General features: G+C 33.2%; 1 pseudogene; it reads left to right on the forward strand.

Annotated features, from left to right (window-relative positions):
- The first annotated feature begins 16,058 nt into the window (after nt 1-16,058).
- Nucleotides 16,059-85,587, forward strand: LOC127546646 (poly(A) polymerase alpha-like; annotated as a pseudogene).
- Nucleotides 85,588-144,179: the final 58,592 nt, after the last annotated feature.

The raw sequence follows: 144,179 nt of genomic DNA on the forward strand, positions 1-144,179 counted from the left end.
CAAAGAAAGAACACTGGGAAACGAATGTGAACTGTTTGCATTTTTGTTTTTCTTCACGGATTATTTTTACCTTCTGAATCCAATTCTCCCTGTGCAACAAGAGAACTGTTTGGTTCTGCAAACATATATTGTATCTAGGATATACTGCAACATATCTAACATATATAGGACTGCTTGCCATCTAGGGGAGGGGGTAGAAGGAGGGAGGGGAAAAATCAGAACAGAAGCGAGTGCAAGGGATAATGTTGTAAAAAAAATTACCCTGGCATGGATTCTGTCAATATAAAGTTATTTTAAAATTAAATTAAATTAAATTTAAAAAAAAAGAATCCCCCATATTAGATCACACACAGATGTTAAAGACAAATATTTGAAGGCAACAAGTTAGTTGATTCTGCTTTATATGATTGTGAAGTGTGTAATACTATACAATCAGCCCAACAAGCTCATGATAATTTACATTTATCAGCTAGATCATTAAGAAGGCTGTATGGAATAACAAAACATCAAGCCTCAGAGATTATAAAGAAGTGTTTAAAATGTATTCCTTTTGCCCACATAAATGTGATCCTACTCATAATCCAAAAGGAGATAATCCTAATGATATCTGGCAAATGAATGTTACTCCCTGGAGAACACAGTGTGCTTATATAACTGTAGATACTCATTCTAATTTTATAGTAGCTACTCTTCAACCTGGAGAGACACTTAAAACATGTTATTTCTCACTTATATCTTTGTTTTGCTTCTCTTGGTGTGCCTCAACTGATAAATACGAATAATGGACCTTCTTACACCTCAAAAGGTTTTCAGTCCTTCTGTTCTGAATTTGGCATCATTCATGTAACAGGTATTCCTTATAACCCCACAGGTCAGACCATAGTTGGAAGAGCTAATAGAAGGCTTAAGACACTCCTTGTCAAACAAGAAAAGGGGTTGTCATGGGGTAGGCCAAAAGGTTGCTTAACCCATTGTATGTTAGACAAAGCAGTATTTACATACAATTTGCAATTTTCTGCCAATGAACTAATGTCAACTCTTCATTTCTGGCATATATTTGAAAGGACACAGTCTGTCACAAAAGTACAACAATAACAACAACAAATGGAAAAAATGAATAGGGTATTATGGAAAACGGAGGAGGGAGATTGGGGAGGCCCAGGGACAGTTAAGGTATGGGGTCCGGAGTATGCTCTTATCATTGTAGATGGATCCAGAAGTGAACAATGGGTGCCAACCAAAAGAATAAGGACCATTGGTGAGAATGATCAACAAACATACCAAGAGGAAGGCAATATGGATAAAGAAACTGAGGAAACAGAAGAAAAGAAGTAGGCATTGGACATGTCAGCTACAACATGTACTTGGCCTCCTAATGCTGTTGAGTCTTCAATCTGTGTCAGCTGAGTCGGCCCGACCCGAGTGAAAGATACTCATGTCAGCAAGACAGAGAGGAGCAGTTCAGAAAGGACCATGGACTTGGGGAGTAATACCTAACCCACCTGTTATTCATGTTGTAGGATGGGGACAAGACACACCTGACTTTCGGGTTTTTGGAAACATGACTCAAATATTAGGGAGTTACAGTACTCAGATACTGAAAAGAAGAATTGTAGATACTCACCTATCCTACACCACTTTTATTAGTTATTTGGCTCCTATATGCTTGATATAAGGCATGTAGACTCACCCCCAGGATGTCTATCTTTAAAATGGAAAGAAATGAATATGGGTCTTCACAGGGATACAACTATTGCAAACCACCCCGTAAGCTTTACTGTTGGTGTGAATGTACCCCCTCATCCAATTAGATTGGGAAACATAAAAGTACAACCTGATTTACCTCATCGTTTAACAGGGATGTCTCCACTATAGTTATGATTAACACCCTGTAGGTCAGGGCTCCCATATACTATAAATGAATCAAAGATTGAACTGAACATGTCTTTACTGTTCTGGGATGATTTTGAGAGTGAAACCCCTACAATGATGAAACAAATCCCTGCTCCAATTCCCTTCCCCACTAATTATAACATTACACATAAAAATCTTTGAAAGATTGGTCTTGTTAAGCCTGTGGTGGTAAATATCACACTATATACTTATTGTTGGATGGGAAGTCTTTTGATCCATCATGCAATATGGATAATATTTTTTTTTTTACCAGCAATGGTGGCATTTGTGATCACAATTATATGGAGGATGGGTAGAATAGAAAAAAATAAATGCAACCTTTTATAATATGATCATTGATGGGAGCTGGGATAATTGTAGTGAATTTAGTTATAAATTTCAAGAAATGATTCAGGCACCTTTCTCTTATGCATTTTTGATATGTCAAGAAGTACAGATACAACAAATAGAAGATTGCTTTATCACTTTTGTAGTTGATTGTATGCTTACAGATATATTAGATGAAAGGATTAGTAACCCTTATATATTACTTGTTAAATAACCTGCTTATTCACTAGTACAATAAAGTCATCTCCTCCTTGGGAACAATATCCATTAGATGTACAATGGCATAAGATAAAAAAATGCTATCTCTAGATCCAAATAACAGTTAGGAGGATTTATTTTTGGAATCATTAATTTAGTTCTTGAGGCTTTTCTAGAATTTCAGGTTCAACAACTAAAAGAACAAACTGGGTATCTAGCTTCTGAACTACAGTCCTTTATGGTAGCTGAAGCTAAAGCATGGGATAAACAGTTGAAATTAGATAAAACTTTGCAAAATGAGATAAATGCTTTAGAGATGGCAGTAGAGTGGTTGGGAGAGAAATTGGTCCTCCACACTTTGTTACAATCTATACCTTGTCATTATGCATATCTCTCTGTATGTGTTACCCCTTTGTCATGGGATGATACAGCACTCAATAACACTTGGATTAAGGGGATTCTCAGGGGCGGAGCCAAGATGGTGGAGCAGGCACACACAACTCTCTAAGCTCCTCTCATTACCCTCATAACCAACTATTTAATCCAGCCTCAAAAATAACTCTTCACTGCTTAAATTCATGAAGATTAGAAGCACTACAATTTACCAGTCGAAGTCCATCCGGAAGCTCTCCAGGAAAGGTTTGAAAGGTTTGTCCTGAGGGGCCAGGAACAGACCAGCACAGGCAGTGAGAGACTAGCATCCTGAGCAAACCAGGGGCAGGAGTGATCTCTGTGGCTAAAGAAGTTATAGAGACGACTCTGCTATAGGCTAACTGCTCTACCTTGATTACAAAGCAGTAAACTGGCAGAGAAATTAAAGCCTAAAACAGAGGATCCTCTAAAAAACACCAGAACCTAAGGAGATCTGGCTGTAACCCCTCAAACCCGGAAGTGACTCAGACAGACTTTACCGTAGCCCTGTGGCCACATCCTGCAGTTCGGGACTTTGGCTGGGACAGTTACTAATCTACACGGCAGGGGGGCACAGCCTGGGCAGAGTGGGGGGCTCAGCCTGGGGCAATAGAACCTCCCCTGCTGACTGTGCTTCCCAGGCAGACACTTCCAGTCCCTGCAAATCCATTCACTGCTCAGCAGCTAATACCCACAGCCCCGGGGCAGGGTTTGGCTTGGGGCAGTGAAACTCTCACTGCTAAGTGTCTAGCCCCAGGGTAGTCTTTATCTCACACAGCCGGGGTTCTTTGAAAGGCACTTTCCCAGTCCGGCCCTGCAGGCCTGAGTTACTTTCAGGTGGGGAACTCTTTCCCAGAGCACTCCAATTCCTCACTGCTTTTTGTAGCTGGTTGGCAGGACAGCTACCCGTCCATATACCTTTCACTGCTCTGCAGAGGAAGCTGGTAACCTCCTGGCTCTGAAGGCAGACCTTACAGGCTTTAACAAAATGAGTAAAAAAATCAAAAGAACGATTGATAGTTTCTGCACAGAAAGAGAACAGCTTTTCAACCCTGAAGAGACTAATAGCAGACAGTCTCCAGACAATTGTTGATCTCCAATACAAAAGGCTCTCCTAGAAGAGACTATTCAAAACCTTAAAAGAGAGCTAGAAGAGAAATGGAGAAAGGAAAGAGAAGCTATGCAAGAGAATACAGAAAAGGCACATAACTCACTAAAAGAAAAATTTGATAAAGTGGAAAAAGAAAACAACTTCCTGAAATGTGAATTGGAAAAGGTAAAAAACTCCCAAGAAGTGCAGGGAAAGAGAATTTGTGAATTGGAAAAAGAAAATAACTCACACACACACACACACACACACACAAAAAAAAAAAAAAAAATTAGTGAAATGGAAAAAATTTCCATAGAGCAAAACAACACAATTGGACATATACAAAAAGAAGTAAAAAAACCTAATGAAGAAAATAACTCACTAAAAATCAGAACTGAACAAATAGAAATGACTGATTCATTGAGACATCAAGAATCAGTCAAGCAAAACCAAAAAAAAATGAAAGATTGGAAAAAATGTCAAATATTTACTTGGATAAACAACAGACCTGAAAAATAGATCTAGGAGAGATAACCTGAGGATCATCGGGCTACCAGAAAATTATGATGAAAAAAAGAGCCTAGATACTATTTTACAGGAAATCATCAAAGAGAACTGCCCAGAAGTAATAGAACCATAAGGGAAAATAGGCGTTGAAAGAATTCATCGAACACCTTCTGAAAAAGACCCTAAAATAAAGACTCCAAGGAATATTGTGGCCAAACTTCAGAATTTTCAGACTAAAGAAACAATTTTACAAGCAGCCAGGAAAAAACAGTTCAAATACCAAGATGCCACAATAAGGGTCATTCAAGATCTGGCTGCCTCAACATTAAAAGATCGAAGGGCCTGGAATCAGATATTCCGAAAGGCAAAAGAACTTGGAATGCAGCCAAGAATAAATTAGCCAGCTAAGCTATTTTTTTCCACAGAAGAAGATGGACATTTAATGAAATAGAGGAATTCCATCTGTTTCTAAGGAAAAAAACCAGACTTAAACGAAACAAACAAACAAAAAAAATTGATCTCCAACAACAGGAATCAAGAGAAGTAGAAAAAGGTAAAAGGAACTCTTGAGAACTGTATTTCTGTTGTGGATATACATAAAAACCATATGTATAATTTGATTTTACTGATATAAGATAAAAAAGGGAAGTAGAAATGGAAAGGGGATAGTGTCAGAAAAAGGGAAGAGGGGAGATAAAAAGAGGGAAACTACATGCGACAATGAGGCAAAGGAAACCTATCATATATGAGGGAACTTAGAGAGGGGGAGGAACATTATGTGAATCCTACTCTCATCAGAGTTGGCTCAAAGAGGAAACAATTGACATATTTGTTTTACACAGATTCTTCTCTCACTTCATTAAAAAGTGGGAGAGGAAAAGGGAGAAGGAAAAAGAGTAATAAGGGAAGGGAACAAGAAAAGGGGAAGGGATTCAAAGGGAGGAAGAAGGGATACTAAAGAGGGAGAGCTGCACTACGTTAGTGGGACCAATAACTTTAATACTAGGGAAGAAGGGAAAGAGGGCAAGAAAAAGAAAAGTATAATCTGGGGATATTAGGATGGCAGGAAATACAGAATTGGTTATTTTAACTGCAAATGCAAATGGGATGAACTCTTACATAAAGAGGAGGCATATAGCAGACTGGCTCAAAAGTCAGAACCCTACAATCTGTTGATTACAGGAAACACATTTAAAACAGGGAGATACATACAGAGTAAAAGTAAAAGACTGGAGCAGAATCTATTATGCTTCAGGTGAATTCAAAAAAGCAAGGGTAGCCATCCTGACCTCAGATCAAGCAAAAGCAAAGATTGATCTAATTAAAAGAGATAAGGAAGGAAACAATATCTTGCTTAAGGGTACTATAAACAATGAAGCAATATCAGTATTAAAGATATATCCACCAAGTGGTATAGCAGCTAACTTCCTTAAAAAGAAGTTAAGAGAGTTGGGAGAAGAAATAGACAGCAAAACTATAATAGTAGGAGATCTCAATCTTGCACTCTCAGATTTAGATAAATCAAATCACAAAACAAATAATAAAAAAATTAAAGAGGTAAATAGAATATTAGAAAAATTAGGTATGATAGATCTCTGGAGAAAACTGAATGGTGACAGAAAGGAGTATACTTTCTTCTCGGCAGTTCATGGAACCTACACAAAAATTGACCATATATTAGGACATAAAGACCTCAAAATTAAATGCAGGAAGGCAGAAATAGTAAATGCTTTGTTTTCAGATCACAATGCAATAAAAACTACATTCAAATAAAAGTTAGGTGTAAATAGACCAAAAAGTAATTGGAAACTAAATAATCTCATCTTAAAGAATGATTGGGTAAAACAGCAAATTGTAGACACAATTAATAATTTCACTCAAGATAATGACAATGATGAGACATCATATCAAAATTTATCGATGCAGCCAAAGCAGTAATAAGGGGAAATTTTATGTCCTTAGAGGCTTACTTGGATAAAATAGAAAAAGAGAAGATCAATAAATTGGGCCTGGAACTTAAAAAGTTAGAAAAAGACCAAATTAAAAATCCCCAATCAATTACTAAACTTGAAATTCTAAAATTAAAAGGAGAAATTAATAATATAGAAAGTAAAAAAAAAAAAACTATTGAACTAATAAATAAAACTAAGAGTTGGTTTTATGAAAAAAACAATAAAATTGATAAACCTTTGGTAAATCTGATTAGAAAAAGGAGAGGGAAATCAAATTGGCAGTCTTAAAAATGAAAAAGGAGAACTTTCCACTGATGAAGAGGAAATTAAAGAAATAATAAGGGGTTACTTTGTCCAACTTTATGCCAATGAATTTGATAACCTAAGCGAAATGGATGACTACCTCCAAAAATATAGGCTTCCCAGATTATCAGAGGAGGAAGTAAATTGCTTAAATAGTCCCATTTCAGAAATAGAAATAGAACAAGCTATTAATCAACTCCCTAAAAAAAAATCCCCTGGACCAGATGGACTTACATGTGAATTCTACCAAACATTCAAAGAACAATTAGCCCCAATGCTTTATAAACTATTTGAAAAAATAGGGAATGAAGGAGTCCTACCAAACTCCTTTTATGACACAGACATGGTACTGATACCTAAACCAGGTAGGTTGAAAACAGAGAAAGAAAATTATAGAACAATCTCCCTAATGAATATTGATGCTAAAATCTTAAATAAGATATTAGCAAAAAGACTACAGAAAATCATCCCCAGGATAATACACCATGATCAAGTAGGATTTATACCAGGAATGCAGGGCTGGTTCAATATTAGGAAAACTATCAGTATAATTGGCCACATTAATAATCAAATTAACAAAAACCATATGTTCATCTCAATTGATGCAGAAAAAGCATTTGATAAAATCCAACATTCATTCCTATTAAAAACTCTTGAGAGCATTGGAATAAATGGAGTTTTCCTTAAAATAATCAGTAGCATCTATTTAAAACCAGCAGTAAGCATCATATGTAACGGGGATAAACTGCAACCATTCCCAATAAGATCAGGAGTAAAACAAGGTTGCCCACTATCACCATTACTATTTAATATTGTATTAGAAATGCTAGCTTTGGCAATAAGAGTTGAGAAAGAGATTAAAGGAATAAGAATAGGCAATGAGGAAACCAAATTATCACTCTTAGCTGATGATATGTTGGTACACTTAGAGAACCCCAGAGACTCTACCAAAAAGTGAATAGAAACAATCCACACCTTCAGCAAAGTTGAAGGATATAAAATAAACCCACATAAGTCATCATCATTCTTATATATCACTAACAAAACCCAACAGTTAGAGTTACAAAAAGAAATTCCATTTAAAGTAGCTACTGATTGTATAAAATATTTAGGAATCTATCTGCCAAGCGAAAATCAGAAACTTTATGAGCAAAACTACAAAACGCTTTCCACACAAATTAAGTCTGATCTAACCAACTGGAAAAATATTAAATGCTCTTGGATTGGGTGAGCAAATATAATAAAGATGACAATACTACCTAAATTAATCTATTTATTTAACGCTATACCAATCAGACTCCCCAAAAATTACTTTGATGAACTAGAAAAAATAACAACAAAATTCATATGAAAAAACAAAAGGTCAAGAATTTCAAGGGAATTAATGAAAAAAAAAAAAAAAACAAAAACAAATGAAGGTAGCCTAGCTGTACCAGATCTAAAATTATATTATAAAGCAGCAGTTACTAAAACCATCTGGTATTGGCTAAGAAAGAGTAGTTGATCAATGGAATAGGTTAGGTTCAAAGGACAAAACAGCCAATAACTTTAATAATATAGTGTTTGACAAACCCAAAGACACCAGTTTCTGGGATAAGAATGCATTATTTGACAAAAATTGCTGGGAAAATTGGAAATTAGTATGGCAGAAACTAGGCATTGACCCACACTTAACACCTTACACCAAGATAAGATCAAAATGGGCTCATGACCTAGGCATAAAGAATGGGATTATAAATAAATTGGAAGAGCATAGGATAGTTTACCTCTCAGACCTGTGGAAGAGGGAGGAATTTATGACCAAAGAAGAACTAGAGATCACTATTGACCACAAAATAGAAAATTTTGATTATATCAAATTGAAAAGTTTTTGTACAAACAAAACAAATGCAGACAAGATTAGAAGGGAAACAATAAACTGGGAAAACATTTTTACAGTCCAAGGTTCTGATAAAGGCCTCATTTCCAAAATATATAGAGAATTGACTCTAATCTATAAGAAATCAAACCATTCTCCAATTGAAAAATGGTCAAAGGATATGAACAGACAATTCTCAGACGAAGAAATTGAAACTATTTATAGACATATGAAAATATGCTCCAAATCATTATTAATCAAAGAAATGCAAATTAAGACAACTCTGAGATACCACTACACACCTGTCAGATTGGCTAGAATGACAGGGAAAGATAATGTGGAATGTTGGAGGATATGTGGGAAAACAGGGACACTGATACATTGTTGGTGGAATTGTGAACACATCCAGCCATTCTGGAGAACAATTTGGAACTATGCTCAAAAAGTTATCAAACTGTGCATACCCTTTGATCCAGCAGTGTTTCTACTGGGTTTATACCCCAAAGAGATACTAAAGAAAAGAAAGGGACCTGTATGTGCCAAAATGTTTGTGGCAGCCCTGTTTGCAGTGGCTTGAAGCTGGAAAATGAAAGGATGCCCATCAATTGGAGAATGGTTGAGTATATTGTGGTATATGAATGTTATGGAATATTATTGTTCTGTAAGGAATGACCAGCAGGATGAATACAGAGAGGACTGGTGAGACTTACATGAACTGATGCTAAGTGAAACGAGCAGAACCAGGAGATCATTATATACCTCAACAACGATCTTGTTTGAGGATGTATTCTGATGGAAGTGGATCTCTTCGATAAAGAGAGCTAATTCAGATCAAAGATGGACAGAAGCAACTACACCCAAAGAAAGAACACTGGGAAATATAAACTGCTTGCCTTTTTGTTTTTCTTCCCTGGTTATTTCTACCTTCTGAATTCAATTCTCCCTGTGCAACAAGAAAACTATTCAGTTATGCACACATATATTGTATCTAGGATATACTATAACCTATTCAACATGTAAAGGACTGCTTGCCATCTAGGGGAGGGGGTGGAGGGAGGAAGGGGAAAAATTGGAACAGAAGTGAATGCAAGGGATAATGCTGAAAAAAAAATTACCCTGGCATGGGTTCTATCAATAAAAAGTTATTAAAAAAAAACACTTGGATTAAGGTGCAAGATCATTTAAGAGGGCCATTATTGGTCGCGAATGTTACTAACCAAATTGAAGAATTGGCTAAATTAGTCCAAAACATTAATGATATAGCTGCACAATTTCAATTACCTGATGATGTATCACAAGATTTTGTAAATTGGATCCAATCTAAATTATCCACTTTGCCCTCCTTGTTATATAGTGTCATAATTGGAGTTACTATAATTCTACTAGTGCTTTTGTGTCTTCTGTGCTTAGTGACAATTATGAGAACCATAATGATAACTGCTTTTGCACAGTACCACCCTCGGCCTCAGTTTGCTATAAAAGCTGTTGAATTAATGGGACCATGACACATCTAGGCATTGAGATTCACAGAGAATGGATAGGGCTTAGGGTTGAGGATGCTCAGGAGTCCTGGTTTTAACTGCACTCCATTAACGAGGCTGAGCCTCCCCTCTGCTTCTGTACGGTGAATGGGGTTTCCTTCACCTCTTTTTTGAGCAGTCCCTGCATAACAAGAAAGGGAGTTGTTGGATGATTTTAGGTATACGTGGGAAAAAGAGTTGTATAGCAGGAAATAACCTGAGGAGGGGGAACAAGGTGTGCAGAGGAAGAAAACAGGAAGGCAGTAGTGAAAGATTGTTTACCCCAAGATTAATGATTTTGTTACTGAGTAGCTTGTACCCTGATGGGATAAAGACAAAGAAAGCTGGGTATGAGATGATGTACTGAGATGGTATATAAGAAGGAATGTAACTGCTAGAAGCCACGACGCCATTATAGAAAATGTAGAGTGCTTAATAAACCACTTGCTGTTCTGTACCACATCTGGTGTTCCAGGTGCTCTGTGGGGAGAGAATACCACTATAGAGAGAGCTGTGCCAGAAACATCTGAAGACTGGGGAAAAGGGAGGAGTCCAGTTGAGACCCTCTTGGTGAGTAGAAGAACCCTAACATGAACCAATCTCCAGTCCCAACAAAGAAGGCAAATTGCCAGTTCAGGAAACCAGGTTATTGCCTGGAGGGAGCAGATGGAGTTACTCCCGTGCAGTGAGCAAGACACCAAACACAAGGAGTTCTATGTTCAAAGCCAAGGCTCAGAGCTGCACAAACACTCGAGCACTCCCTGGGACAGCACTCTCTGTACCTCAGAAGCAGAGCTCAACCATAAAAGTCACAAAATAGTGAGGGGGAAGAAAGAAAGGAAATGAGCAGGGAACAGATGACAGAGAAGGCAAAAACACCAATTCAAATGAGGACCCACAGGGGAAATCTCAAAGATTGATATGACTTGATATTAAGGCCAAAGAGGGTTTTCGAAGTGCCCATAAAAATATTTAAAGAGGCAAATAAGAGAAGTAGAAGAAAAATTTGGAAAAGAAATGAGAAATATGCAAGAAAGAGTCAACAGCTTGGAAAAGGAAAGACAAAAAATTTACTGAAGAAAACTAAAAAAACAATTGCCAAATGCAGAAAAATCCACTGAGGAAAGCAATACCTTGAAAAGTACAATCAATCAAATGTAAAGAGATATAAAAGCTAAATGAAAAAAAAAATCACACTTAAGAACTGAATTGGGTAAATGGAAACTAATGACTATATGAGATGTCAAGAACCAATTAAACAAACTAAAAAGTATGAAAAAGTGAAAGAAAATGTAAATATCTCATTGGAAAAATAGCCAACTTGTAAAATAGTTCCAGGAGAGACAATTTTAAAATTATTGATTTAACCTGAAGGTAACCATCAAAAGCAGAGTCTGTATAGATAGCATTGTCAAGAGATCACCAGAGAAAACTGTCCTGATAGACTAGAACCATAGAATAAAATAGTCATTGAAAGAAACCTCCAGAAAGAGACACTACAAGGAATACCCCAAGAAACTTTGTTGCAAAACTCTAAAACTATAATCTCAAGGAAAAAATACTGCAAGCTGCCAGAAAAAAAAAATGAACCATATAGGAGCAATAGTCAGGATTACTCAGGGACTGGCAGCTTCTACAATGAAGGATCAGAGGGCCTGAAAAACAATATTCTGGAAGGCAAAAGACTTGGGATTACAAATAAATATCAACAACTCAGTGAAACTGATATCTTTTTTTCAAGGAGGAGATGGATCTCAATAAAGTAAGGGATTTTTAAGCATTTTATTAAAAAAAAAAAACAGAATTAAACAGAAAATTTGATTTTCAAACACAGGACTCAAGAGTAGTATAGAAAGGCAAACAAAGGGAAAATAAGTATTGATATAGATATTAGATATATAATTTAAAGGTTAAACTATCTATATCCCTGGATGGAAAATGATACATGTAACATCTTGAGAACTGTATCTTTTATCAGGGAAATAAGATCTACAATTGTGAAATTATCTGACCATTCTGAAGAACAATTTGGAACTATGTACAAAGGTTATAAAACTGTTCTTACTTTTTGATCCAGAAGTGCCATTATTTGGTCTGTATTCCAAATAAATAATAAAGGAGGATTTGCAAGAAAGTTTGTAACAGCTCTTTGTGTGGTGGCAAAGAATTAGAAAATGAGTAGATGCCCATCAGTTCAAAAATGGCTGAATAAGTAATGAAATATTATTGTTCTATAAGGAAAACATGATGAAAAAACTGATTTTATATAGGCCTGGAAACTGATGCTGAGTGAAACAAGCAAAATCGGGAATACATTGTACACAGTAAAAACAAGATTGTGCAATGATCAACAGTGATAGAGTTGGTTCTTCTCAGAGGTTCAGTGTTTTAAAGACAGCCCAGTAGTCTTTGGATGCAAAAACATCCACATCCAGAGAGAAAAGTATGGAGACTAAATATAAATCAACACGTGATATGTTTACTTGGTCTTATTTGTTCTTGTTTTTGTTTTCCTTTTGTGCTTTTTCTGTTTTGTTCTGATTTTTCTCTCCCAACATAATTCATAAGGAACTGTATTTTTTAAAAATGAATATACATGTATACCCAAAAAATAAACTTTTGTTTTTAAGTGTAAATTAATTAACAACAAAACAACAAAAAATATGATAGAGGCAAAATTCAACTTAAAAGTATTTGAGAAATGTTAAAATAATGAATGAGCAGTGAGGTCAATATTGTAGACTAGTCATTTATTTTTTTTCATGGAAAGAAAAAAATGAGATTAATTGTAAGTGACCAGAATTATTATATGTATTTGGTGTGTGCTCATATATTTGTGATGGGGAAATATGAAATTGTTTATAGGTAGAAGGGAAAAAATTAATGATAAATGAACAATGGAAAATCAGAAGCATTAAGGAAGAAAGCCATCAGGGACTAAGGAACTTCAATTTGGATTTTATAAAATTATGCATCAATGACAAAAAGTGAAAAGTATATCTTGAAATATAAGATACCAAGAGTAACCAAGAATAACTTATCCAGCACAGTTGGGTGTAGTCCAACTGGAGAAAACATATATCTTTAATAAAATAGAGGAATTATTCACAAACATTTTACACCATCACATTTCTGAACATGGATCTTTAATATTTATGTGATTATATGTGTTAAAACATACCACTATACTAATATAAAATATGTACAAAAAGACATTTAAGAATGAAATAAAAAGAAAAAAAAAGGTAAACTATTTTGATTTTATATATTAAATTCATGCCTCACTGACATCTTTTATAATACTATTTAAGTGAGAGGTATGTAACTGAATATCTTGCATTATATGTAGATATAAATATAGATACATGGTAATTGGCCTACTGAGAGAAATGGATAATAAAATAATTAATTTTAGGGATGTTAATGTACACTTTTCTGAACCAGACCACACCCCCCAAATTAAAAAGATGATAAGGATCCAAATATATTTTCCAAATATATTTTTAGAAAAAAATAGATATGATATATCTCAGGCAATTTTTAAATAGAAATCATATTGTATGCCCATATTTCTTGAAATTCCATGACATTTTTTTAAAGGACTATGTTCTTAGCCAAAGATCTCTTAAAAATCTGCAGAATAGCAAAATTATTAAATATATTCTTTAATGGTCACAATATAAACAAAATTTTCATTATAATCAATTCAAAAATTTTAAATAATTCATTAAAACTCAAACAGATTAATGTAATTATAAAATTTCATTCAGTTAAGGTAGATCATAGAAACAATTTTTTTTTTGAAGAAGACAAAATAAGAAAATATTTCACAACTTACTAATTGTGCAAAGATGAAGCTATACTTTGGGGTATAATCAAGACAGGGAATTATATACCTAAATACTTAAATTACCAAAAGAGGGCAAAAGAGGGCATAGAAAAATGAAAATAATATGAAATAATACAAAGAAAAGCAATAAATAATCTCCAAATAAACACAAAATAGCAATTCTCAAAATCTAAAGGGAAAAATGAAATTTAAAAAGTTGATTAGTAAAACTAAAGATATAAAATAGTATTTTCTGTTCATACATTACATACATTAGAATAAATACATTATAACACATTACAGACACATACATTATAATGAAGTTTTTAGCATTGATTTTTCCAAAATTTTAGTCCCAATTTTTTCTCTTCAAATGTGCACCAACAGTGATATTGCTAGGTCAAAGGGTATGCATCATTTTATACCTCTTTGGGCATAGTTCCAAATTACTCTATAGAATGGTTGAATCAGTCCATAGCTCCATTAACTTTGCATAACAGGACAGAATGTTCTCACTTTTCACTCATCTCCTCCAACTTTGTCACTTTCCTCTTCTGTCCTTTTAGTCAATCTATGTGCCAATCTATGTCTCTTAGTCAATGTGACAATGTCTCAGAATTGCTTCAGTTCATGTTTCTCCAATCAATACTTAGAGCATTTTTTTTTCATATGGCTATAGATAATTATGATTACTTCATCTGAAGACTGTCCTTATCCTTTGATCATTTATCAATTGGGGAATTGTTCTTATTTTTATAAATTTCCCAATCATCTTTATATTTGAGAAATGAAGCTTTTATTAGAGACACTTGATTCATGTTTTTTTTTTTTTTTTCCACAATTACCCTTGCTAAGTGTATTTTAGGAATTCTTTTTTTTAAGAATAAGCAAATAAAAAAGTTACCCTGTTTGAGACAGAGAGAGACAGAATGAAAATTAATATACTAAAAAATGATGGGCTTTTTCATTTAAAAAAAGGATTGATGAGAGAAGAATTTTTTTTAAAAAAATTGCAAGAAAATATTTGCCCAACTAACAACAAATCTAGTAATACAGACAAAATAAATAAATAATCATAGAAACTAAAATACCCAAATAGAAAAATGCAAATTTAACTCACTGAGAAAAGAGATTGAAAATGGCATAAATTAATTCCCATACAACAAGCCTCAAAACTGACTAGGATCATATGTACATACAAGTGAATTCTATAAAATATTTGAATGATAATGAACTGTAACACTACAAATATTTTTTCCAAAAATGAATAATATAACCTATTAATCACCTTTTTATAAAATAAATATGGTTCTGATACTCAAACCAAGAAGAGGTAAAGCAGAAAAATGTGTAGAAAAAAACTTCTAATTAATATAAAATTATTAAATTTTTTATCAATATTCTAGTTAATTCAACATGATGACACTGAATATATACCAGGGATACAATATTCATTCAACATTAGGAAAACTTTATACATAATATAGCACATTAATTTCCAAATCAGTTAAAACCATATGATTGCATCAAAGTATAGAGAATAAATCTTTTTTTGGTAAAAATAAAACATTTATTTATATCTTTAACAAGTAATGACAAAGTTATATGCAGACCTTTCAATACCATGAAAAATGGCATATATCTGAAATAAAAGACAAAATTCTCTGTGATAGAAAAATAATAGTTGTGAAGTCCAGGTTAACTCCCTGGAGGCCTCAGAATCAGCCAGAGTCAGGATAAACAAAAGTCTTTGGTCTTTAGGAGGAGAAGTGAAGTGGATCGACAAAACTGCCACACACTCTCCACTGACCGACCTCCCTTCTCCTTGTCCTCCTCCAAAGTGACTCTGGCTTGTCTTACTCCACCACCTAATCCCTCCTATGAATATCTGTATACACTAAAAGATTGAGCCAGTAGAATTGTTGATAAAATGATAATTTGAAGAATTCTGGAGATTAAACTGAAAAAATATTTGAAACAATTAGTAAGCTATTTTACAGAGCAAAGTATTTTATTTCATGCAAGCATATCATGTTGGGACATCCTGAGCCATTATGCCTTATGTCTTACAATCAATTTCAAAGTTTTTCATAGGGACCTTATTGTCAGGGTTAAAAAGGCTCTAGAAACAAGGAATGCAGTTCAAGGCATGTGGGAGGACCTGAGACATAAGAGGTACCGAGGCGCAGGGGAGTCCTACGTGGAAGAGGGTCTTAGCCCCAGGAAGTGGTATCTGGCCCCAGATACCACTTCTCCTTCCTTAATGCTCTCAAAGCCTAGCACGCCTCTCTCCTTCTTCTTGGGCCAATCCTGTCATGACCTGCCTGTCCTGGCTCCTAGAGGACCTCCACTTTCCCCCGATCCTCAAGGGGGTATAAATATATGCTATCTAAGAATAAAGTTCTCTTTTGCTTCAACCCTACCTATCGGTGGTCTGTCTCTGTGGGATCTGGGTTGGTGCCCGAAGACAGGTAAGTGTGGCCTAGCCATGACATTGAGGAACAGGCATTAAGAGTAGCTCAAAGAGGAACTTCCAGGTTAGAGTACTCCATGGGGGCATAACACCTTATGATTATCCTTTTATCATTCTTTTTAACCTCTTTGTGAGTGCTTTCCTTGGGTGAGTTCTCTATATAATAATCTTTTTAGGAAAAGAATTATTTGGTATTCAAAAAAATTGTAGCCAACTCATGAGTTGTGCTCTCTAGTAGATTTTGAATTCTTGTCAGTTCAACTCAAGAAAAGAGATCAATGTCGAATATCTCATCTTGCAAGTAACCAATATATCCCTAAAATAATTTATATGGAAGTAATTCAATCTCCTGGCATAGGACTAGTAGATATCAAATTTTGCTTGTCATCAGTTTTATGATGACATAATTGTCTGAGTTTTGAATCACAGATGTTCTTGTGCTTTCCCAGTCATCAATGGAGTGAAACTAGGCTGTCTGATTGCTCATATGTTTTTTAGCATTATATTTTTAGCTGCATTGTAAAATGCCTTCACTAAGAATGAAGATAGATCATCAAGGTCAGCTACTACACTGATAGAAGCCTCTTCAATAAAGAAAATATAGGTTAAAAGGGAATGTTGCTGCATGTTTTTTTTTTTTTTTTTTGCAAATTATTGTATACGCAATGCAATCTCTGAAGTTGTGACACAATGTAGTATAAATTAATTTCCTGCTATTTGTGCTAAATTTTGGCCTAACAATTAATATCAAGAAAACACTGGTACTCCATGAGCCAGCACCACACTATACATATATGGAAAAATCAATTACAGAAAATTGAGAAGTGTTGAACAATGATGAGTTCACTTATCCCTGGCAGTATACTTTCTAAGGAAGTACACATAAATAACAGCACACACACACACACACACACACACACACACACACACACATATTGCTAGAGCTATTTCAGTGTTTGGGAAGCTCTGAAGGGAAGCTCTTCTCTATGGAAGAAAAGTGTTGGACTGAATACCAAACTGAAGGTCTACAAAGTCATTGTGCTGCCCTCATTATTGTATGCCTGTGAAATCTCAAAAGCAGTCATGCCAAGAAAATGAATTGCTTCCAACTGAATTGTTTTAAGAAGATTCTGAAGGTCACCTGGCAGAGTAAGACATCAGAAACTGAGGTCTTTCTTAAGCTAAAAAGCCAATCATTCAAACTCTACTGCAAAGAATGCAATTCCAATGAGCTAGTCATATTATTGAAATACCAAACATATGCTTACCAAAAAGACTATATTATGGTGAACTCACACAGAACAAGCACTCACATAGTAGTCAGAAAAAGTTATACAAGGATACTTAAAATCTCTAACAAACTTTGGAATTGATTGTGTGGCACACAAATGGACAGAATTGCTTGCTCTCCCCAGAGAAGATTCTGTTGAGAAATAACATAGCTCAAAGAAATGTGAAATGAGCAAATTTAGAGAATTTCACCCAAGTATTAACATGGACTATTTGTGCCCAACTTTGTTGGAACATTCCAAGCTTTATTATTCTGATCCGTCACTGTTGGCCACATTGTAACTTGACTCTGATCTGGTGATATCATTTTGTTTTGCTTGAAGAAAGAACAACAAACTTTTCATTTTATACCTCTGCTCTTCTTACATTCTGTATGTGCTTACCATACTGGCCTTGACTTTTGGGATCCATTTTTTCCTTGTTGTCTTGGCATTAACTTTTTTTGAATGATTGAACCAATTGTCATCTATTTTACCCTCTGGCGATCTAGTACAAGAAGATCATTGCCAAATATCATTAGGACTAGTGTTTAAAACCTTGAAAATGCTGAATTTCCTATCAAGGACCAAATCTGAAACTGCATCTATTGGTTCTAACTAATTTGAAGAGGAAGTAGAAATCATTGAATAGTTTTGGCCTTAAATATTTTCCAAATGAAACTGGCAGCTGCTTTATTTCTGGTGCTATGAATTTCAAGGTTTCATGGGTCTAATCAAATTTAATATATTTAGTATGTGTTTTATTCTATTTTCTTTGTACTGCCCAGGAAGATGGAAACCTGGTGACAGATAATTTCATAAAAATGGTAGAATAGTGAGTATAACTTAATGAAAGCTTAATGTGATGGATATTGATTAACAAATCCACTGAAAAGAACTTCAAATATTAAGGAAATAAATACTTATTCATTTAATATTCTGACTTCTTCAGTATAGATGTTCTATATAACAATGCATATGTCAGCCTATCCATGTCTACTTTTTTTCCTAAGTGGCAAAAAGGGATTTATTGGCACAGAGAAGCCTGTGATTCAGGGTTCAGAATTTTCTTTTATTAGCCATCTGAGGCTTGGGGCTTCAATTCAAAATTGAATGAGACTCACTCAATGTTCACAATGCCTCAGTTCTCCAACTGAAAAAAGATTATTATTTTGGGAGTTTGAGCTACTGGGAGTGGTTCCAGACTAATCTTCAACTCAATAGAAAGTGGGACCATGTCCTTGGCCACAATCTCCAACTAAATGAGATCACTTAACTAAGTTTCCAGAGGGTGGGCTTCTTTTAGAGAAGAGTTTGAGACTCAGGAACTTCCCCCCAAAAGTCAAAGGGGACACAATTTACATCACCCCTCCAAGCAGTTCAGACTCTAATTTATTTGGGGTAATGAGGCAAAGGTCTTATCTTCTGGAGCTGCTTCAAGCTGACAAGGGTTATAGAGCTGTCCTTACATTCAATGGGGGTCCAAGCCAGGAGGAGCAGTGGGAGATCTGAAGATTGCAGCAGCTCAGGCCAGGAGATGTGGAGTATTCCATGATCTTTAGGCTGAAAAAGTACTTAGAAGTTCACTTGGAATCTGGAGGAAACAAATCTTAGAAGCAGATTAAAAGTGGGATGTTAATCCAGAGAGAGATGGTGATGTTTGGGAAAGGGGCTTTTGAAAAAAATGCATCAGGTCCTATCTGTGGGCCATGTTGGGGGTGTTGTCAGCACACCTAACAATCCTGAATGCCCCCAATGCCCATGGAGCTCCCTAATTGAAAGGCTAAGAAGGAGTTAGCTGCTGGCAGGGGGCATGGCATCAGGTCCTCTATGGGTTCACAGGAATAATCTGAGATATTTGAAGGATAAGTAACAGAAGCAGCATTTTTAATCCTAGAAATATGAGTCCATCTGAGGAACCCTTCCAGTTTGACTGACATTGGAGCAGTCAGAATAATCTTATATGGTCCTTTCTACTTTACATCTAAGGGGTCAGCACCTTGAGACTTCCAAGATTTCAAATATACCATGTCCCGGGGATTTACAGGGGAGCATGCCTATTATTTTTGAGGGTCTCTCTTGATCATGATTTGTCACATAGATTACACTTAATCTTCTGGTAGCCTTCTCTATTTGCACAGCAATAAATCAATTTATTTGAAGTTTCTTCTGTATGCTTCCCTAGTCTTTTATATTCATGGCCCTGGAGGGGGGGGGGGAAGGGGGGAGAGAAGGGGGTTCTTTTTTTTTGTATTTTATTTGTTTTGTTTTTAAACATTGGGTCAAATAATATTCATAAAAACAATCCATATACCTTTGGCAACTCTCAAAACTCATTGTGAAGATTCAGTGAGTGGCAAATTTTGTCACAATGGCTAAAATACAAGGCCGATAAATCACTGAATACATCAGTGTTATGGATATCTAGCTTAAGAAGACATCTTAATAGTTCTTATAGGCCAGAAGAAAAATTTTCCCAGATCCTATTGTCTGAAAAACATGTACCATTCCTCCCATACCTAAGGAATAGGCTTTGGACTTAAGTTTGTGCTCCTGCTAAATATTGAATGGGTATTATTAAAGGAAGTAAAGATGGAGTGGATGACTGAGGAGGCAATTTACCCTTTCAATAGCCACATCTGCCCTTCCATTGTAAAACTGAAGGCAGCAGCATCACTGAAATGTGACATATTTGAAATGGAATCTGAAAAACATAATTACTATTTTATTCCCCCTCACACTTCCCTCTCTCTCACACACGCATACAGACACATTCTACCATAAAACATTATCAATATAGTAACTAGCTTTTAATTGTATCCCTTCTCTCATTTAGTTTGATGAAACAGATTCATTCAAAAATGTGTTCAGGGTTTTCATTGACCAATTGTATTTGATCTTATGCATTCACATTATGAAATTCAGTTGTATCAAATTTCAACTTCAAATTAGGCATTAAAAGAGAAGACTAGATATTGTATAATCAAAAAGTTCTCAGAGAGAATAAAAATTGCCCTGAGAAAAACTGTATTTCATATAGTAGATAGATAGATAGATATAGAAATATACCTATATATAGATCTCTCTCTCTCTCTCTCTCTCTCTCTATATATATATATATATATATATGTGTGTGTGTGTGTATGCCTTTCCTTCCCCCACTCCCATATTGCTAAGAAATGCAATAATAGTGCAGTGGAATAGTGCAATCACAATTGATTCTTGAATGACTGAACCTGAAGGCATTTCTTATGGATAACACCTAAGGACAACTTTAATTGAGGGCAGTGGTGGTTAACACCATGATTTTACTTTCTAACATTTTTCAGGGAGGGAGAGATGTTCATAATTGGTACAGTGATGACTTTTCCTCTGGGTAACAAAAGTGGCTAAATTTTTCTCCCTTTTCTCCAGTAGTTTCTAAAAGCAAAAATAATTATCACATGAAATATAGGTCTATTGAACTCTTTCTGAATTAGTTAGCTGTCACATATTTTCCTCCCAAAACAGGATATATTGAAAAGAAAGTTTGCTCTACTCTACAATGCTCCAAATAAGATCTACATGAGACAGAAAAGATCCTTCCTTATTCTTTACAAGGCTACTAATCTAGTCGCAATTTCATCTTCCTAGGTTAGAGGGAAATTCTCTTTAATATCATAATTCTCTTTAATATCATATTTAATATCAATTCTCTTTAATATCATAATTAGAAGTAACAATAAGCTTAGGTTTAGGAAATTTACATATAAAATACTTCAGTAAGCATAATCCCATCAATGGGTCCCATTTTAGGAGATGTTATTTCCTTTATTCTGAGTTACACATGTATTTTATCTACAAATGGGATTATGTAGAGGATAAAATTTATAGAGTATAATATATACTCAGCGATACCATTAGGAAACTTAGGCCCTCCAAAACTGTGTACTGATGGACCAAATTAAAATGTATTTGAGATTACTTAATAACATAAATAAAAATACAATTTAACATAGATAATGGTAATTGGTGGTTTTCTAAGTCCCTATGCTAACTGCAGGGATCCATTTCTATTTACATTTGATATTATTGCTTAAAGAATAGGTTCTTTGGCAAATTGACTTTTTTATTTAATTTAAAAAAAAAAAAAGAGGAACAATGTCTAACCAAAACCACATCATGTACTTGTCCTGAGACAAGTAGCATAAAATGTGTCAACTTTTTAAGACAAATTCAACAGGGCTGTGGGCTAGGGAGGTGGTTAAAAGAGTTCTGAAACTTCAGCATGCACGACTTGGAGCCAGAAAATGTTCTTATATTCTAGTTTCTATAGAAAGAAATCTCAGGGGCACCACAAAGCATTTAGATTGATGTGATTTATAATAGGAGAAAAACAGATTCAGCATGGGAGTTTCTCTGGGATATGACAGTTTCCTATATTAAATAGGTGTTCTTGTTGACTAAGTGATATGCTCACTTATACTAACTGGTAAAATATAAGAACTATCACTTCTATGTAAATTTTAGCAGCAAGGAAAAGTCTAGGTTACCTCACTCCAGTTTTCAGCTCTAATAGTATAATAGAAATATTTTTCTCTACATTAATTATAACTTAGAAAATTTTATTTTTTCTTCCCTGTTTTTCCCCCACAGAAAACATAAACAGCAAAATTCCATTAATAACTTATTTGCTAAGAAGTTGGTAACTGTGAATTGTCATGACTGGGTGTATCCAATTCAAAAATCTTTTGGAAGCAAAAATAAAACAAACAACAAAAAAAAAAAATTGAGCCATTGATTTAATAAATCACTCTTTCTGTTTTTGCCAATTTAAAATGATTAATTCATACCTGCAAAGTAGTTAGACTGGGGGAAGGAGGGGGGGAAAGCCCATACTGGGAATCAGGGGACCTAGGATTTGCTTTTACCTCTGCTTTCAATTAGTCAAATTTGGCAAATCAGTGTCATTCTCTGGGGTCTGATTTTCCTCAATTATAAAATAAAGTGCTGAGATTACATATATCTAGGATCTATGCTAGATCTTAAATTTTATGATTCTATATGTTTTCCTTTTTATGTTGCTGAGGCTAATGTTTCTTAACTTGCTTTTGTATTGGACCAGGTAAGAAAATACAAATGAAAGATCTATGGAAACCACACTAAGACATCTCTATACAAAATAAACTGATACATTGTAAATACTTTTGATAAGAGGTGATGATACCACTGATGACAATGTTAGCTCATATTTAAAATTTGCAATATGGCAAAGCCACTTTACAAGCATCATTTCATTTAATTCTCACAACCATTCTGTGAAGTAAGTGCTATTTTTATTCTAATTTCACAAATGATGTACCTGAAACTTAGAAAAGTTAAATAATAATTTCTCTAATGTCATTCTGTTAGATAATAGAAAAGCAATAAGAATGCAGATCTTCTTGAACTACCTAACATTCAATTGATCCCACTGTGTGCTACAATATTTTCAAAGCTCAAGAAGCCAAATCAGTCTTCCCCCTCCCCATCATGTAGAAGCTTCTGCTAATAAGAAATTTAGTTTATTTCTTAAAATTTTTAATCTATGAATACAAAGCAAGAAAACTCTGAGGTACCACTACACACCTCTCACATTAGTAAGATAATAGGAAAGGATAATAATAAATGTTAGAGCGGATGTGGGAAAACTGGGATACTAATATATTGTTGGTGAAGTTGTGAATTTATCCAACCATTTTGGAGTGAAATATGGAATTATGCTCAAAGAGCTATTAATCTCTGCATACTCTTTTGAACTAGCAATATTTCTAGTTTTTTGGCCCTATTTTTCAAAGAGATCATAAAAAATGGAAAAGGATCCACATGTATAAAAATATTTGTAGTATCCTATTTTGTAGTAGCAAGAAACTGGAAAGTGAGTGAATGCCCATCAGTTGGAGAATGGCTGAAGAAGTTATAGTATATGACTCTTATGAAATATTGTTCTATAAGAAATGATCAATGGGATGATTTCAGAGAGACCTGGAGCAACTTACATGAGCTGATGCTAAGTGAAGTGAGAAGAACCAGAAAAACAATGTATACAGCAACAGCAAGATTATATCATAATCAATTGTGAGGGACATGGCTTTTTTCAACAATGAGGTGATTTAGGTCAGTTCCAATGGTCTTGTGATAAAGAGAGCAATCTACAACCAGAGGACTTTGGGATCTGAGTGTAGATCTCAACATAGTATTTTCATTTTTGTTGTTGTTTGCTTGCATTTTTTTTCTCTTTTTTTTCTTTTGATCTTATTTTTCTTGTGCAGCATATTGTGGAAATATATATAGAAGAATTGCATGTGGTTAATATATATTTGATTACTTGCCATTTAGGGATAGGGATGGGAGAAAGGAGGGAAAAATTTGAAACACAAGATTTTGCAAAAGTGAATGTTGAAAATATGTTTTGAAAATCAAAAGCTTTAATAAAAAATGAATCTCCTAAAAACAGGATGTGGGACTCAACTGGAGTCTTCCAACTTCTTTCCCTCAATTTCCTTAATTACTAGATGCATTTATTTATTCACCTCATATTTAATGAGTACATAGTACTGTACTGCAGGATAACGAAGGAAATATAGGAGATAGCCCTTACATATGTGAAGTTTAGGATTTAATTGGGGAAATGCAATAGAGAAGAGAGCATAGCACAGTGGAAAATTAATAGAACTGGAATTATGATTGGATTCTGCTCTCTCTTTACCACTAAGTCATTCTATAACCTAGAGTAAACTATCGCCATCTCTATGAATCTAAGATTCTTTACTTATAAAGTAATAATTGTAAACTACATGATCCCTAAGGTCTCTTGCAAAACAGAGATTTTGTGTTTAAATAATCATATAATATAAAAGCAAGCCCAAGATCATGCAAAGCATTGGATTGAAATGTAAGGGAAAATATTGATTTGGAGATAATACTTTACTTCATAATGAAGAAAATTTTTGATATTTAAAATTTACATATCACTGTGAAATCTTCACTATTATGATCACTGGTGAAATCATCAGAAACATTGTGGGAAGTGAGAAAATTGCACAACTCTCAGAAAGAAAACCCCTCTCATGATTTAGTTCAATTGGTTTTCAGTCATATCTGACTCTTTGTTGCCTCATTAAGTCACTTGTCCAGGGTGACACCACTAGGAATTGTTATGTGTCTGATGTAAGATTTTGTAAAGGGCAGAACTCTGGAGAAGTATACTTGAAAGAAGGTGTTAACTCAGTGGAATTGATAATACAATGGTTATCTAGTTTAGCATACTAATTAATAGTTCTCTAGTTCAGTATGATTGATTTAAACTTATAACAAGGTGTTAGCTCGGAGGAATTAAGATAATGATTCTCTAGTTTACATGTACTTAATACTTAATATAGCTCTACAAGATTGACACCTATGATGATATACTCATAATACAGTATACGGAAGACAACAAGGACTGAGAGAGAGACATTTTCCACCATCATGGTGGCTGGCCTGTCCTCCTTTATTTCTTTACTGAGACCAAGGCTTGTCTGAATGCCTCCAGAAAGCTAGGTGGACCCCAGGTGAAGGAGACAGACTGTGAAGGAGATAATAAAGATTTTGGACTTTATTCCTGACTATTCTTGTGGTAATTATTCTGCTGAAACCAAGACTGGTATTGAGACCTCCAGAAAGCTAACCAGGACATTACAAGATTTGAACTCAGGTCCACCCAGCTTCAAGCCTGGTGCTCTATCCACTGTCCCACCTAATTGACACTGAAGTGTTTTTTTTTTTGTTTGTTTGTTTATTTGTTTTTTCATGAGCTGGAGTTCATTTTGCAAATAAGGAAACCAAGATAAACAAGGTTAAGTGATTTACTCAGTGTCACACAGCTAGTAAATGTCCGGGGACAAATTTGAACTCAGAAAGATGAGTCTTTCTAACTCTAAGATTGAAACTTTATATACTGAGCCTCTAAGTTGACCCTGCTTTCATTATAGCTGTTAATTTAAGAAAATAAAGTTGACACCATGAAAAAATGCAAAGAAAGGAAAAAAAAAAAAAAAAACCTCTAATACAGATATATAACAAAGAATGAAAAGAAATATTGAAAATATCATTGGAAGAGCTTACCTATACATAATTAGGCTTAACAGCTCTCTCTTAATGAGGACATTGATGGTATACCTTTTCTTCCAATAGAGCACCATGTTTGGAATTTTCAATTATAATTGTCAATAAATATTGATTATACTTCTACTTTATGCACAATGGATAGGGGGTCAAAGTCAGGAAGACTCATCCATGTGAATCCATATCTTGCATTAGATATGTATTAGCTATGTGACCTTGGGCAAGTCACTTAAATTAATTTTCATCAGTTTCCTTTTCTGTTAAATGATTTGGAGAAATAAAGCTATTTCAATATCTTCATCAAGAAAATCCCAAATGGGATCATGAGGATTTGAATAGGACTGAAAAATACTGAACAATTCTAAACAAAGAGAATATAAATTTAAAAAATGATAGTCCCTCTCCTCAAAGAGATTACTATCTGATGGGATAAAATAATACACACACAGAGAGACACACACACACACAAACTGCAAAGGGCAGAGAAGACCAAAATGAATATGGCTTCAGAAGTCCACTAAGTCTAAAATAAATGCACACAGGTGAGAAATGAGATTTAATGGAGATTGAGTTTATAGTTTTATTTTTCAATTATAGAGAGGTAATGAAGCTGGTAAAAAGAAGGTAATGAAGAGAGTACAAGGCTGGATTGAACGATAAGATTTCCCAATGATGAGGTTGCAAAGGACATACTGGAGATGACAAAGAAGTTCAAAATAAGTGCAACCAGAGAACATTTTTAAAGTATTGTATATTTTATTTAACAAATATTTAGCTGTCATACTATCAAAGTCAAGAAATGGTTAAAAATATATTTCCTAGTAAAATACATCTCTCTCTCTCTCTCTCTCTCTCTCTCACACACACACACACACACACACACACACACACACACATATGCACAGAGGTTATGGATCCTTTTTCTAAAGGGAAGTGCCACACACAAAACTAGAGTTCATTTTTTTGGTCATTAGTGAAAAGCCAAGAACTGAATATGCTAATTACAAGTCAATTAATGGGCCAAGATCAGGTAAAATGAAAATCTTCTGAACTGCTTAGGTCAAGAAACAATTAACTCTGCTGATATACTCATCTGGGTCTTCTGGGCTAACACAATCATACTTGACCTCTGTGTCAGTTCCCACCCTGAGGTACCAGCAGGAGGAATTCTGACCCTATTTCCATGAACAAGGGCTGGAGTTATCATGATTGTATGTATTCCCATTTTTCAAGGTAAGTCAATGTCACTGTCAAACTATAGAAGGGAATATATACAAAACAGTTATAGACACTTCAACAAAAACTGGGTTTTTTTTTTTTATATCCATTTTGAGTTGCCATCACTTGAAAGAATAGAAGATTAGAAATAGTAAGTCAAAACTTGCAGTTAACAAGCAGATTCAAGTATTTACTTTTTGTTCCACTTCAACTGACTCTAGCTAAGACTGCTGAGAGGCTGAAATAAGAGTGGATGTGATTTTCATTATTCCTGGTTACTGGCTGAGCCCTGGAAGGGCTCATATTGGAAGATACATTATGCATTTCTTTTACTTCTATAAGTGATTATAGAAGTGTGTACTTAGATTTCTTTAAGTCACCAATGTTATGCAACCCATTTCTGCCTTAATCTCTTTCTGATTCCATAAGGAACATTTTCAAGGCATAGAAAGATGAAATAAATTAAATATTTCTTTGTTGATAGTGATTAGTATTTACAATTCTTATCTTCCTTTGAAGTACCCTTTAGAGTCCTATTTTTAGAACTTGCTTCACAATCACAAAAAAATACATACAATTTTTTAACCACAACAATGTCTACCAGATCTATAAAAAGAAAGTGTCCTTTCAACTGACCAGTTGAATACAGTATAGTTCATTATTGAAAGAAAAGCATCATTACATATGACATAGTATGATAGAATGCTGGATTTAAAGTCAGGAAAACCTAATTCTGCCCAAAATACTCATTTTGAGATTCCAGGTAAGTCATTTAATGCCCTCCAATATCAATTTCCTCATCTGCAAAGTAGCCATAATATTAATACCATATTCATTTATTTTGTCTAATGATCTAATGATGAAGATAATGTATAGAAAAAAGCATTGTACACTCTTAAAGCACTTTATAATGATAGCTACCAATTATATGTATCATTAATATTTTTTTCCCATTGGGATTCCAATAGAAATGAACCTGGAACAAATCTTTCTCCTTGTTCTTTTATCTTCAGTTTTTTGTAAACTTTTATACACATGGGTCAAATAGCTGCTTTTTTCACAATTGAATAACAATTATGTCAATTATTATCAGCATCAGCATTATCCTTTTTTTTTTCTATTCACTTGCGTTGTCATCTAGAGCAGTGGAAATAATTCTAGATATAGAGTTAAAGACATAGTTTTTAATTCCTCTTCTGTTACTCATTGTGGGTATTTTGAAAAGTTTTAAATTCTAAGTTCAGTTTGATTTTTAATCTTTAAAATGAGGGTATTGAACTACATAGTATTAAATTGATTCAATTTAATTCAGCAAACATTTAAGCTCCAATAAGAAAGCATACTCTGGTTGAGGATATACAGAAAATTTTAAAAATCCCTGTCTTCAAAGGAGTTTTCAAAGTTCTAAAGGGAAACATAAAAACATGTAATTATTTGTAATCAAAATATTAAATATTATAAGCATATATCATTAGAATAAATTATATAAATATAAGGTATACATATATGCATTTATATGCACCTATGCATTTATATATATAAGCATATATATATATATTACAAATATAAATAATATGCAAAATACATACAACATAATGGAAGAATGGGGGTTGAGAAATATTAACACATAATTGAAAATGCAAATATGCAACTGAACACACAGTGGGAATTGATCTAAGCATTTCAGGAAAGTAGAAATGATAAGAGCTTCCTTTGAGCTCTAAATTAGGGGTTTCTAATTTTTTAAAATCTTTTAGTGATATGTTAAAACCTATGAACTCCACAGAATAAAATTTTTAAGTGTATAAAATAGACAGCACAGATTTGAAAGAAAACCAATTTCATTAAAATACACTTATAAAATATTAAAACATATAGCAATTTCATAGGCCTCAAGTTGACTTCCTTCTTTAAATCATATGACAAGTTTCACATATCATGTTTGATATGTAATTCATTTTGTATGATACTTCAAGTTATTATATTATTTTACTTAGGCTAATATAGTCTAATTAAATGTCAATATACCAGAGAAATATGTTCTTCTCATCTCCAAATATAGTCACAAGTTTTGAATTATGGTTATTATTAATGATATTATATAGCTCTTTTGGAATATACACATACATTTTTCTATCTTCTATTCAGTCTCCCAAAATCCCATCAAATTATTGCTAGTTCTCTGTTAAAGTGAATCATGTAATATATAGATCAGCCTATTACTCTTATTGTGCCCAACACACATAAGCAAAATTTTTATGAATATAGAACCAACCTCTATATAATAAAGAAATAATAACATTGTAGTTTTCAGCTATTATATTTTGTGAGTCTAACTTGAAGATTTTAAGTTTATATACTTTTCACTAATGTTCAAAGCTATACTATATGTATATGTAATTTTACTCTATTTCATATAGTATTTTTTTCTCTCTCATTAGAAATGTAAGAAACATGAGGATAAGCACTGTGTTTCACAAATACTGGAGCACAAGATGCTAGAAGGAACAATAAAAAAGTGTTTTGTTTTGTTTTGTTTTGTTTTGTTTTGTTTGTAGGGGATACCTCTGTGTAGTTTGGCACTGTTTAATACGATAGAAACCAGGGTATCATATAAGCAAAGATGCATGAAACTGCAAGTAAACTTTGAAGCCATGTAAGCAAAATTCTGAATGTAAAGAAAATGAAGAGCTTGAAATCCAGAGATGAGATATGAACACATAGTAAGTAGAAAGAATTAAATAATCAACATCAGATTGCTTTCTATCTTAAGAAAGGGGGAGGTAAGAGACAGAGAAAGAAAATTGTAGGGCACAAAATTTTACAAAAGTGAATGTTGAAAACTATCTTTACATGTATTTGGAAAAATAAAATGCTATTGAAAAACTAAAGAATTAGGTTATAAAATATGGTCCTCTGATTCCAGACTTAAGTCTTTTTCTATTATCTCATGCTTCCTTCCTTTTGCTGAGCATCTGGGATTACTTTTGGATCACAAGTTGAGAATGAAGAAGACAGATCAAATAAAAGCCATTTTAAAGGAGGACCACAGTAGTCTGACATTAAAAAGAACTCTGGATTGAGAGTAAGAAGACTCAAATTCAAGATTATCTTTACTTATTCATTCTTTGCCTTTGGTAAATCACCTTTCTAGGATTTGTTTTCCTCATCTGAAAAAAAGAGATGTTTGAATTAGAAGACTCCTTATTTCTTCTAGCTATAAATCTACGATTCTGTAGGGGAGAGGAGTTCTTAAGAGATTGATTATAAAGGATAAAGGAGTAAGTAAAGTAGGATTCATATAATTTCAAAGTTTGAAAGGACCTCAGAGCCATCTACTACGACATTTGCTAGAGAAAAATAAAACTCTCCTTTACAGAGCATCTGGCAGATGGAAATTCAGATTTAGTTTTATTACCTCAAAGGATAGGGAGCCTGCTACATCCCAAGGCAAGCTATTCTACTTGGGAAAACTCTAATTAAGATATATCTCTTATATTTAGCCTAAATTTTCCTCTTTGTAATGTCTACCCAAATTTACTTTTGGCTATTATTCCTAATTCTCCCAAGTGGGAATCCAAACTGTCTTCCTCAAGACAGGCTTTCAAATACTAAAAGTAAACTTGAAATTGCAAATCAAACATTTATTAAGTGCCTTCTATGTGCTAAGCACTGTGATAAGTAGCCACAAAAAAAATAGCACATGGAATGTTTCTCATCCATTTTGATGAAAGGATCTAAGCTTCTGCACAAAGAAAAGATGCTCCAAAGGAAAAAAAAATAAGCCAGAGGGTATTGAATAGCTTACAGGATTCTATAATTCTATAATGCTTAATGACGGGGCTAAAAATCTACTGTGGAAAATAAGAGTTTTATCCAAGACTCAGAAGAGAATAAGACAGGAAAACCTGAGGTATGTCTGCTATCTCAAGGCAAAAGCAATGGACATCATGCTAACCAAAAAGAAAGTATATACATAATTCTCTCTCTCCCACTCTCTGTCTCTGTCTCTGTCTCTGTCTGTCTCTCTCTCTTTCTCTCTCTCTCTCTCTCTCTCTCTCTCTCTCTCTCTCTCTCTCTCTTTCTCTCTTTCTCTCTCCTTCCCTGAGGCAACTGGTGACTTGCACAGCTAGGAAGTATTAACTGTCTGAGGCCACATTTGAACTCAGGTCCTCCTGAATACAGGGCTGTTGCTCTATCCACTGTGCCACCTAGGTGTCTCAATTTACTCTTTTCTTGAGGAAAAAAAATAGCTAAAGATTTCACCTAAAGATCCAACTAGAGATATTCTTTTGGATATTATCCAGAAAAGACACATCTACCTGAATGTTTTCAAATATATATACTTCAAGATCAGAAATAGTCCCAATGAGATCATTAGAAAACACTGGAGTCCCTATGCCTTTAGAGATCTTAGTGCTCTCTCAACAGGTATATCATGACATGTATGTTCTTTCAGAGTGTACTCCCCCAGTTATATCCCCTTAAATAATTTAGATTTAAAATGACATTTCAAGATCATCAATCCAATACCCTAATTTTACAAATGAAGAAAGTGAGGCACTAATAGTGACTTGTCCTTGACTACACAGATCATTAAGTATTAGAGATGGGGATCTTTCTGATCAAATCCAGGGACAGAATCATTATTTAGGATAGAGTTTCCCAGATTTATGGGGGAAAAAATGTGTAGTTATATTTCTATTATGTTATTTCATTAAATATCTTTATTTCAAACTAATTGTGGCATGTCCTTGAATACTAAAGTTATGCTGCATTTCAGGGAAAAATATACATGTATATATGTATATGTAATATATATGTATGTGTATGTATACACACACACACATACATGACACCATTTTAAGTTCAATCTTCAGTATTAACATTTTCTCAATAGCTTTCTTATATAGAAAAATCATCAAAATAATAAATTAAGCCTCAATATATGGCATTTGTCAATTTCTAAGGTGCAAATGTTCACAGAGCATTTATTAATTTCCTCTAAATCTGGTCCAATCCAGTTCCAGCTCTGAATTATCAAGGCTAATTTCGAGCTGTTGTTTAAGGGGATGCAAATATACAATGTAACTTAAACATTAACCTGAAGAACCCAGTCTTATCTAATTTTATCTTACTTATCTACAGAATGGTAACACTGATGATAGCTAAAGATATAGGTGTTTTTTTAACAATGTATTGTTCAGAGTTACTGTGGAGATATTTTTCTAAATCTTAAATGCTATATAAATTAAGCATTTTTATGATAGGACTTGAGCTTAGTCTGACCACAGGTATAGGAATTTATTACAATGTAAAATTATATTTACTTAGAATACAAGACATATAATGACTTATATGAATTAAGCAGCAAACACTGTCAAATCTAATTTTCCAAATCTTGAGAAAGTGTCAGTGGTTCATTTTATACACTGAATGACTGGTAGACATTTCCACTGGAACACAAATCATGAAGCATAGGTGAGTATAAGCTTATGTAGACTTTCCAAAACTTCTTTAACATCACTTAAAACAGAACTTGTGCTCTGGCAACTTCTGATAATACACATACTCTATATTCTTCCTGAAAAGTATTCTTGACTAGGGCCCTTGATTCCATGATAGAGATTTTGGTTGTTGTTGCTGAAGACTTGTAAAGAAGAGTTTCAGGGAAAGTAAAGAGAGGCAGAAAGATCAAGTAGAATGCTATATTTTTGGTAGATTTGATTCCCAAAAAGAATATGTCCTCTTCTCCCCTCAGCCCACAACATACAAATTAAAAATAAATTTGCAATTAACAGATGATGAAATGGAAGGTCTATACTGATTAAATAATTTGCCCACAGTTTCATAGTCAGAATTTGGGTTTCAGTATCTTGCTCCAAACTCTGTTCTCTTTAAACCACTATCCCAGAGGCACCTGTTGCACTTCTTTCTACATATTCAGCAACACTAAAGCTCTTTTTAGTTGACTGTGTCCATTTTGCAGCTCTGCATTTTAAGAGAGATGTGCTGGATCAGAAAAGAGACCAGAGGAGAGCCACAAAAATGATGAAAGAGTTGGCAAATAGGGCATGTGAGAAAAGGTAAGGATGAAGATGTGAAAATTATTTAGCTTGCAGAAAAGAAAACTGAGTGGTGATTTATTAACAGTCCCCCAATGTAAGAAGGATTAGTAAAGGGGAGGTTGGTGACCAGATGTTCTCCTTCTCCACAGTGGATAGAACAAGATTAAATCAGCTTAAGATTCAGCAAGAGAGATATAGGTTAGACATAACTTTTAGACTACAAGGACAGTTAAACACAAGAACAGACTACCAGAGGAGACTACAATCCCTACCATCTGTCTGAACTAGTTTAGGTAAAGATCTTCCCTGAATTCAGCAGTATGACTCTGGAGGCCCCTTCCAAACGAATAAGACTCTGATCATTTACACACTACATTCTGGATAATATTTCTTGGGAGGAAATTAATTAGAGGCTAAGTGACTGCTAACATATGTGAAGTAGGAAAAATAAAAAATAAAAAGCAGCTATATACCAGAATATGAGTATTTTCCCAGTAATGATTAGCATAGTCCCTGGCACATAGTAGATGCTTAATATTTATTGAATTGAATTGATTTGAGCTGAAGTAAAATTATTTTGCCCCTGAAACTGCAGTATAATAACAAACAAAATTAGAGAGTTCACAATTTGAATCCTGTCTGACAATCAGAATGCTAATTTGGCTTCACTTTGTTAATTTCTTCTTAAGGCAAGAAAACTCCCTGAGAAACCTGTGGCTACCCAATTTTTGCGATTTCAACTATTTGCCTCAAAGCAGTTAGTTAAGTATCAGAATGCATAAAAGGCTCAACTAGAGGAACCTGGAATCAAGAAGAGCTGAGTTCAAATTTAGGATCAGACTTTTAGCTAGCTATGTGATCCTGAGCTTAACCACTTAACTCTTTTTACCTCCATTTCCTCATCTGTAAAATGAGTTGGAGAAGGGAATGGCAAAGCAATATGTTATTGTTGCCTAAAATAAAAAAAAATGCAAAAGAAGTCATAAAGATTCTGAGACAACTGAAAAGATTGAACAATGAGAACAACAAAGAAAGGTTTAAGTATGGAAAATCTCTCCTCCAACACAGAACAAAGCCTGTCTGGGAATTAGACAAAAGAACTTAAAGAGATCTCTGAATAGCCCAAAAATCCAGTGATTTGTCCAAGAGTCAAACAAAAAAAGAACATTTTTATTTAATTATAGTTGTTTTCCTTTGTATTTCCATATATTTTACTTTAAGTCTGCAAATGAAGGTGTCCATCAGTTTCACTGGATTTTCAAAATGCCCCATGGCACAAAAAAGTTTTAGAATCCCTGAACAAAAAGCGAATCTCCCAGGAATACTTTATCAATAGGGTTTTGGACAAAACCCTCTCTTTAAATTACTAATTTCAAAAACAGAAACTGAAGAAACAGGTTCCATGTTCACCTCTGGAAAACCAAAAAAATATCACCCCAAGACAGATTTTGGAACAACAGGACCAACATAGAGATGAGATAAAAGAATCTTTTCACCCAGGAAAAGTAACAGGAGGGGTCCATCTCACTCCATAAAGGGGTGGCTCAAACCAGGAGTAAGCCTCCAGTGAGTCAGCAGCAAACACCACTTCAGCAAACCAGCAGGAGATACTGAGATCCACTGTGGTAGAGAAGCAAACACTAACACCAGGACCCCCAAAGCAAAGGGAGTTGGTAGACTTCAGCTGCTGGAGTCATCACATGCTTTGGTGAAGTCCTGGGCAAATAGGCATTATCCAGTGGCCAGCCCAGCACATCTCCAGACAAATAGATAGACACCAATCCTATGGATGCCTGGAAAAACTGTTGATTCAAACTCTACTGTTTGTCTAAGCAAACAGGAAGCCACCAGCATGAAATCAAACAAGCTTCAGTATATTTCTGGGCAAACAAGGTACTTCCAAAGGCTAGACTGTCAGATGATTCAGTCCCCAAAAAGTACCCCACTCCCCAAAATACAGAAATACCTCCCCCCTGGGCCTCAGCACAAGCCAAACACCATAACTAGGAACCTAGCTCAGCACCAGGTTAACTACCAGATCCCTTTAGCCTCCTGCAGCATGAGTCACCCCATACCCTATCCCCTCAGAGCAGCAGCCTTACACAAGACTCCCCTGTAGGGCTCAGTACTATATCAATGTAGCACCAGGTAATAAGCCAGGGCCTGCTGTTACTGGCACAAGAAGCTGAAGACAGTACTCTTTCTAGCCTGTAAGCTAACTTCAAATTTAAAAGAAAGGAAAAAAGCAACACCACCACTTATACCCAATCCCCAAAAAGGGGAAAAAATGAACAAAAGTCAACAACAAAGAATTTGACCATAGAAAGTCATTATAGTAACAAGGAAGATCAAGACACAAACTCAGAAGAGGACAACAAAGTCAAATCATCTATGGGCAAAACTAAAAAAAAGGGGGGGGGGATTTTTTCAAGTCCACAAATAGCTCATGAAAGAGTACAAAAGGAGCTAAAAATCATAAGAATATGTAGAAGATATATAGACAAAAATTGGGAAAAGGAATCAGAATATTGAAAAGAAAATTATTTTTTAAAAAAGAGAGAGAGAGAACATCATGAAAAACTATTTAAAAGTAGAATTGGCCAAATGGAAAAAGAGAAATATCCACTGAAGAAAACATATCTCTTAAAGGTTATGTGAAAATGGGCAAGTGAAAGCTAATAATTCTTTGTGATATCAAGAAACAATAAAACACATTCAAAAGAATTTTAAAAAATATATAAAATACTTTGTGGGAGAGAATCAAGAATCTAACAAATTTAAACATAACATATCAATATTATGATATTGGAAAAGGGAAAAGGAAGGGAGACATGGAATGAGGTAAATTATTTCCCATGAAGAGGAACAAAATTCATATTACTGTGGAGAGGAAGATGGGCTCAAGAGCCTTGCTCTCATCAGTATTGACTCAAAGAGGGAATAACACACACAATCAGTTAAAAAGAAAGATATATCTAAAAAAAGAAATCTAGCTTAATCAACAGGGAAGTAGGAGGAAAGATGAAGTAAAAGGGTGACGATGGGGACAGACAGAAAGGAGGGCAGATCAGTGAAGTAGTAGACAGAAGCAAAGCATGGTGAAGAGGGAAAGGGTTTAACAAAAGAGAGGACAAAGAGGAAGAAGAATGGGATGGAGGTAAATATGCATCTAGCTATCATAATGGAGAATGTATAAATTGAAACACCAAGGAATAGTCATCCACAAAATTCATCTTGAAGAACAAAAGGTCAACTATATCAAAGAATTAATGAAAAAATTACAAAGGAAGATGGCCTAGCAATACCACATCTAAAATGACATTTTAAAATAATCATCAAAACTATGTGGTACTGACTAAGAAAAAGTGGTAATCAGTGGAATAGACTTAGTCCACGAGACACAGTAGTCAATAACTCTAATGATATAGGTTAGACAAATGCAACAATCTCACTTTCTCAAGAACTCACTATTTGACAATAATTGGATTCAAGCTAGGTGTATACTAACATCTTACACCATATACCAAGATAAGAACAAAATGGGTTCATAAAGACAAAAAGGGTAATATCATAAGCAAATTAGAAAAACACAGAATAGTATACTTATTATATCTATGGAAAGAAGAAAAATTCCTGACCAAAAAAAAGTGACAGAGAACACTGCAAAATACAAAAACAAAATTTTTGATTACATTAAATTAGGACTTTGTATAATCAAAACCAATGCAACGAAGATTAGAAGAAAAGCAGAAAGCTGAGAAATAGTCTTTACAGTATGTTTCTCAGATAAAGGCCTCATTTCTCTAATGTATAGACAACTGAGTCAAATTTATAAGAATACAGGTCATTCATCAACTTGATAAATGATCAAAGAATATGAACAAGCAGCTTTCAGATGAAGAAATCAAAGTTATCTATAGACAGACAGAAAAGTTTCTGAATCATTTTTGATTAAAGAAAAGCAAATCAAAACAAGATGCCACCTTTTATTTATTGGAAAGGAAAGTGATATATGTTGTAAAGGACATACGAAATGAACAAGCTGTGATATATGAATATAAAAGAATACTATCATATAGTAAGAAATGATTAACAGGCAAATTTCAGGGGGAAAAAACTATTTTTGTTGTCTTTTTTTTTTCTTTTTAATCTGTTTCTTCTTTCACAACTGTGATTAATATGGAGTTTTTTAATATAATAGCATATTCTAAACTATATCAAGCTGCCTATCATCTTCAGAAAAATGAAAAGAGGGGAGACAAGGAAAAAAAATTAAAGCTCAAAACCTTATAAAAATAAATGCTAATTTTTTTTTCTTGACATAGAACTGGGGGAAATAAAATAATATTTAAAATTAGAAAAAAAAATTTAAAAAGAACCTGAACTTTTGTCAGTAACAAAGAACTGGATACAAAGTTGATAGCAGTGGATTTGAAAATGTCAGAACAGACTACATAAATGGGAAGTGACAAATTTGAGTAATTCAAAGAAATATAGTGAGATTTCTATGAATATATAAAAATGAGATAAAAACTAAATATACATAAAGACTATAACAACTTAAACAAAAAGATTACTAAAATGAAATTTAATTCTGAACAATGAAGAAGATAATAATGGAATCTGTGACCAAAATAATCACAACTTCTTTTGTCCTTAGTCATCTCATTCATCAAGTGACAGGATAGGACCACATGATTTTTAAGATCTCTTCTAGCTTTTAATCTGATGATCCAAGATATTCCTGTTTTCTTGACTATAGGGGAACAATGTTTTGTTTATTGTCAGAAAAAATCATTAAGTGAGTAATTTTTTGATTATATATTTTTTTCTTTGGTTCAAGGGAGAGTAGAAATGAATGTTATAGAAAAAGCAAAAAGCAGTAAAATGTTGTTGTTTTTAACTTGAAGCTGAAAGAACAAAAAAAAGAGAAAAGATGTGATTGAATTTCTTTAAAAAGGTTACTAAATGTACTAATTCAGATTTAAAGGAAAAGAAAGAATAAGAGCAACTTTAATTAGGGTCAAAATCATGTTGAAAGTAGATAAAAATGAAAATTAATAGTTACTAAGTGATGAATAACCTAAAGTTAGGGGTGGTGGGTCATTATTTTTGTTATTGTTAATAGAAATATTAGTTGACATTTATGTAAGCTTAATTATTTTCAAAGCATTCTCAATACAGTTTTTTAAATGAGCATATTGAGAGCTTCTTTGGATAGTGCAAAGTAGGGAAAAAAGCACTAGATTTAGAATAAGAAACCCTACATTCAAATATTGACTTTGCTACTTATAGCTGTGTCACATTGAATTTTTCTTGTTTTGTTGTTTCAGTCATTTCAGTCATGTGCAACTTTTTATGACCATATTTCAAGTTTTTCTCATGAACATGTTAGAGTGGTTTTATAGCTCATTTTATAGATGAGAAACTAAAACAAATAGGCTTAAGAGACATGCCCAGAGTCGCATAACTAATAGGTCTTTGAGGCCAGATGAGAGCTGATGAAGATGAGTTTTCCTGACTTCAGGCCCAGCAATCTATCCACTTCACCATTTAGTGTAAGTTACAAGTTATTTTGCTAATTGTTATCACTTTCTTCATCTTAAAATAAAGGAGTTGAAATAAATAACCTTTAAGATTTAATCCAATTCAGAGGGCCTAATACTTTGTGACAGAGAATAAAGACAATATAGCCCATCTTACTCAAGAAGGAACCTTGAAACTCTAAAACTCCTTGAAGGACAAATTCTCCTTGAATCCTGGCCTCTGTAAAAGAACCTGAGAGATGGGCACCACCCCCATTGATAACATTCACTACTGATTAAGCTTCCTATTGAATTAAAGAGACTCATTCAATTCTATTCAAATTCAACTCAAGATGGACCCAGCCCCATCAAGAGCAATCTCCAGCTTGTAGCCAAGGCTTATAAAAGAGCCAATGTAAAACCCTCTCTTTGCAGAGGTTCTAACATGTCATGTCATCCCAAAGGATGTAGGGGAGCCAAACCTCTCCATTTGGTTCAGCAAACCCCGAACCTGCCACTAGACCTCATCATTTAACTCCCTGACCACCAGGAACCCTAATCTCATTTTGGTTCCCTAAATCTAGACTTCATCATTTGGTTCCCTGACAGAAGGGAACCCCAAAACCTACACCTCATTATTACTTTGATATGAAACATGATTCCACAAAACTGAATCTTGAGACGTATGTTTTTAGTTGGAGGTCTTCATAAAGAGTATTCTCATCTAATTGGAATAATTTCAACAGGAATATATTCTGAAGGCAAGGGATGTGATATAAAATGCCTAAAGCTGTCTTTCTCTAATATTGAGAAAAAAGCTTGTGTTTTTGGTAGGATTTATTTTCCTTTTCTTTCTCTCTTTTCTCTTTCATTCTTTTTTTTTCCTTTTCTTTCCTTTTTTTTTTTTTTTTTAAATTCTAGTTAGAGATACCAGGGTCTCAAAGGCTTTATAGGTATTTCCAAAAGTTTGACTCTAGCTTATTCACCTGTTTAGGGCTGCACAATAGAACTTAATATTTCATGGGAATTTAATGCCCTTGATCAAGGACATGACCAAAATACTCTTTTAAAATCCTCATGTCATTTTATCTCTTCCTCCTGCAAGACAAAGCAAATGAAATTTCAAGAAAAAAAAAAACAATCAAGTAAATTAAATATGTTAATATAGGTTGTAAATGTCTGAAATCATTTGCATGTGAAGTAGAGGTTATAGAAGGGATTATTTTGTTTAAACTAGTGAACCTGTTTGTGTTTCTTTCATCTTTTTTCCTTTCATATGTGAGGATTTTCCCCTATGACTATGGTGTTGAATGATGATGAAGTGACACTTAATACACAAGTCTCTGCCAAGTTCCTGCTAGGAAAACATGTCTTAGTCACAAGTAATAAAGTAAACACAGAAGCTGCAAAAAAACTATCACCAGAGGAAAACAATAATTTGAATGAGTGATAAAAAAGGCATTTCATCTATGCATGATAAGAAATCACTGAACAAAATAAATTATACACCACACTAGAAGGGACTCACTGTCCAAAGAAATTGCAAACAGTTTATGATGAGGAAAGGGAGGAAGTGGAAAAAGAGAAGGGGGGAAAGGAGGGAGGGACGTAGAGAGGGAGGAAAAAAGGAGAGACAGAGACACAGAGACACAGAGAGACAGAAAGAGAAGGCAGAGGATCTCGGAAAATACTAGAATTTGCTACACCAATCCTAGATCAGATGATTCTATGCATTAAAGTGAATGAATGGAAATTAGCAAAAATTAGAATATTCTATCCCATTGTTCTTTTGAATATTTTAATGCAAATTAATATTATAGTGCTATAGTTTGTCACACTCCAAAATCTTGAGATTTAACTCTTCAAGAGGATCCTCTCAAGGAAAGTTTCTTAGCTTCCCTTTCTAATTCCATAATTTATTTACATGTGAACATGTAGTGAATATGTATGTTTATACATATATGTGTACACACACACACACACTAGCACAGGCTAATATTTATTACAAAACTTCTGGGAAAAGATTTACAATCAGTAGTTTTAAGTAAGCTTCAAAGTATTTTTATTCAAGTGTTCCAGAAAAGCAATTTTTTAAAAATATACAAACATTTTATTAGTGTTGCTATAGAACATAAAAGCATGGATCAATCTATCTCTCTATCTATCTTTCTGTAAGTCTCCTTGTCTCTCTGTCCACCCATCCATTGAACTATCTTCTTTCCCTATAATCCCAAGTAGAAATAACAATTTGGCATTTTAGAAAAAAGATCTTAAAAACAAACAAACAAACAAACAAACACAATCTTTTAAAAAAATCAGAACATACTAGGAATATGATCCAATAAATATTTTATTAGTGCCAGCCAGTTAGTCAAAGGTAGTACATTTTCCAATTCATCATGTGTTCAAGTCTAAAAATGATGTAAAATATGCTTAAATATATATTTTTTAAAAGTTCATGATAACATGCTAAGCAATGTTCTATTAACATCTCCATTTCAAAGATGAGCAAAGTGAAGCAAACAGAGGTGAATTGACTTACTCAAGGTCACACAGATAAGTGTTTGAGACCAAATTGAGACCAAATAGTCTTCCTAACTTCAGACATACCACTTTATCTATGATGCCACCTCGCTGCTTCAGAATCCTTGCCATAGTTTTACATTGGCTGTCTCAACACCAATCCATTTCACCAGTGAGCAGGTAGTAATCAATAATAAGTTAAAGTTTATTGATGTAAAAATGAAGTTATGATGTCTTTTAAAATTTAATTCAGTCATCCGCTTTACTCAGTTTTATATCAGTAGCTATTATGTTTTTAAATATATATTTTTTCATTTTTCTGTAACTCTTAAAGTAAATTGAAAGCAGGAATTTCAAAGATGTTTTCTGATTTTCTACCATTATAGAAAAAAAAATCAATTGAGTAACAAATAACTAGATTTAAGATCCCCCCTTTTGTCCCTCTCTCAAAATGTTGTATATCCAGTGTACTATGAAATATATCAGATTTGGAGTTAGAAGATTTGGGTTAAAGCCTTTCATCTGCCACTTATGACCTATGTACATAGAGGCAAGTCACATATCCCTTGCTATCAGTTTCTTTTGTGATCCTGGGGGCAAATCTATATAGGATTCCCAGAGGAAGTGTCACTTGAGCTGATTTTTCAAGAAAACTAGGAATTCTACAAGGCAGACATGAGAATGAAAGTGCATTCTAGGAATATTTAGGCAAGAATGACATGTATACAAAATAGCAAGGAATATGCCATAATAAAGGTACATGTAAAAAGACTAGTATAAAGTCTGGAGTCTGAATGGGAAGACATTAAATGTCAAAGAAAGAGTATGACTTTTTTTATCTTAGAGGCAAGAGGGAGCCTCTAAAAATTCTTGAGAATGGATGTAATGCACCTGTCAGATTGGCTAAAGTGACAGGGGAAGATAATGCGGAATGTTGGAGGGGATGTGGGAAAACAGGGACACTGATACATTGTTGGTGGAATTGTGAACACATCCAGCCATTCTGGAGAGCAATTTGGAACTATGCTCAAAAAGTTATCAAACTATGCATACCCTTTGATCCAGCAGTGTTTCTACTGGGCTTATATCCCAAAGAGATACTAAAGAAGGGAAAGGGACCTGTATGTGCCAAAATGTTTGTGGCAGCCCTGTTTGTAGTGGCTAGAAGCTGGAAAATGAATGGATGCCCATCAATTGGAGAATGGCTGGGTAAATTGTGGTATATGAATGTTATGCAATATTATTGTTCTGTAAGGAATAACCAGCAGGATGATTACAGAGAGGACTGGCGAGACTTACATGAACTGATGCTAAGTGAAATGAGCAGAACCAGGAGATCATTATATACCTCACCAACGATACTGTTTGAGGATGTATTCTGATGGAAGTGGATCTTTTCGATAAAGAGAGCTAATTCAGTTTCAATTGATCAAGGATGGACAGAAGCAGCTACACCCAAAGAAAGAACACTGGGAAATGAATGTAAACTATTTGCATTTTTGTTTTTCTTCCTGGGTTATTTTTACCTTCTGAATCCAATTCTCCCTGTGCAACAAGAAAACTGTTCAGTTCTGCACACATATATTGTATCTAGAATATACTGTTAACTTATTCAACATGTAAAGGACTGCTTGCCTTCTGGAGGAGGGGGTGGAGGGAGGGAGGGGAAAAATCGGAACAGAAGTGAATGCAAGAGATAATGCTGTAAAAAATTACCCTAGTATGGGTTCTATCAATAAAAAGTTATTTAAAAAGAAAGAGAGAGAGAGAGAGAGAGAGAGAGAGAGAGAGAGAGAGAGAGAAAGAGAGAGAGAGAGAGAGAGAGAGAGAGAGAGAGAGAGAGAATGGATGTGATGTAGTCCTGTCTATGTTTTAGGACTATAATGTTTTTATTGTCATTTTTTAAAAACTTTATTTTTGTCCATACAAATCACTGATTTTCTTTCTCTCTTCCATGTTACCCCATTTACTAAAAGAAAAAAAAAGAAAAACTTAATAGCAAGCATTCATGGTAAAGTAAAATATTCCAGATTACCCATTTTTTTGTAGACAATAGATAAGAAAAGAAAGAAATGGATGCAGGGAGACTGTTTAAAAGGCTTTTGTTTTTCTTCAAATGAGAGGCTAATGGCTGTATAGAAGGAGAGGAAAGGTTGGATGTTAGATATTTTGTGGAAAGAAATTAAAAAAAAAAAAGGTTAGACAATTAACTAGATAATGCTGGGAGTTGAAGAAGAGAGGAGTTGAAGTTTCAGACAGGTTTAGACAGAAAAATAAAATGTTGTGTCCTGAATAAATACAGGTAAATTAGGGAAAGGGGAGAATTGAATTTGAGATATATTGCATTGAAATATTAAGGAGAAATCACTTGGATATGATCAACAAGAAGTTCTTAATGAGGAACACAGTTGTGAAAAAAGACTATGGATGAGTGTATTGATTCCTCTAAACATGAATGATATCATTGATTAGAGACAGATGGAATAGCCATTAGACCTCTGGATCTAGAACTAGGAAAATTTGAGTTCAAGTCTAACTTCAGACACTCATTAATTGTGTAACCTTGGAAAAATCATTTAACTTCTATTTGTTTTAATTTCTTCAGTGTTAATATGGGAATAACATTAACACCTTCTACCCAGAGTTGTTTTGAGAATCAAATGAAATAATTAAACTCATCATAATAACATTTTAACTCTCATCACCAGTGCCTTTCTTCATCAGGTTCTTCATCATGAACTTTCTGTTGGTCATATCCAAGAATTTCAATTCAACATGTCCAAAATTCAGCTTTCCCCTTTTACTAATTTATCTGTATCTATTCTGGACACCACTATTTTTTTTTTCTTAGCAAAAGTATCTAGCTAATACTAAGTACTTGAAAATGATTTTTCTTCTTCATTTTTTCTTCCTGAAAGACCTATGGCCCAAAGAACAGTGGATTTAATTTAAGCCTGTGTTTTGCTGACTTTCATGCTTTGTGGCTCATAGGCCTAGCATTTCACTGAAGGAGTTATTCTTTTTGTGAGAAATATTAACTAATTACCACATTGTAATAGACAGTAGTAAAAAACAAGCAATATCTTGAAAGAAAAGAGGAAAGACCAGGAAGTTTGTGTGTGTGTGTGTGTGTGTGTGTGTGTGTGTGTGTGTGTGTTTTCTTGGGGGGGAGGGACTTGTTTTTGTATGTTTGTGTGTGTGTGTATGTTTTAGCAGAGAGCAACTAAGAAACCATGATACTAAGAAAAACATAGGCAATTCTCCCAGTAAAGAGTGAAGTTAAGACCAAAAGAGTAGTTCAAGAGGATTCCTGAAGGTGTTATCATAGCATATTAAGTGTGACAGCTCATGTGTTCCCTTAATGTATGTCTCCATGCAACTTTCTTTTTGTTGCTTGTTTTTTTTTTTTTTGAAGGTTTTTGTTTTCAAAACATATGCAAGGATAATTTTTTCACATTGATTCTTGCAAAATCTTGTGCTCCAATTTTCCTTCTCTTCCTCCATCCCCTCCCTCAGAGAGCAAGTATTCCAATATATATGTTAAACGTGGTAAAAATATATGTAAATGCAATGTAGGCATACATATTTATGCAATCATCTTGCTGCCCAAGAAAAATCAGATCAAAAAGGAAAAAAAATAAGAAAGAAAATAAAATTCAAGCAAACAAAAATAAAAGAAGTGAAAATGCTATGTTGTGATCCACCCTCAGCTCCCACAGTCTTCTATCTGGGTGTAGATGGTTCTCAACATCCAAGATCATTGGAATTGGACTGAATCATCTCACTGTAGAGAAGAGCTACATTGAATTGATCATTGTATAGTCTTGCTGTTGCCGTGTACAATGATCTCCTAGTTCTGCTCATTTCATTTAGCATCAGTTCTCCAGGCCTCTCTAAAGTCATCCTGTTGGTCATTTCTTATAGAACAATAATATTCCATAGCATTCATATACCATAACTAATTCATCCATTCCCCAACTGATGGTCATCCACTCAGTTTCTAGTTTCTGGACACTACAAAAAGGAATGCCACATGCATTTTTGCATATGTTGATCCTTTTCCTTTTTTTAAAAATCTCTTGGGATATAAACCTAGTAATAATACTGCTGGATCAAAGGGTATGTATATTTTGATAACTCTTTGGATACAGTTCCAAATTGCTTTCCCAAGTGATTGGATCCATTCACAGTTCTGCCAACAATGTGAATTGAAACCATATGGTATATAGTGTTAGGTGTGGGTCAGTGCCTAGTTTCTGCCCTACCAGTTTCCGATTTTCCCATCAGTTTTTGTCAAAGAATAAGTTCTTATTTCAAAAGCTGGATTCTTTGGGTTTGTCAAATACTGTTTTATTAAAGTCATTGACTATTTTGTCCTATGAACCTAACCTACCCCACTGATCTACTACTCTATTTCTTAATCAGTACCAAATGGTTTTCATGACCACTGCTTTATAATATAGTTTTAAGTCTGGCACAGCTGGGCCCCTCCATTGTCATTTTTTTCATTAATTTCCTTGAAATTCTTGACCTTTTGTTCTTCCATTTGAACTTTATTTCAATGCAACTTTCTATATATATTCTTTGTTCACATATCTCTGCATGTATGTTCTCTCATACTAGGAATGTGGCAACTTGTTGGAGAATTAATCACCTGTTTAAATGAAAGAAATCTTTTTCTTTTTCCTGTATTTGCTATATGTATTTTCCTTTTGAATCAATATTTTTACAATGCTTTTTCCCATTTAACCTTATAAACTAATTTTTTTTTAAATGGTGACACTTGTGAATTGTGGTTTTAATTTAATGGTGAACTACAAAACATCTGAAACATAGAATAGATTTTGGGGGTTTCATATGTAAGGGGGACCTTTGATGATACTTTTAGGGGGATTCATTGAAAATGTATTTTGAATGTATTTGTATTAGCATGGTAGGGATTTAATTTTTTTATACATAAACTGGAGAGAAAATCAGGGGGAGACAGAGAGAGACAGTGACAGATAGACAGATAGAGAGAGAGAGAGCGAAACATTTGGACAGTGTCAATAGAGACTTTTTTTTTTTGGCTTGACTGGGTATAATGCTTACAAAGGTTTCCCTTAATTTTATTTATTTGTTATTGTTGTTATTGTTGCTGAGGCAATTGAGGTTAAGTGACTTGCCCAAACTCACACAGCTAGTGTCCTGTCCGGCAGGACATCAACAGTGGGTCATCGAGTGGAGCCGGGGCCGAGGGGGAGCAAAGGCTCTGTAAGACACCCAGTCTGTAAAGCACCACGTGCTTGGGAACGGAATCGGAGAGACAGAGAGGCAACTCAAGATTTAAGATGGTGAATGTCTCTGTTTAATGAATGAAGAGAGTTTAATTAAATAGGATTTCAGAGTGGGGGGTTACAATGAGAAGAATGTCGGACCATAGGTGTGGCGGAAATTCTAGAGTATACTGTTATCTAGATTTTGGGCGGAGATGACCGATTTCTTGGGACACACATTATCTAATCTTCAGGAATTTAGGGTGTTTGCTGCTCTTCTTAGCTCTTTGTCTCCTGCGTCCAAGGACATGGCCTCTGGCAGTGTTCAAGGACATGGTCTCTGACATATCTTCAAGAGCATGGTCTCTGGCAGCTAGGAAGTGTTAAATATCTGAGACCACATTTGAACTCACTTCCTCCTGACTTCAGGGTTGGTGCTCTATCCATGCCCTTCCTAGCTGACCCGTTTTCCTTTATTTTTAATTTTTTTTTTTTGAGAGGATATGGAAGGAAGGAAAAATGAGCTTAATTGAAAAAAAAATTTTAAATGTTAAAAAACCTATATTATTGACATTAAATTCCTTAATGATGTCTCTCTAATTTATATGTGACTAAAATGAAATAAAAATAGAAAGGGAAGTAAAGTCAGTCATGTCCAATTCCCTCAAAATCATTTGGAGATTTGAGGACCAAGAAGAGGGAACAGTTTTTGAAAAGTTTGGTTAAATCTCTCATGGACAAATGAGGATGGTTGGCTTATGCATTCTTAGGAAATGTCTTTCTCCCATATATTGACAATAACCTTGAAGATTTTGGAACAGTTTTAGACAAAGAAAGGGACAGTAACTGGAAACCTATACCATTTGCTAGTAGATAACTATAGACAGTGAGATTTATTGGCCTTTATACAAATTGTTGTTGAGTGAATTTTAAGTCCCGAGATGCATACAAAATTCAATTTCAAATATAGCCAAACATTCTACAGACATGTTTTTGACATATGCTAAGTTGAATGGTGTTTCCCAGAGATGACACTATTCAACTATGAATTCAGAATTCAATATCATTCAGGGAAGTCTAATGTATATGTAGATCCCCTATTCCGGGTATGAAAAAATAAGGAAATCTGGGAAACTATTACATGAAAATGAATCTAATAGAAATTTCTATAGGATTGGGTACTCACAAGAAAGGTAAACTTGTCATGTTAACCCTTGTAACATTTGCCTTAGATGTGCTTCATTGATTGGTGGTGAGAATTTCTGCATGACTAAAATCCACAAGAATTATAACTGGTCAAGAATCAAGGACATTACCCTCACGTAGTGAGCCTTTTCAGCACAAGATACTTTATTAAAAATAAAGCAAATTAAAGTTATGCGATAGATTATTCAATTAGCGTATAACCAATATCTTAAGTACCAAGGAAGATTTGATGCTACCCAAAATATTTCCAGTTAACACTATGAAAGCATCACAATAGAAGCAAAGGGAAATCAGAAACTGACAGAAAAGGGAGCAAATGAGAATGGAAGAAGACGCCGGAGATAATGTGTTACAACTAGTTATTTTCATATTTCCCTACAGACAAAGAAAGTAGAAAAATTGATGAATTTTACAATGATAATGCCAGATAGATAATACTAATTTATTACCCTGAGAGACATTCTTGTGGAAGCTTTCTGTGTTAAACACCTCAGGGTGAGAGTAGGCACTGCTACAGTGAAAATATCATAATTCAGATTTAAGCACGGTGAAACAGTGGAGAGGGGAAAAAGAAGAGGAAAGGTAGAGTTTGAAAGAGAAAGGAAGGCATCTGGAGCATGGACCATCTTAGACAAATTATTTAACCTCTCTGGGCTTCAGTTTTCCTCACCGTAAGGAAAAGTGTTATCTTAGATGGCTTCACAGAATCCTTTGAATACTAAAATTATAATTCAAGTTTCCCTATAAAGATATTTCATCAATATATATATATAGCTTTTTATCCACAATCTCAGGAAATTCAGAAACTTGTCAAATGCAAGTATCAGTTATCTAACAATGAATAGTGACCAGTAATGTCATTCTTAGTATTGTCATCAGAGTAGAAATCATAAGAATAATTACAAAGATAGACCCAGGCAGTGGGGTATAGTAGAAAGAGAATCCTTTAAGTAGAGCATCTGAGATTCAAGTACAGCTTCCAAAAAATACTGAATATTGGATGATAGTCAAATTACCAGAATTATCTCAAACAATGCTCTATAATTTCAAGTTGCAGAACATTTGCCAATCTCCATGGTATAAGAAATTTCTTCACTAAAATTTCCCATTATCAAGAAAATCACGTGCACAAAAATGATAATATTCCTATCCAAAGTAACAATGCCATAAAGGGCTGTTTTCCCCAGAACACCTGCATCTCTGATGGGGTCCTGACTCTGATGGTGATGATCATTAATCACACAAAAAAACTTGCAAAGAATCATTCTGAAGGAGATATTTTTTGCCTCTTACCTCTGACCCAGACAATCACACATGAAGTAGCAGGAAGTGGTTTTAAATGTGGGAACCATCTTGGGACAATCTGACCTTCTTTTCTACTTTAATGGGTTTAGAGAATGATATTCCTGACTCAGGAAACCATCATTCATCAAGGTGACGGGATTGATAGAGACCAACATATTATTTCCCTCTACCTAACCCTGAAGATACTCCCTCCTCCCTCCAAGCACATATTCTAGAAGCCAATATTGAGTAAAGAAGATTATAAATAGTTTTGTACAATACTTATGTTTAAATTCAGGGCTTTTTTTTTTTTAAGAATCAAGTCTAAGTTTTATCATAAGTGGGCGTGAAGAGTTTACATGGAACATCTTTGTTTTTTTGAAAATATCGTCATTACACCCTTATGTCTTGCTTTGGAACAATCCCTTGAGCCTAGTTGTTTTCCTGTGAAAAAGAAAATGCATTATCTATAAATCAATCAAGAAGTATTTATCAAGTCTTAATGATGGTGCTGTGCTGAGTGCAAGGAATATAAAGAATGGAAACATAGTTCCTGTTCTCAAGAAGATTGCAATCTAATGGGAGAGGCAAAATTCACTCAATTCTGTGCAAAAAAGATACATACACATGCATATATATATACATGTATGTATACTTATGTATATATATATATATATATACATGTATATATACATATATATCTCTGTGTGTGTGTGTATATATACATATAAATATATATAGAGAGAGAATATGGTGAGAGAGAGAGAATGTGTGTGAGAGAGAGAGAGAGAGAGAGAGAGAGAGAGAGAGAGAGAGAGAGAATTTGGAAATAATCATTAGAAGAAATACAGTAAAATTAGGGGAGATTATAGATTCATTAAAAATAGGCTTCTTATAGAAAGAGAAATTTTTACTAGGACTTGAAGGAGGCCAGGTGAGATGGAGACATGGTTGAAGAGAGAAAATTCTGGGCATACTGCATAGCAGTGAAAATGCCACAAGTTGGTATTGTGTGAGAAATAAAAGTACATTGCTCAAAAAGGAGTAAGTAAGAAGGCTAGTGCCAGAGAGTCAAAGTATACTAAAATGTACTCTTACAGGCAGTGGGAAGATAAGTTTAAAAAAAAAACATACCATTCCAAAGGTTGCTTCTGATAGACTTAGGGTAAGGAGAATTTTCTTTTTTCTTTTTTGTCAAAAGACCATATATACTTCAAAGAGTGGTCATTGAGTTAAAGCTGACTGAAATTTTAAGTTATTTACTTCAACCTTGTCATTTTATATTCAAGGAATCTGAGGCACAGAAAAGTATAGTCATTTGCCCAATGTCAAATAAACAGCAAATTCCAAAGGCATGGTGGAATTTGCAATCAAGTCCTCTCCCTTCAAATGTAGTGTTGTTTTGTTTTTATTTTGCTGGTGTTGTTATTGTTGTTGTCTGGTTGGTTTTTACCATGCTATACTGAAGTAAGTAGAAGAAGCATTTATCTGTTTTCCTTTCAAACCTCCCATCTTGTTAAGACTAATAGAAAACATGAGTTTTACAAAATATGAACAAAAACATGCTTGATGTCGCTAATGGAAGGATACCATCCTGTCTTCTGACCTACAAGGTGAACATGCTGTTCATTGGTTAGAAGCAGAATATGTTCAGTATTTTTATTAAAGCACAAAATTGATGTGTCAAATTAATTTTGTGCTCTTCTCACCCCAAACTGATTAACACAAATTAAGTTTCACAGTCATGAGCTAGAGCAGTTAACATGGAGTAGAGGGAGAAATGATTTAGAGTCACTGTCGCTTTGTATATTCTCTGTTTATCAGAAGTATGTGGTCTTCATTCCAAAGCAAACTTGTGGTATTTATAATAATACTCCTCATTTATATACATTCTGTGAAGTTTGCAATTATTTACATGTCATCTCATTTGATCTTCACAACAACCTCATGAGAAATGCACAATTTAAATTTCTATTTTGTTAGTGAGAAAAAAGATTCTCTTAGGAAATTGACCTATGAAAGCCACAAAGGTAGTAAGGATCAGAGGCAAGATTTAACCTGTGATTTCCTGACTTCAAGTCTAATGGTCTGTTGACCCCCAAAATAAGTCTGAGACTATGAAGATGCCATTAGTTTTGTCAATATCACACCAAAGTAAATAGTTGTAGTGTACATCCTTTAACCTTGTCAAAAAGGAGAAACTGAAATGTTAAGAAACATGACTGGGTTATTCAGGAGCCTTAAATATAATACACCTTTGCTTAATGAGAGCATAGAAGTACATTGTCAATACTTGGTATGTGGTCATATAAAGAACTAAATCCATATTTGACACACTACTGCTAAATGCCTAATTAGCACCTAAGTATAAAGTACAGAAATATTTTTTGTTATTTTAAAACAGATCTATTTTTAATGTCTCATCTTCCATTTCATCATGAGAAAATTAATAAGGGAGTATCTTTGCTGAGACATTGTTTCTAAAGGTTCTCTTGGAGATTTATTTTATCCTGTGGTTTCATAAATTTGAATACACAGTTACAAAGAAGTTCATAATAAAACATTTCTTAAACAACAAAAGAGAAGAAAAAAATATAATGTATGCTTTTAGACTTTTTTAAATTGCAAAGACCAGGAGAAGATGCATAATGTTATAAAAAGAAAAGTAAATTAGAATTGTTTGAAGGAAAAATAATTTTAAAATTTAATTATAAATCTGTCAAAAAATAGGGGCTAATTTTTTTGAGTTCTGCAATTTAAAAATGGGAACGTTCAAGTGGAAGGCAATGTGGCACAGTAGATTAAATGTGTTAGAGGCCTGACTACAAGTCCTATCTCTGACACATACCAGTCATATAATGGTGAATATTTGTCTTACATTTCAGTTTCCAAGAGAATTCTCAAAGATGTTATGTTAAAATGACTTGCTGATTTGTAACAGGGACATAATATTATATATCTTTGAAATGTGGGTTGTTGATAAGGTATGATTTCATTCATTAGTTATCTAATGCCAGAAGTTAATGGAGAAACAGTTTAGCAGGCTCAAAGTCAAATCCTGATTTAGATACTCATAGTCTCTGTGATGCTAGTGAGACCACTTAATGTTTCTATTATTCAGTTTCCTCATCTGCAAAATGAGAAGTCTGAACTCAGTCATTTTAAAGTATCCTTCCATACATAAACCTAAGATCCTATGTATATATGCCATTAGCTCTATGGCCACATATATTAGCCTGATAAACAAGTTGGTTATCCTCAAATGTGATTTGATTTAAACATCTAATAAGTGATTACAGAAAAGATTTAGAGAAAAGAGACAAGTTTGCAAAAGGAATAAATAGAAAGTTAAGCAGTAATTCCATTAGCAGTGAATGCAATTTATTCAGTTTACTATATCCCCTATGCTAGTAGCTCAAATAATTATATAACATCATGGACCCTAGACTCTGAAGGCACTGAAGACCCCATTAACAAACACTCTTTTGCAGTTTGCAGTTTATTGAACTACAAGCCCTGCACCTATCCCATCTCGATGAACAATTCCTAGAGATTTCTTCTCATACCCAGGGTATGGAAAATTTGGATAGTTCCAAGAAATTTTTTGATTTCCACACATTGCTGATATAATATCCCAGAGCTTGATAAAAAAAAGTGCTGCTATGTCTGTCTGTTTTTCTTTACTCAGGCTACCTGTAACAGGATGGAGTCATATAGTTAAAACAAATGAACAAGTTAAGTCAACAGGCATTTATTAAGTCCTTATTATGTATCAGAAACTATATGTAAGCTTGGATTATAATTTTATCGCTGTTTTAAAATGAAATTTTCCTTAACTTATGTTTTACACCAGATATATAGAAAATGAAAAGGCAAGAATTCAGGGCAAGCAATATGTGCCTTGTCCATCTTTGAGAAGATAACTAGGGGTGAAGAGAAGTTATCATTCTGTTATAAATAGAAACATAAGCAGAAAACAACAGAACTCTTAAATGATTATGTTAAAGAAAAATTAGTCAATAAAGCTTCTGGAAATTTTTAAATAGCTTCACAGGCCACTAATATAACTGCTGTTCACCATGTTATGGATGTGCAGTATTATTCTCCATTCTTGTGTTTTCATGTTTTATGAATGTGTATTCTATCTCCAAGATTATAAATTCCTTAAGAGCAAAGCTTACATGATACTCTATTCTTATTTTTCATTTTAGTATCTCACATAGAAAGTACTTCCAAAGTAAATGAATTGAGCTGCATGACTGGCTACAGAAACCACCTATGAATATCACTAAATTTAGCTATTTCCTACCATTCTTAAATCTTCATGCTATTATCTTAAGTCTTTATTATCATTTGGGGGGGGGGTATTCATCACTCTTCCTCTTTTTCCATCCTCCTTGCCATCAACACACATAAACATACAAAATACACATATAAACATACACATGCCCCCACACACAAACATGCATAAACACACACACACACATACACACACACACACAATGTATATCTTCCTGAATACTTTGGAGGTGATGCTTATACATATTCTTTCTTCAGCAGCAACAGTATTGAAAATGAAACTGCACTTAGAGACTTAGAGTTAATAAGATAACTAAATACAGAATCATTTTTCCTCTTTCAATTATAATGTATACTCATTTGTACATATTTGGAGTTAAAATTTTATTAATAACTACAATTTTTGAAGGAAACTATAAAATTTTTTCTACTCTAATGGCTGTTAATTTATTTCTAATTTCCTTAATAAGCTATTTTCTGTGTGCCATATTATAATGTCCCTGACATTTTATAAAGTAGAGAAGGTATCAAGTACTCTTTCTTATTAATTTACTTATAATTAATAGGATCATTTCTTTCTTAATGTCATAATGATTTGGATATCAGGAGCATTTTCATTTATGGAATTTACAAATATCTATAACACCATAAAATAGACATGTAGAGGTTTACCATCCCCTCAATCTTTACAGGGTGCTAAGGCTTCTTTTCATATCACTGTAGACTTAACTACTTCCACTTGGAAATGAGTGGGATAACAAGAAACCTAAGGCCATTGATGGGAAGATCATCATCTTTTTAACAATAAAATACTATTTTATACATCTGTACTTATATTGGCTCATGATCCTTATGAATTGAATGTACTATATAAATTTCATATTCTATTGTTCATCTAAAGGAATACTTCAGAAAATTACAAGAATTGACTACAAATATAGAACTAGCAAAAAAAAAAATGTAGTCACAGTGGAATATAAAAAATGTAGTCACAGTGGAATAGACTCCATGACTATGCCTACCAATAACAACAGTAATTAGAGATATAATGGTTGACATTTTTGTAGTTCTTGGTAATTCCTTTTTTAATTAAAGTTTTTTTTCAAAATATATGCATAGATGATTTTCAACATTCACCCTTAAAAAATCTTTTGTTCCAATTTTTCCCTCCCTTCTCCTCACCCTCTTCCCTAGATGTAATTCCCTAAATAAGTAACTCAATATACATTAAACATGTGCAGTTCTTTTATACATATTTTCACAATTATCATGCTGCATAAGAAGTATCAGATCAAAAAGGGAAAAATGAGAAAGCAAACAACAATAAAAAAATGAAAATATTATATTGTGGTACACACTCAATTTTCACAGTCCTCTCTCTGGGTACAAATGGCTCTTTTCCTCATAAGATCATTGGAATTGTCCTGAATCGTCTCATTGTTGAGAAGAGCCATCATTATTGATCATCACATAAATCTTGTTGTTGCCATGTACAATGGGGAGATCATCTTCTTGAGGTTTCTAAGTGCTTTATATCTAATGCCAAAATATTTCCTTGATTTTCATTTCAAGGTACAAGAATTCATGATACTAGTTAATACCACTTAAATCTCATGCAATCTACAGAACTGCAAAGTTAGAGTTGACAAAAAAAAATCACCACAAAACAATAACAAAACACTTTAAAGACCATGTACTTTATGTCCTCATTTTACATATGAAGTCTCAGAAATGAAAAAATAACCTGTCTAAAGATATAGATAGAAAGATAGATAGATATGGATATATAGATACATACATACTTAGATCACATAAATACACACATGTATATGGATATGTATTATAAGGTGCATACACATATAGATATATTTATACATGCACACACATGTGCACATGTATAAATATACACATGCATGTGCATTGCATGTATGTGCATTGTATAATCTATACATGTGCATATATGTAAACATGTGTGTGTTGTATGTTTGTGTATTGTATAGATAATTTTTACCATGAAAGATACAGGCTTAGAAGCATTAAATTACTATTTAGAAAATATGAAAAATTGACATAATCCATCATCCATAAAGAACTCTTAGTTATTGATTTTAACATTAATGTAGTATTAGCCTTCACCATTTATTACTCAATTTATTTGATGTTGGTAAAACTCACATGTCAGTCTGTTCCCTCCCCACTCCCTTCTATAGAGTTCTCAAGACCTTAATATTCTCTGTCATGGTTATGTCTTACCCTGTGTTCTTCTGATTTGGACTCTGTATACTAGATTAAAACATAAGAGTATAGGAGAAGTAGCAAATATGGAATGTCTGGAAATTTGGGTTGGAGTCAGTTTATCAAGATATTTAAATATCAAAGAGGGAATCAATATATCCTTGCAGAAATTGGGAACCACTAGGATTTCTTCAGCATAGGAGTGATCTAATCAGAATTGTTTTAAGCCTATCATTTTGACAGCTTGGAGAAGTATGAATTGGATTGGAGATAGACTGGACATAGGGTAACCAATAGGAATTCATTTCAACAGTGAAAGAGAGGATGATGAAAGTGAATTTTGGCATTGACAATAAAAAGAACAAAAAGGGAAAGAAACAAAATACATCATAAGATAGAGCCAATGAGATTTGGTAATAAAATGGATATGGATAAGGTAAATAAGAATCAAGAATCAAAGATGATTTGATTCAAAACCACTATGGCAATAATTATTTTTGGCATTCTGCAAAGAAATAGGAAAGATGAAAGAAATTAGTTTTTTGGATAAAGGTGATGCAAATTTGGTTTTGAGTTATTTCTTTTTCTTTTATTTTGTGTCTTTGTTTTTCCCTTGTTTCATCAGTAACTCAGTTTGTTTTCTATGCTAAACATTGCTATTTTGTTAAACAGTCCATACAAAATAAATATATAGATCTTCACAGTATGATAACCTTTCTGTGATTATTCTTTAGCTTATCACTGTGATTTTTCAACTGTGATGCACAGAAATGAAAACATTACTTCAGAGAAAAACCGAAAAGAAGAGATTTTTAAGAGATTATCACATCTTTCTTGTGTTTATGACTATCACAATTCAGTCCAACATTGTATTTACTTTTTTGGAGTGTCTAATTCATATTTAGGCAAAAGACTAATATATCATGAGAGTCCTATCTTATACTTGTGGAAAAAATTGAAGTTGTGTGTGTCAGAATAAGTGCAAATGTTAGTCCTTATTGTGCTTTAATTCATTAGATTCAGCCCAGTGCTGTAACTAAGAGGTGAGGTGTCAATAAGGTGTTCCTTTTGTGGGAACCAGATTAATGTTTTGAAAAAAAAAAGATAAAATGCAACATACGCATTGTTAATTTGTAGTTTTATAAATTAATATGCTGCTCAAGGAATCAGTTTCTATTTTAGTGTGAGACCAGTCTCCTAGCTTAAGACCTTTTTATGCTATTTAGTACATCAGGTATTAATTCCAGTTTCCTGTCATTTGCATTAGATGAACAAAATGTTATGAATTAATTAATAAAATTGTTAAACAATATAGCATCAAACCTAGAACCCTGTGCTACTCCATTAGAGTTCTTTTACCATGTTGACATTAAACATTTAATGACTATTTTTGAGTCCATTTATTCTCATATACTTCTCTGTTTAAAAAGTTTAGTCTGGCATAACCTATTTTTTTAATATTTTATTTTATTTTATAATAACTTTATATTGACAGAATCCATGCCAGGGTAATTTTTTAACAACATTATCCCTTGCACTCACTTCTGTTCTGATTTTTCCCCTCCCTCCCTCTATCCCCTCCCCTAGATGGCAAACAGTCCTATATATATGAGATATGCTGCAATATATCCTAGATACAATATATGTTTGCAGTTCTCTTGTTGCAAAGGGAGAATTGGATTCAGAAGGTAAAAATAACCCGGGAAGAAAAACAAAGATGCAGGTAGTTCACATTCATTTCCCAGTGTTCTTTCTTTGGGTATAGCTGCTTCTGTCCATTATTTATCAATTGAAACTCAGTTAGATCTCTTTGTCAAAGAAGTACACTTCCATCAGAATATATCCTCATACAATATCGTTGTCGAAGTGTATAATGATCTCCTGGTTCTGCTCATTTCACTTAGCATCAGTTCATGTAAGTCTCGCCAAGCCTCTCTGTATTCATCCTGCTGGTCATTTCTTACAGAATAATAATATTCCATAACATTCATATACCACAATTTACCCAGCCATTCTCCAATTGATGGGCATCCATTCAATTTCCAGTTTCAATTTCCAGTTTCTAGCCACTACAAACAGGGCTGCCACAAATATTTTGGCACATACAGGTCACTTTCCCTTCTTTAGTATCTCTTTGGGATATAAGCCCAATAGAAACACTGCTGGATCAAAGGGTATGCACAATTTGATAATTTTTTGGGCATAATTCCAGATTGCTTTCCAGAATGGTTGGATTCATTCACAACTCCACCAACAATGCATCAGTGTCCCAGTTTTCCCGCATCCCCTTCAATATTCATCATTATTTTTTCCTGTCATCTTAGCCAATCTGACAGGTGTGTAGTGGTATCTCAGAGTTGTCTTAATTTGCATTTCTATGATCAATAATGATTTGGAACACTCTTTCATATGAGTGATAATAGTTTCAATTACATCATCTGAAAATTGTCTGTTCATATCCTTTGACCATTTATCAATTGGAGAATGGCTTGATTTCTTATAGATTTGAGTCAGTTCTCTATATATTTTGGAAATGAGGCCTTTATCAGAATCTTTAACTGTGAAGATGTTTTCCCAGTTTGTTGCTTCCCTTCTAATCTTGTTGGCATTAGTTTTGTTTGTACAAAGGCTTTTCAATTGATATAATCAAAATTTTCTATTTTGTGATCAGTAATGGCCTCTAGTTCCTCTTTGGTCACAAATTTCTTTCTCCTCCACAAGTCTGAGAGATAAACTATCCTTTGTTCCTCTAATTTATTTATAATCTCATTCTTTATGCCTAGGTCATGGACCCATTTTGATCTTATCTTGGTATATGGTGTTAAGTGTGGGTCCATGCCTAATTTCTGCCATACTAATTTCCAGTTATCCCAGCAGTTTTTATAGAATAATGAATTCTTATCCCAAAAGTTAGGATCTTTGGGTTTGTCAAACACTAGATTGCTATAGTTGATTATTCTGTCTTGTGAACCTAACCTTTTCCACTGATCCACTAATCTATTTCTTAGCCAATACCAAATGGTTTTGGTGACTGCTGCTTTATAATATAATTTTAGATCAGGTACAGCTAGACCACCTTCATTTGATTTTTTTTTTTCATTAATTCCCTTGAGATTCTCGACTTTTTATTGTTCCATATTAATTTTGTTGTTATTTTTTCTAGATCATTAAAATATTTTCTTGGAAGTCTGATTGGTATAGCACTAAATAAATAGATTAGTTTAGGGAGTATTGTCATCTTTATTATATTCGCTCGGCCTATCAAGAGCACTTAATATTTTTCCAATTATTTAAGTCTGACTTTATTTGTGTGGAAACTTTTTTTGTAATTTTGCTCATATAATTCCTGACTTTCCTTTGGTAGATAGATTCCCAAATATTTTATGCTGTCAACAGTTATTTTGACCGGAATTTCTCTTTGTATCTCTTGCTGTTGGATTTTGTTGGTGATATATAAAAATGCTGAGGATTTATGGGGATTTATTTTGTATCCTGCTACTTTGCTAAAGTTATGAATTATTTCTAATAGCTTTTTAGTAGAATCTCTGGGGTTCTCTAGGTATACCATTATATCATCTGCCAAGAGTGATAATTTGGTTTCCTCATTGCCTACTCTAATTCCTTTAATATCTTTCTCGACTCTTATTGCAGAGGCTAGTGTTTCTAATACGATATTGAATAATAATGGTGATAGAGGGCAACCTTGCTTCACTCCAGATCTTACTGGGAAAGGTTCCAGTTTTTCCCCATTGCATAGGAGGGCATAAATTATTTTTGATGAAGTTATGATGGCTCTGTATTAATCACTTTTAACTTCAACTGTTCACATTAATAGGTTTTATTCTATCATTTCCCCAGGACTATAGTCAACATGCCTTTTAATTTATAGTAGGAATGTTTTTTTTTTCCTTTGCCCATTTCTGAGAATTGGGGCATTTGTTCTTCTTCAAAATTAGTATACCACCCATGTTCTCATAATATTTGAAATACTACTGACAATCACTGAGCCACTTTGCCAAGTTGTTCTGCCGTATTTTTAAGACTAAAAACATTATTCCCATGGTCTAGCAGATCAAATTTACCTAGATAACTGTATCCTTTTACTATGTTCTTATACATCTTTGGTATCAAATTCTTGTTAGACATTTCTTTTATTTTGAAATTTTTTACTTTAAGTCATTTTTTTACAGAAAAGAAAGTAAAATTATGAGGGATAGCATTCAATTCTTTTTGTTGTCAACAATCACAGTGAAGTGACTTAGTAAGAATCACTTTACTACTTTAATTTTATATTTTTAACTTATTTTCCAAAATATTTTTAATTTTAAAAACCTACATGTTTTTGGAATTTGATTTCTTTACCCAATCTCAGTTCTTTTGAAATTTTAGCACTCTGGACACCATTGTGATAATATTTTCTGTGTAAAATTTATAAATATATGCACCTCTATATACACCATTGCAATACTTATCTTCATTTAGAAAGAAAATTTCATATAATTGAAGGTTTAAGAAGGGTGGAGGCAATGTAGTGTTGTAAAGGCAGGGATTTGCCTCAGTTATCCCCCAAACAGCTCCAAAATACTTTTAAATAATGACTCTAAACAAAATTCAGAGAATCAGAACCCATAACAAGATAAAGTGGAGCAATTTCCCAGGCAAAGCAAGTTTAGAAGTTCAACAGAAAAGGTCTCTTGCACCAAGGTGGCACCGAAGCACAGTTGCAAAGCAGATCTTACCAGCACAGGCTCATATCCAGCAAACTGTGAGCTGGCATTAAGGCCTCTGAGTAAGTGGCAGCAGCAGTGGTTTTTAGACCTCTTTCACAGACACCAAGGATTACTTGGGATATTGTCAGAGAAAGATTTGTCACACAGGATATAAGGATAGCTTAGCAAACCAGGAGTTAGCTGTGGGAGCCACTAAATCAACAACTATGGTGGCAGAAGCAGAGGTGGTGGTAATGGCTTTCAGAGGTACCAGAGCAGAAATAAGGAAGATGAACAGCTGGTCAGAAGGAGACTATAGGGATCATTTTTCTAGGACTGACACAGGACTTTGTTGCTTTGCCTATACTTAGATCTAGATTCCCCTTCTGGTTCACAGTACAGGTTCCTATAATGATCTCTCAAAACAACTGTACAAACTCCCCAAAGTTTGGGATATTAAACTATCCACCTGAAAACAGAGCCCTGCTCAAACAAAGACTTAAAAGCTGTGAAAAAGGTTGGGGAAATGAGCAAAAATTCTGAAAATAAATAGCTATTATGGTGACAAAGATCAAAATCTATCCTCAGATGAAGATACAAAGTCAAAGTACCTACATCTAAAGTCTCCAAGAAAAATAAAAATTAGTCTCAGGCTGCAGAAGAGTTCAAAGGGGATTCAGAAAAACAAGTAAGAGAGGCAGAGGAAAAAATAAATGAGAAATGAGTGATTCAAACGGAAATATAAAAAGCTAATGAGGAAAAGAATGCCTTAAAATCAAAATTGACAAATTGGAAAGAAGGTATTTATCACTTAGATAAATAATTCCTTAACAATTTGAACCGAACAAATTAAAGTTAATGATTTTTAAGAGAAATCAAGAAAGAATAAAACAAAAGAATGAAAAAATAGGAAACAATGTGAACTATTTCATTGAAAAATAATTCATCTGAAAAAAAAATAAAGATCCAGAAGAAACAAATTAAAAATTATTGGTTTGTCTTATGAATTTTACTCTCATCAGAATTGGTTCAAAGAAGAAATAATACATACACTATATGGGTATAGTAGTCATTTCATCCTGCAGAAAGTAGGAGGAGAAGGGGATATAACAAAGGAAGAGGATGATAGAAAAGAGGGCATGGAAGAGGAAGTGCTCAGAAGCAAAATGCTTTTGAGGAGGGACATGGTGAAATGGGAAAGAGAATAGAATAAATGAGGATGGGGAAGATAGCAATAGTGATTTTCAAAATAATTTTAGATTCTGGGAGCAAAGCCAAGATTTTGGGGTTTGGGGAGCCAAGATGGAAAAGTAAAGCCAGAATCTGCTCATGTTTTCCAGGTTTCCCTTGAAAACCACATGCAATTAAGCCTCTGAACACATTGTAAAAGAATTAAACCTCTCTCCAGTTCAGTATAGATTAGAAGGACTTCAAGGAATGTCAGTTTGCTAAGGTGAAAGAAATATTTAGCCCAGCTCAGAAGGTGTCAAGTAAAGCCAATAAGAGAGTCTTAATCACTGTGGATTGGTAACTTAGTCCTGGCTCAGTAACAAAGCAGACCAATGAGACAGTCTCTAGTGCCAACTCAGAAAGCAAATTGCTAGCCTGAGAAAGTAGGAAAGAACAGATAGGGCTACCCCCTACTGTGAACAAGACACTAAATACAAGGGGCCCTTGTGTTTAAAGTCAAGGCTCAGAGCAGCACTCAACCAGGAACAGTGTGCTACCTTGAAAGTCATAAAAGAAAGAAAATGAGCAGGAAACAGGAAAGAATCTTAACCATAAAAAGCTATTATGATGATAGAGAAGATCAATATACCAACTCAGATGAAAACAAAATGACCATTTCAAGGGAATATTTCAAGGGAAGATGTGAATTGGTCTCAAGTCCAAAAAGCCTTCTTAGAAGTATTCACAAAAGATTTTAAAAGGCAATTAAGAGAGGTAGAAAAAAATGGGAAAAGAAATTTGAGGTATACAAGAGAGAAGCAACAGCTGTGAAAAAGAAAACAACTTCTTAAAAAATACAAATGGTCAAATGAAAAAAAAAAAAAAAACTGAAGAAATCAATTAGCTAAAAATACAATCTGCCAAATGAAAAGAAAAACCCTATTAAAGAAAACAACACATTGAAAAGTAAAATTAATCAAATAAAAAAAAAAAGAGATACAAAAGATAACTGAAGACAATCATACACTAAAAACTAGAAAAGGGAAAATGGAAGCTAATAGCTCTATGAGTCATCAAGACTCAATCAATCATATTAATAAGGATGAAAAAATAACACCCCAATTAAATACCAAGTTAGACATTTTCAAACTCAAAGGAGAGATTAATAAAATACAAACTAAGGAAAATATTGAACTAATAACCAAAACTGAGTTCCTTTTATGAATAAACTAACAAAATAATTAAAGCTTTGGTTAATTTGATCAGAAAAAGGAAAGAAAAAAAAAAAACAAATAATCAGCATCAAATATGGAAGGAGGGAATTTATCACCAATAAATAAGAAATTAAAGAAATAATTAGGAAATATTTTGCCCTACTCTATGGCAGCAAGTCTGGTAATCTAACCAAAATGGATGAACATTTACAAAAATATAAATTGCCCATATTAACAGAAGAGGAAATAAAAAATGTAAATAGTCCCATTTAAAAAAAGAATAAAAAACAGAAAACAATGTGAAATATCTCATAGGAAAAATAGTCAATCTGAAAAATAGATCTAAGAGAGGCAATTTAAAAATTGATGGTTTCCTTGAAGACTACAACCAAAAAAAAAAAAAAAAAAAAAGAACATGGATAGCATTCTTCAAGAGATCATTCAGACAACTGACCTTAGACACTAGAACAAGAGGCAAAAATAATCATTGGAAAAATCCATCAAACATTCTCACTAAGAGATATGGAGGAGAGGGGTTGGAGCCAAGATGGCAGAGAAGGCACATGCAATATTCTAAGTTCCTCTCATACCCTCACTACTAATTATCAAATTCAGCCTCAAAAATAGTGCTTTACTGCTAAAATTCACTGTGATTGGAAGTATAGCAACTTACCAGACAAAGATAATATGGAAGATCACCAGAAAAGCTTTGTCTTGAGGGGTGGGAGCAGGCCAGTGCAAGCAGGGAGACAAGAGAGGCTAGCATACTAAGAGGATTGAGGCAGGGGTTGTCTCTGTGGCTGGAAAATTTTAAGAGAGGACTCTACCACAAGTTGGCTGCTCTGCTTTGGTTGCAAAGAAGTAGATCAGCAGAGAAATTAAAGCCAAAGGTTGAGTGTCCTCCAAGAAATGCCAGAATCTAACAGGATCTGGCTACACCCACCCAAAACCAAAAGTCAGTGACTCAGCACAGACCATAACACAGCTGTGCAGCTGAATTCTGCAGCACGGGGCTATTGCCTGGGGCAGTCACAAATCTGTATGGCAGGGGGGGCTCAGCCCAGGGGAACCTCTAATCTGCACTGGGAGGCAAGGGGGGAGTAAAGGGGTCAGCCTAGGGCAATAGAACTTCCAAAGAATAACTGTGCTCCCCAGGGTAGAGACACCTCCTGTACTATGGATGCGGGACTATTCGCAAGGCAACTGCTAATACCCACTGGTGGGCTTCTGCCTGGCTTAGTAACATTTTCACTGCTCAGCCTCTAGCCCCAGGGTAGTCACCAATCTGCACAGCAGGGCTTTTAGCAGGGCACCTCCCCAGCTCCACCAGTGCTACATAGGGCAGAGACGCTTCCAGTGCAAAGCTTTTCTCAGAGCACTTTTACAGCTCAGCTGCTCTTTGCAACCCATTGCATGGATAGCAAATGTCTACATACCTATCTCTGCTCTGCAAAAGAAGCTTGTAACCTCCTTGCCCTGAAGGCAGACCCTAAAGGCTTCAAAAAAATGAGTAAAAAGACAAAAAGACCATCTATAGCTTCTATGCAGATTTTCAACCCTGATAAGACTAATAGCAGACAGTCACCTGACAAAACCCCAAAGGGCAATGTAACCTGGTTCCCATCACACATGGCTCTCCTAGAAGAAATTATAAAAAGTCTTAAAAGAAAGCTAGAAGAAAAATAGGGAAAAGAAAGAGAAGCTATGCAAGAGAATACAGACAAGGTTTATAACTCATATAAAGAAAAAATTCATAAAGTTGAAAAAGAAAACAACTTCCTGAAAAATGAATTGGAGAAGGTAAAAAACACCCAGGGAAACAGAATTTGTGAATTGGAAAAGATAAAGAACTCCCTGAAAAGTAGGATTTGTGAACTGGAAAAAGAAAATATCTCAGGAAAAAAAAAAGAAAAGAAAAAAAAAAAAAATTAGTGAAATGGAAAAATATTCCATAGAGCAAAACAATTCATTTAAAAACTCAATTGGACATATACATAAAGGAAGTAAAAGATGCTAATGTAGAAGACAACTTGTTAAAAATCAGAACTGAACAAATAGAAATGAATGATTTATTGAGATATCAAGAATCAGTCAAGCAAAACCAAAAAAAAAGAAAGAAAGAAAGAAAGAAAAATTAGAAAAAAAAAGTTAACTATTTTCTTGGAAAAACAGCAGACCTGGAAAGTAGATCTAGGAGAGATAATCTAAGACTATTGGACTTCCCAAAAATTATGATGAAAAAAAGAGTCTAGATATTGTTTTATAGGAAATCATCAAAGAGAACTGCCCAGATGTAATAGAATCATAAGGTAAAATAGGCATTGAAAGAATTCATCAAACATCTTCTGAAAAAGACCTGAAAAAAAAAAAACTCCAAGGAATATTGTGGTTAAATTTCAAAACTATCAGATTAAGAAAAAAATATTATAAGCAGCCAGGAAAAAAAATTCAAATATTGAGGAGCCACAATAAGGATCACTCAAGATCTAATTGCTTTCACATTGAAAGATCGAAGGGCTTGGAATCTGATATTCCAAAAGGCAAAAGAACTTGGAATGCAGCCAAGAATAAACTACTCACCTAAGCTGAGCATTTTCTTCCATGGAAAAAGATGGACATTCAATGAAACAGATGAATTTCATTTGTTTCTAAGGAAAAAAAAACAGAAACAAACAAAAAATTTGACCCCCAATCAAAAAACACAAGAGAAGTAGAAAAAGGTAAAAAGAACTCTTGAGAGCTGTATTTCTGTTATGGATTTACATAAAGAGCACATGTATAATTTGATTCTGCTGATATAACATAAAAAAGGAAAGTAGAAATGGAAAGGTAGTAGTATCAGAAAAAAGGAAAAGGGGAGATAAAAAACGGGAAACTACATCCCATGAAGAGGCAAAGGAAAACTATCATATATGAGGAAATTTAGAGATGGGGAGGAACATTGTGTGAATCTTACTCTCATTAGGGCTCAAAGAAAATAATTGACATGTTTGGTTTACAGAGAAACTTCTCTCACCTCATTGAAAAGTAGGAGAGGAAAAGGGAAAAGGAAAACAGTAATAAGAGAAAGATACAAGAAAGGGGAAAGTATTCAAAGGGGATGGGAGGGATTCTAAGGAGGGGGAGCTGTGTGAGGCAAGTGATGCCCATAAGTTTAAACTGGGAAAGGGAATGGGGGGAGGGAGGGCAAGAAAAATAAAAGCATAATCTGGGGATAATAAGATGGCAGGAAATACAGAATTAGCAATTTTAACCATAAATGGGAAAGAGAGGAACTCTCCCAAAGCAGAAGTGGATAGCAGACTGGATCAAAAGCCAGAACCCTACAATATGTTGTTTACAGGAAATATATTTAAAGCAGGGAGGTACATATAGATTAAAGGTAAAAGGTTGGAGCAGAATCTATTATGCTTCAGGTGAAGTCAAAAAAGCAGGGGTAGCCTTCCTTTTCTCAGGTCAAGAAAAAGCAAAAATTGATCTAATTAAAAGAGATAAGTAAGGAAACTATATCTTGCTAAAGGGTAGCATAGACAATGAAGCAATATCAATACTAAACATAAATGTACCAAGTAGTATAACATCTAACTTCCTAAAGGAGAAATTGAGAGTTGCAAGAAGAAATAGACAGCAAAACTATTATAGTGGGAGATCTCAACCTTGCACTCTCAGAATTAGATAAATCAAACCACAAAACAAGAAAGAAATTAAGGAGGTAAATAGAATATTAGAAAACTTAGGTATGCTAGATCTTTGGAGAAAACTGAATGGAGACAGAAAGGAGTATACTTTCCTCTCAGCAGTTTATGGAACCTATACAAAAATTGACCACATATTAGGACATAAAAACTTCAAAATTAAATGTAGGAAGGCAGAAATAGTAAATGCATTCTTTTCAGATCACAATGCAATAAAAACTACATTCAAGAAAAAGTTAGGGGTAAATAAACCAAAAAATAATTGGAAACTAAATAATATCATCTTAAAGAATGATTGAGTGAAACAGCAAATTTTAGACACAACTAATAAGTTCACTCAAGATAATGACAATGATGAGACATCATATCAAAATTTGTGAGATGCAGCCAAAGCGGTAATAAGGGGAAATTTTATATCTTTAAAGGCTTACTTGAATAAAATAGAAAAAGACATCAATGAATTGGGCTTGCAACTTAAAAAGCTAGAAAAAGACCAAATTTAAAACCCCCAATCAAATACTAAACTTGAAATTCTAAAATTAAAAGGAGAAAGTAATAATATTGAAAGTTTAAAAAAAAGCTATTGAATTAATAAATAAAACCAAGAGTTGGTTTTATAAAAATAAAATAAAATAGATACCTTTGGTAAATCTGATTAGATTTGGATTGGTAGTTTTAATTTCTTCATCTGAAAACTATCTATGCATATTTTTGCCAATTGGGGAATGGTAGGTATTTCAAAAACTGATTCAATATTTATGTATTTTATAAATGTGCCCTTTATCACAAATATTGTCTGTAAAATTGTTTCTGAGCTTTCTGCTTTCCTTTTAATCTTGTTGCATTGGTTTTGTATCCATAAAAACGTTTTGATGTAATCAAAATTATTCATTTTTCAATTCATAATGTTTTCTATTGCTTGTTTAGTCATAAATTCCTCCCTTCTTCAAAGATCTGATAGTAAACTATCCCTTGCTCTCCTAATTTGGTATGTTATCACCTTTTATGTCTAAATCATGTACATATTTTATTTAACCTTGTCTTCATGTCTGATCAATGAATCTATTCTGCCATTTCTTTGCCAAAAAGTTTTTTTTTCCAAATAGTGAGTTCTTATCCCAGAAAGTGGAGTTTGGGGGTTTATCAAATAATAGATTGCTATACTTATTGAGTACTGCATCTTCTGTAAGTATCCTATTCCACTAATCCAGCACAGTATTTATTAACCTTTACCAAATTCTTTTAATGATTACTGTTTTATAATACAGTTTTAGATTTGATATAGCTAGGCAACTTTCTTTTGCATTTTTTCAATAATTCCTTTGATATCTTCATAGTTTTTGTTTTTGTTTTTGTTTTTGTTTTCTGCATGGAGATGACATTTTCTGTCCAAAGTCTATTGGTATTGTTTTGGATCACTGAACCTCTGAGAAGAATCAAATCATTGGTTGATCATTGCACATTCTTGTTGTTATTGTGTATAAAGTATTCCTGGTTCTGTGTGTTTCATTCAGCATCAATTCATGTAAATCTTTCTAGGTCTTTCTACAATCAGCTTATTCATCATTTTTATGGGACAATTCTATTACCTTCATATACTACAACTTGTTCAGTCATTTCCCAATTGATGGATATTTACTCATTTTCCAATTCTTTGCTACCACAAAAAGAACCGCTATAAACATTTTTGACATGTGGGTACTTTTTCCTTTTTTGTGCTTTTCTTGGAACATAGACCCAATAGTGACACTGTTGGGTTAAAGGGTATGCACAGTTGGATAGTCCTTTGGGCATAAGTTTAAAATCATTCTTCAGAATACTTGGATTATTTCACAATTCCAACAACAATGCATTAGTGTCCCAGTTTTCCCATACCTCCAATATTTATCATTAACTTTTCCTGTCATTTTAGCCACTCTGAGAAGCATGAAGTAATATCTAAAAGTCATTTTAATTTTACTTCTCTTATAAATTCTGATTTAGAGCATTTTTATGTGACTATAAATGACTTTAATTTTATCATCTGAAAATTGTATTTATATCCTTTCACCAAACATCAATTGATAAGTGACTTGTATTCTTATAAAATTGACACAACTCTTTATATATTTTAAAAATGAAACCTTTATCAGAAATATAGGCTGTTAAAAAAAAGTTTCCTTGCTTTGTTCTTCCCTTTTAATTTTGTTTGTGCATTTTTTTATTTAATGTAATCAAAGTTGCTCATTTTGCCTTTCATAATGCTCTCTAGTTCTTCTTTGGTCATAAATTCCCTCTTCTCCAAAGATCTGATAGGTAAATTATCCCTTACTTTCATAATTTGTTTATAGGATCACTCTGTATGCCTAAATCATGTACCCATTTTGACTTTATATTTTTACAGAATGTGAGATATAGGTCTATAAAGAATTTCTGACATATTATTTTCCAATTTCCCCAGAAATTTTGATTAAATAGTGAATTTTTATTCCAGAAGCTGCAGTTTGGAGGGTTATTAAATAGTAGATTACTATAGGCATTGATTATTGTTTCATGTATATTTAATTTATTCCACTGATCCACAACTTAGCCAGAACCAAATGGTTTTGATGATTGCTGCTTTATAATAGAATTTTAGGTCGGCTAAGCCACCATCCTTTGTATTTTCTTTTCATTAATTCCCTTGATATTCTTGACATTTTGTTGTTCCAGGTGAATTTTGTTATTATTTTTTCTAGTTGTATAAAATAATTTTTGGCAATTTGATTGATTTGGCACTGAACAAGTAGACCAATTTAGGCAGAATTGTCAGTTTTATTATATTAGCTGAGCCTATCCGTGAACAAATGACATTTTCCCAATTGTTTATGTCTGACTTCATTTGTGTGAGAAGTGTTGTGTAAGTGCATTCATATAGTTCCTGAGTTGGTCTTGGCAGGAAGATGTCATGTCCAGGCTAGCTTTACAGAAGATCTCTGGACAGCTTGGTCTTTAGGTGAAGAAGTGATGAAGGAAGGAGAAACACCATGAGTCTGGTCAAAGATGGAGTCCAAAGCCCAGAGTCTGGAGTTTGAAGTCTTCTCTGTATCTGTGGCTGAGGCTCTTTGATCTCAGTCCTCTCAATACTATTACAGTACAGTTACATCACTACAGCAACTTAGCAAGTGCCAATTGCAACTAGAGAACTATTACATCACCATATCACACTAAATATATGCCAACTAGAATTATTACATTATTATATCACATTAAATATATTTTTAACTAGAGAACCATTATCAATTACACCGAGTAGGTGTTTAACCATAAATACCCTCTATCCTTAATTCAAGTATACCTTTCCAGAGTCCTGGCTCTCTACAGGTACACCCTTAAATATTTTATTTTGTCTACAGTTAATTTAAATGGAATTTCTCTTTCTATCTCATGATGCTGGGCTTTGTCAGTCATATATAGAAATGTTGATAATTTTTGTGGATTTATTTTATATCCTGTAACTTTGCTAAAGCTGTTAATTATTTCAAGTAGGTTTTTAGATGATTTTCTAAGATTCTGTAAGTATTTCATCATATCATCTATAAAGAGTGATGGTTTTGTCCCCTCATTGCCTATTCCAATTCCTTTTCTTTCTTTTTTTTCTGTTCTTATTGCTAAAATCAACATTTCTAGTATAGTGTTGAATAATAATGGTGAGAAAGGGCATCTTCTTTTCACTGCTGATGCATTCAACTTCTCTCCATTACAAATAATGCTTTCTTTAGCTTTTACATTGATACTGTTTATAATTATTTTAAACAGAAATGTTCTTTCCAACTCTTGCTACTGGCCTTTGTTGGTAATATTTTAAAAATTCCAATGATATATATAAATTCATTTTATATTCTACAACTCTGTTAACATTATTAATGATTTCAAGTAGCTTTTTAGTTGATTCTCTTGGATTTACTAAGTATTCCATCATATCATCTGCACAGAATGATAGCTTTGTTTCCTCATTGCCTTGTCTAATTATTTTAATTTTTTTTTCTTCTGTTATTACTAAAGCTAATGTTTCTAGTATTTTGTTGAATAACAATGGCAAAAATGAGCACTCTTGCTTCACTATTGATCTTTTGGGGAAGCATTTTATTTTATGTCTATTAACATATAATGCTTATTGACAGTTTTGGGAAAATATCATTTATGATTTTAAGGAAAACGCAATTTATTCTTAGGCTCTCTAGTGCTTTGAATAGATATGGGTGCTATTTTCTGAGTTGTTTTGGTTTCCATTTTATTATTTATTTATTTCAAGCTAAATGTGCAATAGAAAAAAAAAAGTTAAAAGCAAAAACAAAAAAGAAAATCACTGTATGTGTGCAACAAAACACTAGGGAGGATTTAAAATATTTAATAACAAATCCACATTTTGAGAAAGCATATATAATAATAGAAGAGATTACATATTTATGACTGTCCATCTTTGTTTTGCTTCCTTGTACATTATTCTTTTATTCTCTTCTGTGTACTTTTTACTTTATTCTTTTTCCATCTTTCTTCTCCATTACTTTCCCCAAACAGGCTACAATTAAGTTTGGGCATTTATAGATATAAATAAATAAACAGACAAATTAATACACATATGTGTAAATTTAACATATTTATATATTTAATATGTTCAGACATATTTAAATTTATTTACATATCATTATACTTAAGTATATGTTTGTGTATGCACATACATACATATATATACACATACATTCATATATACATGTACATTTACACATATGTAGACATGCATCTAAAATTATGTCTAACATATAGTGTAGATTTCTCTCTTGACTGAATCTTTATGTTTGTATTTTTGAGATCAATGACTACTAGACTTACTTTTTTCCCTAATAAGTTCTTTTCTGATCATTACTTTATTATTTGCATATAAACGTTCTTTCCTATCCCTGCAAATTCCTTTACTTTAATTCTGCTCCCTAACTTGTCTTGCTATTACCCCCACCCAAGAATCCCTCCCTTCTCCCAATTTCTCATCCTTTTCCTCTACATTTATCCCATTCTATATGCCCTTCTATACCCCCCTTATTCTATTTCCTCACCCCTTATTTCTTTACAGATTTTGGAGGATGCTATATCCTTCATGCCACATATACATACATACATACATACATACATATATATATATATAGTTCCCTGTAAAACCCACCAGCCCTCCTCCCACTCTGATAGCTCTGTATCAGTTTTTTCTCTGAAACGCATTCATATAGCATAATTATCATTTTTGCTTTTCCTAGAGAGTTTTGTTTTATACAGTCAGCTCATGCTTATTTCTGCTCCAATCTATCTTTTGAGCTGCCCAATTACAGTGTCAATATTAAGCATATGGTTTGCATTTCAATATAAAAAAAATTTGTTCTTTTAAGTAACTTGAAATTAATCTTTGATGTAGGCTTTTATGTGGTAAATTTTCTATTAAGTTCAGATTTGGTTGAGACAAAGTTCTGAAAACCTGCAAGTTCATTGAATGTCCTTTTTTCCCCCATTCAATATTATGGTATATGTGTTTGTGTATCTTTTAATTATAGCTGCTCTTAAATCCTGAACAAGTATAACTATAGTTCTAGCATATTTGAATTGTTGCTGTTGTTGTTGTTGATTCTGTTTCTTGTAGAAGCTTATCTTTGTTCTAAGAGTAGCAATTATATTCTTATGCATTTTCCTTGTAGCAACTCTTTGAAGTAATGTTGGTGATTTTTTTTTTCTATTTCTACTTCCCCCTCAAGTTCTATCAATCCAGGACAATTTTCCTTAATGATTTCTTGCAATGTGGGGTGAGGGTTCTTTTCATAGCTTTCAGATAGTCCAATTATTATCTTTTGTCTTCTTGAACACAGTTCTCTAGATTTATTGTTTTTTTCTTATAAGATATTTCAAATTCTATTCTATTTTTTTCATTTTTTATATTTACTTTTGTATATTTCTTGCTCTCTTATTGTTTCGCTGGCTTCCCCTTGCCTAATTCTAATTTTCAAAGAATTATTTTCTTCTTTAAGACTCTGTATCTCCCTTTTTTATTTGGTAAACTTATTTTTAATGATATTGGAGTTTTTGGGGTAGCTATTTTTCTTATGTCATCATTTTTTTCCCTCAATTTCTCTCATTTGTTCTTTGAAGGTTTTTTGTTTTTTTTTTTTGGTGGGGGAAATGGGGATGGGGAGTAGTTTATTCTATAAATTCTTACCTGGCAGTGCTGTTTAACATAATTTTTGGTATAGAGTTTTTTTTTCCTTCACAATTTTCCCTTCTAAAGATGAGACATAGTCATCCATATTCCCCAGTAAATTTCTCTGATTGAGTTCTTTCTTCTTTGCCTGCTTTTTTTTTTTTTTAATAAGAGAACTATTGGTATAAGTACTTTTAATTCTGTGGAGGAGAAGATGCTGTTTCTGGCTTCAATTCAGCTCTTCTTTCCTATATGGAACTCCAACCCAAAACATTCACTCTCCAGAAAGTTCTGGCAGTTAGCAAAATCCCTGTCCTGTTGCTTCTGTAATCACTGAATGAGCTGCTTCCTTTTTGCCAATGGCAGTCTCTTAAGCACAAATGAGCCTGGATTCTTAATCAGCAGAGGTTCCCTCAGACTATCAGAATTCAGCTTCTTAATAGAATACATTATCCAAAGTGTGAAAATTCCTGTGGTTCCGACTGAGGCTATTTCCCAATTCACCTAACCCCAAGGGATCACTGCTTGCTGTTTCTGTGGAGCTAGCCTGGAGGTGTTAACACGAGTTAAATTCCAATCCTGGGGGTCTTTTTTTGGGTCTTCTTGAATTATCCCAAGAGGATCCTTGTTTTGCCCCAAGTATTATTTGTTTTTCACTCAGTTATGTTTGTTCTAAAGCACAATTTTGTTTTGTTTGTGGAGGAAATCTGGAAGGATTATAATTTTCTGACCTTCTCCACCATCTTCCCAGAATCCTCATGTATTTTGTTAAAGAATTTTTCAGCATTCATTATGATTAGGATTTCTGTTAGCTTTGTTTTTGATATGTTACATTATGCTCATATTTTTTCATGATATTGAACCAACCCTTCAGTCCTGGTATAAATCCCAGTTGGTCATAATGTAATATACTGATAATAAATTAGAGTAATTTCTTTGCTAATAATTTATTTAAGATTTTTGCAGCATTTTGTATTCTTTCTCATTATTTTCCCTTTTGATCTGATTTTTCTTGTGCAGCATGATAATTGTGGAAATATGTAGAGAATTGTACATGTTTCATTTATATTGGATTACTTGCTGTCTAGAGAAGGGGATGGGGGTAAGGAAGAGGAAAAAAATTGGAATACAATTTTTGCAAGGGTAAATGTTGAAAATTACCTATGCATAAGTTTTGAAAATAAAAATCTTTAATAATAAAATAGATATTTGCATCAATATTCATTAGGGATATTGGTCTGTTATTTTTTTCACTTGTTTTGGCTCTTCCTGATTAAGGTATCAGTATCATAGCAATAATTTTGCTTTTTTACATTTTTCCTTTTTTACATCATATATATATATGTGTGTGTGTGTGTATGTATAGATTATATATATATATGTATGTATGTGTGTGTGTGTGTGTGTATGTATATATATTCCCTCACTTAATAGTCTTTTTTTTTTACACTGTCTTTTTATTACACTGAAGTGAAACTAAGGCTGCCTTCGGAAGTCCCTCAAGAAATCTGCTCACAGAGAATAATTATATTTTAGAGAAGAGAATATTACAGTTCTGGAGATTTTTTTTTTCTTAAAGAGTTCATGGGTGATTTGTTCAATTTCTTTTTTTCTTAAATGGGGTTATTTATTTTATTTCTTCTGTTAATCTGAGGAATGTATATTTCTGTAAATATTCTTTTATTTCACTTAAATTGTCAGATTTCTTGGCATTCAATTCTGCAAAATAGCTGCTAATTTTCTCTACTTTTGGTGGTGAATTTACCTTTTTTTTTATTTTTGAAACTGGCAATTGTTTTTTTCTTCAGTGGTTCATAGAACCTATGCAAAAATTGATCATATATTATGGCATAAAAATCTCAAAATCAATTTAGTTTTCTTATCTTTTTTCAAAAAATATGAAAAAAGTTTATATATTTTATTGGGTTTTTTTTCATAAAATCAACTCAGTTTTATTTATCAATACAGTAGTTTTCTTTAGTTTTATTAATCTCTCCTTTGATTTTCAGAATTCTTCATTTGGTATTTAATTGGAGGTTTTCAATTTGTTCTTTTTCTACTTTTTTAGTTCATGACCAATTTTTTTACTCTCCTCTTTTGCTATTTTCTTCAAAGACAGATGTAAAATTTCCCTTTACATCTGCTTTGGATTTATCCCATATGTTTGTTATGTTGTCTAATTATTGTCATTCTCTTGGATGAAATTTGTTATTGTTTCTATGATTTCTTGTTTGATTGACTCATTATTTAGGATTAGATTGTTTAGTTTACAATTGATTTTTGATTTATTTTTCTACAACCCTTTATTACACAAAAGTTTATTACACTGAAAACAGTGCATTTAATATCTTTCCTTTTTTTGCATTTGATTGTGGTGATTTTGTGCCCTAATCCATAGTTAATTTTTGTGTAGATACCAGATACCACTGAAAAAATGTTTATTCACTACTATTTCCATTCAATTTTCACAGACATCTAACAAATTGAATTTTTCCCACATTCTATTAATCTCTTTACCTTCTTTCTTGCTTATTTTGTGATTAGATTTATCTAGCTCTGAAAGAGGGAAGTTGAAGATGTTCTATTGGTATAGTGTGGCAGTCTATTTCTTCCGTACTTCACTTCTTCAACAATTTAAAAGCTATACCATTTGGTGCATATATGTTTAGTGTTGATATTACTTCACTGTCTATGGTACTCTTCAGCAAGATGTAGTTTCTTTTTCTTCTGTTCTTCCTTCCTTCCTTCCTTATTTCCTTCCTTCTTTGTAGCTTTTAGTTAGATCTATTTTTGCTTTTGCTTTGTCTGAGTTCATGATCGCTACCCCTGCTTTTTTTAAAAAAACTTTATTCCATGTGTATCTCTCTTCTTCAAATTTGCTTCTTGTAAACAATACATTGTAGGTTTTTGGCTTTTAATATATTCTATTATCCACTTCCATTTTATGGGAAAGTACAATCTGTTCACATTCATGGTTATGATATATGATTGCTAAAATTATATTTTGTTCCATCTTATTTTGCCTTGTTCATACTTTTGTCTCTTCTTTCCCTCTCTCCCTCTTCACCAGTGTTTTGCTTCTGACTCCCATTTGCTCTCCCTTCTATCAGTTCCTCCTTTCTGTTTCTCTTACCTCCTAATACTTTTGCCATACCTTCCATCAGCCTTCCTTTTTCCTTTTATTTCCCCCTTTTGCCTCCAAATATACCCCTTCTAACTGATCAAATGAAGAAAGTTTTTTTCAAGAGTTATCATATTCCCATGTAGGATGGTAAACTGTTTACCTTTTAAAGAACTACTTTTTTTCTTTCTTGTTTAACTTTTTATGCTTCTCTTAAGTCTTATAGTTGAATTTTATTTTTGTTTAATTTTAGCCTTTTCATCAGAGATGATTCAAAGCTCCCTACTTCAATGAATGTTCATCCTTCTCCATGACATTTTATGCTAGGTTTTGTTGATTCTTACTTGTAACTCCTTTACCTTCTGGAACATCATATTACTGCTCCTTTGATCCTTTAATATGAAAGTTGCTAAGTCGTGGGGAGTCCCGACTGTGTCTCCTTGATACTTGATTTGTTTATTTTTGGCTATCTTAATCTGAAAAATGGTTTCACTTTGTCTCTTTGTATGTTCTGCCAGTCCAGAATCTATTCAGAGGTTTGATTTAAAGTTGTTTCTGAGAAAAGATGGGGAGAGCTCAGGCAATTTCCTGGCTTCTCTCCAAAGTCTTGCTTCTGACCTGTTATTATTCAATGTTATTCAATGGTTTGACATTGTTCACAAAAATAATTTGTTAAAAGTAGGATTTGGCCTTCTACTTCTGTGCCCAGCACTATTTCCATAATGGAACTTTAATAAGTAATCTTTGTAAGTGAAAGGGTAGTTTTTAAAAATATAATATGTATATCCCCAGTACATAATATAGATGCCTGTACATAGTAAATATGTAATAAATGCTGGCTATATTTAATAATTTACTATAAGATATATCCCAGAGGATGTTTTAACACCTTTGTCCATCCTTTCAAAGGAAATTTGTGGTAGAAAATGTGCCAGCATACTCAGCACATTTTCAAGGTATAAAACAATCCTAAATTATATTGGGAAGAAGATAAGAGAAAATAATATAATATTTGAATATCAACTTAGTAGCACAAAAATAAAGGTTGTTTTTTTTTAAAAAGAAAAACCTTTTATTCTAAGAAATTAAGATGGGGTTCTATAGGCACCTTCAAAATAGAGCTTGCCAGTAATGGTTAAAAGAAATGTGCAGAAATGGATTGTAACTCACTGTTAAAAAGAAAGCTTTTTGTTTGTTTATATAATAAAATTATAAATGTTTGATGTGACAGTAGTCATTAGTCAATCTAATCTGAGGAGAATGAGGGTTTATATTTGTGTCTTTTTGTGAGAAGATTCAGATTGGCAATAATAGTGAAATAAGGGGGAAAATGTTCTGTTGATAAAAATACATGTTAGTACAGGTTATAGTTTAAGGAATAGCAAAGCAATAAATAACTAGATTAGCATAACTCCCTTATGCAAAGAGAAAGATTACAAAATAGATTTTAAAACATATCTCAACAGTATTTACCCAAAGATGAAATAACCAAAGAAATAAGATATTGTTAAACAAGTCTTATTTATGATATCTCCACAATTTATTTTCACTCTACTTACATAGTCATGCTTCCTTTTCAGGTACTCATCACCTCTCATTTGGAACACTGAAATAACTTGCTAACTTATTGGTTTCTCTGAAGCAACACTAAATTTTCCAATCTATGACCTACACAATTACCAAACAGACATCCACTCCTAAATAACAATTCTGATCATGACATTCTCCTGCTCAAGCAACTCATTTAATGGCTACTTTTAGACTAAAGAATATAATCAAAATTTATTTTATTCATTTATAAATAGCTAAATAAGGGTTGGAGGGAGATTCATTTATCAGAAATATGGGAAATCCACAAGCAGAAGCTAGGGACTAATAGTATGGAGGTGATCAAAAAAATAAGGATGTGATAGGGAGAATACAGGAAGAAATACATATTCTGAAAGACAGGAAGCTTAAACAAGGCTTTTAGAGAATAAATAAATAAATAATAATGAAATAATAATAAGGAATAATAAAATAATATGAAGGAAATAATAAAAAGGAAAATTTGATAGCAAATACAAATGTAAACGAAAGCTAAGATTATTTCCTAAGTAAAATGAGAAGTCAAAGACCAAATTGTAAAAACAATAAAATTTATTAAAGATAATGACCATAGTAATATAACATCAATATTTAGGAGAAACTTCCAAAATAGTCACTTGAGGCAACTTAATAACTCTGAAAACTTACACTAAAACATAGAATATCATTGAATTCACTTTAAAATTAGAAAACAAAATTTAATTAAAATAAGCACAAAATAGTAATTATAAAAATGAAGGAAGAAAAACATGGAACTCAAAACAAAAATGGATCAATAAAAATATGTGTTTTTTGGGAAAACAGCACAATAAAGAGTTAATTCGAGGAAAAATAAAGAGAAAATGATCAAATAAAAAAATGAGAAAGACTAATCTTAAGAAATTGAAAAGAATTAAGAAGTGTCCAGAAACTATTCTTTACAGTCATATGCCAGTAAAAGGAAAATCACTTATTTCATGTTAATGATTCTGAATTTTTTTTTCAGATAATTACTGATAGTTTATATTTTTTCTTTTGAAAAGGGTTAGTGCAAAGGATTTTTCAACTTATTGCTTCAAAATGGTTTTAGCATTTTATTTTAAAATATCAATGCTGTACATGTCTAATTTCAAACTTTAATTAGGCACATTGTGCGCCATATTTATTTTTCACAATTCGCATGTCTTCTTTCAATTATAACTGAATGAAATGTAAAATAAGTAAAAGCTTTTAAATTGATCATTTTAAACCAGATTGATTTTTTGCTTTTATAAAAGTTTCCATCCTATGTTCATTTATAAATTTGTCTCCAAATTAATGATGCAAAAGCTATTTTCTTTAATTTACCTTTAATTTTATGATGACTTTAAAATGTAAATTGTTAGTTGATTTTGGAATTAATTCCAAATATATGGTATAAATTGATTACTGAAGGATTTAGGTTTACATTTATTAATGCTGTGTTTTCTCTATGAAATCTACCATGCTCATTTTCTACCGGTTTTTGTAAATGAGATTGTCTGGGATATCTTTTTGTTTCATTAATCTGTTTTTGATCTTTTCCCATAATTTTTTATCCCTAACTTTCTTTTACTGCACAAAATCTCATTCCTGAACACCACTCCCCCATCTTTCTCTTACACCATCTTCCATTACTTCCTTACTTTTCTTTGTACTCAATATTCAACCAATTACTCTTGTGTCTTTTCACATGCTGTCTCCATGCCTGAAATTTACAGACTTCTTGTCTTCACCTTCATAATGTCATTTGTAAAATGAGCTTAATAATGGCATCTACTTCCCACAGTTATTGTGAGGACCAAATTAGACAATAATTGTCAAGCACTTAGCCCAAGGACTGGTATATAGTAAGCTGTATTTAAATATTTACTATATTTATTATTATTATGGGGGAAATAATTTCACTGAGTCATAATTCCTTCAGTGTAAAATGAATTTAACAACATCTACATCACAAAGGCAGATGAAGTGAGACTCAGATGAGGAAATGAATATAATATTCAATGAAAAACCTAAAAATGAATTATTGTCTAAAAAGTCGAGAACCTTAAGGGAATTAATGAAAAAAAATCAAATGAAGGTGGCCTAGCTGTACCTGATCTAAAATTATATTATAAAGCAGCCATCACCAAAACCATTTGGTATTGGCTAAGAAATAGATTAGTTGATCAGTGGAAAAGGTTGGGTTCACAAGACAGAATAGTCAACTATAGCAATCTAGTGTTTGACAAACCCAAAGATCCTAACTTTGGGATAAGAATTCATTATTTGATAAAAACTGCTGGGATAACTGGAAATGAGTATGGCAAAAATTAGACATGGACCCACACTTAACACCATATACCAAGATAAGATCAAAATGGGTCCATGACCTAGGCATAAAGAACGAGATTATAAATAAATTAGAGGAACATAGGATAATTTATCTCTCAGACTTGTGAAGGAGAAAGAAATTTGTGACCAAAGATGAACTAGAGACCATTACTGATCACAAAATAGAAAATTTTGATTATATCAAATTAAAAAGCCTTTGTACAAACAAAACTAATGCCAACAAGATTAGAAGGGAAGCAACAAACTGGGAAAACATCTTCACAGTTAAAGGTTCTGATAAAGGCCTCATTTCCAAAATATATAGAGAACTGACTCTAATTTATAAGAAATCAAGCCATTCTCCAATTGATAAATGGTCAAAGAATATGGACAGACAATTTTCAGGTGATGAAATTGAAACTATTACCACTCATATGAAAGAGTGTTCCAAATCATTATTGATCAGAGAAACGAGAATTAAGACAACTCTGAGATACCACTACACACCTGTCAGATTGGCTAAGATGACAGGAAAAAATAATGATGAATGTTGGAGGGGATGCGGGAAAACTGGGACACTGATGCATTGTTGGTGGAGTTGTGAATGAATCCAACCATTCTGGAGAGCAATCTGGAATTATGCCCAAAAAGTTATGAAACTGTGCATAGCCTTTGATCCAGCAGTGTTACTTCTGGGCTTATATCCCAAAGAAATACTAAAAAAGGGAAAGGGACCTGTATGTGCCAAAATGTTTGTGGCAGCCCTGTTTGTAGTGGCTAGAAATTGAATGGATGCCCATCAATTGGAGAATGGCTGGGTAAATTGTGGTATATGAATGTTATGGAATATTACTGTTCTGTAAGAAATGACCAGCAGGATGAATACAGAGAGGCTTGGCGAGACTTACATGAACTGATGCTAAGTGAAATGAGCAGAACCAGGAGATCATTATACACTTCAACAACGATACTGTATGAGAATGTATTCTGATGGAAGTGGATTTCTTTGACAAAGAGATCTAACTCAGTTTCAATTGATAAATGATGGACTGAAGCAGCTACACCCAAAGAAAGAACACTGGGAAACGAATGTGAACTATTTGCATTTTTGTTTTTCTTCACAGGTTATTTTTACCTTCTGAATCCAATTCTCCCTGTGCAACAAGAGAACTGTTTGGTTCTGCAAACATATATTGTATCTAGGATATACTGCACATATCTAACATATATAGGACTGCTTGCCATCTAGGGGAGGGGGTGAAGGGAGGGAGGGGAAAAATTGGAACAGAAGAGAGTGCAAGGGATAATGTTGTAAAAAAAAATTACCCTGCCATGGATTCTGTCAATATAAAGTTATTATAAAATTAAATTAAATTAAAAAAATAAAATTAATTTTAAAAAATGAATTATTGTCACATTAGGTTGAAGGAGAAGAAGAAGGGCTTAAAGCATCTGGCACAGGCACAAGAATAGGATTAGGTTTGGAGCCAGAACTGAGGTGACTCTGTTTTGGAAAATCATGCCCAGAGTGGGTATGGACAATTGGGAAAATAGGAGTAAGGAGTGACTTGATTGTACCAGTGGTTGGGACAATGCCAGTTTTCATTTATAAACCAAGGCTGACAACAAAGACAGGCCTACAGAATCATTATGATATTACCTCTTCCATCATTTTAATGAGACCCCAAAGAAAGCGACTGCATACTCACTCAGAAACTAATTGAAACCCTAAAGTCATTTGAAGTTTTTAAAGGGGAAAAAGAACTGTAGCTCAAGTACAGATTTCCACCTGTAACAGTTCATGATCGCATTCCCTCTAAGTAGCTTGAAGCACAACTCTCTAGTGGTGGATTATTGACTTAATGATCTGACAGATTCTGAATTCAAAATGCTAAACAATATCAATTACAGTCACAAAAGCAAATGGATTTTAATTTGGGGGAAATTTAATAATCTAGCTAATGAATAAATATATAAAGTCGGTGAAATTAAAATCTTTAACAATCTGTAATTGAAAATGTTACAGAAAAACTACATTTGGATCCTACAGATTATGAATTCATAAAAAGGTGATTATATTGACGTTTTGTGTATTGTGTCAACATATTGACCAAAATGACTTTTTCATCCAATTTTATGAAAAATTGAAGATATAGAAAGTAGTAAAAAAAGAAATTAAGAAACTGTTGAAGATTTGTGCCAGTTATCAAGATATGTTTTGATGGTATAGATGATATTTTGTTTGCAAGATTATCACTGCAGACTATTTCTGAAAAAAAAATGAACATATGGAATGACAGTCTACTAGAAATTAGATATCAGATGCATAAGAAGGCTTAATGGTTGCAGAACTGATAAAATTTATACGTAGTATTAAGCATTGAGAATTGAACCAGCTACACCCAGCAAAAGAACTCTGGGAGATGACTATAAACCACTACATAGAATTACCAATCCCTCTATTTTTGTCCACCTGCATTTTTGATTTTCTCCATAAGCTAATTATACACTATTTCAAAGTCCGATTCTTTTTGTACAAGAAAATAACTGTGTGGACATGTATACTTATATTGTATTTAATTTATACTTTAATTATTTAACATGTATTGGTCAACCTAGGGATTGAAGGAGTCCTACCAAACTCCTTTTATGACACAGACATGGTACTGATACCTAAACCAGGTAGGCTGAAAACAGAGAAAGAAAATTATAGACCAATCTCCCTAATGAAAATTGATGCTAAAATCTTAAATAAAATATTAGCAAAAAGATTACAGAAAAGCATCCCCGGGAAAATACACTATGACCAAGTAAGATTTATACCAGGAATGCAGGGCTGGTTCAATATTATGAAAACTATTAGCATAATTGACTATATCAATAACCAACCAAACAAAAACCATATGATCATCTCAATAGATGCAGAAAAAGCATTTGATAAAATCCAACATTCATTCCTAATAAAAACACTTGAGAGCATAGGAATAAATGGACTTTTCCTTAAAATAGTCAGGAGCATATATTTAAAACCATCAGTAAGCATCATATGCAATGGGGAAAAACTGAAACCTTTCCCAGTAAGATCTGGAGTGAAGCAAGGTTGCCCACTATCACCGTTATTATTCAATATCTTATTAGAAACACTAGCCTCTGCAATAAGAGTCGAGAAAGAGCTTAAAGGAATTAGAGTAGGCAATGAGGAAACCAAATTATCACTCTTTGCAGATGATATGATGGTATACCTAGAGAACCCCAGAGATTCTACTAAAAAGCTATTAGAAATAATTTATAACTTTAGCAAAGTAGCAGGATACAAAATAAATCCCCATAAATCCTCAGCATTTTTATACATCACCAAAAAAATCCAACAGCAAGAGATACAAAGAGAAATTCTGTTCAAAATAACTGTTGACAGCATAAAATATTTGGGAATCTATCTACCAAAGGAAAGTCAGGAATTATATGAACAAAATTACAAAACACTTTCCACACAAATAAAGTCAGACTTAAATAATTGGAAAAATATTAAGTGCTCTTGGAAAGGCTGAGCGAATATAATAAAGATGACAATTATCCCTAAACTAATCTTTTTTTTGTTCTATACCAATCAGACTTCCAAGAAAATATTTTAATGATCTAGAAAAAATAACAACAAAATTCATATGGAACAATAAAAAGTTGAGAATCTCAAGGGAATTAATGAAAAAAAATCAAATGAAGGTGGCCTAGCTGTACCTGATGTAAAATTATATTATAAAGCAGCAGTCACCAAAACCATTTGGTATTGGCTAAGAAATAGATTAGTTGATCAGTTGAATAGGTTAGATTCACAAGACAGAATAATCAACTATAGCAATCTAGTGTTTGACAAACCCAAAGATCCTAACTTTTGGGGATAAGAATTCATTATTTGATAAAAAAAAAAAAAAAACTGCTGGGATAACTGGAAATTAGTGTGGCAGAAATTAGGCATGGACCCACACTTAATACCATATACCAAGATAAGATCAAAATGGGTCCATGACCTAGGCATAAAGAACAAGATTATAAATAAATTAGAAGAATATAGGATAGTTTATCTCTCAGACTGTTGGAGAAGAAAGAACTTTATGACCAAAGAGGAACTAGAGACCATTACTGATCACAAAATAGAAAATTTTGATTATATCAAATTAAAAAGCCTTTGTACAAACAAAACTAATGCCAACAAGTTTAGAAGGGAAGCAACAAACTGGGAAAATATCTTCACAGTTAAAGGTTCTGATAAAGGCCTCATTTCCAAAATATATAGTGAATTGACTCTAATTTATAAGAAATCAAGGCATTCTCCAATTGATAAATGGTCAAAGGACATGAATAGACAATTTTCAGATGATGAAATTGAAACTATTACCATTCATATGAAAGAGTGTTACATATCACTATTGATCAGAGAAATGCAAATTAAGACAACTTTGAGATACCACTACACACCTGTCAGATTGGCTAAGATGACAGGAAAAAATAATGATAATTGCAGGATGGGATGGGGGATGCGGGAAAACTCGGGAACTCATGCATTTTTGGTGGAGTTGTGAATGCATTCAACCATTCTGGAGAGCAATCTGGAATTATGCCCAAAAAGTTATCAAACTGTGCATAGCCTTTGATCCAGCAGTGTTACTTCTGGGCTTATATCCCAAAGAAATACTAAAGAAGGGAATGGGACCTGTATGTGCCAAAATGTTTGTGGCAGCCCTGTTTGCAGTGGCTAGAAACTGGAAATTGAATGGATGCCCATCAATTGGAGAATGGCTGGGTAAATTGTGGTATATGAGTGTTATGGAATATTATTGTTCTGTAATAAATGACCAGCAAGATGAATACAGAGAGGCCTGGAGAGACTTACATGAACTGATGCTAAGTGAAATGAGCTGAACCAGGAGATCATTATACTCTTCAACAATGATACTGTATGAGGATGTATTTTGATGGAAGTGGATTTCTTTGACAAAGAGACCTAACTCTGTTTCAATTGATAAATGATGGGCAGAAGTAGCTACACCCAAAGAAAGAACACTGGGAAATGAATGTAAACTGTTTGCATTTTTGTTTTTCTTCACGGATTATTTTTACCTTCTGAATCCAATTCTCCCTGTGCAACAAGAGAACTGTTTGGTTCTGCAAACATATATTGTATCTAGGATATACCGCAACATATTTAACATATATAGAACTGCTTGCCATCTAGAGGAGGGGGTGGTTGGAGGGAGGGGAAAAATAGGAACAGAAAAGAGTACAAGGGATAATATTGTAAAAAAAAAAAAATTACCTTGGCATGGGTTCTGTCAATAAAATGTTATTATAAAATTAAAAAAAAAATTTCTCCCTTTTGTTCTGATTTTTCTTTCAGGACATGACTAATATGGAAATAGTTTTTAAACGTATTTGTACATGTATAGTCTATATCAGATTCTTTACTGACGTGTACAAAGGGGATGGGTGAGTGGGAGGCAGAAAAATTTTGAAATTAAAATCTTACAAAAATGAATACTGAAAACTATCTTTACATGTAAATGAAAAAAAATAAACTATTAAGTGAAAGAAAACAGCAAAATAGTTGAGATGAATATTAAAATTGTTGTAATGCATGTAATAAGAAGACAACTTCAACAACTTCTACCTAATCATGTGCTTCAGAAAAAGGGGAAAAAAACATTCATCAGAAGTTCTATTGACATTTCTGAATGGCAGCATCTTAGATGTGTCTTTGGAAAATGACAACAGCATGTATGTGTTCCTCTACTAGTTCTATGAAGATCAATCTGAATTGTTATGGCAGTTCTTAGGGAAAAAAAAAAAACAAAACAAAACAATCCTGTTCCATCTATAAGAGTACCATCTCTGACCAGCACCCAGATAACCAAGGTTTCTGTGCTACAAATAAATTTCATTGAAAGAACAGGGGATACTTCAAGTGAAAACATTCTTGAAACTGCCATGCTGCCAGCCATTCCTCCACAACCAAAGCCTATGATCTACACAGTTGTTTCCTCAACAGAAGATCAAGATGAGATAAGTGAAAATGCCAACTATTTTGTTTCGATTAAACAAGATAAACATGAAATTAAGAAAACAACCAATGCATTCCTTTCAGATATCCCTGCTTTTTCTACAAATCCTATTTCTGTTATTATGAATTCAATAAAATTGTGATTGGTTCAATCTTAAAATGTATTAAGGAGTCCAAAAATAATACCTGTCAATTCAACCAAGTTGTCTTTCAATGCTAAAAAGTAGAATCAGGGTCCAAGACTAAACATGACTGAAAATGGAGTTAGATTTGTTTAATGAACCTCCTTTTCTGAGTTTATCAGCACTTGATCAAAAGTACAGATAAGTATGTGAATTAAGAAGTACTATTTATAATGTGTTAGAAATGGTTACATTAACCATAAAGGATTATGGCCTTATAAGAAAAAAAAGAGGAAAATGCTGTCATTATATTTGTATACATCTGATTTGTACATATCTGATTGGATTTCTATTTGATGCATTGTTTTTAAAAATTGCCATACAAACTGGCATAAAAATTCCTTATGTTAATGATGCACTTTTATGCATTTTTATTAAAAAATAGAACAAATTTTTATATCTTGTGCCCGCTCAATTTTTATTGTTTTTTTTTTCTGAACATATCTGCGTAATTATTCAGTAAACTGGATAACATTGTACAGTGTTTATACTATTGTATTTAAGACAAATGATAGGGTGCATCTAGCTCAGCCCTATTAAAGTCACCATAACCCTTGAAATTAAAATGTTAAATCTTTTGTTATGTGACACATTAAAAATTATTTGGAAGTTCTTGGTTTTGAATGGAATATGACTAAGAAGTAATGTATTGGTTTTATTTATAAAGTTTTAGAATACATACAAACTAGTGATCAAATAAACAATTCTTTTTCCTATGAGCTAAGTAAGTTCCATTCTTACCTCTTGCCTTGAATAGTTTGTTTTTGAAAATACCATTTGTTTCTTTTATACAATCTGCATGCACATAATAGGAATAATTCATCAAAAATAATGCCAGAATTTCTACTGGGTCTTTATTCCAAAGAGGTCATATAAAACATAAAAGAACTCACATGTGCAAAAATGTTTGCATTAGTCCCTTTTGTAATGATAAGGAATTAGAAATGAATTGGATGTCCATCAGTTGGGGAATGGCTGAATAAGCTGGAATATTATTGTTCCATAAGAAATGACAAGTAGACTGACTTTAGAAAAGCTTGGAAAGACTTACATGAACTGATGCTGAGTGAAGCAAGCAGAACAAGTAGAACATTGTACATAGTAACAAGATTATGTGATGATCAATTGTGATGTACTTATGTTTTTTCTACAATTCAGTGATTCAAGCAATTCTAATAAACTTGTGATGGAAACTGCATTCAGAGAGAAAATTATGGAAATTAAATGTGGATCAAAGCATAGTATTTTCACCTTTTTATTATTTGTTTGCTTGTGTTTTTTTTTTCTTTCTTTTTTTCCCTTTTGATATGATTTTTCTTACACAGCATGATAAATATGGAAACATATTTAGAAAAACTGAACTTGTTTAACCTATATTGGATTGCTTTCTGTCTTGATGAGGGGAGAAGAGAAATGAGAGGGAGAAAAATAGGTTTTGCAAATATGAATGGTAAAACAATCTTTGAATGAATTTGGAAAATTCAATTTTATTAAACAAAAAATAAAAAAATAAAGTTCTGAATATGTATAACTACAAAAAATTTTGCCAGCATTTACTTATGCCATGATGTGAAAAAATCTATCCTGTGGCTATTTAGCACAAAACACCAAATTTTGGTTTTACATGCACTATTATATGCATTTTGGGTGACTAAGTGGTACTTGCATAATATCTCTTGGAATTTGATCACTAAGATAAAAAGTTTGTGTGGGCACTCCATAGATTTTCTACTGCCAACAAGTAAAACTTTGAACATAAAAAAAAGAAGCATTTCTCCAAGAATTTAAAAATTACATATTTTTATTTTTAGATGGTCCACCAAAAAATGTCAGTAAATTTTAGATTTAAAAAAAAGCATATTTAAAGAAAATCATTTCTAGCAAGTACTTGACATCCAGTCAATTCTCTTTATTCATTTTTGTATTATGCCTCAGGCCTATCCAAAAGATTTATGAAGTGCTTTCTTTAAAAGGAATTTAAAATCCTTCCTGATTACAACAGAATACCAATAGCTAGAAAATGCAAAGGAGATCACATGTAGAGAGCACACTGCAACTTAGTTGTTTATTCTGAATCTGGAAAGGGGGTCAGGGAGAGGGGGAAGCAAAGCCAATGAAAACTTTTTCATGTTTTCTTATTAGCATGTTTTATGAATCTCCCATTGTCTTACATGTTATTATATGTGCATTTTTTTCATGTTAAACTACACTTACACAATTCCAATGTCCTTCTAAATACACTTTCTTTTCCCCCTTAGGTTATGCAGTAACTGAGGCTTTCTTTTCATCATTTCTTTAAGATGTCTAGTATACAATGTTTCTATTCCTCCCCTGTACAACTACAATTTCTTTTCTTTTTAATACCTATAAAAATGATACACTAACAGTTGAATCATACAAGATATCAGTATATTTTGTTTAGCTAAGAAGTTTAAATTAAACTTGCCATTTTTATTTATTCTTATCATTTTGTTTACACATTAGGCAAAATAAAATTCAGTTTGTTAAATATGTTGTGTAACTGTACCCATGTTTTCCAGGAAGTAAACTTGGAATTTTTCTGAATAATGATTTTTTAATTCTCGTTTCCTTAATCTGGATATGGACTGTTGCTTTTACATGACGTATGTAGTTTATAGCATGATTGGATTTTGATTTATTTTGTTGTATCTGTATTACTTGCTTTTTCAAAAGCTATTTGGTAAACATATTATTCATTTCTTGATTGAAAACTCAATAAAAATAGCACAATCACACACACACAAAAAACTGAACTACTATTAGTATTACTACTAGTAGTATTACTACTAGTAATAATAATAGCACTAGAACAGTATTACTACTACTATTGCATTGTAACATTAGAAAAGACAGTGATTTCTCTGAGCCTACTACAATTCTTCAAATGGGATAAACTAGATGCCAACTAAGTCATACTTTTTAAATCAGTCATATTATGATTATCTCACAGATTCTCTATAATGAAAAAGGCAAGGAGGAAAATGGGAGCTGAATGTAGGGAAAGCAAAGAAATGAATATCTTAAACTAGCACAATAGGTCATCATATATAGTTTAAATCCAATTAACTCTCATGGGCAGGAAATTTCATCTTATTCAAATTTACTATTTGAAATGAACCTCATAATGTTTCTAGCAGAGGCTCTATTTTGTTCCTTTAACCCACATTTTCTAAGTGATTTTTCTAGGAAATTGTAACTTTCCCTAGTGGAATTTTCTCTGAAAGTGTTAATAGTCTTAACTATTATTTACAGATTTCTATTTCCTTCCATGGTTGGCAAAAGTAATTCCCCAATTTTAGTTTAATTACTTAGAATTTTCATTTCCCATAGGTAGTAGTATAAATTTCAAGACATTTCTTATGAGAAGTTTTAATTCAGTTCTTCTGTCAAACTGGCAAAAGCAACATATTAAAATCATTCAGATTTCACTTTTGGATTCTGCTTAGAATACAACATAGGAAAAAGATGATAAAATGTTTCACTTTCAAGAGAGCAAATAGGTGATTTTAAATATTTTCCTCCTTTCTTCCTCCTTAGATATTCTATTTCTAAATAACTAATGGATAAAAAGAGATAAAAATGAAAATATAGAAACACTTAGTCTGAAAGTACAAATGTAAGTCACATTATTAATTACAGTGAGTAATTTGCCACTTTTTACTGTAGGAATAACAAAGTTCAGTTCCTCAAAACAGTGATTTTATCATATTTACTCAATATTAAAGTGAAAAGCTCTATGCAGTCAAATTATCTCAAATGCAATGTCTTTATTTAGAGACTATCTAATTTAAATTCCTTTAAATTATCAGAGAAAGTCTTTTTTTTTCCTCTTAAGATATCAAGCAGCAGAAACCGATGCCAATCATGATATCCTCTTGCATTATTTTTAATTTGAAATTTGGTTTTTTCCATAGAATCCTGGAACTAAAAATAAACTTGAACATTTATCAACATAGTTCAATGATATTTCCAGTACATCAATTACAATTTGAAATCTATAACAAGTAGCCAACATACTACCTATTTTTTAAAAGCCAATAAGCATCTCCTGTCAAGAAGGGACATAACAATTTCAAGGAAAAAAAAATTGGCCCTCATTCCCCATTTAGCTATCAAGAGTAAGTCATATTCTTCCTTATGTGACATTCATAAATTTAAAGAAAGTTATCATACCTAATCTCCTTTAAACTAGTCATTTTATTTTCATTAATCAAATGTCATGTGGCACTGTTGCTGATGTCCCCATCACCTCTTTAAATTCTAATTTCTCAAAATCAATGCAAGAGAAAAATTGATTCCTATAAAAACACTAGTTTTGTTGAAGCAGTTTCTTCACCATTCTTTTCAAATAGTACTCAAAAACTATATTCATTCTCAAAAAAACCAGAATGATCTCTTCTGATGTAGTTATTCTCCACACTTTTTATATTTCTTTAATTCCTCATGATTATACATAAATTATTTATTCTGGGGAATATCATATAATAGAAACATTTAAAATCAGTGACAAATTCAGCATGTTTGCATACAATTTTGTACATTTCTTTCTATGTCAAGTGACTACTGTTTCAAAGAATGGATTCGATGTTCTTTACAAACTTTGCTCATAAGATGCAAACATTCTATAAGAAGAATACTGTTGGGAAAGAATCAAATTTAATAATCAGGCTATTAAGCAAGAGTATTTGCTTCACTATATAAAGAGAAACATTAAGGAGACTATCATTCTATCCAGAAGCCATCTGTTAACCAATGTCAAATTGATGATAAAGAAAATTAAGTTCCCTTGGCAGTTGATTTTTCTGCAGCTGTATCCAGCTATAAAAGAGCTATCAAGACTACTTTCCATTTGCTGTTAATTCAGGAATGCAATTGATTGGTATCATGAAACCCCTAGTGACAATTTGAACAACTTTGCAGCCTAAAAGTTGATAAGATTCCAATAAGAGTTACAAGTGGCTTGTCTGTTTCAAAAACTGTTGTGCAGAAGAAAATGCCTATCATACATATGAGAGCACAACAAAGGATAGTCAATGGAATCATGGATTCAAATGATGGTCAATAAAACTTTCATTGCTGCATTCAAAGGTGTATCTATTAACTTAGGCACCCATTTTTGAAAGAATTTAAAATAAATCTTTCCTTGAATTAAAAAAAATAAAACTTTACTTTTTTAAAAAAAAACTTGTTTTAAGACAATTGCATAAATATGCATTCAAAGCAAAGAATTGTATATGAATTGTATAAAATAAATCAAAATAACACATTTTACTCAGCAATTCAATTAAAATATTAAGTTTTCATATTTTTATCATAATATTCATGCTTATAATGACTTCTTTGTAATGAAATTATTATAATGGAGGAAATGGTTAGAAATAATTTGAGATTTTTTATTTATTATTTATCATTGGGGTTACTAGCAAAGACTCAAAAAGGCTAGGAGAATAGATTTTCATGTCATTAATTCATGTCATTTATTGATTCATGGCAAAAATGTAGTTCCATTTGGGTTTCGTGGTGTTTTGTTTTGTTTTGTTTTTGGAAAAAATAATGTAGTGATTTGCAATTTTCTTCTTGAGTTCATTTTATACATGATTAAACTGAAGCATACAAGGCTAAATGTCTTGAGTTCAAATCTGACCTCAGTAAGATGAAGAGGAATCATCTGGACTCCAAGTGCAGCACTCTATTCACTGTATTACCTAGCTGTTCAAAATGGACATAATGTCCAAAAAGTAGTTATTTTGTCAATAGGGGAGATCTTTGGAGAACTGCCTGGGTTTTTGTAACACGTTAACTAGACTAGTTGACCTTTAAGATGTCTTACAAAATTGATCTTCTGATATTGTTCATTTTCAGAGGAGATATTTGGTTACAAATGTTAATCTGTTACTCTGTACATCAAAGTCATAGAAACTTGGGATTTTTTCCCATGTATGATTTTCATATAAATCAAATCTTCTTGAAATTCTTTTCAAAGAAACACTGCAATTAAAAGAAAAAGATATTATATACTTAATCAAAATAATATAGAATGTAACATCACTTTTTTACTTCTACAGAATGCTTAGAATCTGTTACTTTTCCTTCTTATTTTGGAAATATCATCAAATGATCAAAACCACACATATGTTTGAAATTCCAAGAAATTTTGAAATAGAAAAAATTTACCAAGCTCAGTATTTTCTTCCTTTCTGATTTAAGCAGAATTTAATTTCCCTATAATTGTGTTTATTGGTATATATTTTTTTTAATTGTACATGTCAACATAATCTACTTTGGGACTTCCAGAAATGGAGCCAGAAAGATTCCAAAAAGGAATATCATATCAAAAAGGTATGCTAAATAAAGCATTTAGTTGAGATTTCCCATCATTCTCCTCCACCCAACTTTAAATAATTTTACAATAAACTCTGTAGTAAAAGAACCCACAAACATTTGGAATGAAACAGTTTTCCAGCCTAAGATAATTTTAAAAGTTGGGAAGAAAGGTCTGTCACACTGGGATGAAAATGGAGCACAGTCAAATTTATATTGTCTCATCATAAACTTGGTCACAACAAACCATTAGCAAATCTTGGGGGAGATTCAATCAGTGGTAACAGGAGAAGCTGCTAGTGCTCACTTCACAAATGTTAAGAAGGTCAGACAATAGTTGAAGAGGAAATTAAAGTAATTCCTTTATTGGCACTGTGTGTAGTACTCTGTGGCATTGTCTGTCCTTAGATTCAGGTCAAAATTCTGGGTCACAGTTCCTGATCAAAAAGGCAAACTATAACAAAGGAACTTGGGGTCACAGGGGAGAGATTGTATGTTCCCTCACAGACCAGATAACAGGCCAAAAGAGCAATAACAAGATCTCTCATTAAACCATACCATATTGGAAGAATTGAAAATATTATAGACTCCAAGAAAAAATAGTTGCATAAAAACCCTCAAGCTCGGGGCAGTGGTCTTTCCACATTTAGATAACAGTCAAACCTTAATACAAAGTTAAATGTCAATGAATATGCTGGGGAAAATAAGCCAAAAAAAATTCAAATAATAGAAAGTATCTATGGAGATAAGAAAGATCAATAAATAAATTCAGTAAAACTGAAAGTAAAAAATAAAATAAAACATCAAACTAACAAATAAAACTAAAGGCTTTTTTTGCAGAGATATGGGGGAAATGGACTAACTCATTTTAAAAAAAATTATACCTTTTTATTTTCAAAATACATACATGGATAATTTTTGACATTCTTTCCTACAAAACCCTGTGTTCTAATTTTTTCTCTCCATCTCTTCTCAGTTACACATGTTAAAATGTGTAGTTCCTCTATACATATTTCCACAAATATTATGTTGCACAAGGAAAATCAAATCCAAAAAAGAAAAAAATGAAAAAGAAAACAAAAGGCAAGCAAACAAAAACCAAAAGAGTGAAAATACATTGTAGTTTATTCAGTTCCCACTGTCCTCTCTTTGAGTGCAGATGGTTTTCTTCATCACAAGAACATTAGAACTGGTCTGAATAACTTCGTTGTTGATAAGAACCAAGTCCATCAGAATTGATCATCATATAATTTTGTTGCTGTATATGACAATCACCTGGTTCTGCTCATTTTACTTAGCATCAGTTCATGTAAGTCTCTCCAAGCCTCTTTGAAATCTTATATAACAATAATATTCCATAATATTCATATACCATAACTTGTTCAGCCATTTTTCAATTGATGAGTATGTATTAATTTTTAGGTCTCTTGCCACTACAAAAAGGGCTGCTACAAACATTTTTGCATATATGGGTCCCCTTTCCCTCCTTTATGATCTCTTTAGGATACAAGTCCAGTAGAAACACTGCTGTATCAAAGGGTATACACAGTTTGATAGTTCTTTGGGCATATTTTCAAATTGCTCTCCAGAATGGTTGAATCAGTTCACAATTCTATCAACAATACTTTAGTGACCCAGTTTTCCCATATCCCTGTTGGGTTTTGTCAAATGCTTTTTCTGTATCTATTGTGATAATCATAAGATTTTTGTTAGTTTGGTTATTGATATGGTGAATTATGCTAATAGTTTTCTATTATAGAACTAGCCCTGAATTCCTGGTATAAATCAAACTTGGCCATAGTGTATTACCCTAGGGCTAACTTGTTATAATCTCTTTGCTAACATTTTATTTAAGATTTTTGCATCAATATTCATCAGGAAAATTGGTCCATGCTTTCTTTCTCTGTTTTCATCGTACCGGGTTGAATAGGGAATCTCCATTTTATTAGTAAGTTCATTTCAAATCATTGTAAGAACGTGACTTTCCCCATGTGAACCCAATCTCCATGTGAACCTAATCGAGGTAGGATGTGACTCCCCTGTGAGAACTTGACCGTTTCCTAATCCATAACAACAGATGTTTTAGCTTTTACTCCCATGAGAATTTGACCATTTTTTAACCTATAAGATAGGCACGTACCACCTGTGTTTTAGCTCCAAATACATAATTCCAGGAACTCACCACTCCTTGGAACCACTGCTGTTGATAAAGACTGGCCCCCTTGTCAATACAACATTTGATTAGAACCACCTGGAGCCCTCGTTGGTACATCCCTGTCTTAGATGAGGTCTTCATTTGGCCCAAAGCCCCCTTTGTCCTGATTCCTATAAAAAGCAGGCAAAGCATTCTCCACTTTGAAGCCTCACCTATGAAGATGACGACCTGCCTAGGATTTTCCCGATAGAGACTCACAGGCTGAAATACCAGGGCCTCCCAGCCGTAAATTAGAGTTGAAGCTCCCTTGATCGGTGATGTGATGTAATGTATTCTTTTTCTGCTATTCTAATCATAATTCTCATTATTCTTTGTCTGTTATGTGTTATTTGCTGTGTTAGTTGTTATTGCAAGCAATCTATTCTGTGTATTGTATAATTAAATTTTACTTTCACTTTAATTGAGTCTGAGAGCATCATTTTGTAGGAGTGAATCTGAACCTTTCCCTAAAATCACAAAACACGGGTTTAGGTATCAGTACCATGTCTGTGTCATAAAAGAAATTTTGCCGAAGTCCTTTCTCCATTTTTTTCAAAAAGTTTACATAATATTGAAATTGATGTTGTTTTTTTAAATGTTTGGTGGAATTCACGTATAACACCATCTGGCCCTGAAAATTTTTTCTTAGGGAGTTGATTAAAAACTTATTCAATTTATTTTTTTCTAAAATGGGAATATTTAAGTAATTTGTTTCTTCCTCTATTAATCTGGGACATCTTTATTTTTATAAATATTCATCCATTTCACTTAGAAATGGATGTTGGGCAAAATTCTAAATCTTTTTTTTTAAAGAAGAAAACCAAATTATCATCCTCAAAAATGAAAAAAAAGTTTATGTACCATCTCTGAATATTAAGTTAAAGCAATTATTAAGAACTAATTTGCCTAATTATATGTCAATAAATTTGACAATCTAAGTGAAATTGATACATATTTAAATAAATATAAATTGGCCAGATAAATTGAGGAGAAAGTAGAATATTTAAAACAAAATCTTAGAAAAAGAAATTTAGCATGTCATAAATAAATTTCTTTAAAAACAAATCTCCAGGACCAAATAGACTTGCAAATGAATTCTCCCAATCATTTGAAGACAAATTCATTCCAATACCATATAAACTATTTGGAAAACAACCCAAAGGATCTTTTCCAAATTCTTTTTATGAACTAAATATAATCTGGATATCTAAACCAAGGAGAGAAAAGACAGAGAAAGAAAAATTTAGACCATTTTCTCTAATGAATATTGATTTAACATTTTTTCAATAAAATATTATCAAGAAGATTATAGTAATATATCACAAAACTTCCCCATATTATCAGATGGGAATTCTGCCAGTAATGAAATAGTTCTTTATTAGAAAAACTATGAACAAAATTGATTATATCAGTTATTAATATGGCAAAAACTCACAATTATATTAATATATACAAAAAACTATTTAACAAAATGAAATATCCATTCATATTAACATTTCTAGGAGGCATGGAAATAAATGAATCATTTCTTAAATTGATAAAAAAAATACATATATAAAACTAAGATCAAGGTAACAATGATAAACTTTAATCATTCCCAATAAAATCAACAATAATCAATTACATTAGTGGTATTTAATATTGTTCTTGAAATGCTACCTATAGGAATAAAACAAGAAAAATATTGAAGGACCAAGAATAGGTGACCAGGTAGCTAAACTATCACTTTTCAGATGACATGATACATTTAGAGAATCATAGAAAATCAACTAAAAATGTTTGAAATAATAACTTCAGCAAAAGCAGGATTCAAAATAAACTCACAGAAATCATCAGCATTTATACATAATATTAACAAAATCCAGCAGGAAGAGATAAAGAAATAATATTTAAAATAACTTAAGACAATAAAAAACAAAACTAGGGATTGCATGATCACAATTAAAATAACAAAATACACTTTACAGAAATAACTACAAATCTAGATAACTGGAGAAATATTATTTGTTCATGGATAGACTAAGACAATATGATAAAAACGACAGTCTGATATAATTAATTTTTTCATCCAATACCAATCAAACTACAAAAGCTAGTAAAAATGTAACAAATTTCTTCTGAAAAAAAGTCAGGAATGTGAAGGGAAAATTAATGGAAAAAAAAGTGAATGAAGGCAGCCTAGAAATTCTAGACTTTAACTATATTGCAAAGCAGTAATCATCAAAACAATTTGCTACTACCTAAAAAAAAAAAAAAAAAAAAGTAGAGTGGTAGATAAGTGGAATAGGCTAAGTTGCAAAATGCATGATAATAAATATACTAACTTTAAAAACTGCAAAATCTAAATTTTTAAAGTGCCAACTCAACAACAGACAAAAACATGCTGCAGAAACTGGAAAACCTTTTGGCAAAAACTGTCTCCATCTCAAACTTTATAACAAGATAAGATCAAAATAGATAAATGATTTATTGAAGGGTGATAGCATAAAGATTTTAAAGGGGTATGGGAAAGTATATTCTATAAAATCTGTAGATTTATGGTCAAACTTAAGATAAATGGAATTTTGGGAATTAAAGTAGATTATTACAATTATATGCAATTAAAAGATTGCACAAACAAAAGTAATACAGCCAAAATTAGAAGGATAGTAAGAAATCACGGGGGGGGGGGGGAGAATTACATGGAAATTTACGTAATAAAGGCCTCATTTCTCAAAGATATTTGGAAGTGAGTTAAATTTATAAAAATGAAAATCATTGATTATTTGATAAATGGTTAAAGAATATGAGCAGGCATTTTTCAGAAAAAAAAAAATCAATTCTCTTAACACTCACATAAAATGCTCTAATTTCTGATTCAATAAATGCATGTTAAAACAACTGAGATAAACGCCTAACATCTATCAGCTTGGCTAATATGAAATAAAAAAAGAAATAACAAATAGTGTAAATGATATAAAAAAATGGAACATTATTAAATTCGTTGTGGTGTTTGGAACCTGTCCAGCTATTTAAAGTAATAATTTAGTCAATATGTGCACTACAAAAATTAGCATATGCTTTGATCTAGTAATACCACTACTAGGTCTATATCTCAAAGAAATTTTAAAAAGAGGAAAAGAATTTTTGCGTGTAAAATACTTATAGTGATTCTTTTTTGTTGTCAAAATATTGGAAATGAAGGGGATTTTTCCATGATGGAATGGCTTAACATGTTGTGGCACATGATTGTGATGAAATACTATTTTGTTATAAAAATGATGAGCCTGATTATTTCAGAAAAAATCTGTGAATACTTAAATGAACATGCAAAGTTAAGTGGGTAGAACAAAGAGAACATTGTACACAGTAACAACAAAATTATAAGGATGACCAACTATGAGCATTTTAGCTACTTCAGGGGTCCTCAAACTTTTTTAAAAAAGGGGCCAGTTCACTGTCCCTCAGACTGTTGGAGGGCCAGACTATAGTAAAAACAAAAACTTTGTTTTGTGGGCCTTTAAATTAAGCAACTTCATAGCCCTGGGTGAAGAGGATAAATGTCCTCAGCTGCCACATGGCCCATGGGCCATAGTTTGAGGACCCCTGACAGTGAGCTAAGACAATTCCAAAGGACCCATGAGGAAAAAATGCTATCTACTACTAGAAAGAGAACTAATAAAGTCTTGTTGCAGACTAAAGTATAGTGTTTTTTTTTTAACTTTATTTTTTACTGCTTTGTTAGTACATTCTTTTGCAGCCTATGTAATATAGAAATACTGTTTTGCATTATTTCACATATAAAAAATTAACAGTCATCTATAGATGATTGTTATTTTTCATGTGTAATTAGGAAATATTTAAATATACATGTATGTGTGTGCATGTGTGTATAAAATTTACTCTGAACATATTTAAGTAGACCATTTTATACTTAAAATACCATCTCACATTTTAGTACTATACCAATGGAATTTTAGAATTGAGATCATGAAAATTTTACTGTCTTTACTTGTCAAGGTAGTGTCAGTAGGATTTAAGCCATCTAATTTACATTTTCATAGTCTTTTTCCAATATTATGCTTTCACTTATGTTTTACCCTTAGTAACCTTGTGAATTATATTTTTTTGCAATTATACACATATTCCCATTTTATTAGTATTTAACTTAACTATAACAAGTTCATTTTTTATTTTATTTTTTTATAAAATCTTTTTTATTTTCAAAACATGCATACATAATTTTCAAAATTCACAGAATTTGACATTTCTTTTCTTTTTTCCAAATATCTCTATTTGTGCTCCAAAAATTTTTCTCCCTCACTTCCCTCTACCTCCCTTGCCTTGAAAGTAATCCAATATATGCTAAAGATATGCAATTCTTCTATACATATTTCCACAATTATCATGCTACACACAAAAAAAAAAAATCAGATCAAACAGGAAAACATTAGAAAGAAAACAAAAAGCTAGCAAACAACAATAAAAAAGTCTAAAAACACTGTCTTGGTCCACACTCAGTCCTCCTTGTCCTCTCTCTGCAAATGGCTCTCTTTATCACAAAAACATTGAAACTGGACTGAATCACTCTATATTGAAAAGAGCTGTGACCATCAGAATTAATCATCATATAATCTTGTTGTTGCTGTATACAATATTCTTTTGATTCTATTCATTTCACTAAACATCAGTTCATGTAAGTATCTCCAAGTCTTTTTGAAACTATCCTGCAAATTGTTTCATATAGAATAATAATATTCCATAACATCCATATACTATAATTTAATTAGCCATTCTCCAACTAATGGGCATCCACTCAGTTTCCAGTCCCTTGCCACTAAAAAAGGGCTGCTATGAACATTTTTGCATATGGGGGTCCTTTTCCCTTTTTTTCTAATTTCTTTGGCATCTAGGCCCAGTAGAGACGCTATTGGATCACAGCAGATGTTCAGTTTAATAGCCCTTTGAACATAATTCCATATTGCTCTTTAGACTGGCTGTATCAGTTCACAATTCCAGCAACAATGTTTTTGTCTCTCAGTTTTCCCACATCCCCTCCAAAATTCATTATCTTTTCCTGTCATTTTAGCCAATCTTAGGGTATGTAGTGGTATCTTATAGTTGTCTTAATTTGCATTTCTCTAGCAAGGAATTCACAATTGTGATTCGTATAATTCTAGTCTTTATCTGATTATAAATCTTTATATTTAAGTCTTTACATTGAATTGTTTATATGAAATATTTCCTGTGATTTAGGGCTCTGGTGCACTGTTTTCTGGACATTTCATTTCCCTCTCTTAATTTGTGTTTGAACTTGGGATTTCTTTTTTGTTTACTAGGATTAAAGACAATACTGTGTAGTGTTCTTAGTTCAGTTTTCTGGAGGTCTCTGGGGCAGCCTTCATTTCAGTAGAGTAATCACAAGAAGAGCCAGGTGTTAAAGTCCAAATTCTTTATTGTCTCCTTCAAAATCTTGTCTCCTTTTCTAGAGCTCAGTTAGCTTTCTTGAGATCCTTCAGGAGTTTTGGTTTCAGTAAAGAAGTGTGAAAGGCCAAGCCAGCCACCAGGAGCATGACCGAAGATGGAATTAAATCTCTCTCTCTTTGAAGCTGAGAGCTTGAACTCCTGCCTCTCAGTCCTCTGTCTTCTCTGCCCTTTGAATCTGGCTTATATATATATATATATACACTGAGTATAAGCCAATCATTATATCACTAGGAAACCATTATTTGTAGTAAGATTAAATCAATCATACTGAACTTAGAGAACTATTAATCACCATGCTAAACTAGATAACCATTATATTTTTAATTCTACTGAATTAGCACCTTATAAGAATCCTTCTTTCAAGTTCTGGCCCATAACAATACTGTAAAGAAAATGTTTTAAAATTATCAACCTAATCCATGTACTTGGTCGAGGCTCTATGGAAAAATAAAAAGGAACTACAAAATCATCATCTCTATCCTAAAGAAGCCTATAATACATTCAGAAAAACAGTCAATACATGTGAAAAAGCTAAAGAATTCAAATTATAGGGAAAAACTGAAGTAATTTAATTGTGTGATTATAAGTGAAATAGAGACATTTGGAAAAAAAGAAAAGACATCTGAAATATTCTGATAAGACTTAACTGAAACATTTGAGTTTGAGCTAAGACAAAATGAGAAAAAAAAATAGATGAAGAAGAGAAAAGTCATTTAAGGTTATGTGAACAGTATAATAATAAATAAAACCTAACAGAAAAAGTCATGGAGTAAGAAGGAATATATCTCTATGAATTGAGCATGCAATTAAAGAAAATTTTGGAGGGGGAGCCAAGATGGTGGAAAAGGCACACAACACTTTCTAAGCTCTCTCACCTTCTCAACTAATTATTAAATTCAGCCTCAAAAATAGTGCTTGATTGGTAAAACACACGAAGACTAGAAGTACAACAACTTACCAGCTGAAGATAATCTGGAATTTCATCAGAAAAGGTTTATCCTGAAAGGCTAGCAAGAAGATCAGCACAAGCAGGGAGAGAACGAGAGGCTAACATATTGTGCAGACCAGGAGGGAATGGTCTCTGTGGTTAGAAAATTGCAGAGACAACACTGGAATAGACTGATTGCTCTGCAAAACAATAGATCGACAGAGAAATCAAAGTCACTCTAAAAACCCCAGAACCTAAAAGGATCTGGCTTTATCCACCCAAAACTGGAAGTGACTCAGCATAGATCACAGCACAATTGTGCATCCCCATCCCATAGTACAGGGCTTTTCCTTGGGGCAGTTACAAACCTGCACAACAAGGGGGCACAGCTGGGGCAGCCTCTAATCTGCACAGTGCAGGGCTCAGCCTGGGGCAATAGAACTGCTGCAGCAACTTGCTTCCAGACAGAGATGCTTCCAGTCTGAGTGGGGTTATTCCCTGGTCAGCTGCTAATACTCACAGCCCCATTGAGGGCTTTGGCCTGGGATAGTGACATTTTTACTGCTTTGTCTCTAGCCTTAGGGCAGTCGTTAAACCACACAACAGGGTTCTCACTGGGCACTGTAGCTCGGCCTGTGCTGAATCACTTCTGGTTGGGGGGAGAGAACTTTTGCCCAGAGCACTCCCATACCTTGTTCTTTTCAGCCTGTTTTATATCTTTCCCTGATTTGCAGAGGAAACTGGTAACCCCCTTACCCTGAAGGCAGACACAGAAGGCTTTAAAAAAATGAGTAAAAAAAATAAAAAAGATGATCGATCTCTTCTATACAGAAAAAGAGCAGGTTTGCAAGCCCAAGGAGAATAATAGCAAACAGTCTCCAGACAATACCCCAAAGGGGAATGTTACCTGGCCCCCTTTATAGAATGCTCTGCTAGAAGAGACTATTCAAAGTCTCAAAAGAGAGTTAGAAGAAAAATGGGGAAAGGAAAGATAAGCTTTGCAAGAAAGTAACAACTTCCTGAAAAATGAATTGGAAAAGGTAAACAATTCCCAGGAAGTGTAGGGAAACAGAATTTGTGAATACAAAAACATAAAAGAAATCCCAGGAAAGTAGGATTTGTGAAATGGAAAAGATAAAGAATTCACAAGAAAGTAGGATTTGTGAATTGGAAAAAGAAAATAATTCACTAAAAAAAAAATAGTGAAATGGGAAAAAATTCCATAGAGCAAAACGATTTATTTAAAAACTCAATTGGACATATACAAAAAGAAGTTAAAAAAAAAAGCTAATGAAGACAATAACTCATTAAAAATCAGAACAGAACAAATAGAAACCAATCTTTCATTGAGACATCAAGAATCAGTCAAGCAAGACCAAAAAAGTGAAAAATTAGAGAAAAGTATCAAATATCTACTTGGGAAAATGACAGACCTGGAAAATATATCTAGGAGAGATAATCTGAGTATTATTAGACTTCCCAAAAATCATGATGAAAAAAGAGCCTACATACTATTTTATAAGAAATCATCAAAGAGAATTGTCCAGAGGTAATAGAATCAGAAAGTAAAATAGGCATTGAAAGAATTCATCAAACACCTTCTGAAAAAGACCCTAAAATAAAAACTCCGAGGAATATTGTGGCTAAATTTCAGAACTATCAGATTGAGGAAAAATATAACAAGCAGCCAGAAAAAAAAAAAAAAACCAATTCAAATACCAAGGTGCCACAATAAGGATCACCCAAGATCTAGCTGCCTCCACATTCAAAAGTCAAATGGCCTAGAATCTGATATTCTAAAAGGCAAACAAACTTAGAATGTAGCCAAGAATAAACTACCCAGCCAAGCTGGGCATTTTTTCCAGGGAAGAAGACAGATATTTAATGAAACAGATGAATTCCATTTGTTTCTAAGGAAAAAACCAAAACTAAATCAAAAATTTGATCTCCAACCAGAGGACTCAAGAGAAGCAGAAAAAGTAAAAGGAACTCTTGGGAACTGTATTTCTGTTGTGGATATACAAAAAGACTGCATGTATAATTTGTTTTTTACTAATAGAACACAAAAAAGGAAGTCAAAATAGAAAGGAGATAATGTCAGAAAAGGGAAAAGGGGGGATAAAAAGAAGGAAACTACATCCCATGAAGAGGCAAAGGAAACTTATCATATCTGAGGGACTCAGAGAGGGGGAGGAACATAGTGTGACTCTTACTCTCATCAGAGTTGGTTCAAAGAGAAAATAATTGACATACTTGTTTTACAGAAAATCCTCTCTCACCTCATTAAAAAGGGGAGAAAAAAAGGGAAAAGAAAAAGAGTAATAAGGGAAGGGTACAAGAAAAGGGAAGAGATTCAATGGGGGGAAGGGAGGGATCCTAAAGAGGGTGAGGAGTGTGATACAAGTGGGACACATAAGTTTAAAACTGGGAAAGAGGGTTGGGGGGAGCAAGTAAAAGAAAAACATAATCTAGGGATAACAAGATGGCAGAAAATACAGAATTAGTCTTTTTAATTATAAATGTGAATGGGATGAACTCTCCCATAAAGCAGAGGTAAATAGCAGAATGGATCAAAAGTCAAAACCCTACAATATGTTGTTTACAGGAAACACATTTAAAACAGGGAGATACATACAGAGTAAAGGTAAAAGGCTGGAGCAGATCTATTATGCTTCAGGTGAAGTCAAAAAAGCAGGGGTAGCATTCTTATGGCAAGCATAATCAGATCAAGCAAAAGCAAAAGTTGATCTAATTAAAAGAGATAAGGAAGGAAATTATCTTGCTAAAGGGTAGCATAGACAATGAAGCAATATCAATACAAAACATATATGCACCAAGTGGTGTAGCATCTAACTTCCTAAAGGAGAAGTTAAGAGAGTTGCAAGAAGAAATACACAGCAAAACTGTAATAGTGGGAGATCTCAACCTTGCACTCTCAGAATTAGACAAATCAAACCACAAAACAAATAAGAAATAAATTAAAGCAGTAAATAGAATATTAGAAAAATTAGAAAAAATGATAGATTTTTGGAGAAAACTGAATGGAAACAGAAAGGAATATACTTTCTTCTCAGCAGTTCATGGAACCTATTTTTTAAAAAATGACCATATATTAGGATATAAAGACCTCAAAATTAAATGCGGAAGACACAAATAGTAAATGCTATCTTTTCAGATCATGATGCAATTAAAACTACATTCAACAAAAAGTTAAGGGTAAATATACCCAAAAGTAATTGGAAACTAAGTAATCTAATTTTAAAGAATGATTGGGTGAAACAGCAAATTATAGACACAAGTAATAATTTCACTTAAGATAATGACAATGATGAGTCACCATACCAAAATTTGTGGGATGTAGCCAAAATGGTAATAAGGGGAAATTTTATGTTCTTAGAGGCTTACTTGAATAAAATAGAGAAAGAGAAGATCAATGAATTGGGCTTACAACTTAAAAAGATAGAAAAAGAACACATTAAAACCCCCAATCAAATGCTAAACTTGAAATTCTAAAATTAAAAGGAGAAATTAATAATATTGAAAGTAAAAAAAAAAAAAAACTATTTAACTAATAAATAAAACTAAGAGATGGTTTTATTTAAAAAAAAAAAACAATAAAATAGGTAAGCCTTTGGGTAAATCTGATTAGAAAAAGGAGAGGGGAAAATGAAATTAGTAGTCTTAAAAATGAAAAGGGAGAACTTTCCACCAATAAAGAAGAAATTAGAGAAATAATGAGTTACTTTGCCCAACTTTATTCCAATAAATTTGATAACCTAAGTGAAATGGATGACTACCTCCAAAAATATAGGCTTCCCAGATTAACAGAGGAGGAGTAAATTGTTTGAATAGTCCCATTTCAGAAAAAGAAATAGAACAAGCTATAAATCAACTCCTAATGAAAAATCCCCAGAAGCAGAAGGATTTAAGTGTGAATTCTACCAAACATTTAAAGAACAATGAGCCCCAATGCTATATAAACTATTTGAAAAAAATAGGGAATTAAGGAGTCCTACCAAATTCCTTTTATGACACAGACATGGTACTTATACCTAAACCAGGTAGGTTGAAAACAGAGAAAGAAAATTAAAGACCAGTCTCCCTAACGAATATTGAGGCTAAAATCTTAAAATAAGATATTAGCAAAAAGACTACAGAAAAACATCCCCAGGATAATACACCATGATCAAGTAGGATTTATAATAGGAATGCAGGGCTGGTTCAATATTAGAAAAACTATCAGTATAATTGACCATATTAATAACCAAATTAACAAAAACCATATAATCATCTCAATAGATGCAGAAAAAGCATTTGATAAAATCCAACATCCATTCCTATTAAAAACTCTTGAGAGTATAGGAATAAATGGACTTTTCCTTAAAATAATCAGTAGCATCTATTTAAAACCAAGAATGAGCATCATATATAATGGGGACAAACTGCAACCATTCCCAATAAGATCAGGAGTGAAACAAGATTGCTCACTATCACCATTACTATTTAATATTGTATTAGAAATGCTATCTTTGGCAATAAGAGTTGAGAAAGAGATTAAAGGAATAAGAATAGGCAATGAAAACCAAATTATCACTCTTTGCTAATGATATGATGGTATACTTAGAGAACCCCAGAGATTCTACTAAAAAGTTATTAGAAACAATCCACACCTTTAGCAAAGTTGCAGAATACAAAATAAACCCACATAAGTCATCAGCATTCTTATATATCACTAATAAAACCCAACAGTTAGAGTTACAAAGAGAAATTCCATTTAAAGTAACTACTGATTGTATAAAATATTTAGGAATCCATCTGCCAAGGGAAAATCAGAAACTTTATGAGCAAAACTATAAAATGCTTTCCACACAAATTAAGTCTGACCTAACTCACTGGAAAAATATGAAATGCTCTTGGATTGGGCAAGCAAATATAATAAAGATGACAATACTACCTAAGCTAATCTATTTATTTAGTGCTATACCAATCAGACTCCCAAAAAACTATTTTGATGACCTAGAAAAAATAACAACGAAGTCCATATGGAAAAAAAAAAGGTCAAGAATTTCAAGGGAATTAATGAAAAAAAAAAAAAAAAAACAAATGAAGGTGGTTTAGCTGTACCAGATCTAAACTTATATTATAAAGCAGTGGTTACTAAAACCATCTGGTATTGGTTAAGAAATAGACTAGTTGATCAATGAAATAGGTTAGGTTCAAAGGACAAAACAACAAATAACTTTAATAATCTAGTGTTTGACAAAACCAAAGACCCCAGTTTTGGGGATAAGAACTCACTATTTGACAAAAATTGCTGGGAAAATTGGAAATTAGTATGGCAGAAACTAGGCATGGATCCACACTTAACACTGTACACCAAGATAAGGTTAAAATGGGTTCATGACCAAGGCATAAAGAATGAGATTGTAAATAAATTGGAAGAGCATAGGATAGTTTACCTCTCAGACCTGTGGAAGAGGAAGGAATTTATGACCAAAGAAGAACTAGAGACCATTACTGATCACAAAATAGAAAATTTTGATTATATCAAATTGAAAAATTTTTGTACAAACAAAACTAATGCAGACAAGATTAGAAGGAAAGCAATAAACTGGGAAAGCATTTTTACAGTCAAAGGTTCTGATAAAGGCCTCATTTCCAAAATATATGGAGAATTGACTCTAATTTATAAGGAATCAAGCCATTCTCCAAGTGATAAATGGTCAAAGATTATGAACAAACAATTCTCAGATGAAGAAATTAAAACTATTTCTAGCCATATGAAAAGATTCTCCAAATCATTATTAATCAGAGAAATGCAAATTAAGACAACTATGCGATACCACTACACACCTTTCAGACTGGCTAGAATGATAGGGAAAGATAATGTGGAATATTGGAGGGGATGTGGAATAACAGGGACACTCATGCATTGTTGGTGGGATTGTGAACACAATTCTGGAGAGCAATTCGGAACTATGCTAAAAAAATTGTCAAACTGTGCATGCCCTTTGATCCAGTAGTGTTACTACTGGGCTTATATCCCAAAGAGATTTTAAAGAAGAGTAAGGGACCTGCTTGTGCAAGAATGTTTGTGGGAACCCTCTTTGTAGTGGCCAGAAAATGAAAACTGAGTGGATGCCCATCAATTGGAGAATGGCTGAATAAACTGTGGTATATTAATATTATAGAATATTATTGTTCTGTAAGAAATGACCATTAGGATGATTTTAGAAAGGCCTGGAAAAACTTACATGAACCAATGCTGAGTGAAATGAGCAGGACCAGGAGATCATTATATACTTCAACAACAATACTGTATAATGATCAATTTTAATGGACGTGGCCATCTCCAGCAATGAGATATACCAAAGCAGTTTCAATAGAGCAGTAATGAATTGAATGAGCTACACCCAGCGAAAGAACTCTGGGAGATGACTATGAATCATTACATAGAATTCCCAATCTCTATATTTTTGTCCGCCTGCATTTTTTATTTCCTTCACAGGCTAATAGTACACTATTTCAAAGTCTGATTCTTTTTGCACAGCAAAATAACTGTTTGGGCATGTATACTTATATTGTATTTAATTTATACTTTAACATATTTAACATATATTGATCAATCTGCCATCGGGGGGAGGATATGGGGGGAAGGAGGGGAAAAATTGGAACAAAAGTTTGGCAATTGTCAATACTATAAAATTACCCATGCATATAACTTGTAAATAAAAAGCTATAATTAAAAAAATATCTGTGCCTAAAGGGCTATAAATTCATACAAATTATTTGACCAAATAATACCACCACTAAGGTGGCATAAATAACATAAATACTAAGCATGAATATCAAATACCAAATATGTTTTGATGATTTATCAATTGGGGAATAGCTCTTATTATTTATAAATTTGACTCAGTTCCCTCTGTGTTTGAGAAATAAGGCTTTATCAGAGATACGGCTTCAAAATTCTTTATACAATTACTATTACTAACTGTACTTCTTCCATTTATTCTTTCTCCTTTCATGCTGTCCCTCCCTATAAGTGTTTTGCTACATACCACTTCCTCCCTCTCCTCCCTTCCTATATTCCATTCCTTTCCTATTTTCCTGCAGGATAAGATAGATTTCTATATTATTTCTATCTATACTGTTTCTTCTTTCAGACAATTCTGATTGGAGTAAGGTGTTGGAATCTTTACCAACTGCTAACTCATTAGAATTGATAGATTATTGATCTCACCTTACAAGAAGATGTTTTGCGCCAGAACCTGAAACAAGGTACTAAGTAGTAATTAATACAATGCTTGTGTTTACACCTTTACTCATTGGAATTCACAAGTATGGGAGATTCACAAAGTAAACTTTGTAACTTTGTGAATTCACACCTCCCTTGAAGCTCTTAGGGCCAGAGAGCACTATGGGAGAAACCCATAATCCCTCTCTCTTGCATCCCACAATTCCTCTCTCTTGAATAAATAGAGCTTCAAAGGGGCCAGTCAGAAGAGTTTTCAGAGGAAGAAGCTACGGGTCAAGAGTTTAGCTGAAGATTGAGAAGGCTCTCTCAGAGGCAAGACAGATTCAACTTGGTGCTGGCTCTGGAGGCTGAAGAAAGCAGAGGCAGAAACAAAGAACAAAGTAGCAAGAGCTCTTGGAACCAAGCAGAGAGATAGGCCTCTAAGCCAACCGGGCTATATTGGAGACAATAAAAGATCTGAACTTTTATCACCTGACTGCATTTTGGGGTAATTATTGATCTGAACTGATACTAAGGCTGCCTCCAGAAAACCTTCCCTGAGACACCTGCTTTCTCCCAGAGAGAACCATCTATATATTGTATTTTAAAGAAGAAAAAGAACTCAACAGTAAGGTTCACTCATTCACCTTCTCCTCCCCTTCTTCCTCTTCATTGTAAAAGCTTTTACTTGTTTCCTTTTTATGGCAGATAATTTGCACCATTCCACTTTTTCCTTTTTCTTTCTCCCAGTACATTCCCCTCTCATTCTTAATTTCATCATTTAAAAATATATTATCTTTTCATATTCAATTCACTCCTGAGCTTTTTGTGTACATATACTCCTTCTAACAGCCTTGATAATGAGAAAGTTCTATTGAGTTATAAGTATTTGAAAATCAAATTTTCCATTTAGCTTTGTTTTTTTTTTTTTTTGAATGATTGAAAGTCCTCTGTTTTATTGAATGACCACCTTTTCCTCTGAGGGATTATATACAGTTTTGGTGAGTAAGTGATTCTTTGTTGTAATCCCAGCTTCATTGCTCTCTGTATTATCATATTCCAAACCCTCAAGTCCTTTAACATAGAAGCTGCTGAATCTTGTATTATACTGACTGTGGCTCCACTATACTTGAATTGTTTCTTTCTGGATACTTGCAATATTTTCTCCTTGACCTGGGATTTCCTGAATTTCCCTATAATACTCCTGGCAGTTTTCATTTTGTGATCTCTTTCAGGAGATCATCAGTGGATTTTTTTTTCCCATTTCTATTTTACCCTATGGTTCAAGAATATTAGGATGGTTTTCCTTGATAATTTATTGAAAGATTATGTCCAGGCTCTTTTTTTTAATCATGACTTTCCAGTAGATCAGTAATTTTTAAACTATCTTTCTTGAATCTAATTTCCTGGTCAGTTGTTTTTTGCAATGAAATATTTTACATTGGTTTCCACTTTTGCATTTTTTTGTTTTGTTTTGCTTTATTGTATCAAAGTTTTGAGGAATTATTTTCCTTAGTGAACTTTTGTACCTCCATTCTTAATTGACCAATTTTGCTTTTTAAGGCCTTCTTCTCCTCATTAACATTTTGTATTCCCTTTTGCACCACTCTCAATTGTTTTTCTACTTATTCCTCTATCTCTCTTACTTGATTTTCAAAATTCCTTTCAAAATGTTTCATGGCTTGAGTGCAATGCTTATTTTTCTTGGAGACTTTGGATATAGGAACTTTGATTTTGTTATCATCTTCTCTGTGTGTTTTCATTTTTGTTGTTACCATAGTAATTTTGATGGTCAGAAATATTTTCCTGTTGTCTGCTCATTTCCCTAGTTTATTACTTGGCTTTTAACTCTTTGTTAAAGATAGGCTCTGTTTCCAGGATGAAAGATGCACTCTTCCAAGCTTCAGGCATTTTCTGTAGCTGTTTTCAGAGATCCTTCTAGAGACGTGACTAAATGACCCTTTTCTACCCACTGTAGCTCTAAGATGTAGTGTGTGCCCTTTTTTTTTTAGTGGCAAGAAACTGGAAACTGAATGGATATTCATCAATTGGAGAGTGGCTGAATAAATTATAATATATGAATGCTATGGAAAACTACTGTTCTGTAAGACATGACCAGCAGGATGATTTCAGGGAGACCTGGAGAGACTTACATGAATTGATGCTGAGTGAAATGAGCAGACTAGGAGACCATTATACATGGCAACAACAAGACTATAAAATAATTAATTCTGATGGACATGGCTCTCTTCAACAATGAGATGATTCAAACCAATCCAATTCTTCAGTGATAAAGAGAGACATAGATACTCAAAGAGAGGACTGTGGGAGCTGAGTGTGGACCACAACATAACACTCTCACTCTTTTGCATTTTGTTGTTGTTTACTTGCATTTCATTTTCTTCCCCAATTTTTTTTTATTTTTCCTTCTTTATCTGATTTTTCTTGTAAGCAAGATAACTGTATAAATACATATTCATATATTGGATTTAACATATATTTTAAGATAGTTAACATGTATTGGTCTACCTGCCATTGAGGAGATGGGATGGGGGAAAGGGAAGATAATTTGGAACAGAAGGCTTTGCCAGGGTCAATGTTGAAAAATTACTCATGCATATGTTTTGTAAATAAAAAGCTTTAATAAAAAAAAAGAGATTAAAAAAAGATGTAGTGTGCTAAATCAATAGAGATCTGCTTTGCTGATGGGACTACCTAGATTAAGACTGAACCTGTGCTGATTCAACACATTCTAGGACTGTACATAAGAATCACTCTCTGTTGCCACAGACCCTCTTGCTGGCCTTCCAAGCATTCCCTGGTGTCTCCAGATCAAGAAGTCCAGCAGTCACAAGTACCATACCAACTCAGTTGGTCAACTGTGTTAACACTGAGAACACTATGCTGGTGTAGCCTACACTGGGATTGTTTGTTGCTCCCACTATGGTTCCCCAGACCTTTTCTGCTGACCTTCCAAGTCCTCTTTGGGCTTTTTGTTTTGAGGTGTAGAAGCCACCACTACTGTGACTGATTCAAAGATGGCTGGGGTCAGAATTAGGATTGTTCAGATATTGACCTGCACTGGGACTTCATGCAGAACTCCCACCCTGATGACACAGACCTTTTCTGCTGAACTTCTAGATTTCTTCCAGCTATAAAATGTTCTACTTCATTTTGGGGAGTGAGGGGCGGTGTTTGAATGCTCTAAAATTTGTGTGAAGTCTTATTTAAAGGAATTTCAAGTGTTTTGGGGGTGAGAATGGGAGCACTTCTGCCTTTATTCAGTCATCTTTGCTCCACCTCTCAAATTTCCCTTATTTTAAACATTGTTTCTATTACTTGAAAACAACAAACAGCTTTAATTTAATTTCCTACAATGAAAAGATATAGATAAAAATCTTTAAGTTAAGAAAAAATTTTGCTTCAGCTTGTAGCTATGAAATACATAATATCCAAACACTCATAAATTATTGTACTGATACATTAGAACATAAGGATTTGAAAATTACTAAATTTAAGAGAAATGATAAAGCAGGAAACTTTAGAGTATAATTCTGACCAGAAGCTAATGAGATATTTTGCTTAAGGAGATTTATATAATTTTATTTCAATTATGAAGCAGATAGTGGATCAAGAATCAAGAAATCAAGTTCAAATCTAACCTTAAATTCTTCCTTAGGTTGTGATCAAAGGTAAGTTACTTAAAATCTCAATCACAGTTTCCTCATCCATATAATGGAGATTATATTAATTTTGATAGCACAAGGACCCTGTGAAGATCAAATGAAATAACAAATGTAGACATATTTTGTGGACTTTCAAGAGCTATATGAATGCCAGCTATTGTCAACATGGGCAGCAACAGCAGTATTAAATATATAGAGAATCTTAGTAAACAAGAGATGTACCAGAATACTATATACAAGCTCAGTAAAGTAATTGGACATGTCTTATTTAATCTTTTTGAACCTTTATGTGCTTAGAAGAGGGTTGTGCATGTAGTAAATACAATAAATATTTATTATTTCTCTTTTTTGATATTTCTCTTTCCAGTTACACGTGAAATATTTTATATTTGTTTTTAAAACTTTGAGTTCTAGATTCTCTCCCTTTCTCCTTCCCCACCACATACCAGTAAAAAAGCACATGTGAATTTATATAAAACATTTCCATAAAAGTGATGTTTTAAAAGAAAAAAATAAATACCTCCCTCCAAAAAAGTCAAGAAACATAAATTTAAAAAATAAATGTGCTTCAATCTGTATTCAGACACAATAAGTTCTGTCTTGGAGTATGGATAGCATTTTTCATCATAAGTCCTTCAGAGCCATCTTGGATCATTGTGTTGCCGACAATTAAATAATTGATTTTCCCACAATATTTGAATGCAGCACATTTCACTTCACATGAACTCATGGAGAACTTTTCAGGTTTTTCTGAGAGTATTCTGCTTATCACTTTTTATAGAATAATAATATTCCATCATAAATATATACCACAGTTTATGCAGCCATTCCCCAACTGATGAGCCTCCCCTCAATTTTCAATTTTTGATTTTTGGCTATGAAATAAAAAAAGATAATATATACAAATGTGTGTGTGTGTGTGTACTCTTTTTTATTTTTTAAAATTTCTTTTGGGATATATACTTAGTGGTAGTGTTGTTAGATCAAAAGATATGCATGGTTTTATTAGACTTTTGGGAATCATTTGCATTTGATCATTTTATCATTTTATCAATTCAGGAATGATTTTTATTTTTTTTATAAATTTGCCTCAATTTCCTAAACATTTGAGAAATGGTGTCTTCTATCTCTCCTCAGAATTTGTTTTAATTTGCCTTTCTCTCATTAATAGTGAGAGTATTTTTCTAAATAGTTTTTATAGTGTTGAAATTAAATGTTCATTAAATGCTTGGTAGAATTCACATGTAAATCTATCTGGCCTTTGATATTTTTTCCTTAAAGAATTAATTAAAAAGTTATTTAATTTATTTTTTTCTAAAATGGAACTGTTTAAGCAATTCACTTCCTCTCTGTTAATCTGGACAATACATATTTTTATAAGTATTCATCCATTTCATTTAAATGATCAGATTTATTGGCATATAGTTGGTGGCAAAATAATTCCTAATTATTCTGGTAATTTCTTTTTTATTGGTAGAAAGTATACCTTTTTTATTTTTAATAGTAAAAGATTGATTTTCTTCTTTCCATTTTCTAATGAAATTAACTAAAGATTTATGTATTTTGTTGATTTTTTTCATAGAACCAACTCTTAGTTTTGTTTATTATTTCAACAATTTTCTTAGTTTCAATTTTATTAATCTCCCTTTTTATTTTCAGAATTTCAAATTAGACATTTAATTGTTGTTTTTTTCTAATTAGTTCTTTTCTAGCTTTTTTAGGTGCATACCCAATTCATTGAATGTCTCTTTATCTATTTTATGCAAGTAAGCAGCTAGAAATATAAAACTTCCCCTACCAAATATTTTGGCTGCATCCCATAAATTTTGTTATGTTGTCTCATTTTTGTCATTTTCTGGAATTAAATTATTGATTATGTCTATGATTTGATGCTTCACTTACTCATTTTTTAAAGATGGATTATTTAGTTTCTAATTAATTTTTGGTCCATTCCAGAATTATCAGATCAAGAAGAAAATACTGCAAGGAATCATAAAGAAATGATTCAAATATTAAAGAGCCACAATCAGGATTACCCAGGACATAGCAGTTTCCATTTTCAAGAATTGAAAGAATTTCATTGTGATATTCTGAAAGGCAAACGAACTTGGATTGCAGCCAAGAATCAACTATTCAGCAAAATGAAGTATTATTGTTCAGCAGAAAAAATAGATTCAATGAAACAGGTGAATTTCATTTATTTCTGATGAAAAGACCAGAGATGAATAGCAAATGTGATCTTTAAATACAGAAGTCAAGAGAAGCATAAAAAAGGTTTTTAAAAAAGGAAGAAAAATAACTTTCTTTTAAAAGTTAAAAAGTTTACATCTCTGCAGTGATTTTCTTCTTTAAAATATAATATAATGGTTCTCTCTGGGAGAAGGTTTCTCAGGGAGGTTTTCTGGAGGCAGTCTTAGTTTTGTTTAAGAGTAATAATCACCCAAAATGCAGCCAGCTGGTAAAAAGGCAAACGTTTATTTTCTCCTTCCAAAATAGCCCGGTTAGTTGAGGCCTATCACCTCAAAATGCAGCCAGGTGATAAAAATGTAAACGTTTATTTTCTCCTTCCAAAATAGCCCTGTTAGTTGAAGCCTATCTCTTTGCTTGGTTCCAAGAGCTTTTGCAGATTGTCCTTTGCTTCTGCCTCTACTTTCTTCAGCCTCCAACCAGTCAAGTGGAAAACGGAATGAATCTCTCTTGCCTTGGAGAGAGGGCTTGTGAGGTTCCTCCCAGAGTGCTCCTCTCCAATCCCAGTCAATATTCCGAAGTAACTCTAACCCGAAGAAACTAACTAACCGAAACTAAGAGCCTCTTTATATATGATCTCCCAAAGGTTGACTCCTCCTTCTGGAGGGACACCTAAGGGATGTGTGAATTCATAAACTTACAAAGTTTACTTTGTGAATCTCCCATACTTGTGAATTCCAATGAGTACTTGAATACTTCTTGCTTATATGAGCTCTCTAAAGATGTGAACATAAACATTGTATCAATTAGTTCTACTTAGTACCTTGTTTCAGGTTCTGGTCCAAAACATCTCCTTATAAGATCAGATCAATGATACTGAACCATGCTAAATTAGATAATTATTATCTCTATCAATTCTAATGACTTAATAGTTTCTAAAGATTCCAACACATCCCTATATGGGAAAATGATATGGTTAACTTTTGAGAACTCTATTTATGTAATGGGTATACATAGAAGGTGTAGGTATAATCTGATTATATTTTGATAATATAAGAAAGAAACCAAAAGTGGAAAGAGAATTTTATTTGGAAAAAAGAGGAAAATGGAAGTAAAATGTGGTAAATTACTAATGAAGAGGCAAAAAAGACCTATTACAGTTGAGGGAAAGAAGGAAGGGAGATGAACATTGTGTAAACCTTACACTCATTGGATTTGGCTCAAAGGGAGAATATCAGATACATTTAGCTCAAAGAGAAATTTGTCTCAACCTATACGAAAGTAGGAGAGGAAAGGGGAAAAGAAAATGGGAGGCTAATAGAAGGAAGAATGGAAATAGAAGAGGAAAGGGAAAATAAAGTGGAAAGATTGTGAAAGGGGAAGGTTTTATTAGGGAGGTGGTGGGCAGAAGCAAAATACTGGGGAAGAAGGAAAGTGGGAAATGAAAGAGATAAGTATTACTTGGATAATTAAAATGGTAGGAAACACAAAGCTTGTAATTTTAACTGGGAATGTGAATTGTTGGAATCTTTACAAACTGTTAAGTCATTCGAGTTGATAGAGACAATAATTATCTAATTTAGCATGGTTCAGTATCACTGATCTGATCTTACAAAGAAATGTTTTGGGCCAGAACCTGAAACAAGGTACTAAGTAGAACTAATTGATACAATGCTTGTGTTCACACCTTTACTCATTGCAATTCATATTTTTGGGAGATTTCAGGGTTTAGTATGAGATATCAGAATTCACACCTCCCTTGAAGCTCTTAGGGCCAGAGAGCACTATGGGAAAAACCCATAATCCCTCTCTCTTGCATCCCACAATCCCTCTCTCAAAAGAGCATAAATAGAGCTTCAGTGAGCCCAGTCAAGGGAGTGGAGCTGAATTTAGATTGAGAAGGGAGCGTCAAGTTTGTTCAGCCAGAAGCCCTAGCTGAGTGAGGAGTTTTACTTTGGAATATTGACTAGGGTCAGAGAGGAGCACTCTGGGAGATTGAGAGCCAGAAACCCTCCTTCAGAGGCAAGATAGATGCAACTTGGTGCTGGCTCTGGAGGCTGAAGAAAGCAGAGGCAGAAACAAAGGACAAAGCTGCAAGAGCTCTTAGAACCAAGCAGAGAGATAGGCCTCAACTAACCGGGCTATTTTGGAAGGAGAAAATAAATATGTGCATTTTTACCAGCTGGCTGCATTTTGGGTGATTATTACTTTCAACTGCAACTAAGGCTGCCTCTAGGAAAACCTTCCCGAGAAATCTACCTTCTCCCAGAGAGAACTATCTTATATTATTTTAAAAGAAGAAAATCACCACATTTTGGTGCCCAACATGGAGCAACCCCTATATGACATTTTAAGAGGAGACAGTGCTTTAAATTCACCACGCTAGCTTACAAAAGAAGCTCGAGAGGCTTTGAGAGAAGTTGAACTGGCTTTATCCAATGTGGTTGAAAGAATAACTCAAAAACCCTTGGAAATATCAGTTTTTACACAATCAGAACAATGCCTTTCTCCTTACCCAGTGCTTGTGACTAGAATTTTATTAAAGGCCATTAAGTGAACAGTACAATTATCTGAGACAAGACCTGACAAGATATACACCTTTTATACAAATGCACAAATTAATGTATGCTGCAAGGCCATCCCAGAGTGGCAAATTTTATTTGCCATGGCTCCAAATTTTGCACATAGGTCTCCATTAAAGATAACCAGACTATTGCATAATTAGCAATGGATTTAAGTCATTAGAGTGGATAGAGACAATAATTATCTAATTTGACATTGTTCAGTATCACTGATCTGATCTTACAGTGAATCAGATGAATTCCCCTATAAACTGAAAAGAGATAGGAGACTGGATTAAAAGTCAGGAATCTACGATATGTTATTTACCAGAAACACATTTAAAGGAGATACATAAAGAGTAAAGGTAAAAGACTGGAGCAGAATCTATTTTGCTTCAAATGAAGTCTAAAAAGCAGGTGTAGCAAGCCTAATCTCAGATCAAACAAAAAAAATTCTAATTAAAAGAGATAATGAAGCAAACTGCATTTTGCTAAAAGGTACCATAAGTAATGAAGTAATATCAGTACTGAACATATATGCACTAAGTGGTATAACATTCAGATTTCTAAAGAAGGTAATAGAGCTGCAAGAAGAATTACAAAGCAAAACTATACCAATGATGGATCTCAACTCTGTACTTTCAGAGTTGGATAAATCAAACTACAAAATAAATAAAAAAGAAATTAAGGAGATAAATGGAATTTTAGAAAAGTTAGGTATGATAGACCTTTGAAGAAAATTGAATGGAGGCAGAAAGGACATACTTTTTTTGTGGTGGTTCATGGAACCATGAAAACCACCATAACAACCTCAAAACCAAATGCAAAAAGGCAGAAATAGTATATGCATCTTGGTCAGATTATGGTGCAATAAAAAATTACATGTAATAAAGACCTAGGGGAAAACAGACCAAAAATTAAATGGAAACTAAACAATTGAATCTTAAAGAATGAATGTGTGAAACAACAAATCATAGAGATAATTGATAATTTATCCAAAAGAATGTCAATTATGAGACAACTTCCCTGTCAATTTCTTGAAATATGTCTAAGCTCTTTTTTTAAATCATGATTTTTGAGTACACCAATAATATTTAAATTATCTTTCCTTGATCTATTTTCTAGATCAATTGTTTTTCCAATGGTATTTTTTTACTTTGTTTTTTTCTTTTTTTTTCCTTTTTTTTTTTTGTTTTACTTTATTTTATTTTGATTTCTTTTTAAAGTTAATAGCTTTCATTGGTTCAATTCTAATTTTAAGGAATTATTTTCTTCATTAACCTTTTTTTTTACTTCCTTTCCCTTTTAACAATTTTTATTTTAAGGCATTCTTCTCCTCATTAACATTTTGTATTTTCTTTTGCATCACTCTCATTTCTCTTCCCAATTTTTTCTCTACCTCTCTTATTTGATTTTCAAAATCCCTTTGAGCTCTTCCATAGTCTGACACCAATTCATGTTTTTCTTGGAGGTTTTGGATGTAGGAGAACTGACTGTTATCTTCTTCTGAGTTTGTGTTTTGATCTTCCTTGTCACCATATTAACTTTCTATGGTCAGAATCTTTCTTTCTGTTGCTTGTCCATTTTCCCAGTCAATTACTTGAATTTTAACTATTTGTAAAAGTAGGGCTCTGTTTCCAGAGTATAAGATTCACTGTCCCAAGCTTTAGGCATTTTGTACAACTGTTTTCAGAGATACTTCTAAGAACCTGTAAATTTCCAGTTCTTCTTAAATGGACTTAATATAGGTTTATTTTAAAATATAAAATATATTTTAATATTTAATCTCTAATACTTATTTAATTAATGATTTTGATTAATTGATTAATGATATTGATGGATAAATATTTAATGTATTAAAATATAAAAATTTATTTTAGAAGAAAACTGGCAATCACTAGGGGCTAACATGAGTTCACTTAAAACTGAATACATCAAAATCAACAATTATTTTAACATGCATTCTAGGAACTTTTGGGGGCAGAGCCAAGATGGTAGAGAGGACACATGTTTCTTTCTGACCTTTTCTTACAACCTTCAGACCAATTAGCAAATCTAGCCTCTGAATTAGCTCTGGACTGGCAGAATCCATGAATATTGGGAATGCAACAAATTACTAGGAGAAGATAATTTTGAAGATTGCCAGAAAAGGTCTCTTTTAATCAGGAAAAGAGAGAAAGAGAGAGAAGCCAAAGTGCAAACAGGCTGAGCACAGATGGCAGTGCAGACATTTCAGAATCCTGGAGTGCTGTGGACTCCATGTGGCAGAGAATCTACAGGGAGGAATCTATAGCAGCAGTGTTGGCTAGTCTGGCCTAATTACAAGCCAATAGATAATCAGAGAAGCTATAAAATATGCAACACAAATAAAAAAGATAAATAGTAAACCCCAGAACACCAGAATCTCATGGAACCTGGCTACAACCACCCAGCACCAGGAGTGAGTCACTAACCCAGTGCAGCTGTGGCTATTTATAGAGAAACCTGCTGCTTATAGAGGAAGCTTGGAAAACCTCCCCTACCCTAAAAGTAGACTTTTAACATTTTTTTTAATGAGTAAAACATATATTGTATTTAACATATACTTTAACATATTTAACATATATGGGGATTACCTACTATCTAGTGGAGGACATGAAGGGAAGGAGGATAAACTTGGAACAGGAGTTTTTGCAAGGGTCAGTGTTGAAAAATTACTCATGCATATGTTTTGTCAATAAAAAGCTATAATAAAAAAATGAGTAAATAAACAAAGAGAACTCTGAACGTAGATAGCTTTTATGCTGAAAAAAAGAACAGATTTAGAACCCTGAAGAGAATAAAAGCAGATCATCTCCAAGTGAAGCCCTAAAAAGTGATATAACCTTGTCCCCACCACACAAGGCTCTACAAGAAGATATGAAAAAGAATATTAAAAGAGTGCTAGAAGAAAAATGGGGAAAGGAAATGAAAATTTTGCAAAATGGTTTGTAAAAGGCATATAACTCATTAAAAGATAGATTTGATAAAATGGAAAAAGAAAACAATTCCCAGAAAAACAGAATTTGTGAAACAGAAAAAGAAAATAACTCCTTAAAATATGGAATTTATGAAATGGAAAAAGAAAATAACTCCTTAAGAAACAGAATTTGTGAAATGTAAAAAAATTCCATAGAACAGAACAAAAATGAAAAAAAATAATTCACTAAAATTTAGAACTGAACAAATGAAATGAATGACTCAATGAGACAATAAGGATCAGTCAAGCAAAACAAACAAACCAAAAAAAAAAAAAAAACTCTAATGTGATAATACCAAAGAAAAAGGCATTAAGGAGTGGGAAAGGGACTGTATTGGGAGAAGAGAAAAGAGGAGTTAGTATGAGACAAAGAGGCACAAAAAACCTATTCAATAAAGGTAAAAAAAAAAAAGGAGGGAATAAACATAGTCTGAAGCTTAATTTCATCAGTTTTGGCTCAAAGAGAAAATAACATATTCACTCAATTAGGTATGGAAATTCATCTTACCTTTTAAGTAGGAGGAGAAAAGAGAAAGAAAGGGGAGGATCTAGATAAAAGGGAGGGCAGAAACACTAGGAGAAAAGGGAAAGAAAAATGATGAGAGGTGAGAGAAGGGAGGGCAATTGAAAGTGGGGTGAGTTAGAAACAAAACACTATGAGGAGGGAAGGGTGGAGAAAAAAAATATATATAAGGGAGAAAATATGATGGAGGAAAAATCACAGCTGGTAATCAGAAATGTGACTGTGAATGTAATAGACTATTCCATTAAAAGGAAGTGAATAGCAGAGTGGGTTAAAAAACAAAATTTTCCAATATGTTATTATTTACCAGAAAAAAGATTTGAAATATAGGAATATGTACAGAATAAGGGTACAAGGCTGGAGCTTCATAAAACAACAACAACCAAAAAAAAAAAAAAAACTACTTACTTTTATTAATTTATTCAATAGTTTTCTTAGTTTCAATTTTATTGATCTTTTCTTTGGAAGCAAAAAAAATAAAAGGAGAAGAAACAAGTCTGATCTCAGATAAAGCAAAAGTAAAAAATAGTTCTAATTAAAAATAATAAGGAAGGAAACTACATCTTGTTAAAAGGTACCATAGGCAATGAAGTAGTATTGACACTAAATATATATATATATATATATAATATATATATATATATATATATATATATATAATATATATATATATATATATACACACACACACACATTCATCAAGTAGTACAGCAGAGAGATTCTTGGAGAAGATATTAAGCTAGTTATACAAAGAAATAGATAGGAAAAACTAACCAGTGCAGACTTCAACCTTGCCCTCTCAAAATTAGATAAATCTAACAACAAAATAAATAAGGGAGGGAAAAAAAAAACCCTAGGGAAATTTAAAGGCTCCTAGAAAACTTAGGTATGATAAATCCATGGAGAAGATGTAATAGGGACAGAAAAAGTATGGCTTTTACTGCTGGAAAAATTAGATAAAATATCATGTATTAGAGCATAAAAATTCACAAATTTAGAAAGGCAAAAATAATAAATGTTTCCTTTTTTAGACCATGATGGAATAAAGTTATTTTCAATAAAGAGCAAAGGAAAAATAGACTAAAGACCTATTGAAAATTAAATAATCTAATTCTTACTAATGAGTGGGTTAAACAAAAAAAAAAAAATCACAGAAACAATAATTTTATCCAAGAGAATGACAATAATGAAACAACATACCAAAATCTATAAGATGCAGCCAAATTGGTTCTTAGGAAAAATTCTATATCTCTAAATAATTACATGAAAAAATAGAGAAAGATGAAGTCAATGAATTAAGGATGCAACTAAAAAAGCTAGAAAAAGAACTAATTAAAAACTCCCAATTAAAAAATAAATTTAAAGTTCTGAAACTTAAAGGAGACAATAATAAAAGTGGAACTAAGAAAACTATTGAACTAATAAATAAGAATGGGTTTTGTGGAAAAAACAACAACAAAATAGATAAACCTTTCATTAATTTGATCAAAAAAGGAAAGAAAAAACAAATTACCAGGATCAAAAATGGAAAAGGTGAACTTACCACCAAAGGCAAAGAAATTAAAGCAATAATAGGAGCTCTTTTTCCCTACTGTAGTTCAACCAATCTATCTAATAAAAATGGAGGAATATTTGCAAAAATATAAATTGCTCAGATTAACAGAAAAGGAAATGAATTACTTAAAATAGTCCCATTTTAGAAATAGCAATTGAACTAGCCATCAATAAACTCCCTAAGTAAAAATCTACAAGGCCAGATAAATTCATAAATTTACAATTTACAAGGGCTATTATTCTTTGCAAATGATAATGATATTCTTTCAGAATATTAGAGAATCATCCAAAAACCTATTTGAAACAATTAACAGCTTTAGCAATTTATTCCATAAATAAATTAGGAAAACAAGGTATAATTTAGCTATTAGATCTTTGGATAAGGGAGTAATTTATGGCCAAAGAAGAACCAGAGGACATTATGAAATGCAGAATAGACAAGTTTAATTATATTAAATTAAAAAGCTTTGAGTTATTTATTTATTTATTATTTCTATAATTTTCCACAGTTATATTCAAAACAATTTTTTTATTTTGTTTTTAAGATTTTTGAGTTCTGGATTTTCTCCCTTACCCCACCCACAATTAAGAAACCACATGTGAAATTATGAAAAAAAAATTCATAAAAATCAAGTTGTGAAAGAAAGCATAGGCCTCCCACCCTAATGAAAATTAAATTCCCCAAGGGAAAAAAATAAATTAAAAGTAAAGAGATAGAGTAATAGAGAATACTTCAATCTATATTCAGGCTAGATCAGTTTCTTTTCTGGGTGTGGATAAGATTTTTCATCATAAGTCTTTCATAGTAAATATAGATGATTGTGCTACTGTGAATAAGGAAATCATTTATAATTGCTTATCCCAAAACATTGCTATTACTTTATTTATGGTATTTCACTTTGATTATGGAGAACTTTTGAGGTTTTTGCTTTGTTTTGTTTTGTTTTTCCTGAGAGCATTGTGCTCATCATTTTCCAGAGAACAATAATATTCCATCAGAGAAACTTTCTTTAATTTTTTAAATAATTTGTATTGCTAATTGCATTTCCCTCCATTTATTCTCATCTCGCCTTTAAAATGTTCTGCTACTGACAACTGTCTTTCTCAATTTATTTTCCTTCCTTCCCATATCCCATTCCCTTCCCATAAAGCTAGACCACATGGAAGAAAAAAAAGTGGAGAATAACATGAGACTTTTTTTTTATTTTTAATACCTTTTTATTTACAAGTCATATACATGGGTAATTTTACAGCATTGACAATTGCCAAAACTTTTGTTCCAATTTTTCCCCTGCTTCCTCCCACCCCCTTCCCAGATGGCAAGATGACCAATATATGTAAAATTATGAAAAAAAAATTCATAAAAATCAAGTTGTGAAAGAAAGCATAGGCCTCCCACCCTAATGAAAATTAAATTCCCCAAGGGAAAAAAATAAATTAAAAGTAAAGAGATAGAGTAATAGAGAATACTTCAATCTATATTCAGGCTAGATCAGTTTCTTTTCTGGGTGTGGACAAGATTTTTCATCATAAGTCTTTCATAGTAAATATAGATGATTGTGCTACTGTGAATAAGGAAATCATTTATAATTGCTTATCCCAAAACATTGCTATTACTTTATTTATGGTATTTCACTTTGATTATGGAGAACTTTTGAGGTTTTTGCTTTGTTTTGTTTTGTTTTTCCTGAGAGCATTGTGCTCATCATTTTCCAGAGAACAATAATATTCCATCAGAGAAACTTTCTTTAATTTTTTAAATAATTTGTATTGCTAATTGCATTTCCCTCCATTTATTCTCATCTCTCCTTTAAAATGTTCTGCTACTGACAACTGTCTTTCTCAATTTATTTTCCTTCCTTCCCATATCCCATTCCTTTCCCATAAAGCTAGACCACATGGAAGAAAAAAAAGTGGAGAATAACATGAGACTTTTTTTTTATTTTTAATACCTTTTTATTTACAAGTCATATACATGGGTAATTTTACAGCATTGACAATTGCCAAAACTTTTGTTCCAATTTTTCCCCTGCTTCCTCCCACCCCCTTCCCAGATGGCAGGATGACCAATATATGTAAAATATATTAAAGTATAAATTAAATACAAAATAAGTATATATGACCAAACTTTTTTTTTGCTGTACAAAGAGAATCAGACTGTGAAATAGTGTACAATTAACCTGTGAAGGAAATCAAAAATGCAGGCAGGCAAAAATATAGGGATTGGGAATTCAATGTAATGGTTCTTAGTCATCTCCCAGAATTCTTTTGCTGGGTGTAGCTGGTTCAGTTCATTACTGCTCCATTGGAACTGATTTGGTTCATCTCATTGCTGAAGATGGCCAGGTCCATCAGAATTGATCATCATATAGTATTGTTGTTGAAGTATATAATGATCTCCTAGTACTGCTCATGTCACTCAGCATCAGTTCATGTAAGTCTCTCCAGGCCTTTCTGAAATTCTCCTGCTGGTCATTTCTTACCGAAAAATAATATTCCCTAATAACCATATACCACAATTTGGACCATTCTCCAATTGATGGGCATCTATTCAGTTTCCAGTTTCTGGCCACTACAAAGAGGGCTGCCACAAACATTCTTGCCCATACAGGTCCCTTTCCCTTCTTTAAGAGCTCTTTGGGATATAAGCCCAGTAGTAACACTGCTGGATCAAAGGATATGCACAGTTTGATAACTTTTTGAGCATAGTTCCAAATCGTTCTCCAGAATGGTTGGATAAATTAACAATTCCACCATTAATGTATTAGTGTCCCTGTTTTCCCACATCCTCTCCAACATTCCGCGTTATCTTTCCCTGTCATTCTAGCCTATCTGACAGGTGTGTAGTGGTATCTCAGAGTTGTCTTAATTTGCATTTCTCTGTTTAATAATGAAAGTCAAAATTTTCAACAGATTTCTTATTACTAGTGTTGTTTAATTTCCTAGATCTGTTTTTTCCCTTATTTGTAAAATTAAGGGAATGAGACTAAATGATCTTTAAAGGAACTTCATGCTCCAAAGCTATGATCTTTGGTGTCTAAAGTATGACCTGACTATGAAAGCAAAAGAAATAAAAAGATGAACAAATATATAAATAGTTAGATAGCACAGATAAATAGTTAGATTGCTAAATGAATAACTAATAAATGAGTAAATGAATGAATGAAATAAAAATTAATCTGAGCTTGAACAAGAAATATTGCAGGCAGATTAATCCTGAAATCACATATTGGTTTTGATTTTGGGAACTAGATCAAGGCAGGTCAGTTTCTCTGTTAGGCTAGATTTTTTTTCTGTATCTCAGATGATACTACAATGAAATCTATAGATAGGGGTAAAAATGTTTCCTAACTCAGGTGTAAGTACTCAAAATTAACAATAAGTGCATCAGTTAAGAAATATCTTTTTCACCCTGCAGAATGTGCAGAATATGCAAAGGACCCACAGAAGTCCATAAACATGTACAGAAACTACACAATGTATTCAAAGAAAATCGTAAATAAATATGTAAATCACTTCAGCAACCTTTCAGGTTCAAAGTATTGGGAATTGAGACGATGGCCATCACATGGAAATTATTGAATAAGTTGTGGTATATGATTTTGATTAAATACTCTTCTGTTAAAAGAAATGGCAAGCAAGATGGTTTCAGAAAACTCTGGGAAAAGTTATATGAATTCATGCAAAATAAAGTAAACAGTACCTGAAAAAACATTGTATTCATTATTGTATAATAATTATTATTACATTATGGTACTGGAGAATGACATTATTGTATGATAATCAACTATGAATGACTTAGCTATTTTAATCATAGCTTGGTTAACATTATTATGATCATAATACAATTATAGAAGAAAATTCTGAACATGATGAAAAATACTATCCACCTCCAGAAAGAGAGAACTGATGGTGTCTGAGTACAGATTAAAGCTTTTTTTTTTTTCATTTTCTTTATTTTTATGGATTTGGGCAATGTGGTTAATATACACAAATGGCTCTTCTTATATATAATATCTTTCCTCTGATGTCCTTACCAGAGCAATTCTTCCAAAAAAAAAGTTCTATTCAATACCACACTGACATGAAACCTTCAGCAACTCCTCATTGCCTCAAAAATAAAATTCAGATTCATTAGACCTTCAACATTCTGATTCAAATTCATTCAAAGACCTTCAATAATCTGACTCTGATCTTTATTTTCAGCCTTATCTTAAGTTACATTGTAGGCCTTTCACTACAGCCAAATGAAACTACTATTCATTCACTAAACAGGCCTTACGCTTCTTTTTTTTTGCTATAAATGCTTTTATTTCAGATATTCCCTTTAATTGAATGCCTTTCTCTACTAGATCATCTATCTAAGTCTTATCTTCCTTCAAGATGCAGTTTAAACACTACCTTCAGCAAGAACACCTGTGGTCAGATATAATCCTTGCAGCAGTATGAACAGTGATGATGTATTTGAAACAAAATAGCTGGATTTAAATCTTAGCTCAGTAATTTACTGCTTTCATTGTTTTTAAAAAAGTCATTCCATCTCTTTGAAGGACTGTTTGCTCAGCTACAATCTAAGAATGTTGGAGTAGATGATGTGTGTTAATTTTAAAATGAAATAGGCCATTGAACCATTCATAAAAATCTCTGTGGGTTGTATGCTGACTCGGAAAAACACATATTTTATTTTGTCAAATATTTTTCAATTACATTTTAACATGGTTTGGGGTGAGACTTGGAAATATTGCAAGCCACAGTGCTATGGGTCCATGTGTTTGGCATTTCTGGACCAAATAACATTGAAACTTCATCCAAGTTTCAGATACTCTGGCCTAGAATGTTTATGTAATCCTATACTGTCTTGTTTCTCTCTTTTTTATACCCTATGTATCTTTTTATGCTCTATTATACTTGCCTCTGAATATTGCTTACCCTATTAGATAGATTATAAGTGTCTTGTGGTAGCAACCATATCTTTTTCCTTTGAGATTTAACACAGTTCCTTTTATACACCGGTCATATAGAAGTGAATAGTTGGCATAACAACTCAATTCAGCAAAGTGTAATTGCAACAGTTTACTACTGAGAGGCAGTTTGAGAATTATTTTTTATAAGAATCACAGATATTTCATTACTAATGAAGTTGTTTCCACAGTGTTTTAGGGCTTATGAAAGTAGTGTAGAAATGAGCAATAGATAAACAGAAACAGATGTTCACTGATGAATTGATAGGGCTGAAGTCCATGGATAAAAAAGAAGAAAGAAATCTAGGTTAGGCTGGATTAACACAGAAGGACCTACTAGTTTAAGGAAATTAAAGAACTTCAAAAATCTAGATATCAAAATGTCATCTCACCCTTTTATGAGAAACAATAATACTTCCCATTTTTTGCAGCATTTTCTCTGAGTAGTTCAAAGTATTTTGTGAAAGCATCACATTAATCCTCAAGACATTTCCATGAGATAGATGAAGAACAGATGGCACAGTGCCTGTTTTATAGACAAGAACTCTAAGGCACAGAGAGGTAAAATGAGTTGATGAAGGTCACACAGCAATTTAATGTCAAGGATAAAATCCAAATATCAAAACTCTTGATTTACTGGTCAGTCCAGTAGTCGGGCAAGCACAAAATAACATTTATTTTAGAAATAGACAATTTTAAAGAAAAAATCTTATTTTCTAACCATTTTGACTAATTGTTTCTGATTATATTTTCCTCAGTTTGTTACATTATAGTAGTTAAACTTCTATAATGAAGGAACTATTATTTTAACACACCATTAGAATGTTAGTTTATGGATTTGTATCTTCAATTAAACTTTATGACTTTGAGGAAATATTTTAATCTCTTAGTTACCCAGTTTCCTTATTCCTACCATGGAAATTGGGTTTGATGATGTCTAGGGTCTTTTTAGTTTTTAAATTCTATGTAATGAAGCAATGATATACTCTGTGTTTTTAGAGTCAGCTAAGTGGCATGGTGGATAGAGTATTAGCCTTGAAATCAGGGATACCCAAGTTCTAATCTGTATTCAGATTTTTAGTTATGGTCAAATCATCTAATCTCTATCTACCTTAGTTTTCTCATGGGTTAAATGGGTTTAACTATAGCATAGATTCCCACTGTTGTGAGAATCTAGTAAGATAATATTCTGAAATTGTTTATTATGGTCTTTCTATTTGATTGTTTCTTTGCTTACATCCTTTTTTTCCTTTCTTCCTTCCCACCATACCCCAAAAGACCAAGAAGAAATAAATATTTCTACATGGACCAATTAGGAGACATAAAAAAGCAAATTTAAGGAATCATTTATTCCTCTTTATGCTAAGTATATATTCCTACCTCACTGAAAATATAAAGAATATATAAGCCTAAAAATAAATAGGAGTAATGTGCCCTGATTTGTAATGTTGATTAAAAACTTTTGCTATATTCCTGGTCATAATGGATCTTAATTAAACAAAGTGGACACAGCCATAAATCACAAAAGCCAGTGAGTTATTTTATCTCATAGAAAAACAGATTGATAAATACATAAATATAAATAAATAAGGGAAATATTTTCCCCTAGGCTATCTTAATATCTCATTCCTTGGCAGTCTCCAGCAAATACACAGAGATCTTTCTCAAATACCATAGCAATGATAAGCTAAAATAATTTTTTTTATATTTCCTGATGACAACCATAAATTGTGTTTCTTTTATTGATAAGGTACTTGATGACCAAGTGTGAGAGATCCTGAAATTCATGTTAGACAAAATAATGATTGCTTCATTTAGTTTCCAGAAGTATTTTTTAAAAGGAGAATTGAAGGCATTGTGGGAGAAACTTACATGTTAAGATCATCTGAAATAGTTAGATAGAAATTCTTTCCAGTAATTACTAATGAAAGGAAGATGTTCCTGTAACTCTTGGGACCTATAGCTTACTGTTAACCACCACTTTTCAAGTCAAAAATGTTCTGAAATAATCTTAGACCACCTCACTCTTGAATCAGCCACAACTGTCAGCATCTGAAATGATAGTATTGCTGGTGAAAAGATTATTTTGCAAAATATATATCTAAACAGACATTCTTGCTATATCCTGCTATGGGAATACATTTATGGCAGAGATTTGTGAGGACAGTCTTTAAGAGATGAGGCAGAAAACATGGAAACACAGAGAACATGAAGTACCAAAAATATTTGAGCTCCAACTATCAATCCTCTTTAATTGTTCTTCTTATCTCATGTTAGTAAAAAAAAAAGTGAATAAGGCAGTTGGGGGAGAAACTGGTGAGGGTGACAGCACTAAAATATTCAGTGTTGGTGGGAGTTGGGGAAGAAACAAACACTAAAACTCTGTTAGTGAAGATGTGAATTGGTGTCTGGATATCAATTTGACATTCTTCAAGAAATGTGACTAACATAGCCATACCCTTTGATCCAGGGATTCTAGGTCTATTACCCAAGGGAAGTGAAAAACAGAAGTAAATGTGACAAAGAGCTAGAAACAAAGTGGATGTCTTATCCTTAGGGGAATGGCTGGAAAAATGCAAGTGGTAATAAATATGTGCAATAAAATGACAAATATAAAGATATATTTAAAACACATGGGAATTTTTTTGAATTGCTACAATGAAATAAAAAATAAGAATATTATACATAATAATGTAAATGAAAACATTACAAAAAAAAATTATACCCCTGAAGAAATAAAAATCCAATGAAGTCCCCAGAGAACAGAAAAAGAAATAAACCTCTGTCCTTATGGCACAAAAATAAATAAATAAATAAGTAAAAGATTATAAGGATAAAATATTTTACATGATATCAGAGGTGGTCACTGTTATCAGATTATTTGCTTATTTGCTTTAGTTCATCACAATAAAGGGAAGAAGGTAGGTGAGCAGAAAAGATCCTTCTTCCTCACAATGATTTTAATGTCAAAACAAAATGCATCTATTTTGAATTTAAAAGGCTTTGTGGTTATATGAGGCAGACAAAGAGAATGAAACAAGGTACTAAGTAGAACTACCCATAATCCCTCTCTCTGGAAGGAGCATAAATAGGCCAATGGGCAGTCGAAGGGGTTCTGGAGAGAGTGAAGATGCTACAAGTCGAGATTTCAGCGGAATGACATGAAGACTGGAGCTGGCTGGAGGCTGAAGAAAGCAGAGGCAGAGGCTGAAGGACCAGACCTTTGGATTTGGTGACATTCGGAGAGAGCTCTTGGAACCAAGCAGAGAGATAGGCCTCTAAGCTAACCGGGCTATATTGGAGATAATAAAAGATCTGAACTTTTATCACCTGGCTGTTTTTTGAGAAGAAAAAGATCACAACATTTTGGCGCCCTGAACATGGGACTAACAGACCCCTCAGTGGATTTCAGTGGAAAAACTACGATCCTGATTCAAGTGGAAAAGCCTCTGATCCTGATCCAGTGGAAAAGACTTCAACCCAGAAATTAGAGTGAGTACAACAAAGAAATTTTGTTAAAAGAGTTAAAGTAGAATTTCATCTAAGATGGGACAGATATTTAGAAAACAGCCTGTTTCTGTTCAAGGTAAATGTTTAGAGAGCATTGTCAAAATTATGAAAAGCCAAGGTTTAATTATAAGTTTACAGCAAATCACTGAATTTTTACAAACTATAAAGGACATATGTCCTTGTTTCTCTCTTGATAAGGAATTAGATCTAAATGAATGGAAATTGGTTGGAGAGGATCTTTGTCAATTCTATGATAAAAATGGGCCTAACTCAATAATTAATACATATAATGTAATACAATTGGCTATAAGAAGTTATTTAAGTGATAGAATGATGAAAAGGAAAGTACAGGAGGAAGAAATGCCAACTTTACTAGGTGAAAAGGAGGATGAATCAGATGAGAATGGAGTTAATTACAATTCTGAGTATGATACTTCACAGCAGGAGGAATTAGGTGATTCCACATCTCATGACCCTCCCCCGCAATTAACCCTTCATGGGTGGAACAAGGGGGAGGGAGAGAGACAGAAACACAGTCAGCTTCTCCTGTAAAGCAGAATTTGACAAGATTAGAAAAAGCATTAATTAAAGCAAAAAATGAAGGAGAAGATATGTCTGATTTTATAAATGCATATCCTGTGATTGAAAAGATTGACTCTTCAGGTCAAAAAGAGAGAAGATACACTCCTTTTAATTTGGAAAAAATTAAAGATTTGAAAAAGGGTTGCACTCTTTATGGGGCTACATCATCTTATGTGAAGATGTTACTGGATAATTTGTCTAATGAAATCCTAACCCGAATGACTGGAAATCCATAACGAAAACTTGTCTAGAACCGGGACAAAATTTATTGTGGCTTTCGGAGTTTCATGAATTATGTAGGATTCAAGCCCAACGCAATAGGCAAACAGGAGCTATTGTACAAGTTGCTTTTGACCAACTAGCTGGTGAAGGTCAGTATGCAGAGAGTTCAGAACAAATTTATTATCCCATAACAGTGTATGAGCAAATTTCTAAGGCTGCAATAAAAGCTTGGAATTCTCTCCCTGGACAGAAAGATGGAAATAATGTTTTCACAAAAATAGAGCAAGGTCCCAATGAACCTTTTGCAGATTTTGTGGGACGTTTACAAACAGCTGTAATAAGAACCATTGGAGACAATGCAGCAACAGAAATAATGACTAGACATTTGGCTAAGGAAAATGCCAATGAGATTTGCAAGAGAATTATATGGGGGCTAGACAAAAATGCTCCTTTAGAAGAAATCATTAGACGCTGTGCCACAGTGGGCAAAAATGCTTATTATGCCCAGACTATGATGAACATGGAAAGACAAGGTCTTTCTTGGCAGAGGAATTCTAGAGAAACTCGTCGATGTTTTAAGTGCGGAAAAGTTGGCCATTTGAGAGCTCATTGTAGATATGGAGATAGAGTGAGAAGACAGGGTGAGAGAAAACCCAAAACTCCATGTCCAAAATGTAACCGAGGCTTTCACTGGGCCTCTAAATGTATATTGACCCAGAGGAAGGAGAGGCAGGGCCAGCTCTAAAGTATCAATCAAAGGACAGGTGGGGCATGATAGCAGCTGAGGTCACACCCAGAGAGACTTTAGAAATTCAGAACTCTGATGTCATCAACCAACAGAAAAGCAATCAGGATTACAGTTGGGAAGAATACAGGCCTTTTAAGACAACAAGACAATATCCAATGCAAACAATTCCAATGTAATTACCAGATGATGAGGAGAAATCCCAAACTTGGTAAATAAGAGGGGAATTAGATTAACTGCTTGGGGAAGAGGATCTGCTTATATTTCCACAGGTGGAAAAGGAATCAGATGGCTAACAATGAGACTGTCAAAAGAACTTTAAAATCTTCAGCTTTCAGTTCCTGAAAAACCAGCAAGAATTACTGGATTCCCAGAGATGAAAAATTGTTGATGAGACTTTTGCAGTAGTTAAATTTTCATGTTGATTCATGTTATTTGTTACATTACCACTAGCCTGTGTTATATTGCTGTGTGCTTTTGTAAATTATGTATAATGCCTCCCATATTGATGGATTTATGTATACCATGTATATCTGTTACAAAGTTCTGGCCCATATTGATGGATTTATGTGTACCCCTCAGGAACCCCCTATGTTTTAAAACAAAAGAAAGGGGGAGATGTTGGAATCCTTACTAACTGCTAAGTAATTAGAGTTGATCTAATCTTACAAGAAGTTGTTTTGGCCAGAACCTGAAACAAGGTACTAAGTAGAACTACCCATAATCCCTCTCTCTGGAAGGAGCATAAATAGGCCAATGGGCCAGTCGAAGGGGTTCTGGAGAGAGTGAAGATGCTACAAGTCGAGATTTCAGTGGAATGACATGAAGAGTTGGAGCTGGCTGGAGGCTGAAGAAAGCAGAGGCAGAGGCTGAAGGACCAGACCTTTGGATTTGGTGACATTCGGAGAGAGCTCTTGGAACCAAGCAGAGAGATAGGCCTCTAAGCTAACCGGGCTATATTGGGATAATAAAAGATCTGAACTTTTATCACCTGGCTGCGTTTTGAGAAGAAAAAGCTCACAACACAAAGACTCCAACTTTTGGGATAAGAATTTACTATTTGACAAAAAATTTGGAAATTAGTATGGCAGAAACTAGGCATTGATCTACACTTAACAGCATAGACCAAGATAAGATCAAAATGGGTTCATGATCTAGGCATAAAGAATGAGATTATAAATAAATTAGAAGAACATAGGATAGTTTAATTCTGAGACTTGTGGAGGAGGAAGGAATTTGTGACCAAAGAAGAACTAGAAATCATTATAGATCCCAAACTAGAAAATTTTTATTATATCAAGTTAAAAAGCTTTTGTACAAACTAAATTAATGCAGACAAGATTAGAAGGGAAGCAATAAAGTAGGAAAACATCTTTACAGCTAGAGGTTCTGATAAAGACCTCATTTTCAAAATATATAGAGAATTGACTCTAATTTATAATAAATCAAGCCATTCTCTAATTGATAAATGGTCAAAGGATATCAACAGACACTTTTCAGATGATGAAATTGAAGTTATTTCTACCCATATGAAAAGATATTCCAAATCATTATTGATCAGAGAAATGCAAATTAAGAGAACTCTGAAATACCACTGCACATCTCTCAGATTGCCTAAAATGACAGGAAAAGAAAATGACCAATGTTGGATGGGATATAGGAAAACTGGGACACTGGTGTATTGTTGGTGAAGTTGTGAATGAATCCAACCATTCTGGAGAGCAATTTGGAACTATACTCAAAAAGTTATCAAACTGTGCATACCCTTTGATCCAGCAGTGTTACTACTGGGCTTATATCCCAAAGAGATATTAAAGAAGAAAAGGGGATTTGTATGTGCAAAAATGTTTGTGGCAGCCTTTTTTGTAGTGAGTAGAAACTGGAAATTGAATGGATGCCCTTTAAATTGGAATCCATTGGATTCCAATTGGAGAATGGCTGAGTAAATTGTGGTGTGAATGTTTTGGAATGTTATTATTCTATAAGAAATGACCAGCAGGATGAATACAGAGAGGTTTGGAGAGACTTACATGAACTGATGCTAAATGAAATGAGCAGAAACAGGAGATTATTATACCCTTCAACAATAATACTATACAAGGATCAATTCTGATGGAAGTGGCTATCTTCAACAATGAGAGGATCCAAATCAGTTTCTATTGATCAGTAATGAACAGAACCAGCTACACCCAACAAAAGAACACGGGGAAATGAGTATGGACCACAACATAGCATTTACACTCTTTCTATTATTGTTTGCTTTCATTTTTGTTTTTCTTCCCAGGTTATTTTTACCTTCTTTCTAAATCTGGTTTTTCTTGTGTAGCAAGACAACTTTATAAATATGTATACATATATTATATTTAACATATATTTTAACATATTTAACATATATGGGACTACGTGACATCTAGGGGAGGGAGTGAATGGAAGGAGGGGGAAAGTTGGAACAGATGTTTTTACAAGAGTCAAAGTTGAAAAATTACCCATGCATATGGTTTTTTTTCAATAAAAAGCTATAATAATAATAATAATAATAAACCAGAAATATGGGCATCACAATTTAAGTGAGTTTTAAACTTCTAAGTTTAAATGCCTTAAAATTCTTTACATGTGAATGTTTTTATTTCTTGGATTCAGACACAATTTTTATCATATAATATGAGATATAGACATTAATATGTTATATAACATCAGAAGATGGTTATTTTTTTCAACAAATACATTTCCCCATATCAGGTTTATAGATTGCATTTCTGTAAATAACCTTCAAGTAACTTGCATATTTTATGTTATGTTTTAATGAATTGTTTTGGACAGACATAAAAGTTTAATATTGTAGAAACAACATTTCTAAGTTCTAGCTAGAAAGTGAAGAAGATAGCATATTAAAACAAATAATAAAAGGATTTTTTCTAAAATTTATCTAATTAGATTAAAATCTAAATGTTGAGTATGCTTTTCATAACAATTAGTGATATTGATATAACATTTCCTATGTACAACAAATTTTGTAGCTATAAGCTCACTTGATACACCACTGAGAGAGATGATACAAGCATGACAATCCCTATTTCACAGCAGATGGAAAACTGAAATCTGTAGAGATTAAATATAAATCCCACAAAGTTTAAAAATTCAGAATTAAACTCAGGTCTTTTGACTCAAAGCCCATAGTTTAACCTATTTCATAAAATTAGCATATGTTGAATATCATTCCTGACTCCAATATTATGTTTCACAACTATCATAATCCATTTGTGTGTTACATTCAAACTTAAGGTTGATCATCATTGAAAAGGAGAAGGAACTTCAGTTTTTCAGCTGTTGAGCTGAAAATAAGCTATGACTATTCTTATTCCTATCTCCACAGTCTCTTTAAAAAAATCTATTTAAAGAAGTATAATTCATTTAAACTTCATTTCTCATGCAGTGGGATTTTGAAACTACCTCTATGGGAAAAGGAAATTATTTAGAAGTTGGCTGCAGGAGTTCATAGGGGAAATTTAAAGGAGACAATATTGGATTCTTCATATTCTCAAAAAATGTCTCTGGGCTTCTAACAGTCAAGATTCTAGAAGAGAAGGCAGCAATTTTTGTACTAAGCACTTCTATCAACCATAGTAGTGCATACAAAAATCCCTGTTCTTTCAGAAATAAAGGCATATAGGTAATGAGAAAGCAGGGTTTCCACTGGGGTATCTATACAAAGTTCTGGTACTACAGATGGGACCACTCTTGTCAAATGATGAGGAGTGTGATTGTCATTTAACATTTTTTCATTTGTTCCCTCTTTTTTTCAATTTGTTCTTTTTTTGCCAGTAAATTTCTTTATTTTTAATTTAGCAAATTTAATAATTTATGAATCATGTTGGGGAACAAAAATCAGAACAAAAGGGAAAAACCATGGGAGAGATTAAAAAAAAAAAAAAACAGAAAAAAGAAATGAACATAGCATGTATTGATTTATATTCAGTCTTCTTTTTTCCTGAATGCAGGTGGCATTTTCTGTACAAAGACTATTGAGATTATTTTGGATCACTGAACCACTGAGAAGAACCAAGTCATTCATAGTTGATCATCGCACCTTCTTGCTGTTATTATGTACAATATTCTCTTGGTTCTACTCACTTGATTTACATCAGTTCATGTAAGTCTCTTCAGGCTTTTCTAAAATCATTCTGCTGATCATTTATTATATAAAAATAACATTCCATAACCATATATGATAACTTATTCAGCTATTCTCTAACTGATGGGTATTTTCCCTTTTTTATGATCTCTTTGGAATACAGGTCTAGTAAAGGCGCTGTTGGATCAGAGGCTTTGCAAAGTTTGATAGCCCTTTGGACAAATTTCCATATTGCTCTCAGAGTGATTGGATCATTTTACACCAGTCTGTCGGTTTTCCCACAACTCTTCCAAAATTTACCATTATCTTTCCCTGTCATCTTAGCCAATCTGAAAGATGTGAGATCATAACTCAGAGCTGTTTTAATTTTCATTTCTCTAATCAATAATGATTTAAACATTTTTCATATGACTACAGATGACTATGATTTCCTCATCTAAAAATAGTCTGTTTATATCTTTTGAACACATCAATTGGGGAATGACTTGTATTCTTATAAATTTGACACAGTTCTTTATATATATTTTTAGAAATGAGACATTTATCAGAAAAAAACTGTTAATAATTTTCCTCACTTTGTACTTCCCTTTTTGTTTCTATTGGTGTTATTTGCACAAAAACGTTTTCAATTTACTGTAATCAAAGTTATCCATTTTGCCTTTCATAATGTTCTATAGTTCTCTGGTCATAAATTTCTCCAAAGATCTGCGAGGTAAATTATCCCTTCTTCTCCTAATTTGTTTATCCTATCATCCTTTCTGCCCAAATCATGTACATATTTTTACCTTATTTTGGTATGGGTGTGAGATGTGGGTATATGCCGAGATTCTGACACATTGCTTTCCAGTTTTCCCAGCAATTTTCAAATACTGAGTTCTTATTCCAGAAGCTAGAGTTTGGGGATTAATCAAATTCTAGATTGCTAAAAGCTTGATTATTGTGTCATGTGTATCTAATCTATTGCACGAATCCACTACTCTATTTCTTATCCAGTATCAAATGGTTTTGATGACTGCTGCTTTGTAATATTATATTTTAGATTTTGTACTGCTAAGCCACCATTCTTTGTAGTTTTTCAAAGGAATTCCTTTGATATTCTTGACCTTCCAGATGAATTTTGATACTATTTTTATAAAATATGTTTTTGGCAGTTTTAATGGTATGGAATTGAACAAGTGGACGAATTTAAACAAAATTGTCATTTTTATTATAATCATGAGCAATTAATATTTTTACAATTGTTGACATCTTTATTTGTGTGAGAAGTATTCTATAATTATGTTCATACAGTTATTGGGTTTGTCTTAGGAGGTAAAGCCACAAGTATTTTATTTTTATCTACAGTAATTTTACATGGAATTTCTCTTTCTATCTCTTACTGATGGGTTTCGTCATTAATATATAAAAAGATGATTTGTGTGAGTTTATTTTATATCCTGTAACTTTGCTAAAGCTGTAAATTTTTTCCAAAGGGTTTTTCAATGATTTTCTAGGATTCTCTAATTAAATCATCATATCATCTTCAAAGAGTAATAGTGTTATTTACTAATTGCCTTCTAGTTCCTTTAATTTCTTCTTTTCTTACTGCTAAAGCCAACAATTCCAGTATAATGTTCAATAAAAGTGGCAATAATGAGCATCCTTGTTTCACTCTTGATTTTATTGGGAATGTGCCCAGCTTCTCTCCATTCCAAATAAAGCTTGCTGTAGGTTTTAGATAGATGCTGCTTATTATTCTAAGAAAAGATCTCTTTATCTCTATGCTTTCTAGTGTTTTTAATAGAAATTAATGCTGTATTTTAACAAAAGCTTTTTCTATACCTATTAAGATTGTCATATTATTTCTGTTGGTGTTGTTATTGATATAGTCAATTACAGCAATAGTTTTCCTCTTGGCATAAAACCCACTTGGTCATAGTATATAATCCTACTGATAAGTTGCTGTATTCTCTTTGAAAATAGTTTAGCTAAAATTTTGCAAGAAAAATGTTTGTGGCAATCCTTTTTGTAGTGGCAAGAAATTGGAAACTGAATGGATGCCCATCAATTGGAGAATGGCTGTTGGAATCCTTACTAACTGCTAAGATATTAGAGTTGATCTAATCTTACAAGAAGTTGTTTTGGCCAGAACCTGAAACAAGGTACTAAGTAGAACTAATTAAGACAAGGCTTGTGTTCACACCTTTACTCACTGGAGTCCACAAGTATGCTAGCTTCACAAAGTACACTTTCTACACCTCCCTTAAAGCTCATTGGGCCAGAGAGCACTATGGGAGAAAACCCATAATCCCATTCTCTCAGAAGAGGCAGATAAAAGGCCAGCGATGAGGGATCTATGGCAGAATACATTTTTTCCTCTTGGCTGGCTGATCGCGCTGGACTCGAGAGGAACGACTCTGGTGCAGAGAACACTTTGATGGATTTCAGTGGAGCTACGCCAGAAGCCCTCTCTCTGCGGCAAGTTGGTGGCTGGGCTCCCCAGAAGGAGATAAGAGAGACCTTCCATCTCTGTCTTGGTTGGAGGCAGAAGAAAGCAGAGGCAGAGGCTGAAGGACAGAACCTTTGGATTTGGAGACATCCGAAGGGCTCCAAGCCTCTAAACCGGCTGTGCCTTGAGAAGAACAAACTCCAACATTTGAACTCTAACAAATGGCTGAATAAATTATGGTATATAAATGCTATGGAATATTATTTTTCTGTAAGAAACAAACAGCTAGATGATTTCAGAGAGGCATGGAGAGATCTACATGAACTGATGCTTAGTGAAATGAACAAAACCAGCAGATCATTATACAAGGCAACAAGACTATATGATGATCAATTCTGAGAGACATGGCTCTCTTCAACAAATAGATGATTCAAATCATTTCAATTAAATCATCAGTTCAATCAAATCAAATACATTCAAATCCATCAAATTCCAATTGTTCAGTTGTAAAGAGAGCCATTTACATCCAGAGAAAGGACTGTGGGAACTGAGTGTGGTTCACAACATGTTAGAATCCTAGTGTTAACTCAATAGAATTGATACAATGCTTATTGGTTCACACCTTAGAGCAAATCCTGACTGATAAGTCAGTTGCCTAATTTAGCATGGCACTTAGCAAATTCTCTAACTCACTAATGTATTTAAGTACTCATTGGAGTTCACAAGTATGGGAGATTTGCAAAGTTAACTTTGTAACTTTGTGAATTCACATCTCCCTTAATCCCTCCATCAGAGGAGGAGTCAGCCTTTGGGAGATTATACATAAAGAAGCTCTTAGAGCTTTAGGTTAGTTAGTTTGGAACATTGCCAGGAGTTGGAGAAGAGCACTCTGGGAGATGCAGAAGCCCACTCTCAGAAATGGAGTCAGATTCATTCCATCTTCCACCTTTGTGCTGGCTGGAGGCTGAAGAAAGCAAAGGCAAAGGACAACTGCAAGAGTTCTTGGAACCAAGCAGAAAGATAGGCCTCCAAGAAAAACTAACTGAGCTATTTTGGAGGAAGCAATAAAAGATCTGAACTTTTAACACCTGGCTACATTTGGAGTGATTATTACTTTCAACTGAAACTAAGGCTGCCTCCAGAAAACCTCCCCAAGAAACCTGCTTCCAGAGAGAACCATCACATTATACAAAAGAAGAAAACACCACAACAACATAGCATTTTTACTCTTTTGTTGTTGTTTGTTTGTATTTTAATTTGTTTCTTTTTTTTCCTGGTTTGATTTGATTTTTCTTTTGCAGCACAATAATTATATAAATATGTATTCACATATTGGATTTAACATATATTTCTACCGTGTTTAGCATGTATTGGACTACTTGCCATCTAGGGAAGTGCATAGGGGAAGGAATTGGAACACAAGATTTTGCAAGAGCTAATGTTGAAGAATTGTACACATGTGTTTTTAAAAACAAAATTTTAATAAAGAAAAAAACATTCCATCAACATTTATTAGAAAGATTGGTCTGTAATTTTCTTTTCCTATTTTGGCTCTTCCTGGTTGAAGTATTAGTGCCATTTTTCTGTCTTAGAAGGAATTTGACAGTACTCCTTCTTTACCTATTTTTCCAAATAATTTACATAGTATTGGAATTAATTGCTTTTTAAATGTTTAAATTATTCACTTATGAATCCACATGATGCTGAATTTTTTTCATACGGAGTTCATTAATGATTTGTTCAATTGCTTTTTTTTTTCTAAAATGGAGCTATTTAAGTAATTTATTTCCTCTTCTGTTAATCTGGGCAATTTATATTTTTGTAAATATACATCCATTTCTATTCAATTGCCAGACTTGTTAACATATATATAGTTAGGCAAAATAGCTCCAAATCATTGTTTTAATTTCTTTTTCATTGGTGATAAGTTCACCCCTTTCATTTTTAATGCTGATGATTTGAGTTTTTTTCCCCTATTCATATCAAATAAAGCAAAGATTAATCTATTTTGTTGATTTTTTTTTCATAAAACTAATTCTTAGTTAATGTTTATTGGCCAATAGTTTTTTTTTTTTAATTTTCAATTTTATTTATCTCTTCTTTGAGTTTCAGAATTTGTATTATGGTATTTAATTAGGGTTTTTTGATTTGTTCTTTTCTTAAGCTTTTTTAGTAGTATACCCAATTCATTGTTCTCTTTTTCTATTTTATTCATGTAGCTATTTAGAGATAAAATTTTCCCTAAGAACTGCTTTGTCTACATAATATAGGTTTTGGTGTATTGTTCTACTAATATCATTCTCTTGGATCAGTTATGGTTTACTTCTGTGATTTGCTGGTTGACCCTCTCATTTTTAGAATTAGATTATTTAATTTCCTATTGGTTTTCAGTCTATTTTTCCCTGGTCCTTTGTTAAATATTTCACCATGATATGAAAAGGAAGCATTTACAATTTCTGCCTTTTTCCATTTGATTATATGGTTTTCATGCTTTAACACATGATCAATTTTTGTAAAGATGCCATGTATTACCAAGAAAACTGTGTACTCCTATATTCAATTTTCTCCAGAGGCCTTTCTAGTAATCTATTAAATTCCCTACTTCCTTTCTTATTTATTTTGTAGTTAGATTTGTTTGATTCTGAATGGAGAAGGTTGAGGTTCCTCAGAAGTATAGTTCTACTTTCTATTTCTTTCTGTAATTGACTTAAAATTTTCTCGAGGAATTTGCCTGCTCTACCATTGCAGGCACATACATATAGCATTGCTATTACTTCATTATGTATAATACTTTTTATTAAGATATGCTTTTGTTCCTTATCTCTCAACAAAATCTATTTTTACTTTTGGTTTATCTGAAATCAGAACTGCTACCATTGGAAATGGAGCCAAGATGGCAAACAGAACACAATTTTATTTCTGACCTTCTCCAATTACCCTCAACTAATTACCAAATTCAGCCTCTGAATTAAACTGGCAGATATCTCATGAAGAGGCAAAGGAAACCTATTATATTTGAGGGAAAGAAGGGAGGATGATGAACATTGTGTGAATCTTACTCTCATCAGATTTGGCTCAAAGAGAAAATATTAGACATTTTTGGTTTACAGAGAAACTTGTCTCAGCTTATTGAAAAGTGGGAGGGGAAAGGTGAAAAATGGAAGGGGTGGGCTAAATAGAAGGGAATACAGAAATAGTAGGGGAACTTATAAGTTAAATACTGAGGAGGAGAGGAAGGTGAAAAGGAAAGAGAAAAATATCATCTGGGGATAATAAGATGGCAGGAAATATAGAATTAGTAGTTTTAACTGTAAATTTGAAAGGGGTGACCTCTTCCATAAAGCAGAAGCAGATAGCAGGCTGGATTAAAAGCTACAATCCTGTGATATATTGTTTACAAGAAATACATTTAAAGCAGAGTGATACATATGGTGTAAAAGTAAAAGGCTGGAGCAGAATCTATTATGCTTCAGGTAAAAAAAAGCAGGGGTAGCTATCCTGATCTCAGATGAAACAAACACAAAAAATGATCTAATTAAAAAGATATGGAAGGAAATTATGTCTTGCTAAAGAGTACAATAGATAATGAAGCAATATCAATAATAAAACATATATGCACCACGTAGTATGACATCTAAATTCCTAAAGGAGAAGTTAAGACACCTTCAAGAAAAAAAAAAAATAGACAGCAAAACTATAATAGTGGGATATTGTACTGTTCCTGGTAGTTTTCTGGAGGTCTTGGGACCAGCCTTTATTTCAGTTCAGTAATCACCACAAGAATAGCCAGGTGTTAAAGTCCAAATCCTTTATTGTCTCCTTCACAATCTAGTTCCCTTGCCCAGGCCAGTTTTCTAGGGAGCCTTTTAGACTGACCTTGGCCTCAATGGGAGAAGTGCAGGAGGCCAGACCAATGATCATGAGGCTGATGAAGATGGAATGACTGTCTCTGCATCCCATCTGAGTTGGATCCTTCTGAGTCTCTCTGAGCCCTTCTGAGTCTGTCTCTAGCTCTGAATTCCAGTTTATGTGCTGTACTCTGAGAATAAACCAATCATTATATCACTAAGAAACAATTATTTGTTGCAAGATTAAATTAATCATACTGAACTTAGAGAACTATTAATCACCATGCAAAACCAGATAACCATTGTCCCATCAATTCCATTGACTTAACCCCTTGTAAGAATCCTTGTTTCAGAGTTCTGGCCCATAACATCTCTTGCTTTCTTTGTTTTAGAACATAAGGTGGTCACACCTTCCCTGATTTCTCCCAAAAAAGAAGGTGATCATATCTTCCCTGACTCCTCAAAAAATGGGTGAAAACACCAAAAAAGAAGGTGATCACACCCTCCCTAATGTCTCAGGAAGGGAGATGAAAATCAAAGGAAATGGGGATTCAAACAGAGTAGCAGGTTTCTGAAGGATTTCATTTGAAACAGGTATATGTAAATCCATCAATATGGGAGGTATTACACATAATTATGTAACAAACAACATGAATCAACATGAGGAATTATACATGTTCGTAAATCGTAGAAATAGTCCAAAGCCAATCCTTTACTTCATGTGTCAGGAATCTAGTGATTCCTGCAAGTTTTGAAGTTCTGCAATAGTCTCATCATGTATCAGAGAATCCAATGAATTCTGCAGATTTTGAAGTTCTGCAATAGACTTATCAACAATTTTTCATCTCAAGGAATCCAATGATTCCTGCTGGTGTTGAAATTCTGTAACAGTCTTATTATCAGCCATGGTCTTTGAGTGTCAGCTGTTTTTTAGGTTGTCTCCTTTGTTTTGAGGTTTTTCTCTTTTTTGGTCTTTCTCCTATAGACAAGGTGAATACAGCTCATTGGCACCCATCTGATTCCTATTCTATCTGTAAAGAAACAAGCAAACCCCCTCTGTTAACCTGTCTGGTCCCTTCCATTCACCACTTTCAGGATTTCTCTTCATCACCTGGAGATTATATTGCTCACACTGGGCACTGTTCTTCTGTTGGGTTAAAAAGCTTATATTCTCCCCAAATGTAATCCCTTTCTCCCATCTGATTGCTTCTCTGCTGGTTGATCGTATCAGAGCCCTAAACTTCTAAAGACTCTCTGGGTGTAACCTCGGCTGCAATCATGCCCCGCCTGTTTTTGGTTTGAGGTCTTGGATCAGGGCCCTTATTTCTTTGGGTCAATCTACATTCTGAGGCCCAGTGGAAGCCCTTATTGCATTCTGAACATAGGGTTTTGGGTCTTCTCTCACCCTGTCTTCTCACTCTATCTCTATGCCTACATTGAGATTTCAGATGCCCTACTTTACCACACTGAAAGCATTGATGAGTTTCTCTGGAACTCCCTTGCTAAAAGGGACCCAGTCTTCCCTGCATCACAGCCTGGGTATAAAAGGCATTTGTGCCCAGTGTAGCACAGCATCTTATGATCTCCTCTAAAGGAGCATCTTTGTGTAGTCCCCATATAATTCTTCTATAGACCTCATTAGCATTTTTTTTAGCAAGTTGTCTTATCATTATTGCCATAGCTACATTTTCTCCAATATTACTTGTGACAGCTTTTTGCAGATGTCCCACAAAATCAGCAAAGGGTTCGTTTGGACCTTGCTCTATTTTGTGAAGGCTTCCTCTAGATCTTGCTTTCCTGGGAGGGAGCCCCATGCTTTGATAGCAGCAGCAGCAATTTGTTCATATGCTATCAAAGGGTAATTAATCTGTACTGAAGTGTCTGCATACTGACCTTTACATATTAGTTGGTCAAAGGTAATTTGTATTTTAACTCAGTTTCCCTATTTCATTGGGCTTGTATCCTACATAGTTCACTATACTCTGAAAGCTACAAGTTTTATCCAGGTTCTAAACATGTCCTTGCTATAGATTTACAATTACTAGGGGTTAAAATTTCATAAGACAAATTCTCAAATACCATCTTAACATAAGACAATGTAACCCCATAAGGAGTGCAACCCTTTTTTAAATCTTTGATTTTTTTCCAGATCAAAAGACATATATTTTCTCCTTTGTTGACCTGAAGAGTCAAACTCTTTAATAACAGGATATGCATTTATTTTAAAATCAGATATATCCTGTCATTTTTTAGCTTTAACCAGTGACTTTTGTAATTGTATCATAGGCTGCTTCATAGGTAGTGCTGATTATGACACTGCCCCTCCCCTTCCTCCTTCCCCCTCCACCCATTAAGGGTTAATTGAGGGGAGTAGGTCAGGAGTTGGGGAATACCCTAATGGCTCCTACTATGAAACAGTACATTTCTTAGTTTCATCAGAATTGTACTT

Source organism: Antechinus flavipes, chromosome 2 (genome assembly GCF_016432865.1).
Source record: "Antechinus flavipes isolate AdamAnt ecotype Samford, QLD, Australia chromosome 2, AdamAnt_v2, whole genome shotgun sequence".
NCBI classification, from domain to species: Eukaryota; Metazoa; Chordata; class Mammalia; order Dasyuromorphia; family Dasyuridae; genus Antechinus; species Antechinus flavipes.